This window comes from Dendropsophus ebraccatus, chromosome 2 (genome assembly GCF_027789765.1).
Source record: "Dendropsophus ebraccatus isolate aDenEbr1 chromosome 2, aDenEbr1.pat, whole genome shotgun sequence".
Lineage (NCBI taxonomy): Eukaryota > Metazoa > Chordata > Amphibia > Anura > Hylidae > Dendropsophus > Dendropsophus ebraccatus.
Window position 1 is genome coordinate 92,522,334 of NC_091455.1, and position 121,896 is coordinate 92,644,229.

At 43.9% G+C, this 121,896-nt stretch overlaps 1 protein-coding gene across 1 annotated transcript; it reads left to right on the plus strand.

Moving 5' to 3' along the window:
* The first annotated feature begins 13,962 nt into the window (after positions 1-13,962).
* On the plus strand, positions 13,963-118,113 carry DTNBP1 (dystrobrevin binding protein 1). Its single transcript, XM_069957989.1, has 10 exons — positions 13,963-14,118; positions 24,898-24,951; positions 27,195-27,245; positions 28,096-28,156; positions 32,080-32,212; positions 41,268-41,400; positions 59,453-59,475; positions 103,798-103,953; positions 104,696-104,839; positions 115,926-118,113. Exons 1-10 carry the CDS (start codon positions 14,063-14,065, stop codon positions 116,177-116,179), a joined length of 1,065 nt encoding a protein of 354 aa, XP_069814090.1. The 5' UTR covers positions 13,963-14,062; the 3' UTR covers positions 116,180-118,113.
* The last annotated feature ends 3,783 nt before the right edge of the window (positions 118,114-121,896 follow it).

The window sequence follows — 121,896 nt, forward strand, 5'->3', positions numbered from 1 at the left end:
TATTCTTTTTGTGTTTATTAACTGTGACTTGAGAGCTGAATATTGCCAACAGGGAATAATTACGGGATTCATTCTCCTTCATTTCAGCTGAGACAGTTTTGTTCTTTGTCAGATCGGATAATACGTTGTGTTATAATGTTATGTTAATAAACAGTCACAATTGTCAACATGATAAATATTCCATTTATATTGTAGCTACGACTCTCAATACTTTATTTCCATATTCATAAATTGGATTATGCTGAACCAATATAGAATGGCATCACACAAGCTGCATCCAAATGAAACCATAAAATCAAAAGCAACGTTGAGGATGTAATTCTCAGCCTGTGTCTGCATTTTCTTTTTAACCTGTGGGTGACAGCAGATACCCTGGATGATTAGTTTATATCCATCACATCATTTTTGCATTGTCCCATTATATTACCATAAAAATGATAGAATGTATAAAAATATAAATCTCATCCAAAAACAGCCACTTTTGATTATGTCAATCTTTACGTAGAGGTGAGTGTTACAACACAGAGTAAGATGTCTGTAGCTTATGACTACTGGTGCCAGCTGTTCTTATTACACACACAGCGAAGGCTTTTCTACACCAGAAAGCTCAGCAGAAAATATGCACCCAACCATGCAGATTTGTTGTGGAATTTAGTGTGGAATATGCAAAGTAAAAAAAAATAAAGAATATAATGGCAAAGGTTTAGTATTTATGTAGGTTTTGCCCTATTTGGATTTTATCTGACTGAATTTTTTATTTATTTATTTTGTATGTACCTGTTGTTGAGTCTACCTGAGCCTTGTGTACTAGGCAGGCACTCTTATGCATGAACTGGTCTGCCAACTCTGAACCTGTGCAGCCTGCCACAACTCATCTACTTGTACCTGTCTCTGAGCCTGTGTCAACAGCCACAAGTCATCTACCTGTACCTAACTCTGCTACCTGGCACTAGCCTATTACCCACACCTGCACCAGTCTCACTTCTGCCTGTTTCCCATTTCCTGTTCTGAGACCATCTGGTCTGCCTGGCCAGCAGATACCTACACTAGGACCACTCTTGGTAAGTGTCCTGGTACCATCTACCAGCAAAAGTCCATTTTTCATATCCTGCAGGAAAATAAAGGCAGAAAACTTAGAGGGTACTTGGGCGCTGCTGAGTTCGTCCCAAAGCCAAAATGGTTGTGTAGGCCAGCTGGTCCACGCCTGCTGGGGCATTACACCTGGCCTGTTTGTCAGTGCATTGTTCTGCAATGGTCTTCTTTTTATGGTGAACTATGTGAAAGAGCAATAATGCCACATTAGAAGCAACCCACTGCATGAACTTACTGTCCTTCTGGTGACCCTGTTATTAATCTATATCACTAGTAATTAGTAGAGATGAGCGAACCGGCCGAGGTTCGGGTTCGTATGAACCTGAACTCTTGGCTTCTGATTCGGGAATCAGAAGCCGAGAGTTCAGGGTTATACGAACCCGAACCTCGGCCGGTTCGCTCATCTCTAGCAATTAGCAAAAATGTTCTGATTGGTTCCCTTTAATGCACGATCATAGATAAAAAAAGGAAATAAGGATAAAATATGGCCGATGCCAGAATGGAACTAATAACCTCAGTCAGCACTCTCTAAGCCTAATAATCGCATTCTGACATTGCCTTTTGATAGAAATGAATGCCAAAGTCAATGTCAATTATATTGATTCTTTTTTTCCAGCATCTTCATTGAAAAGTTCCCAGTTCCCTAACTGAAGACTACAGAACCTGTGACTTTATGTGACTATATGAGCCAGGCTGTGTTATAGGTTTATAGAGGGCACTATTATCTATCTACCATATATCAAGCCTTCTCTCTGCAGACAGCATATAAATGAGTATTGTTGGTTATGTTCATACTAAGAAATTACCAAAAATATTAACTTTATCTCTGTATACAGATCCCTTCCGTGCACACATCGCAGTGTACTTCTTTCAATGACGCCAGCACATAATATTTATATTGTGTTATTGACGGGGGTTGTTTATAAAGCAATAGGGTAAAGATTAACCACTCTCTCAAGGTCTCCTGTGTCTCATAATAATGCTGTGAGCCTGCCTAGGTACATACAGTCTGTGTCTTACCATTATGTATAGGACAGCAGGGGGATATTTATCATTCATGCAAATTAGGCCGCACTTCAGAGCTGTTCACAGAAATTGGATTTTTTTATTGTTCTTTTTTGCTTCTTGGTTTTATCATCCCCTAAATTTTGTGCTAAAGGAGGGTGGTTTGGGTAAAGAATAGTTTGGGCAATGTTACAATCCACATCTTTGTACTTATTCAGGTGTCTGTGAAATGATGTTTTGGGGTGCGTTCACACCTACCGGATCCGCAGCGGATTTTCAAGCTGCGAGTTTGCAGCGAAATCAGCTGTGGATCCTGTACTGTGAAGCTCAATGGGTCCCAAACACGCAGCGGATCCGCTGCCTGCATGGGACCCGGCCCCTTTAACCCCTGCAACGCCGCCGGCCACCCGCAGCTTACAGCCCCGGCCCCCTTAAACCCCTGCACCGCCCGCACGCCCGTTCGCCGCCCCGGCACCCCGCACGCCCAATCGCAGCCCCGAGCATACATCACACAGCCACGGGCCGAGCAGGTGATGTATGCTCGGGGCCAGGGCCTGCGATAGGGCGTGCGGGGGGCCGGGTGGTGATCGGGCGTGCGGGGGGGCCGGGGCGCACATAAATACACAATAATACTGATTGCTATCAAGCCAATGTATGTGTATTCTCACTGCGTGTTTGGTGTGATTTTTACATGCGAGTTTTGATTTCCATATGATTTTCACAGGGGAGTTCAACACCACAAAAAAGGCAGCTACTTTCATGCGAGTTTGATGCGAGTTTTGTGTGAGAAATAAGCAGCGATACGGTACGTGTGAAGGCACCCTAAAGGTGAGCAAACCTCAAGTGCACTTTGGTTTGTCAGAAGAAGTTGGATGCTGCCCTAGGAAGTCTGGGAAAACATGGCCTATGGTTGTATCCATGTTTTCCAAGCAGCCTTAGAGCTGCATCCAAGTTCAGCCACCGATAATCAAATGTTGCACACTCTGGTTCTGACAAACCCAAATGTGCTCAAGGTTCACTCATCTCTAGTAAACACTAGTATTCTCTATGAGGTAACATCTCTGGAGCATGTTTTCTCATTATGCTGTTCCTCTGGTATTCTTTCTAGATATATATTGAAGTTGGTGTACAGAGCTTCTAGGAATAATCCTAGCACAGCACAGGGAGATCTGTGGCGCTGAGAGAGTACTGGTAGGCAGTGAGAAGCAAACAATCTTTACTAAAGATCTATATTGTGGGTGTCTTAAAAAAACAGGTTTCTAAAGTTTTTCCCTTTCTCAAGTTGCAGATGTGATTTAGATCCCAGAAATCTATGGATAAATTCAGAAGTAGATATCATCACTTAGAGGTGTGTCCTTATACAATATGGCATTGCCCGATCAGAGCTGACACTGCTAGACAGTAGGGACATGTGTGTTGTGGTACAACCCCGGGGTAGAGGCATGGCCGGTCACTTGCCAGATGGTTAAGTGTGATGAGAGTTCTATGGTCGTTGGCCGAGATATAGCCTTGCCCAGTGATGGTAATTTGTTGTGACGCCAGTTGGGCACACAGGTATGATGTTCCCCTGTGAACAGTGACCTGCTGGGTTGTTGCGGGGTCCCTTGGGTACTTATCACGGTGGTCCAGAGTGAAGCAATGACCCACTTGGACTATTGGAACTGCCACCCACAGGAAGGTGAGATGACCCAAGGAGTGTGTGTGTACTGTGTCGGTGCTTGACGAGGAATCACAGAGTCTCTTTAGCATAAATATAATCTTGTTTACTCTGAGGATACTTTAAGTAGGCAGTAGATAATACAGCTTTGCCTTGATACAATACTTTACACTTGATAACATACTTAATACTTTAGGATCCTGATCTGCACTGAGAGTAGAGAGAGTGATACAGTCGTGCCGACTGAGTTGCGTGATGAGAAGTAGAAGAGAGGATGAGAAGAGTAGAGAGGAGGATGTCAAGACATTCCCAACCCAAGTAGTACTGTGCTCTGCCGGAACTTAGAACACTTGAGAGTAGAGAGAATACTTGTGCCTGTCTTTTTACTCTGTAGTCTTTCCACCACCTATTGCCCACCAGTGTCGAGTGACCCATCTTAGAGGGTTAAACAAGCCCCAGACCTTGTTACCTGGTATGAGCGGAATACTGAGGGTTCCCTGCTTACATCCGCACTGCGACATAGAGTTAATAGGCTTCTAGCAACTTTGCTCTATCCGGATCAGTTCCTTTACTTTCTATGGATACTGTCCTGCACTGTGTCTCTCCTTCTCCACGGCGAGGTTGAGATGATCCCTGACTTGTCCTCTATAGTGGAAGCTTAATACTGCATAGTGGTGAGTGGAGTTACTTGAGAAGAAACTGTAGCGAACATCCTGCCTCCACAGAGTCTAAAGACAAAAGACCCTACACTTCCTCTACCCATGTGACTTCCTTCCTACAGCGCATGTAAGGTGGGCTGTGAGTGGGTGAGGAGTGCGTGTGTGAGAAGTAAAGAGAGAGATAATAGGTGAGAAGAAGAAAGAACTCTCATTGGCTTACAGATCCATGTGTTAAACAGACAAACAATAACCCAATAACTCACACTTAACAGTACAGGCATTTATGAAGGGTGTAACCAATAGCAAAACTAGTGGTGGGACACCACATATGCCCATTGCAAAGTTCAGTTGTCTATCTAGTAATTGCTTTCTAGGAGGAATAACCAAACAGCATGTTCCAGTATGCTAAGAAAACAATTCTCAGCATTAGTACTAGTAGTATTAGTACCTAACTGGGAAAAGTACTTAATCAAGATCTAAAACAACAGTAGATATGATATAAAGCAAGTTTGCAATTTACATTTACATGTGTGACCAATGCAGAGCGTCAGCTGACATCATTAAGACAGGGCAAGCGTCCCGTGGAGGACTACTGCGCAGAGTTCAGGCAGTGGTGTAGTCCTTCAGCCTGGAACGACCCTGCCCTCAGGTTTCAGTTTTGTGCAGGATTATGTGACCGTCTCAAGGACCTGTTAGTGGCCTACCTGAACCACATGATTCTAGAGGAGACTATGACCCTAGCCATTCAGTAGACTGACACATGAGGGACCGACAGAGGGAGAAAGGAACCCCTGACCTCCCTAAAACTCTGTTTTTTGTGACTCCCTCTCCTAAGTCTCCCTCTCCTGTCTCCCTTCCACAAGAAGAACCAATGCAGATTGGTTTCAACGATACTAGGGCTAGAAGGGCTCATCGTCTGCAACTCAACCTCTATTTGTTCTGTGGCAAGGCAAGTCACTGCGTGCGGGAATGTCCTACCAGACCTGGACCACCACCGGAAAACTCCAGCACCTGAATGACTGTCGAGGGGGTCATTCAGGCGCACAGGTAACCTTTAAGAAAAAGAAGCTATTGTTACCGATATCTTTGGTTTGGGGTCATAAATGCATCTCTGGGTATGCTCAGATTGACTCTGGGGCATCTGCTATTTTTATTAACCCTGTTTTTTGGTCTGGTCTGGGTGCATGTCCCTTCTACTCAAATGTCCTGTAAATGTAACCGGAGCATATTCTGCCCCTTTCGCTCAAGGTGACGTAAATGTTGGATCAGTCCATTTTGAGAGACTCGATTTCTTGCTTATGAAAAATTTTTAATTTTAGTTTTACCCTGCCTGGAATTGCATAATCCCATGTTTGATTGGTCCTGCAGGGAATTGGTTTGATGGGGGTCCGGGTGTGCATCTCACTGTGTTGCCTTGTCTCTTGCAGAATGTTCTCCTTGCGAAGGGAGAAATTCTGAAATTCCTGTGTGACTATGCAATGTATTTGATGAAAGTGCGGTGGACAGATTGCCTCCCCACAGACTATATGATTGTTCTTTTGATTTCATTTAGGGTTCTAAATACCCCAAGAGACGGATATTTAACCTGTCTGGCCCGGAAGGAGAGGCAATGCGTGATTATATTAAAGAAAGTTTGCATAAAGGTCATATTCACCCCTCTTCTTCACCATTGGGGGCGGGATTCTTTTTTGTGGGTAAGAAATATGGTGGCCTACGTCCATGCATTGACTATCATTAATTAAATAAAATCACTGTGAAGAATCAGCACCCTCTACCCCTTATTCCTGATTTGTTTAATCAAATTATGGGAGCTAAGCTATTTTCCGAAATTGATTTGCGGGGAGCATACAATTTGATAAGGATTAAGGAGGGTGACGAATGGAAGACTGGCGTCAATGCCCCTGAAGGACATTTTGAATACCTTGTTATGCCCTCTGGGTTATGCAATGCACCCGCAGTTTTCCAACACTTTATAAATGATTTATTTCATGAGTACCTTGGTCGTTCCTTGGTTGTATATCTCGACGATATATTGAATTTTTCTCCTGATTGGTCCTCTCACATTCGACATGTTTGTACTGTTATAGAATTCTTGAGACGAAATCACCTTTGTGTCAGTTTGGAATAAAGGAGCTCTCGTTCTTGGGTTACAAGATTACCTTTAACTCGTTTGACATGGATCCCCTAAAGGTGACAGCCATTGAAAATTGGGAGCCACCCAGTAACTTTAAAGCCTTACAAAGGTTCCTGGGATTCGCCAATTACTATAGAAAATTTATTAAGGGGTTCTCGATCATTGCTAAACCTCTAACTGACCTAACTAAAAAGGGGGCTGACCTGGTAAATTGGTTTTAACCCTACATATTTGGCAATACATGCCGCAGAGTCTGTAAATCCTTCAGCTGAAGCCTTCAGATTGAAGTTGCCTGCATCCATAAGGATCCACGTTTTTCACAAAGTTCTCCTCAAAAAGTATATTACTCCAGTGATGCCATCTGTTCTCCCTGCCCCTTTGGTTGTTCAAGGTGAGCTGGAGAATGAGGTTGAGAAGATTCTGGATTCCCACTGGGTGCAGGGCTCCTTACAGTACCTTGTACATTGGAAAGGCTTTGGTCCGGAGGAACGTATGTGGGTGGCGAGTAGGGAGATGCATGCTCCACATCTTATTCGCCAATAACACGTAAGAAATCCTTCAAGGCCGGGTCCTTTGAATAAGGGTCCGAAGGCCCCTCATAAGAGGGGGGGTACTGTCGGGAATGTGCACTGAGTCTGGTGTGAACTGGGCCTGTTTTTTCCTTTTGTCTGACACACCCGCTTTCCTTTCAGCCTCCTGGCAATGCAGGAGTTACACTGCTCACTGCTAGTCTTGATCGCTGCAGCTGAGCAGTGTTTGTTGACTGACAGATGCCTCTGGCTGTCCAGGACCTTGAGGATCAATGGGGATCTGGACTGGGCTCTTGACCCTCATAAATAGGCAGCAGAGCCAATTAGTCCTTGCTGGCTATTAGTGTATACTAGTCCCAGCTCCCCTTGTCTCTATCTTAGCGTTCCCTGCCCTAGACTCCTTTGCTGTTGTCCTGCCTGTTACCTGACCTCCTGCCTGACCTCCGAATATCTGTTCTCTTTCTGATTTTGTACCTCGCTGCCAGTTGTTGCTGACTTGGCTTGTTTACTTCTCTTTATTGTGTTCATTTGTCTGTCTGCATTTGTGTTGCACATATACAGAGTAGGAACTGCCTCTGTGGTTGTCCGCGGCCGTTTAGGGCTATCGGTGGCAAGTAGGCAGGGACAGTGGGTAGTTCTAGCTTCAGGGCCCACTGTCTTGTACTGTCTCCTGCCTCTCAGTTTTCTGACAATTTGGTGCCTAAATGCAGGGGCGTACACAGACTGTAGAGGGCCCTATGCAAAAAATGTGTTTGGGCCCCCATTACGTATTTGTTTCTCCACCTTTCTGCCTTAAAGGCACACATATATGTACACCCGGTGTCCAGTACATGTGTCCTGGTTTCTCCGGAGGGACCTATAGCGCAGCACAGATGCCAGGGCCCACTAAAGAACTGTACTGAAGTCTGTGCAGGCCCCAGTGTGGGACTGAAGTACCTGTGGGCCACCAATAGAACTGATCAAGGGGGGCACCCAAATAAAGAACCAATCAGAAGTGACATGCTGACCTGGTCCCATCTTGGACTGATGTATCTGTGACAACTCCCAGAATAACAATAACTACATCTCTCAGAATGCCTTACACTATTGAAGCTCTCAGAGAATGCTGGGAGTTGTAGTTTCCGAGGGGACAACCTCTTAAATTGTCTACTCATTTGTACTTAAAATCCCAGCATACCCTGTGGGCTGCAGTAAATGGTGGGAGTTGTAATGTTTGCAGCTGTTGTTCTTTGAGGGTCCTAGGTGCATTATACACTCTAATCTTGTAAAAGATTAGAATATATAGCTCAAAGTGTGGAAGTGACCCCAGAATAGCACTAATAGAGGATAGAAGAAATGGGCCCTTAATCACTGCTGGGGCACAGGTGGGATAAATGTACTGTATGTGGCTGCCCAGGTGGGAGACATGTACTGTATGTGGCTGCCCAGGTGGGATACATGTACTGTATGTGGCTGCACAGGTGGGGTACATGTACTGTATATGGCTGCTTAGGGGGACATGAAACCATGCTGCAGGGGGGAGAGGGGCACAGTTATGGCACAAAAAAGGCATAAACTTACAATCAAACATCAGCATCAGAGTGTGGGGGGCTCTGTGCTATCTCTTACACAGTCCACCCTCTATCTTACAACTTCCTACAGCCAGACAGACACACTGACAATAATCACTCACTGTCAGAGCTGCTGCTGCTGCTCTTCACAGTCCTGTTCCTGGCAGCCATAACCCTGCAGGTTCCCTCCAGCCCCTGTCACCACATACTCTCTCCTCCTCACACAAGGTATGCCGGACAGTGGAGTACAGGAGGAGGAGGGGCTGTCAGCAGCAGCAGGGTGCAGGAGGAGAGAGAAGAGCCAGCCCCGGTTGGGCACAGCATCCACTCACTAAGGGTGAGTTTAAACAGAGAGATTTATCTGATAGATCTTTGAAGCTAAAGCCAGGAACAGACTATAAACAGAGAACAGGTCATAAAGGAAGGACTAAGATTTCTCCTCTTTTCAAATCCATTTCTGGCTTTGGCTTCCAAAATCTGTCAGATAAATCTCTTTGTGTAAACACACCATTAGTGAGCCCCAGAGGAGCAGGGGGCCCGCACTTCCTGGTTGCTGATACCGCCTGGGGGGCCCACTACAGACACGTGCCATGCTAAGCTGACACTTTAGAGTCTGAGCCTGGTGGGCCCCTCTATTGGCCTTGGCCCCTGTGCAGCTAAACAGGCTGCACAAGTGATATGTCCGCATCTACCTAAATGTACTTTGATACCAAGAAGGAATAAGAAGTGGAAATCCAGTCCAGTGCAGCCTTAAGCAAAAGTAATATCTGAGAAACTAAGACTGTGAAGAGTATTTCACATGCAATAAGTGACACAATAGATAAAGAATATTTGCACATTAAACCCTACGTTATTATAGACCAAGTAAAAAAATGAGTGGCTATAAGAAAGGGGAACTAAGGAAAATAAATGAAACACTAATTAGAATTAAAATGGATAGGGCACTAATAGGGTTAAAACAGAAATGGGAGAAAGAGGTAGGTGATATTTTAGAAGAGGAATGGTGCCAGATATAAAAAAAATGTTAAATTAGCATCTGTAAACACAAATCATAGGCTTATACAATATAAAATTATCCATCGAGCATATTACTCCCCACTGAGATTACAAAGAATGGGAATTAGGCTGCATTCGGAGTGCCCCAAATGTAGATGTGAAGAAGCAACTAGCTTGCATCTACTATGGAGTTGCCCCAATGTTCGGGAATTCTGGGAAGAGGTACTAAATAAAATAGAAAGTAAGCTAAGTAATAAAGTGTTAAGGGATCCAAAGGTGGTGATTTTGGGACTGAAATCGGGAATGGATTATTCTAAGATCTCGCTTAAGCTGATTATGCTCGCTAAAGTACTAATATTAAGATCATGGTTATCCTCAGAGACACCACATATAAGAGCATGGGAGAATTTAGTTGGAAAAATCAACAAATATGAACTTATTAGTATGACTAATGATGCCAAGGGAAGGGAAAGATATGAGAAATTGTGGGGTATGTGGAATGGTGAATAAAGGAGTGAATAACCTATAATAGGATGGTTAATTGGTATTTTTTTTTTTTTTCCTCTGATCCTATCTGCTCTAGGTCTCCGCTCTCTCGGGGGTTAGGGGGGGGGGGGGGGTTATAGATAGGGGGGGGAGGTAGGGAGGATGGACTTTGGGGGATAAAGAAAAAGTAGCACTTTACGACTATATTGAAATGGTGTTATTTCTGTTTTGTTTTTTTGGGGGTTTTTTTTGTTATATTTTGTATTTGGACCATGTATGTTATGTTTTGAAAATAAAAATTTATAAAAAAAAAAGACTGTGAAGAGTATAGTCCACACTGCCGTGTGAACACTGGAGACTGGATTGGACTTGCAGTAGCCTGGAACAGGGGTGCACCCGGAGAAAATTAAGAAGGTAAAATATGCAAAGGTGCAGATGACAACGGGACACTCACCAAAACTTTAGGCTTTCTTGTACTTTATTCAGATCAGCACATCATGGGGGTAGGGAGGACAGGTGGACTTGTGGAAGACGTCATTCTGGGAGTGTACGTGGCTGTGAGTGCACCTGTCCTCCCTACCCCATGATGTGCCGATCTGAATAAAGTACAAGAAAGCCTAAAGTTTTGGTGAGTGCCCTGTTGTCTTTCATCTGCACCTTTGAATATCTGAGAAACGCTTCATGGAGGTGTGCCTATACATAATACAACACTCTAAGGTTAGCACCAGAAATGCACCGGCTTACTCTGAGGTTTTTGTACTGGACCTGTATCTTGTTTTCAAAGTTTTAGAAATCAAGACAGTTATTTACTTGTATCAATGCTGGATTGTTGGAATCTATTTGTGGACTATTACACTGGGTGCAGTATAATCCACAAACACAAGTATGGCAGCCAAGCGAATAAGTTCCGTCTTTATATTATTGGGACTATTTATCACACTAGGTAATATGTTCAAACATGTTGGAATTTCATCGCAGTACTGCAGCATCTTCACAAAAATGATGCAGTAACACAATTAAATGATGCTAAATGTCACAGAGGATCAGAGCCCGCACTGCCAATCCCACCTGGAGAAAAAACAAGGCATAACCAGTATATTCCATGAAAGATAATATCAGTTAAATCCTTATTGTGGGCTTCAACTTCAAAGATAAAAGATGCTTGATCATAATATGAGCTTGGAGATGAAAAGAAAAAAAAAATAGAATTAAATTTAAAAAGTTCTTTACTTTATTCCATTATCAGCGTTACAGGTAGAGTATACAGTGTGCTGTTTGGTGTTACAGGTAGAGTATACAGTGTGCCGTGTGGTGTTACAGGTAGAGAATACAGCGTGCTGTGTGGTGTTACAGGTAGAGAATACAGCGTGCTGTGTGGTGTTATAGGTAGAGTATACAGTGTGCCGTGTGGTGTTACAGGTAGAGTATACAGTGTGCCGTGTGGTGTTACAGGTAGAGAATACAGCGTGCTGTATGGTGTTACAGGTAGAGAATACAGCCTGCTGTGTGGTGTTACAGGTAGAGAATACAGCATGTTGTGTGGTGTTACAGGTAGAATATACAGTGTGCCGTGTGGTGTTACAGGTAGAGAATACAGCGTGCTGTGTGGTGTTACAGGTAGAGAATACAGCATGCTGTGTGGTGTTACAGGTAGAGAATACAGTGCTGTGTGGTGTTACAGGTAGAGAATACAATGTGCTGTTTGATGTTACAGGTAGAGAACACAGCGTGCTGTGTGGTGTAACAGGTAGAGAATGCAGCGTGCTGTGTGGTGTTACAGGTAGACAATACAGTGTGCTGTGTGGTGTTACAGGAAGAGAATACAGTGCGCTGTGTGGTGTTACAGGTAGAGAATGCAGTGTGCTGTTTGATGTTACAGGTAGAGAATACAGCGTGCTGTGTGGTGTAACAGGTAGAGAATGCAGCGTGCTGTGTGGTGTTACAGGTAGAGAATACAGTGTGCTGTGTGGTGTTACAGGTAGAGAATACAGCGTGCCGTGTGGTGTTACAGGTAGAATATACAGTGTGCCGTGTGGTGTTACAGGTAGAGAATACAGCGTGCCGTGTGGTGTTACAGGTAGAGAATACAGCGTGCCGTGTGGTGTTACAGGTAGAGAATACAGCGTGCCGTGTGGTGTTACAGGTAGAGAATACAGCGTGCCGTGTGGTGTTACAGGTAGAATATACAGTGTGCCGTGTGGTGTTACAGGTAGAGAATACAGCGTGCTGTGTGGTGTTACAGGTAGAGAATACAGCGTGCTGTGTGGTGTTACAGGTAGAGAATACAGTGCTGTGTGGTGTTACAGGTAGACAATACCGCGTGCTGTGTGGTGTTACAGCTAGAGAATACAGTGTGCTGTGTGGTGTTACAGGTAGAGAATACAGCGTGCTGTGTGGTGTTACAGGTAGAGAATACAGCGTGCTGTGTGGTGTTACAGGTAGAGAATACAGTGCTGTGTGGTGTTACAGGTAGACAATACCGCGTGCTGTGTGGTGTTACAGCTAGAGAATACAGCGTGCTGTGTGGTGTTACAGGTAGAGAATACAGCGTGCTGTGTGGTGTTACAGGTAGACAATACAGTGCGCTGTGTGGTGTTACAGGTAGAGAATACAGCGTGCTGTGTGGTGTTACAGGTAGACAATACAGTGCGCTGTGTGGTGTTACAGGTAGAGAATACAGTGCGCTGTGTGGTGTTACAGGTAGAGAATACGGTGTGCTGTTTGATGTTACAGGTAGAGAATACAGAGTGCTGTGTGGTGTTACAGGTAGAGAATACAGCGCGCTGTGTGGTGTAACAGGTAGAGAATACAGCGCGCTGTGTGGTGTAACAGGTAGAGAATGCAGCGTGCTGTGTGGTGTTACAGGTAGAGAATACAGTGTGCTGTGTGGTGTTACAGGTAGAGAATACAGCGTGCTGTGTGGTGTTACAGGTAGAGAATATAGCGTGCTGTGTGGTGTTACAGGTAGAGAATACAGCGCGCTGTGTGGTGTTACAGGTAGAGAATACAGTGTGCTGTGTGGTGTTACAGGTAGAGAGTACAGTGTGCTGTGTGGTGTCACAGGTAGAGAATACAGCGTGCTGTGCGGTGTTACAGGTAGTAACTATGTGGTGGGCGGGTGGGACTACAATGAAATGATAAAGTAATGCAAATAATTCAGTAACACAATGAAACTGCAATGTGCGAACACAGCCTAGATGTTCTGCCACAAATTTGGGCGGGGAATGGGCAGGGTGGAGGACTGTGATGAACAGCTGAGGGAAAGCATTGCATTCTGGAACCTGTAGTACAGTGTACAACTGCTCAACCAGGAAGTACAGCCACACAATAAAGAACAAAAAACCCCAAACAAATGGATTTTTGGTAGTTTCAAAACTGGGATAAATAGGTAAGTAATGCTATATGCTTCTGCAGAAGGTTCAATTCCCCCCCCTCTACTTGGAGTTCCCCTTTAATGGCTACCTGTGCTTGGAGTCCTAGCTGCAGAGACCACTGCTCATGATGATTTATGACTACGATCAAAGCCTCTGGTCACCAATCCGTTTAGATGTCAATTATAATACATAGTATAATATATAATACAGTGTATAGTCCTTCCCTTTAAGCACATTGCAGTATGCTCTGCCTATATGAAGTCATTCCTTCCTGTACATATATCAGGCTCGTTATTACAACATTTGGGGAAGTCGTCACTAAGCAGGACCGCTTCTGGGGAGCAGAGGTATCAGAGAAAGCTGCAGCGGAGCTCTGCTGCCCTCTAGCGGCAGTAGCGCGGCCTCTCACCAGCTGACCCTCTCAGAATGAAAACAGTGTGGCTGCGTGAGTGGGCGGGGCGAGCTGCTGTTCCGGCCCCGCCCCTCTCCTTGTGACTATGACGCTGGTGGCTGGATGGTGAGGGGCAGTAGTGGTCTCGGAGAGTCGCATAGTTGGCGCACGTCCCCAGCCGCTGTACGATGTTTGAGAACCTGAGGGAGCGGCTGCTCACTGTGCAGCAGGACCTGACCAGCGGGTAATGTGCACACAGGAGGCGGGGAGGTCACTGTGCGCCCGGTGCATCTCGGGACCGGGGTGGGTGAGACCGGTGCACGGGGCTGGGGTCACATGTTGTGCGGCTGTCAGTGCAGGAGCCCGGGCTGTGCGGGAACATTCCTATAGAGAGCCCTGCCCCGTGTAATCCTGCTGTGCTGAGGGGCTGATGGAGGGAAGCTGCTGCCACCATGGCTCCAGGCTGTGTCCCACTATGTACATGTCATATAGCTGCACTATAACAGCCGTGACGTCATACATAGCCGGTGATGTCACTACAGAGCCCTGGGCTGATGGAGGGAAGCTGCTGCCACCATGGCTCCAGGCTGTGTTCCCACTATGTACATGTCATATAGCTGCACTATAACAGCCGTGACGTCATACATAGCCGGTGATGTCACTACAGAGCCCTGGGCTGATTGATGGAGGGAAGCTGCTGCCACCATGGCTCCAGGCTGTGTCCCACTATGTACATGTCATATAGCTGCACTATAACAGCCGTGACGTCATACATAGCCGGTGATGTCACTACAGAGCCCTGGGCTGATGGAGGGAAGCTGCTGCCACCATGGCTCCAGGCTGTGTCCCACTATGTACATGTCATATAGCTGCACTATAACAGCCGTGACGTCATACATAGCCGGTGATGTCACTATAGAGCCCTGGGCTGATGGAGGGAAGCTGCTGCCACCATTACTCCAGGCTGTGTCCCACTATGTACATGTCATATAGCTGCACTATTACAGCCATGACGTCATACATAGCAGGTGATGTCACTATAGAGCCCTGGGCTGATGGAGGGAAGCTGCTGCCACCATTACACCAGGCTGTGTCCCACTATGTACATGTCATATAGCTGCACCATAACAGCCGTGACGTCATACATAGCAGGTGACGTCACAAATAGCAGGTGATGTCAATATAGAGCCCTGGGCTGATGGAGGGAAGCTGCTGCCACCATTACTCCAGGCTGTGTCCCACTATGTACATGTCATATAGCTGCACTATTACAGCCATGACGTCATACATAGCAGGTGATGTCATACGCAGCAGGTGATGTCACTACAGAGCCCTGGGCTGATGGAGGGAAGCTGCTGCCACCATTACTCCAGGCTATGTCCCACTATTTACATGTCATATAGCTGCACTATTACAGCCATGACGTCATACATAGCAGGTGATGTCCCTATAGAGCCCTGGGCTAATGGAGGGAAGCTGCTGCCACCATTACTCCAGGCTATGTCCCACTATGTACATGTCATATAGCTGCACTATTACAGCCATGACGTCATACATAGCAGGTGATGTCACTATAGAGCCCTGGGCTGATGGAGTGAAGCTGCTGCCACCATTACACCAGGCTGTGTCCCACTATGTACATGTCATATAGCTGCACTATTACAGCCATGACATTATACATAGCAGGTGATGTCACTATAGAGCCCTGGGCTGATGGAGAGAAGCTACTGCCACCATTACTCCAGGCTGTGTCCCTCTATGTACATGTCATATAGCTGCACTATTACAGCCATGACGTCATACATAGCAGGTGATGTCATACATAGCAGGTGATGTCACTATAGAGCCCTGGGCTGATGGAGGGAAGCTGCTGCCACCATTACACCAGGCTGTGTCCCACTATGTACATGTCATATAGCTGCACCATAACAGCCATGACTTCATACATAGCAGGTGACGTCACAAATAGCAGGTGATGTCAATATAGAGCCCTGGGCTGATGGAGGGAAGCTGCTGCCACCATTACTCCAGGCTGTGTCCCACTATGTACATGTCATATAGCTGCACTATTACAGCCATGACGTCATACATAGCAGGTGATGTCATACGCAGCAGGTGATGTCACTACAGAGCCCTGGGCTGATGGAGGGAAGCTGCTGCCACCATTACTCCAGGCTGTGTCCCACTATTTACATGTCATATAGCTGCACTATTACAGCCATGACGTCATACATAGCAGGTGATGTCCCTATAGAGCCCTGGGCTAATGGAGGGAAGCTGCTGCCACCATTACTCCAGGCTATGTCCCACTATGTACATGTCATATAGCTGCACTATTACAGCCATGACGTCATACATAGCAGGTGATGTCACTATAGAGCCCTGGGCTGATGGAGGGAAGCTGCTGCCACCATTACACCAGGCTGTGTCCCACTATGTACATGTCATATAGCTGCACTATTACAGCCATGACATTATACATAGCAGGTGATGTCACTATAGAGCCCTAGGCTGATGGAGAGAAGCTACTGCCACCATTACTCCAGGCTGTGTCCCACTATGTACATGTCATGTATCTGCACTATAACAGCCGTGACGTCATACATAGCAGGTGATGTCACACATAGCTGGTGATGTCACTATAGAGCCCTGGGCTGATGGAGGGAAGCTGACTGCCACCATTACACCAGGCTGTGTCCCACTATGTACATATATCTGCACTATAACAGCCGTGACGTCACACATAGCAGGTGATGTCACTATAGAGCCCTGGGCTGATGGAGGGAAGCTGGCTGCCACAATTACACCAGGCTGTGGTCACCCTATGGGAATGCCCCTGTACATGTCATGTATCTGCACTATAACAGCCGTGATGTCGCACACAGCAGGTGATGTCACTATAGAGCCCTTGGCTGGTAGTTTATACAGTCATGGCCAAAAGTTTTGAGAATGATACAAATATTAATTTTTACAAAGTCTACTGCTTCAGTGTTTAAAATGGCAATTTGCATATACTCCAGAATGTTATAAAGAGTGATCAGCTTAACAGCAATTACTTGCAAAGTCAATATTTGCCTAGAAAATGAACTTTATCCCCCAAAACACATTTCAACATCATTGTAGCCCTGCCTTAAAAGGACCAGCTAACATCATTTCAGTGATTGCTCCATTAAAGGGGTAGTGCGGCGCTAAGAAATTATTCACAGAATAACACACATTACAAAGTTATACAACAAAGTCATTTTCTCTGATGAATCCCCTTTCCCATTGTTTGGGACATCTGGAAAACAGCTTATTCGGAGAAGACGAGGTGAGCGCTACCACCAGTCTTGTCTCATGCCAACTGTAAAGCATCCTGAAACCATTTATGTGTGGGGTTGCTTCTCAGCCAAGGGAATCTGCTCTCTCACAGTCTTGCCTAAAAACACAGTCATGAATAAAGAATGGTACCAGAATGTCCTCCGAGAGCAACTTCTCCCAACCGTCCAAGAGCAGTTTGATCAACAATGCCTTTTCCAGCATGATGGAGCAACTTGCCATAAAGCAAAGGTGATAACTAAATGGCTCAGGGAACAAAGCATAGAGATTTTGGGTCCATGGCCTGGAAACTCCCCAGATCTTAATCCCATTGAGAACTTGTGGTCAATCATCAAGAGACGACAAACAAAAACCAACAAATTCTGACAAAATGCAAGCATTGATTGTGCAAGAATGGACTGCTATCAGCGTACAAACCCACACACCGTATACGCAGCAGATACGCAACAAATACGCAGCAGATTTGATGGTTTAGATTTAATGCTGTGTTCAGTTATTTAGATCTAATCTGCTGCGTATTTGCTGCGTATCGCAGCAGTAAATACGCTGCGTATACGGTGTGGGGGTTTATACCCTTAGTCAGGATTTGGTCCAGAAGTTGATTAAGAGCGTGCCAGGGAGAATTGCAGGGAGAGGTCCTGAAGAAGAAGGGTCAACACTGCAAATATTGACTTTCAATATTGACTGCCAATATAAGCTTTTGTTACTCATATGATTGCAATTATATTTCTGTATGTGATAAAAACATCTGACAAACACACATAAAAACCAGAGGGCAGCAGATCATGTGAAAATATAATATTTGTGTCATTCTCAAAACTTTTGGCCATGACTGTAGGTGATGCATTAGGACTAGAGATGAGCGAACCTGGAGCATGCTCGAGTCCATCCGAACCCGAACTTTCGGCATTTGATTAGCGGTGGCTGCTGAAGTTGGATAAAGCCCTAAGGCTATGTGGAAATCATGGATATAGTCATTGGCTGTATCCATGTTTTCCAGACAACCTTAGAGCTTTATCCAAGTTCAGCAGCCCCAGCTAATCAAATGCCGATCGTTCGGGTTCGGATCGACTCGAACCCGAAACCGGTTCGCCCATCTCTACTTAGGACCACACAGAGACATTTCATCATCCCCTGGATCTATTACAGCAGCATGTATACATCCAGTATATAGTGTATAACCACGCGGCGGCACGCACCACACTCTATATACAGTATAAACTGTCTGTGCTGTATGAAAAAGTGCCACACAAAAGATGGTGGTCTATCAGAAAGACCTGTAAAAAGGTTTTGCCCAGCGCCTGACTTTGTGTCACTTCCAAGTCGGGGCTGTCTTGGTCTTATTTGTATCACATGACTTTTTGTGAGGTCATCTGGAGGAGGAGTCTGCTACCTTTATATTTGTCAGCCAATGGGGTTTTAGGAAAGTAACCAGGTACTGTGCAGAAAGAGGAGATGGAGTCACATTACTGCAGTTCAGAAAATTAGGCTTCCGGAGTCCATCCAGGTGACACTTAGAAGTGGTTTGGTGTCAGCTCACACTATATGGAGTTTAAAAAAGAAAACTCTTCAAAAGTGTGTTTATAGGCTACTTCTCCACATTGCTGTCCCCGCATGTGGTTACAAATAGCCGGGCTATTGGTAAAGATCGCAATTGTGGGAACATGGCCTTACATAAATATTGCCATGTTTTATGATTGTGTTAAAATATTGTACATTTTTGGCAGTTTGAGGAAAATCACAACAAAAATGCAGAAAAAAACCTGCAAAAACTCAACGTGTTTTACACCTCTCCTGAGGTAGCATCAAGTACAGTATGTCCTGATCCCTTAGAGAGGGCAGATAGATGGCACATAGAAATGGATAGGGAGGGGAAGGGTCTTTGAGCTGCCAGGAGGAATCTGGTAGGTGATGATTACATGACACAGTTAGGGCCCTATTACATGGAGGGATAACTGTCCAAATTGGCCCAATTCAGCCAATTATCGCTCTGTGTAGTAGAGACAACGATCAGCCAATGAACGGTCCTCACCTAAAATCATAGGGTGCCAATCGCCCTATCACTGTAGGTTGATAGATATGATTAACTAAAGACTAAGGTGTATAGGTACCTTAAAACGAATGTACCATCAGATAAATCGCTTTACGATTTTTACATTAATAGACTGGTACAGGGATGACGGTGCCACGGATCTTTTTTTTAACCGTGGCCTCGTCCCTGCACACAGCACCAGTCTATTCCCTGGCACAGATCGCTGATCTGACAGAATGGAGGTAAGTGGTTTACCCCCACCTGTTAGTGTAAGCGATTGGGGGGTCCTGATCAGTCATTGACAGGTGCTTGCCTGTCACTGACTTCCTTAATCACCACGATCACTATGCATCACTGTGTTTAAGGGATTAATGACAAGCAGCTGCGTTACCAGCCTGTCATTTCTTTTGGCGCTGGTGACTCTGATGTGTGGGGGACCGGGAGGGGAACACAATAAAGAAAGTGTAATTACGGTCCCTTTGCCCCCGCAGTGCCACATCACTGATTCCAGATCCTCTGCCGGGACTAATTTTCCCCCTGCTTCCTGGTGCACCACGAGTCGGGGAAGGGGGCCAGACCGGGTATTTAACCACATTACAAAGTTATATAACTTTGTAATGTGTGTTAAATAAGCTAAAAAAAAATTTGTCCTTTAACCCATTAGTCACTTAAAGCGAATGTACCATCAGGTACTTTGCATTTTTACATTAGCAGATCAGCGCTGGCGCAGGGATCCCGGTGGTGTGCACCGAGCTGGGAAAAAAACAAAACGGAGTTGAGCAGAGAACTGGGTGGCATTTTAACAAAAGGACTGTGCCACTGGGATCACTACGCTGATCTGCTAATGTTAAAAAAAAGTGATGTTCCTGATGGTACATTTACTTTAATGAAGTGATTTGGAAACATACTTAGAATCGGATGGGGGGGGGGGAATCGAGTGAAATGGCAGTGCTCATTTCTATAAGCAAGTTACACAAATCTAACCTGTTCATAGCCCCTTATAGCGGCCGGGTTACTGAGGAGGAAGATTTGTCTAACCTGCTGATACTTCCCCTTTAAGTAAAGGACTGAACTGCCCTTTGGAGTTTGGCCTAAGTGCACTCACGTGGATGTGTGGATGAAATTCTTCATGCTGAACAGCTAGCTGCAAAGTGTAGTATTTTTTTTTTTTTTTACTAGATAAAAGCATCAAATCTGTTGTTGGTTAAATCCGAGTCACATGATCTCTGCCTATCACATGTTCTGGCACAGTGCACGTTGTGTAGCTCATTTTATGGCAATGAATGTCTTCTCTCCATGAATACTTGTCTTTGTCATCTCATGTCTCCTTTTACTTGGCCTTACAACAAAGTCCTATTGTGCATCCCCACATGTATGATCACCTTTAGGCTGCGTTCACACTACGTATATTTCAGTCAGTATTGTGGTCCTCATATTGCAACCAAAACCAGGAGTGGATTAAAAACACAGAAAGGCTCTGTTCACACAATGTTAAAATTGAGTGGATGGCCGCCATTTAATGGCAAATATTTGCTGTTATTTTAGAACAACGGCTGTTATATTGAAATAATGGCCGTTATTTACTGTTATATGGCGGCAATCCACTCAATTTCAACATTGTGTGAACAGATCCTTTCTGTGTTTTTAATCCACTCCTGGTTTTGGTTGCAATACTGACTGAAATATACTGACTGAAATATACGTAGTGTGAACCCAGCGTTATAATAGAACTGCCACATTTAGGCTCATATTTCATGTCATGCAGTTATGTTTCAGCAATCTAGTTTATCTTGAATAGAATGTACACCTTTTTAACATTTGGTTATTTTTAAGACTATAATTCAGTGCTGGTTATTGGCTATGTATTGTGAGCTCCCAGTATAGTCATAGACGGATAACATAAGCTTCTTGCTACCTGCAGCATGGTATGGAGCATACACTAAAACTAGTAATAGCACAGTATGCAGTGAGCGCCCTCTAGAGGTGTTTCCAGAATCCAGATAGCTGGAATGCTGTAGCTTGAATTGGTGTCCTTGGGGCTCAGAGCGTAGTGTAAAGGAAAAAATGTAGCTTTGACCGCTACATAGATTTATTAGGAAGGTAACTGGCACTGAAATGTTATCCTATTTTGAGCAGACAATTACTTTAAAGTGACACTGTCACCTCCTTTTTGCATTCTGACATCTCTACACAGGTTTAAAGGGTAAACTTAGTGCTTTTCATACCTTATTTTATATCATACGTCATGGTGCTTGTTCATTTTTTATCAACTGTAGATTGTGTTAAGTGGGCGGGGCCTCATGACATTAGTGTCACTTAGCCCCGCCCACAACGTCACAGTTGGCCCCGCCCCCTCAGGCCATTGGGACATGCTAAGGTCTAGACCCCACCCCCTTTACGTTGGACAAGGGGGTGGGGCCAACGGTGCCGTTGTGGCCGGGTCTAAGTGGCACTAATGCCACGAGGCCACGCCCACTTAATTCAATCTGCAGTTGATAAAAGGACACTTTTTACTTGAACAAACACCATGACGTATGATATGAAATAAGGTATGAAAACCGCTAAATTTACCCTTTACACCTGTGTAGAGATGTCAGAATGCACAAAGGGGGTGACAGTGTCACTTTAAATGGCTCATATACATGGCAGTACTGTATGCACAGGCACAGTCTATGTTCCTCTTTAAGATGCTTCTGTACAGCACCGATTTATGGTTACTCTACCATGCAGACATACTGAAAGGGGTAGTGCGGCGGTAAAAAATTATTGACAGAATAACACACATTACAAAGTTATACAACTTTGTTATGTATGTTATGTCTGTGAATGGCCCCCTTCCCCGTGTCCCACCACCCCCACCCGTGTACCCGGAAGTGTGGTGCGCTATACATACCTGTCACGTGCCGACTCGTCTCCGATCTTCAGTCTGCGATGTCGTCTTCGGACGGCCGGGCCGAATCCCTCCGAGCGTCCTGAGTGCCGGCCGCCCTCTGCCGCATCATCGGGATAACTGTGCTCAGCCAATCGCGGCTGAGCATCTGATGACGCTGAAGAGGGCGGCCGGCACTCAGGACGCTCGGAGGGATTCGGCCCGGCCGTCCGAAGACGACATCGCAGACTGAAGATCTGAGACGAGACGGCACGTGACAGGTATGTATAGCGCACCACACTTCCGGGTACACGGGTGGGGGTGGTGGGACACGGGGAAGGGGGCCATTCACAGACATAACATACATTACAAAGTTGTATAACTTTGTAATGTGTGTTATTCTGTCAATAATTCTTTACCGCCGCACTACCCCTTGAAGTTCACTACCTTCCTTTAGTATTCTTTGGTGAATTCATAGCTTGTATATAACATGTATGTTCCAAAGCCCCTAAAATGCTGCAAGCTGAACTGCCTCCTCCTCACGCCCTCCCATCCCTGACCCTGCTTGGGACACCTCTTCCAGCTGACTGTCAATCAAGCAGGGATAGGGATGGAAGGGAATCAGTTATTTCAGCTTCATGCTAAAAGTCAGGGTCTTAGGAAAGCCACTTTGACAGACAGCTATCGAACAGTGCCAGCAATTGCAGCTGAAAGATTCAATTTTAGGGTGCGTTCACACGTACAGGATCTGCAGCAGATTTGATGGGCTAGACTTGATTTGCTTTGAATCTCCAACTTCAAATCTGCGCCATCAAATCTGCTGTGGATCCTGTACGTGTGAACGCACCCTTAAAGTTTTTCCATTGCCCTTACTCCTATAAGCCAACACTAGTCAATCCTCGCTGACAGTCACATTGTACTGACTGGAGGATTGGTAACACTACACACACAGTAGTCATAGCAGGTCCCCAGCCCACCCCCATACAGAAGCTAAAACTTTGGCTGACCAGGCATGATGGGAGTTGTAGTTTTGTAACAGCTGGAGGGCCAAGGTTCCCCTCCCCTGCTTTAGACTATATCTGGAATCTGAGCTGGGAGGATGCTGAGGGGATTTTGTATTCCTATATCTGATTGTTCTCACGTAGCTTGCCACCAATGTAACAGGTGACCTCTGCTGACATGTATACTCTAGGACATTTCTATATAGGAAGTTTCGGAAGAGTTTAGTGAAAATGGTATGCCCAGTATGAACGTACGTTAGTTCTTTCTGTCTAACATAAGCAGAGCTCGCTTCGGAAAATGTTGTCATATGACTGCGCTAGACAAATATTGGCTGTCTGGGTCAAGTACTTCCTGAAGAGCATTTCTCTGTGGATGATGATTTTCTTATTGTTCCGTTTACTTAGGTTAATCATAATCCATATCCAGATTTTTTCCGTTGGACAAAAAGTATACACATAGCTTTTGTTCTTAGGTGGTGTGGTCTGGAAGCATGAGTTCTGTATAGCATTAAGAGCAATTGTCTCTGATTGTTATTTGCCCAACTATAAGGCTTTAAAGGGAATGTGTTATCAGAAAATGACTTCTAGTTTAAATAATGTTTTTATGCTAAAGGGGTAGTGCGGCGCTCAGAAATTATTCACAGAATAACACACATTACAAAGTTATACAACTTTGTAATGTATGTTATGTCTGTGAATCGCCCCCTTCCCCGTGTCCCACCACCCCCGCCCGTGTACCCGGAAGTGTGGTGCATTATACATTACCTGATCCGTGTCGAGGGCCGTCCGCCATCTTGTGCCAAACGTCATCTTCGGACGGACAGCCGAGTCGCTGCCGCCCGTCCCCCCTCCGCCGCGTCACAACTGTGCTCAGCCGCGATTGGCTGAGCACAGTTATGCTCAGCCAATCGTGGCTGAGCATCGGATGACGCTGCAGAGGGCGGCCGGCATTCGGGACAGTCGGAGCTGTTCGCCGTCCGCCCGAAGAAGACGTCACTCGCTGAAGATCGAAGACGGGTGTTGGCACGTGACAGGTGAGTATAGCGCACCACACTTCCGGGTACACGTGCGGGGGTGGGGGGACACAGGGAAGGGGGCCATTCACAGACATAACATACATTACAAAGTTGTATAACTTTGTAATGTGTGTTAAACATGTGTGTTTAAACATATTTTTTAAGAAATTTTGGTGACACCTTTTCTAATTTTCCATTTTTCTGTCTATATTATAAAATAATCCTGGGATCTTGCCGTTTTTGTTCTCACCACTGGGGCTAACACTAAGTTGAGACTTCCTGTTTTGTCTTTGGTTAAAGGAGGAGGCTGCTGTAAAGTGATCTGAACATTAGAGTGACATGACACCATTAGATAGAGGAGACAATAGCAGCTCCTTGTAGATCGACCCCTTCAAAAGTCACAGAGTGCGCTCAGAAATGTTTCACATTCATCTCAAGGGGACAGAGTCTGTCTATTGTCATCTATGTCCATGAGTCTTGCTGTAAAGCATGTTACTAAATGCTGTTAAGAACAGCCCAGACAAGATGGCAGCCCCCATAACAATGTACAAAAAGTGAAATAAAAATATAAACAGTTTAGAATTGAATAACAAGTTTAGTTTAGGATTCTAATCAATCAGTAAAAGAAAATTTAGGTAACACATTCCCTTTAACCAGAATAAAAGTGCTACTGTGTAGCTGTACGCTATTGTACTTTGCTTACATATACCTTATTTTATAATCACATGAGTGAATGTGCTAGCTTTTTCTGCACCTCTCACTTATTTCTTTTATGTTTGATTTGCAGGTTTAAAAGTTTGGGGGACAAATCAAGAGATGTGAAGATCAAAAAGCAGCACAGGTACAAATCATGTAAAAGGTATCTTCTGTCTGTTAAGCTGCTTGTACATGGTGCCACTAAGCTATTGTACATGTGCTATTACTGAGGACCAGCGGCACTGCTAAAGGGGTACAGAAGGAAAAAATATTTTTAAATAAAGTGTCATAAGGTTATACAGATTTGTAAATGACTTCTATGTGATAATTCCAAGTCTTCCAGTACTTATCAGCTGCTGTATGCCCTGCATGAAATGGTGTATTCTATCCAGCCTGACACAGTGCTCTCTGCTGACATCTCTGTCCAATTCAGGAGAGGTTTTCTATGGGGATTTGCTACTGCTCTGGACAGTTCCTTTTTGATACCACTTGATTTAAAAGCATTTTTTTCTCCTCAGCACCCTTTTAAAGGCGAGGTATTTACTTTGAATATTGTGTACCTCTGTGGACACCACAGCAAATCTACTTCTTTTTGTATCCAAGATGGCCACGTAAATCAGATATGTTTGTTGGTCTTACTAATTTAAGTGCAATTGGCCTGTGATCTAATATATAAGGCAGCAGCCTGACAGATATCAGGGCTGAAAGATGGGCAGGACATGACATGTCATTATGTCTGATGCTTAGTTCACCCAGGACCTCCCCTGTTGAAGATGCTAGTTTAACCAAGAGGGAAGGCTGTATTTGGCATATAGATGTTGGCAGAATCAGCTGCCAACACCCAACATCTTAAGGCCCTATTACACTAAGTGATTATCGGCCGTTATGGCCAATAATCGCTTTGTGTAATAGCTCTTGTTAAAAGGCAACGACCAGCTGACATGTTGAAAAAAAACTAGAACGATAGTGACAGTCTGCTGCCGCCGCTGCTCTTATGGTGTGGAGAGACAGCCAGCAGACTGTCACTATCGGCTCATTAGAACTGATCTCCTCTCCGCGATCGCATCGTGGGGGGGAGATCCCCCACTAGACACCAGGGACAGGGGCCACATAACACTATTCAAATGCAGCTGTCAGCTTTGACAGCTGCATTTGAATAGTTAATTAGCCGGCCGGCCTCTCTGATCCCCCTTAATGGCCGCATGACGGGTATACCCGTTATGCGTCGTTGAGGGGTTAATGGGGTATTTTGAGTTTTGTTTTTTAAAGTGTCACTGATATAAAAATTTTTTTTGCAGAAATCAATAACGCAGGCAATTTTAAGAAACTTTGTAATTGGGTTTATTAGGCAAATATGGCATTATCTGCATTCAAAAAGAATTCCCCCAGGTCCCCTTCCCCTCCTCTCTCTTATGCACTGCTCATTATCGGGAAATTTTGACTAGTTTACATCAGTCGGACCTTGTCTGTTCTATGGAGAGGGGAGGAGGAAGGAGGGAGATTAGTTGCCAGCAGAGAACAAAGGATTACAAGGTGGGGAGCTGTGTGAAGTTGGTATTCAAAGGTCAAAGAGGTCAGTGCTGACATCAGAGGAGAGAGCCTTCTGGTGAAGCTGTAAATTAACTTTGTTGTACTGTTTTGGTTTCTCATCTCCCTCAACTCCTCCCCTCTCCATAGACCATCATGTAGAAAGGGGGGAGAGCTTCAAACTGCGTTTTCATTATAAAAATGCATTTTTCGGCTAATAAACCCAATTACAAAGTTTCTTAAAATCGCCTGTACAACTGATTTCTGCAAAAAAAAATTAATGACAGTGACCCTTTAAATCAAAAAAATGTGTTCCTTCTGGTGCAAAAAAAAAAACAAAACTATAAACCCACTATGCTTGCCTTCATCACTCCCTTTCCACTGTTTATCCCCCAGAAGCTGTCACATTGCACAACATTTTATCTGTTTAGAGTCAGTGTGTGTATTGTCTTCTCAGCCAGTCTGTCCACAGCAGTTTCCTAGTGTGACCAGCTCTGGGGGAACGATGGTGGTGAGGGGAATGAGAAAGGTAAGTATAGTTTTCCTGTTGTGCACCAGGCTGAGCAGATGTTAAGAACAAAGATACAACTCAGAATACCCCTTTCATACAGCAGATAGGATATAGCGTAACAAAATGATTAGTGGAGCTCCAAGCTCTGTAGAAGTTTCCAAAATAATAGATACCTGAGCTTGTGCTGTATCTCTTCATTCAATGGGTGGATGATAGGCCTGGTAGTCAGACCCTTATCAACCCTACAGATGTTCTATTGCTTATTATAATGGCTATAGTCTATAGTGTAGCCTATACAGTATCATGGATGAAGTAACAGCTTATAAGTTTTTTTCCTTCTACCTCCCTAGGCCGACGGAGCAGTCTGTCAGGTTTCCAGCAGGTGTGGAACTTCTTAGCAGGTAATCACTTCTCCCGTCTCCAATCCCTTGATGTGGCTGTAAAAAAAAGCAGTGGAGGCTAAATTCCATCATACTAAATGGTTATTGTACTGAGCACTGTAGTAGGGTCCCAAACAATGTGCAACACAAAGAAGCATGTTGATCTCTGTAATGGAATGCCTGCTTTGAATTTTTCATCCACCTTTATTGAGAAAAAAAGTTTTCACATGCCCTCCACAGTTTGTTGTGTAAAGATGTGCACAAGCCCCCCCTCTGATTGTTAGATTTAGCCGGGTGAACCGTGCCATAGCTCACTTGACATACCCCAAACTACTGGTACCGTCTCCTTGGGGGCGGTATTCAGGCTTAAAACAACCTTTATTCTAGCGATGCAGTTTAATTATGTCGGAATATAACTTCATTGTATTTTTCGGTTCTACCACCCTTGCCCCCACCACTGTATATTATTACATGGTCCCGGGGCAGGCTGCCTGACACGATCACTGTATTTAGCAGCTTCTGCACAGCAAGTGGAGATTGTGATCAGCGTTCGCTATGTTACTAGTTCTTGCACAGAAGCTGCCACATACAGTCGTAGGTTGTGTACATGTTTTCCAGGCAGCCCTATGACTGAATCCATCTTCTCCAGGCAGCGGAATTCCAATGCTGAGTGATTTTGCGGGTCCGCTTATATTTTTCACCTGTTTTTCCCCATCATAAGAGAAGGAATATGTACCAGGTCCTGCTCCCTGTCAATCGGAGGCTTTGGCAGTACACAGCAGAATCATGGATTCTGCTTTTGGCATTTAACATTTATACCATAGAACACCTACATATATTTCAGTGATTACATTCAGCCTTTCTTTTGAAGGTATGAGGATTCCTGGGCTGCACTACATAAAGGGGCTAAAGAATGTGCGAAAGCTGGAGAGGTAAATATTACCTGTGTGTATGACATATTGATGGGATGAGTGTCACCCATTTATGTATAGTGGCCAGATTTACAGAAAAGGGAACCAATCACCTTAAAATGTAGTAATGCTATTAATTCCTCCTAGTCCACCCTCTAACACTTTGGCAATGTATCTGTATTGCCTGGCTGCCTGCCAGGTGTACCTTAAAAACTTATATCAAGTTCTGCGCTGTATGCAAATTGAGGGCATCTAGTCATCTGGGCTGCAACTAGTCACAGTCCCGGGGTGTGGTTTACCTGTAATCACACCTCTATGGATGTAATTTACAGCTCTTTGTCATGTACTCTGACATGCGCAATACAACTGGAATAAGGTTCAGCTTTAGTGCACATGTCTGCTGGGGCGAATACGTCAGCACTGGTACACGCTGCTAGGATGACCTCTATATGACGCGGCTTGACATAGCTGTAACTCAAGCCTTTAGAGGCGTGCTTACAGTTAAACCACACCCCAGGACGCAGCCCAGATGACAAGATGCCCTTAATTTGCATATAGCACAGGACTTAATATAAGATTTTTTTTGGGATACACCTGACAGGCAGCCAGGCTATACAGATACATTTCCAAAGTGTGTTAGGGGGAATTAACTGTTATTTTTATTTGTTTTTTAGGGGGGGGGGGGGGTGATTGGTTGCCTTCACATTCTTTTTTTCTATGTACTTTCATGTGGCAGTGTGTACAGTATGTTAGCAATGCATGCACTTTCTTACTGATTAAATGTCTAAAAAAAAAATTATTTTGGTGCAATTGACATTGACTTATCGTGTAGCTCTCACCAATATACACTTATTACGGGAAATGCACATAAAGTGCTTTTTTCCCTGCACTTACTACTGCATCAAGGCTTCACTTCCTGGATAACATGGTGATGTCACGCCCCGACTCCCAGAGCTGTGCGGGCTGTGGCTGCTGGAGAGGATGATGGCAGAGGGATGCTTAGTGTCCCTCCAGAGCCCTGTGTCCCTCAGTGTCCCTCTGCCATCATCCTCTCCAGCAGCCACAGCCCGCACAGCTCTGGGAGTCGGGTCGTCACATCACCATTTTATCCAGGAAGTGAAGCCTTGATGGAGTAGTAAGTGCAGGGAAAAAAGCACTTTATGTAAGTGTATATTGAAAGTGTATATAGTGTACACTACCGTTCAAAAGTTTGGGGTCACCCAAACAATTTTGTGTTTTCCATGAAAAGTCACACTTCTTCACCCCCATACGTTGTGAAATGAATAGAAAATAGAGTCAAGACATTGACATGGTTAGAAATAATGATTTGTATTTGAAATAACATTGTTTTTACATCAAACTTTGCTTTCCTCAAAGAATCCTCCTTTTGCAGCAATTACAGCATTGCACACCTTTGGCATTCTAGCTATTAATCTGTTGAGGTAAGCTGGAGAAATTGCACCCCACGCTTCTAGAAGCAGCTCCCACAAGTTGGATTGGTTGGATGGGCACTTCTGGCGTACCATACGGTCAAGCTGCTCCCACAACAGCTCAATGGGGTTCAGATCTGGTGACTGCGCTGGCCACTGCATTACCGATAGAATACCAGCTGCCTGCTTCTGCTGTAAATAGTTCTTGCACAATTTGGAGGTGTGTTTAGGGCCATTGTCCTGTTGTAGGATGCAATTGTCTCCAATCAAGCGCTGTCCACTGGGTATGGCATGGCGTTGCAAAATTGAGTGATAGCCTTCCTTATTCAGAATCCCTTTTACCCTGTACAAATCTCCCACCTTACCAGCACCAAAGCAACCCCAGACCATCACATTACCTCCACCATGCTTAACAGATGGTGTCAGGCATTCTTCCAGCATCTTTTCATTTGTTCTGCGTCTCACAAACGTTCTTCTTTGTGATCCAAACACCTCAAACTTGGATTCATCCGTCCACAACACTTTTTTCCAGTCTTCCTCTGTCCAATGTCTGTGTTCTTTTGCCCATCTTAATCTTTTTCTTTTATTGGCAAGTCTCAGGCTTTTTCTTTGTCACTCTGCCCTGAAAGCCCTAATCCTGCAGCCGCCTCCTCACTCTAGACGTTGACACTGGTGTTTTGTGGGTACTATTTAATGAAGATGCCAGTTGGGGACCTGTGAGGCGTCTGTTTCTCAAACTAGAGACTCTAATGTGCTTATTTTCTTGCTTAGTTGTGCAACGCGGCCTCCCACTTCTTATTTTACTCTGGTTAGAGCCTGTTTGTGCTGTCCTCTGAAGGGAGTAGTACACCCCGTTGTAGGAAATCTTCAATTTATTAGCAATTTCTTGCATGGAGTAGCATTAATTTCTAAGAACAAGAATAGACTGTCGAGTTTCAGATGAAAGTTCTCTTTTTCTGGCCATTTTGAGCGTTTAATTGACCCCACAAATGTGATGCTCCATAAACTCAATCTTCTCAAAGGAAGGTCAGTTTTGTAGCTTCTGTAACGAGCTAGACTGTTTTCAGATGTGTGAACATAATTGCACAAGGGTTTTCCAGTCATCAATTAGCCTTCTGAGCCAATGAGCAAACACGTTGTACCATTAGAACACTGGAGTGATAGTTGCTGGAAATGGGCCTCTATACACCTATGTAGATATTGCACCAAAAACCAGACATTTGCAGCAAGAATAGTCATTTACCAGATTAGCAATGTATAGAGTGTATTTGTTTAAAGTTAGGACTAGTTTAACGTTATCTTCATTGAAAAGTACAGTGCTTTTCCTTCAAAAATAAGGACATTTCAATGTGACCCCAAACTTTTGAACGGTAGTGTATATTCCCGTAATTGTATATTGGTAATTTGTATAACTTTTGGGGGGCAATACAATACTTTAATAGAACTTTTCACTGGACTTCTCCTTTAAAGTCTGTGAGTTATAGAAACTGCTAAACGGCTTGGATGTGCCATAAATCTGATGTGGGAAAACCTTTGTTCACAGGGTTTAAGAGGTGTCCTAATGAAGGCTATGTTCACACTACGTATATTTGAAGCTGTATTTGGTCCTCAAGTCAGGTCCTCATAGCAACCAAAACCAGGAGTGGATTGAAAACACAGAAAGGATCTGTTCACACAATGTTGAAATTGAGTTGATGGCCGTCATTTAATGGCAAATATTTGCTGTTATTTTAGAACGGCTGTTGTATTGAAATAATGTCAGTTATTTACTGTTATATGGCGGCCATCCACTCAATTTCACCATTGTGTGAACAGAGCCTTTCTGTGTTTTCAATCCACTCCTGGTTTTGGTTTGCTATGAGGCCTGAAATATACAGCCTTAATTATACGTAGTGTGAACCTAGCCGAAAAGTGTATTTTACATTTAGGGTACAAACACACACACCGTATACGCAGCAGATCTGCAGCAGACTTGGTGGTTCAGATTTGATGCTGTGTTCAGTTATTTAGATCTAATCTGCTGCTTATCGCAGCAGTAAATAAGCTGCGTATACGGTGTGTGTGTTTGTACCCTTAAGAGTAGCTTCACACGTACCGTATCGCAGCAGATCCACAGCAGATTTGACTAAATGAATGAATACAGCATTAAATCTGCACTGTCAAATCTGCTGCGTATCCGCAGCAGATTTGATGCGGTGTTCATTCATTTAGTCAAAAAATCCACTGCAATGTGGTACGTGTGAAGCTACCCTTAAATGTATAAATTCAATACATCATTTATGCCACTAGATGTCACCCTGTACACTGACATGACTGATGATGTCCTTATGCAGTGTTCGGTTGTAGGTGTAGATATCTTGATAAATGATTTATATCAGATATAACACATGAAAATGATAAAAAAAAAACTTTATCATTTACATTTATTTCCTATGAAATATAGATTTTTTATTTTTTTTTAAATTTCTTTGCAACATTTCATATTTGTTTTTTGTTATGTTGTCATGTTTGCAGCTAGTTGACAGTGAGGTGGTGATGCTCTCTGCTCATTGGGAGAAAAAGAGAAGTGGTTTGGTAGAGCTTCAGGAACAACTACAAAATGTACCTGTGCTCCTTGCAGATCTTGAGTCGGTGACAGCTAAGCTTGGTAGGTAACATTTTAGAAATAATATATTTTCCAGTTTTGTGTGATTATAAATGCATTGCATTGTGTTTTTGGCCAGCCTATGGTCTGTTTAATATGCAGCTTTTCGAACTGGTGGCTGAGGCTCCGGACCGCTCCGGACAGTGCTCACAGGTTTGGAACCCTTGGATTTTGTTTGCGAACTCTCCTAATTTTGCCAATCTGATATGTTGACTCTTGCTAGTATAAGGGACATGTGGGAAATGATTTTTCACGCCACTGACGATCCACCTCTCTCTGCCCCCCACCATACCCCCCTTTTCCTCTCTCTTCCCCCCTACTCTTCCCTCCTCTTGGTCTAGTTAGCGAACATCTTTTTCTAATCCCGTTTTTCATGTCTTGTCATTAGTGTGTTGTGTTGTGTTGTGTTTGTCCTGCCCTCCCCTAGCAAGGTGTACAGGCTCTGGCTTGCAAGTCGGTGCCGAGATCCCATGATATGTCCTGAGTATTTCCATTTTTCTGAGGCTTCACTTCGGTCTAGACAGGATGTACGTTCAATTGTTTAGCCTGGTCTCACCACCTGCATTAAGCTGAATGTTATCTATTTGTTTCCTCCTTTCTTTTCAAGTTACTTTGTATTAGTGCACTGATTTTATGTTCACTACTTAAGCATATTTTGCCTATGCAATGCTGATTGTGTATGTGTGTTTAAAACTTTTGGAAAAACTTTAATAAACTTAGAGTCAACATAATATGCAGCTTTTCCAACAAGTGGTGGATTCCACATTCCATTGAGAAAGTTCATCCACCACTAGTTGGAAATGTCAGAACTGTTCCCTGTCAGGGTTTAGACACTGTCCAATTGGAATGAGATTGAAATATGGTATCCTAAGCAAAAAGTAGACACCATCAGCAAGGGGAGGTTCAGTCACATCAATGGCTCCTGCTTTTGGATCCAACATATGTAGAGTTATTTGCCCCTCTTTCTTATTTACAAGAATACAAATCAGTAGTACTGTTAAATCCAAAATCCAATAAAATTTTAATTTTGTATTCTTAAAGGAGTAAAGGAGTATTTATATCTTGTTACTCCCTTTCCATTGCCCCACAATAAATGCTTAACGTGCCTGCGTGGCCACCGCGGCTGGTGTTCATACTCTATGCACTTGGATCCTCAGCGATCAGCTTGTTATTCCTTATACTATGGGTAGGGGACAACAAGCTCAGAAAATAACCCTTTAAAGCTGTTGATGCTGATTTTATTACCAGATTAAGGGTATGTTGACCGTGAGCGGTCATTGTTTAATGATACCTACGGCCGGAATTAATGATCATGATGAACAGTGTGTAATCATAGCCCAAAGATCAACTACGAAGACTTGTGTACTTAATTTTACTGTAGTAAAATACTGAAAATTATATTTTTGTGTTGTAAATTTTAATGGGACATAGAGCATTTTATAAGGAATTCAAATCTGTCATGTACATTTATTCTTACCAAAATTCCAAAAAATGGGGAACACTTCAAGCATATCCAATAGGCGATTGAAAAACGTAGGTACAGTATGTCACATTTAACGTAGCACATGTTTGGATTCCTCATCATATTCTTTTCATATGTCACATGCACCCCTTCAGCTTTTAAAATATTGACTTGGGTCCAAGGTGTCGGCTTTTCAAAATGGCTGCCTTGTTTGACTCCAGCCCTCATAGATTTGCCCCCTTACCAACACCCATTTTCAATTATTCAGGTGTCTTTGTTCTTTTGGACAACCCTATGTGTGTAGTAATCAGTAATAGTTGGACATTTACCTTTTTAGGGTGCGTTCACACCTACAGGATCTGCAGCTGATTTTCTGCAGCAGATTTCAGTTAAATAACTGAACACAGCATCAAGATGCTGTGTTCAGTTATTTAACTGAAATCTGCTGCAGAAAATCAGCTGCAGATCCTGTAGGTGTGAACGCACCATAAAACTGCATTTTCGTGTCTGTATTAAAATGTCAGTGACTGAATATTGAGCTATTTACAGAACCAATGTCTATAGCAAAAAAAAAAAAAAACGCTATGCTTTTCCTAATATGATGATGCAGTAAAAGTTTTGTTTCATTGTTTAATGTTGGTGTGGGGTAAAAATACTCACTACACGCCTAAATGAATTACTTGAGTAGTGTAGTTCACAGAATGAGGTCACTTGTCAGAGGTTCCCACTGTATTTGTGCTTCAGAGGTTTTACAAATGTGACACTGTGCCAGGCTCGGACTGGGCCACCGGGGAGCCGGGGGATTCCCCGGTGGGCCCCTCCCCCTTCCTGCCTGTTGGTGGGCCCCTGCAGGGCAGCGTTGGGCAGTGTGTGCTGCTGTCATCTGAGTGGGCCCTGGTTGATCTTTCCCAGCCAGATGACAGCAAGTTCCAGGGCCCCCTGCTACAGGCAAATCCGTGGGCAGCTCTCCTAGGGCCCTCAGTGGGCCTCAGTAGGCAGGTTCTCCTCACCCTCCCATAGATGCCGTTGTCGGGATGTGCAGGAGGAGCAGGAGGCTGCAGCTATGACAGGAGCCCTGGCTGCTCTTCTCCTCATCAGCGTCCTGCTCAGACAGAAGGGAAAGAAGATCTTATCAGCAGCGCCCAGGAGGTCAGATGTGGCTGCCACTGAACAGTCAGGCAGAGGTCAGTCAGCTCCCCCTCCCTCCTCTGCTGTCCTGGGGTCTGAAGAGAAAAAGCTCCACAGGTATAGTGGTAATGGGAGGTCTGACTGGAGGTGCAGGGTGACTATACTGTATGTGTGTATGTATGTGTGACTGACTCTGCAGGGTGTGTATACAGGTATAATGTGTGGGAGTGCAGAGGGTATATATATATGTGTGTGTGTGTGTGTGTGTGACTGCAGGGTGTGTATACAGGTATAGTGTGTGTGTGTGTGTGTGTGTGTGTGTGTGTGTGTGTGTGTGTGTGAGACTGACTCTGCAGGGTGTGTATACAGGTATAATGTGTGGGAGTGCAGAGGGTATATATATGTGTGTGTGTGTGTGTGTGTGTGTGTGTGACTGCAGGGTGTGTATACAGGTATAATGTGGGGGGGTGCAGAGGGTATATATGTGTGTGTGTGTGACTGACTCTGCAGGGTGTGTATACAGGTATAATGTGTGAGAGTGCAGAGGGTATATATATGTGTGTGTGTGTGTGACTGCAGGGTGTGTATACAGGTATAATGTGTGGGGGTGCAGAGGGTATATGTGTGTGTGTGTGTGTGTGTGTGTGTGTGTGTGTGTGTGTGTGTGTGTGTGTGTGTGTGTGTGTGTGTGACTGACTCTGCAGGGTGTGTATACAGGTATAATGTGTGTGGGGGTGCAGAGGGTATATATGTGTATGTGTGTGTGACTGACTCTGCAGGGTGTGTATACAGGTATAATGTGTGGGGGTGCAGAGGGTATATATATATATATGTGTGTGTGTGTGTGTGTGTGTGACTGACTCTGCAGGGTGTGTATACAGGTATAATGTGTGGGGGTGCAGAGGGTATATATGTGTGTGTGTGACTGACTGCAGGGTGTGTATACAGGTATAATGTGTGGGGGTGCAGAGGGTATATATATATGTGTGTGTGTGTGTGTGTGTGTGTGTGTGTGTGTGTGACTGAATCTACAGTGTGTGTATATACGGGTATAATGTGTGGGGGTGCAGAGGGTGTGTGTGTGTGTGTGTGTGTGTGACTGAATCTACAGTGTGTGTATATATAGGTATAATGTGTGGGGGTGCAGAGGGTATATAAGTGTAGTTGTGTGTCTGAATCTACAGTGTGTGTATACTGTAGGTATAATGTGTGTGGGTGCAGTGTATATATGTTGCATCAAAAGAGAAAGACCTGTCATAAAAAGACACCAGCGCTCCACTAATAAATGTAGTAGCCAAAAAAATCATTTTAAATAGTACACAACATGCAAAAAACACCAAGAGATAAAAACACTAAACATGATAAAAACCAGGAGACCATGATGTAACAAACAGCCCCTCAGACCAACCAACACCAGTACGAACCAGAGAAAAATGGGAATTCTAATGTACCACTCCAATACATGTGTAAACCATACAGCAATGTAGTGCTGATGTATATAAGAATATATGTACCATGCAGCCTACACACAGGATACATATATACTTTTATATGCCAGCACTACATTGCTGTATGTGTGTGTAATTTTTTATTTTCTTTTTTGTTATATTCCCTATTAGTGCTGGGGTCACTTCCATACACTGAGCCCCCACAGAACTATTCTGTGTATTCTGGACTCCCACAAAGCTTCTAGTGTACAATGTACCTAGGATCCTCCTACTAAAACAGCTGCAAACACTACAACTCTCAGCATTTATTGACGGCACACAGTCCTCAGGATATGGTGGGAGTTTTAGTATATTATGGAAAATCCCCTGATAATAGCTGGTGATGTAAATAGATTTATTGATGGATCTTTAGGGCCGATGGTTGTTTTAGATTGCAGCAGCCAGAAGCCTCTACAACCATCACTTGTTAAAGGATTGTCCTCTCTGGAACTACAACTCCCAGTATACCCTGAGAGCTTCATAAGTGTAGGGCATTCTGAGAGTTGTAGTTTGACTAGTTGTGGACACGGATCAATCAGCATAGAAATGGGTCAGCATGTTGCTTCTTAATGGTTCTTCATTGGTGGGCCCCCAGGATCATTTTCCCTGGTGGGCCCCAAGTAGGCAGTCCGACACTGCACTGTGCCATTACACCCTTAGATTAGTTATTAGACGGGTGTAGGTTCTAAAATGGGGTCACTAAAAGGGGAACTCTGGCGAAAATTTACTTCTATTTAGGGTACAAACACACACACACCGTATACGCAGCGTATTTACTGCTGCGATACGCTGTAAATACGATGAACAAAGCATCAAATCTGCACCATTAAATCTGCTGCAGATCTGCTGCGTATACGGTGTGTGTGTGTGTTTGTACCCTTAGAAATCTCAAGTCTTCAGTACTTATCAGCTGCAGGATGTCCTGCAGAAAGTGGTGTATTCCTTCCAGTCTGACACAATGATCTCTGCTTCCACTTCTGTCCATGTCAGGAACTGTCCAGAAACTGTGGTTTTCTATGGGAATTGGCTACGGCTATGGACAGTTCCTGACAAGAACATGGGTGGCAGCAGAGATAATTGTGTCTGACTGGAAGAAATACACAACTTTCTGCAGGGCATACAGCAGCTGATAAGTTCTGGAAGACTTGAGATGTTTAAAAAGAAGTAAATTACAAATCTATATAACTTTCTGAAACCAGTTGATTTTTAAGAAAAAGATTTTCACCGGAGTACCCCTTTAAGGGAGGTTTTCAGTATACAGGTTCAATCAAGGGGCATTGCAAATGTGCATAGTGCCTAAAATCGGCTCCATCAACATCTGCACTAAATGATGCTCCTATCCCTCTAAACCATGGGTCTCCAAACTGCGGCCCTCCAACTGTTGCAAAACTACATTTCCCATCATTCCTTGACAGCCAAATCCAAAGCTTTAGCTGACCAGACATGATGGGAGTTGTAGTTTTGCAACAGCTGGAGGGCTGCAAATTGGAGACCCATGCTCTAAACCAATGATAGGGAACCTTTGGCTCTCTAGCTGTTGCAAAACTACAATTCCCATCATGCCTTGACAACCAAAGCCTAGCTACAACAAATTTAAAGTGAATCTGTCGGCTGTAAATCACTATTCCAAACTGCTGACATTGTTAGATAGCTGCTAGGTCAGGGAGACACATGGTACCTTTCATATATCCATCTGTGCTTCCATGATGTAGAGACATGCTTTTATTCTCTGATACAAGAACTCAGGAATCATTCTTTTCAAAGCTCCAGAAAAGCTGCAAGCTGCACTGTCTCTTATCTCCTTCCTCCCTGCTTAATTGACACCTGGAAGCTGAGTGCCAGGCAGGGTCCGGTATGGGGCAAGGTGGTAAGGAGGTGTTACAACTTCTTGCACTTTAGGAGCTTGATAATGCCTGTTAGAAAATGTTTTTATACTATAGTAGAAAGAGCCAATGTTCTGGAAGCTCAAACATATATATAAAAGGTAACGTGTCACCCTGAGCTAACAGCTATCTAATAGTGTCAGCAGTTTGAAACATGAATTAAAGCTGACAGATTTCCCTTTAAATACACTTGTCTGTTGTATGGCATGTTGTGATCAGATGAATCTGTTCTATATTATAAGGAGAGCTTTTGTCCTATTCTCTCCTATGTGAGAAGACAGCAATAAATTATGGGAGAGCTGGTTGAATTATTATTATTATTTTTTTTAGCTGTATCAGGTTGTTCCCAAATCATCTGTACTGTGATATGTTGTGACATCGGCTGCAAATGATCTGTATGCTCTGGAGTACATATGTGTATAATTCTGTATTGTAATACATTTTAACAATATGTGTTAGCTTTAGGGGAATAAGACTATTACTTTGGGTGGTAATGCCTGTTTTATAATCCATGATATTGCTGAGCTGTCATTTCTCAGGATATTCTTCTGCACAGGGATCTCAGTCTGTGGTTAGCTGGCCTGACATAGCACACTGTAGCACCTCTCAGTATTCGGTAGAACAGATAAACAGTTGAATGTCTTTTTCTCGTCATTTCTCTGTTTCCTTGTGAAGAAAACACAGCCCCATTTGTGCTCCTCTGGCTCTTTTTACATATCATGCTGATCTGCAAGTAACAGCCCTCCTCATGTACCATTCGTACCAGCCCCTGTGCTACAGAGTTTACTTTAACCCTGTAGGTTTAACTCCATGAATTAGATCCCAATAAATCTGTTTCTAAAATACTGAATATAGATCCTTTGATTTATCTTCATCTTCTTCTTTAACCCCTTAAGGTCAAAGCCAATTTTCATTTTTGCACTTTTGCTTTTTCCACTTTGTGTAAAAGGACATAGCGCTTGCATTTTTTCCCCTAGAGACCCACATGAGCCCTTATTTTTTGCAAAACAAATTGTACTTTGCAATGACAGGCATTATTTTACCATAACATATGCTGCGAAACTGAAAAAAATCATTTGAGCTGTCAAATTGGAAAAAAAAAGGAATTTGTCTTGATTTCGGGGAGTTTTGCATTTACACCGTTCGCCCTATGGTAAAACTGACTCGTTACGATTACAACAATATGTAACATGTATAACTTTTCTTGTATCTGATGGCTTGTAAAAAATTCAAACCATTGTTAACAAATATACTTTCCTTAAAATCGCCCTATTCCTATGCTTAACAGTTTTATCCTTTGGTCTATGGGGCTGTGTGAGGTGTCATTTTTTGCGCCATGATGTGTTCTTTCTATCGGTACCTCGATTGCGCATATGCGACTTTTTGATCACTTTTTATTAAAAAAATTTTCTGGATTTGATGCGACAACAAATGCGCAATTTTGCACTTTGTAATTTTTTGCGCTTACGCCGTTTACCGTGCAAGATCAGAAATGTGATTAATAGTTCAGACGATTACGCGCGCGGCAATACTAAATATGTTTATTTATTTATATTTATAAAATGGGAAAAGAGGGGTGATTTGGACTTTTATTGTGGGAGGGGATTTTTTTATTAATAAAAAAAAAACATTTTTACTTTTATTTTTACTTTAGCTAGAAGTCCCCCTGGGGGACTTGTATATAAACAGCATTGATCTCTCATAGAGATCAATGCTGTGTATATACACAGCAAAGATCGATCAGATCGGTCATGGATTGCTATGGCCTGCTGCAGGCCATAGCATCTATTGCCGAGCCGGGATCGGCGTCATTCCGATCGCATAGTGGGGGGGAGATCCGTCCCACTAGACACCAGGGACAGGGAGAGCACAGCATCTAAGTGCAGCTCTCAGGTTTGACAGCTGCACTTAGAGGCTTAATTAGCCGGCGCGGCAATGGGACCCGCGCCGGCTAATAGAGGCACTGCCCGGATGCACATGTCAGCCGGGATCAGCGCCATCCAGAGCGGGGTCCCGGCGGGACCCCGCTCTGAACACCCCCCACGGCACCATGACGTATCAGATACGTCATGGGTCGCTAAGGGGTTAATGTACCCCTGAATATTTTGAGGGCTATTCAGAGTTAGGCTATTTTCATACATAGTATTTTGGTCAGTATTTGCAGCCAAAATCAGAAGTGGAACAGAGATGGGCTAGGTTCACTAAAAAAGGAGTGAATTGAAGAAACAGAAACTGTGCAAATCTTTTCATTTTAATTTTTCAGTTTCCGTTCCACTCCTGATTTTGGATGGAAAAAGACTGACAGAAATACTTGTGGGAAAATAGCCTTTCTTTGTTTTCAATCCACAAAAATACTAAAATCTTCAGCAGCTGTATAGACGGTGAAAGGAACGGCACTAAGGGCCCTGTTATGGAAATCGTATAGGATCCCAGGGATTTGACACTAATACCCTATCCTGTGGTACTGTTATACCCTTCAGCCACAGTATTAAAGGGCCTCTGTCATTAGGTTTAGGCTGTCCTATCTAAGGGTAGCATAAAGTAGTGACAGAGAAGCTGAACAGAATGATCTGACATTGTTCTGTGCAGTTGATTCAGAGATATCCTCCTGAATAACACAGACAATAAGTAGTCCTCACCTTTGTAAGCATGAGCCCAGTATTCCTGGATATTTATTAGAAGCAGAAAACTCCACCCACTAGCTGTTGATTGGCAGTTATCCATCCATGTGTGTATAGACAGTCAACTGTCAATCAGCTGCTGGAGGGGAGAGGGGTGTGGCGTGGCAAGAATCCTATTCTGCTGCTTATTAGGAGAACGGCTGAACAGAATGATGTAAGTAATACACCCTTCTGCCTAGCATTTCTGTCACTAGTTTATGCTGCCCTCATTCAAGGCAGCATAAACCTAGTGAAAGATTCCCTTTAAGGTCAACAGTCAGGACATTTTATAATGGCCAGCCACCTTTATATCCATATTATCTGTTTTCTGTGTTTTTTTTTTTTTGTCTCTTGTTAATTTTTAAAAATTTAAATATAAAAGAATTGCTGTTACCTTTGCTTTATAGACTTTAATAGACTTTTTTTTTCACTGATCAGTTGTGCTGGAAGGAAGTTTTGAAGATGTGGAGAAACGTTTGGCAGACTTGGAGGAACTGTGTGATCATTGTGAATTTCAACGGTTCCAGCACATGCAGTACAGACAGCTAGAAAATTACAAGAAAAAGAAAAGGTGTGTGTCAGTATTATATGCCAGTATTATTGCAGACGATTCATGTGTCGTAAAAGAAAAAATATATATTGTTTTTGTAGCCTTGGGGAAATTACTCAGCTTCTCAGTACATTCTTATTAGAATATATTTACACCTTCAGGACAGCAGACATAATGGAACGATACTGTGGAGACTCCAACTGAGCATGGATTGCGGCGATTAAGATGCTGCAATAAGGGCTGTTCGAAGCGATTGCACAGGCCTGATGGCAGCTTTGACAACCTAAGGCCTCCTGAGTCATAGCTACGGTGGCTGATATATAGATAAAGGACAATACACACATAATCCCCATAGACCCCAATGCAATAATGTAGACCTATTTAGAATCCCCACGTGCATACCAACGCTGGTGATAAAATTATCACATGAAAAAAACAGCAAAGTGACCTGGCCATTTCCCGGTCTGAGTGGGGTTGTGAGGTTTTAGCCCTGTTTAGCCAGTTGGCGCCCAAGTTGGAACCCCACTATGGCCGCTGACTGACTGAGCAGGCCTGACACGTCACGACCCAGTTCCCCACTCAGACCAGGAAAGAGATAGGGAACCAGAAACCGGAGCATAGGATGGCGAGCCGGGGACGTAAGTGCACGTTGTTATGTTCAGCCTCTTCCTGCCCGGCTCCTTTGAAAAAAAAAAGTTAGAATTCAGACTTCTCCTTTAAGGCCATTTCTGGACCGATCTTGGGGTTGAAGGGGTACTGCTGCACAACTTTATTGATAGAGAGTAACCTGACACTGCAAATAATCAGTTCCTTTCCAGATAATCTTCCCCTAAGTATCAGGGGTCAAAGAGTCTGTGCATCATTGCTTAGTTCATTAAATAGGAATAGTATCTCTAAAAGATGGTCACCAAAGGGATACATAATTTGGCTGGATTCCTTAAAATGGTGATTCTCTATAAGTGTCATATGTTGATTTAACTTTGCAACAAGAAGCCACCAAAGTCTCTAAGAAGAAACTATGGATGGGCACACACACACATTGTTGACCACAAACCACATCAATACCAAGGCAACCATTATAAAGTCACCTGCCTACTACACACAGCTTACCTTTGTGACTTGAAATACAATGACAATATAAAATCACAGTGAACATAAGTAACCTACTGTAATAACAAGAGTGCCCTCATTTTATGCAGTTTCTGTTAAGAGTGGCTGCTACTTGGTTTTTGTATCCTTTTCTTTTTGTGCTCAACATAACTTTATCCCAGGTTTCCAGGTTTTTTTCTGAATCTATTTTTGACATGTAATTTTAGAGGAAGTTTAGACACTACTATGTTGGCAGTAGAATGCAGACTGCGGGTAAATCCCTGTAGGAGTTTTCCTCTACACTCAAAAGCAGTAATGGCATGATCCCTGAACTTAGGGTACTATTACACGGAACGATAATCGGCCGAATTGGCCCAATTCGGCCGATTATCGCTCTGTGTAATAAATGCAACGATCAGCCGATGACAACGATCATCGGCTGATCGTTGATATAGTTTTGACCCTATTTTCCTCGGGCGCCGACCGCGCACCGCTGCGTGTAATAGCGGTGCGTGGCCGGCGACTAACGATATACATTACCCATCCACGTTCCAGGGCTGCTCCTGCCGTCCGCTTCTCCCAGGGTCCCGCGCGCGCTCTAGCTTCACAGAGGCCTGTCAGCTGATAGGCCGCTCAGCCAATCACAGGCCGCGGCGGTTCCGGCCTGTAATGTATGCCAGTTTAGCAAGGGCTGCAAGGACATCGGTAACGATGTCCTTGCAGCTCTTGTCAAACGATTATCGGGCCGTGTAATAGGCCCAGTAAACAAGCAACGATCTAGCAGATCGCTGCTCGTTTACAGGTATTATCGGGCCCTGCTCGGCCCGTGTAATACCACCCTTACATAACCATCAACCAAAGAAGCTCCAGCAATCAGATGGTTGCTGTGGTTTTCTAAGATACCAATATGGCAGTCCTACTGTTCGACCCATATTTTCCTATTTGAAGAGTCTATTGCATTGAAATCCACAGCTAATTTGTTTACTTTAGTGAATCATTATCAAAATCTAGCTTGTCCACAAATTCTCTGAAAACAAAAACCAAAGACATACTAGACACATAGATTGAAAGAAATGTATCTTATAGACAGGAATAAGTGACTACATGCATATCCCATATATAATTATTGAAATATATAAGGCATTAAAGACTACCTATTCGCCTATTGGTATACAAAAGTATCAACTACTGAAGCAGGTGTATTTCACAATTTGTGATAAGCTCCAAGATGTACTTGGCTAAACAAAATCGAGTACCTTACATGTATTGATGCCTAAGATTTGGCATGTCTTTTAATATATACAAAAAAAAAGTAGTGTATACCTGTAGTTTATAGTTCTGGGGTCCTGTATACCTGTAGTGTGTAGTTTGGGGGTCCCCCACCCCCGCCGCCAAATGCAGGCCATAAGTAAGGTGTGTGTGCGCAGAAAACCTGCAGCTTATAATAATAAGTGCATACACAATCCTGCATCATCATAATCTGGCCCTCTTAGGCATTACCTTTCATCCTTGGTGAGGATATACACTCCCCCCCCCCCCCCCTTTGCATGCACTCCTATACTGTATGCACTCCCTCCTTGCAGGTAGCCCCCATACTCTATACACTCCCCCCACTTGCAGGTATCCCCCATCCTCTATACACCCCCCCCTTGCAGGTAGTCTCTATACTGTATACACTCCCCCCTTGCAGGTAGCCCCCATACTGTATACACCCCCCCCCCTTGCAGGTAGCGACCATACTGTGTACACTCCCCCCTTCTTGCAGGTTGCCCCCATACTGTATACAGTACTCCCCTCTGCATGTAGCCCCCATGCTGTATACACTCCCCCTGCAGGTAGCCCCTTATGCTGTATACACTCCCCCCTGCAAGTAGCCCCCATGCTGTATACACCCCACCCCCAGGTAGCCCCCATGCTGTATACATTCCCTAACACCCCCTTACTGTATACATTCCCCACCACCACCCGGCAGGTAAGACCCTTACTGTATACACTGTATATACACTGTACACTGTTAGGGTGCCTTCACACCTACCGGATCTGCAGCGGATTTCACGCTGCGAATTTGCAGCGAAATCCACTGCGGATCCAGTGTCATTCAACCTTATGACACTACATACTCGCAGTGAGATTGACAGTATGAAAATTAACCCCCTTGGCGGCCGGAGCGTAACTTACACCGACAAAGGCATCCATCATTCTGGCCGCACAGACTGCTGTTAGGCCCCGTTCCCACTGAGCAAAACTAGTGAAATTTCGCGGCGGAATTGTCCGCCGCGGAATGCCGTTAGCCTCCCACTCATAATGGGAGTCTATGGGAGGCGCGCGCTCCTGCTCTGTCCGCGCTGAAGAATTGTCCGCCGTGGAATTCCGCTAGTTTTGCTCAGTGGGAACGGGGCCTTAGATTGTGCAGGCTCCCTTCCAGTGTGTTCAGCGCTGTGCTGCTGCTGCCGGGTACAACTCTCTCCTCACGGCTCTGGACGTCCCCCCCCCCCCCCTAAAGCAAGCTGGAGCGGTGTGTGCAGCGTCCAGAGCCGTGAGGAGAGAGCTGTGCCCGGCAGCAGCAGCAGCACAGTGCTGAACACACTGGAGGGGAGCCTGCACAATCTAGCAGCGGTCTGTGCGGGCGGGATGATGGGGGCCTCTGTCAGTGTAAGTTTCGCTCCGGCCGCCAAGGGGGTTAATTTTCATACTTGCAGCGGGATTTCAATGAATGACACTTTATCCGCAGAGGATTTCGCTGCAAATTTGCATGGTGAAATCCGCTGTGGATCCGGTAGGTGTGAAGGCACCCTTACTGTGTTTATTTCTGTGGATCTGTTGTGAGGCAGCTGGCCCTAGCAGCCAATCAGATCCCAGCTCCCTGTGAAAATGAAAGTAGTAATCCTATTGGTTGCTAAGGTTTCCCACTTCCATTTCAGCTGCAGCACTAATTATATCACCTGTGTATGCAGTGTGGTGATTCTCCCATTAATCTCTATGTGGCGCTCTTCCCCCTCCCCTCCTGTACATCTGGTAAGGACGGGACCTTCGCTCTAACCTTCCCGGGCACTCAATGTATCTGTGGGTCAAATTTGGGGTCAAACGGTTCAGGCATTTGGAAGTCTATACGGGACAGACAGACTTTCATTTTTATGATATAGATTGAATAAATCGAATAACCTAAAAAACAACTAACTTCAGCCTTTTAAAGAAGTATCATATGAAAACGGGCCGAATAGCCCAATTGTACCAGCCATTCGCCTCCTCCCATTAAGAAATTTCTGGAATCCCAAGTGTTTTCCTAACATTCTCTCTAATATACCAATCAGAGTAGCGAAATTTGGTCATTAAATTATTTTGCTCTGGTTGTGACAGTTGTTTCTCAATAAACTTACGCCATACTTTGAAAAAATTAGTTATGTCTCTGTCCAGAGTATGTAGGGTATCCAGTCTATCAATATAAAGTAAATCCTTTAATTGATCTGCTAATTTAGATTGTGTTAGGATAGAATTTGTAAGCAATTATTAAATGCTAGAAGTGATATGAATTCCTTTAGCACCTATCATTGGACGAGAATTTGCCATATTTGATGTGGGTATATAGAGAAACAAACAACTCATTGGGGAAAGTTGAACATCTTGTTTCCAAACGTGTTGTATGAATGATAAACATTCAGACCAGCCTTTTTGTACTTTCGTACAGGTCCACATGCAGTGGAAGAGATCCGCACGTGACAGTGCACATTTTGGGCAGGCTCTTAAATAATGGCTAGGAGCTTCATCACGTGCAAAATTAAAGGAGTATATGACCTTATGAATAAATTTAAGTTGCATCTCTCTCCACTGTTCTGACAGTATACTGTCCCGGACACATCATAATCCCACCAGAATCTTAGAAGATATGTCACTGTCGTCTAGAGTCACATTCCATTTGTTAAATAAACTCTCCTCTTCTTTTGTCAGTTCATATTTTATTCTCTGAGAAGTTTATTATTGTGGCTTTGAGGGAATGATAGTATACCCGACACAGGGAGATATTTCAAGAGACAGAACTGCAAAGAGTATATTTTTCTGATCGCCTTCCAGGCTGCTATTGTATCTGTAAGTAACAGGCTCTCTAACTGTAGAGGGAAGATCTCTGATTTTAGTATGCAACAGCGAGGAAGGCGACCACGGGGAAGACAAGTCACACTCAAGTTTATAATTGGAGTAGTGAATTGTAGAATGTATCCAGTCTCTAATATGCCTGAAAAGGGATGACAAATTGTACAATCTAACTAATGGTAACTGTAACCCTCCTGCTACCCTGGGCAGACATAGTTTGTTATATGCAATCCTCGGCCTCTTCCCTTTCCATAGAAATTGTGCAAACAATGCTTGTATTCTAGTAATATCTGAATGATATATCATGAGAGGGAGCATCTGAAGTGGGTACAATAGTCTTGCAAAGCTGACCATTTTGATCAAATGTGCTCTTGCCAGTAAGTGAGAGTGGAAGATCTTTCCATTTCTCCAACTCTTTGGAGATTTTAGAAATCAAGAGTGTGGAGTCAGCTAGTTTTGGCAGGAGTTGAAAAAAATGTGCCGACTCCAGCTTTAAAAAAGTGTTTTGTTTGTGGAAAACTAATAAAGGCTATTTTTTACAAAAAATATATAAACTATATTAGTTTATATCACTGTCTGACCCCTTTTTTATTATAAAATTTTATAAATGTTCCTCATTATTATTTTTTGTTCTATCAATCTAAGCCCCTTATTAAAACCAGAAAATCTCTTTCTCACATACATGTACTTTCCTCCATATATTAGCAATAAAGCACTGGCCCTAATAGATAAGTGGGGGTCAGAGAGAAGTTGTCGGTCACTATTTGGCTGCTTGTTTCTGAGCTGACAGTCTATTGTGTAGGGTAGATCTGTGCGGTATTCTACTCCTGGATGCGGTAAATGTGTAGCAGGGTAATATGAACAGATCCTGTGTAATATAAGGAAGGAGGAGGAAAAGACATAAGTAGTGTAGCAGTAACCTCTGTCCTCAGTATACTGTTTTCTCTCTGGGAGAGGGTTGAGTGTTTTTCTTGAGTGTGCTATGGCTGCTGCAGGCTGTATGTGTGCTATGGCTGCAGCAGGATGTGTGTGTGTGCGCTATGGCTGCAGCAGGCTCTGTGTGTACTATTGCTGCAACAGGGTGTGTGTTAGAGAAAGACAGGCAGAAATTAAAGGGGTATGCTGAGTAACAATGAAAAATCCAGGGGGGGCAGGGGGTGATAGGATCATAATGAAGAACTCCCATTTACCCGCCCCCGCAGTGCAGCATCAAGATTCATGGTCCCCCGTCGGGCTCCCGTTCCTGTGATGTCACGGCTGCGCTCAGAAATGCAGTGAGTAGTTCCTGTGGGGCTGTGATGATTTAGGAGCGCAGACACTGACAGACACCTTATAAATCTGGACCTATATCTGACCTCTATATCACTATGGCTGGCCCCTCTATACCACTATGTGTGACCACTCTGTATTACTATGGCTGACCCCTCTATACCACTATGTCTCACCCCTCTATATCACTATGGCTGACCTCCCGACTGGCTTACCGTCTCCACATCCCTGGCTGTTACATAAAAAATAAATAAATAAAGAAGCCATTCTTACATGTCCACGCTCCCTCTGGTGCCCTTCTGCGGCATCTCCTGATCCCCCGCTCAGTGACAGACCGCTTCTCACAGATACAGCTGTAATCTGATTCATTGCAAAACTCTCAGCATGAAATCCGCTGCAATAGGGTACGTGTGAATAGGGTACGTGTGAATAGGGTACGTGTGAAGGTACCCTAATGGTAGATGTCTGCAAGTTACTATACATAGTAATCCCGCCTGCCTCAGTGTGACACTGTTTCTTTATGGGAGGGCCTGCGTCTCTGTTTCTGCCGCTCTCCGCTCAAAGAATTGAGTTATCAATTCCGCCACATTTGCTCAGTGTGAACATACCCTTACAAAGTAAATAACGAGTTACATTACTTTTATGGTGTTCTGCCGAACTGGTAATGCGCTTACCCCTAGAAGAGGAGGAAAATGGCTTGGGAGTGATTCTCTTTGTCTCTGGTTCCATCCATTTGTGGACTATACAAATCCATGCCATGGGAATGGGTGTGGCCACAAACGTTTCTTGCATTGAAGAGTAAGGGGGGTATTACACGGGCCAATGGGGGCCCGATAATACCTGTAAATGAGCGCCGATCTGCTAGATCGGCCCTCGTTTACTGGGCCTATTACACGGCCCGATAATCGTTTAACAAGGGCTGCAGGGACATTGTTACCGATGTCCTTGCAGCCCTTGTTTAAACTGCATACATACCTATCCAGGCTACAGGGCTCCTCTTCCTCTGTGCACTCCCGCTTCACAGTGGCTTGTCTCAGCTGACAGGCTGCTCGGCCAATCAACGACAAGCTGGAAGAGGAGCCCTGCAGCCTGGATAGGTAATGTATTCCTCTTTTTATGTATTCCTCTTTTTATATCGTCAGCATCGGCCGGGCATCGCACCGCTACATGTAATAGCGGTGCGCTGTCGGCGCCCGACGATTATAGGTCAGAACCTATATCGACGATCAGCCAATGACAACGATCATTGGCTGATCGTTGTCTTTACTACACGGAGCGATAATCAGCCGGATAGGGCCGATAATCGTTCAGTGTAATAGTACCCTAACTGTATTTTTTTTATCAGAATCTGCTCTGTGTTAAAGTCACTTTAAGGCTATGTTCACACACTGTAAAATACAGCGGTATTTTCAATATTCTAATATTCAATATTCTAATAATTCTTATTATTTAGCACCTGATTTAGCAAAATATGCCTGTTTTTCTTTCTTTTCTTTTTTTTCAATTTTTTACACATTTTTATTTTTATTCAAAAGGATGGTTATGTTTAGCTTTTATATTACAGTATGTACACCCAGCCTAAATGTTAAAGAATAGTCACCATTTTGGGCACAAATTAACCCACTCTCTTTTACTAAAATGAGCCTACTCAAAAGTTGAACCTCCCCCAAACTGGCACCTACCTACTAATTTTATCATGCCCTGAAAGAAATGAGCTTGAGATGCAATTAATTTATGATAAAATTAGACTCCATTTGCCTGTCTCTTTTAAGCACAGAACATTTGTGCTTTGTGGACAGGATTAGAAATGTTACAATAAGGCTGCAAAGAGCCAGGAAGTACGAGAATGCCACTTTCCAGTGCTCTTTTGTTATTTTTGTTCTGCAAATAAAATATGCCAGACAATTCCTCAAGTACATGGGGTTTTTAGATTCATCTTAAGATTTTTTAATTTATCTGCTTAGACAATACAGTACTTCAGTAACAGTGCTAATAATAAAACAAGCATGTACAAAGTGTTAATTTTCTTTCTTTTTTTTTTAACATTGATTTTTTGCAAAAGAGATGGTACATTCCACATACATATTGCAAATAGAAAAGCGCATACCATAACAGCTATGCACAATTATGCAGTCACTTGTGTAAGAATTTCATTGCACAATACTTGCACAAAGTAACATTCATAGAAAAAAGCAGCTGTTTTTTTTTTATTTTTTTAATAATACTGGATAACCCCTTTAGGTTGTTCTTTTTGAAGCACAGATTGCCATACTGATTAACATATATATATTAATAGAAACATTTAGCATATGTTTACTTAATTTTGGCATAATTCTTTAAGCATTTTTATTTTATAATATGGACTTCAAAAGGAAGTTCATTTTTCCGGGATATATGCTTGTGAATGTTACACTTAAAGAGTCACTGTCGTATTTTTTTTTTTTTGCAGAAATCAATAGTCCAGGCGATTTTAAGAAACTTTGTAATTGGGTTTATTAGCCAAATCTGCCATTATCTGCATGTAAAAAGCCTTTTCCCAGGTCCCCCCCTCCTTCCTCTTTTTCATCCACTCTGAAAAATCTGAAAATTGTGACTTGTTGCAGGAGACGTACCCTGTCTGTTCTAGGGAGAGGGGAGGGGGGAGGAGGAAGGAGGGAGTTAGCCGGCAGCAGAAAGCAGATAACAGAGGATTACAGGCACGGAGCTGGGTGACAGCTGTAATCTGAGCTCAGACAGGTCACTGGTGACTGTCACAGGATATATCCCGTGAGGGATTTGTAGATTAACTCTTTGTTGTCCTGTTTTGGTCTTTTCTTTAGCTCTCTCCATAGGAGAACAATGAAGACAGGGGGAAGAGCTTCAAACTGCTTTTTCATGATAAAAATGCATTTTTCGGATAATAAACCCAATTACAAAGTTTCTTAAAATCGCCTGGACTATTGATTTCTGCAAAAAAAAATTCACGACAGTGACACTTTAACCCCTTAAAGGACAAGTGCCATGAAAAACTTTTTCCCAGTAATTGAAGCACATTACAAAGTTATATAACTCTGTAATATGCTTCAATCACCTATCTGCCTCCCTTCCCTGTCTTTTCCCCCCTTCACCCCCCACCAGGAAGTGTCCTGACTCACACAGACCTGATTACTGTCGTCACCGTCACCAGGCAGCTCCTTCTTGTGAGGATGAGTCATCAGCAGGAGGGCTGCTCTAGCTCCTGTTACACCAGCCTCCCCCTCCCCTCCTTGTCAGGTGACTCTGCTTGCTCAGCTTATCTTCTCTAGTGACATGACTCCTTCACTAAGTCCACGGCAGCAGGAGAGAGGGTATGAGGGGAGGGGGGAGCTGTCTATGTGCCGGAGTCAGTCTGAGGGAAGATAAGCAAGTGAGATGTGACAAGTGATGGCTTGCAGTTGTTTAGCCAATCGGAGGTGAGCAAGCCTGTCACCTGACAAGGCAGGGGAGGGGGGAGGCTAGTGTAACAGGAGAAGGAGCTGAGAGAAGAGCTTGGTGACGGTGACGACAGTAATCAGGTCTGTGTGAGTCAGGACACTTCCTGGTGGGGGGTGGAGGGGGGAAAAGACAGGGAAGGGAGGCAGATAGGTGATTGAAGCATATTACAGAGTTATATAACTTTGTAATGTGCTTCAATTACTGGGAAAAAGTTTTTCATGGCACTTGTCCTTTAAGGACCGGGCCTGAAATGGCCTTAAGGACCGGAGCAAATTTTATGAATTTGACCAGTGTCACTTTATTCATTAATTACTTCGGGATGCTTTTACCTATCCGGCTGATTCTGAGATTGTTTTCTCGTGACATATTGTACTTCACATTTCTTGTAAATTGGAGTCGATACTTATAACGAATCTTTATGAAAAAACCCAAAATAGCGTGAAAAATTGTGAAAAAATGCATTTTTCCAACTTTAAAACTTTTCTGCTTATACAGAAAATGGTTATACCACATAAATTATATATTAAATAGCATTAGCAACATGTCTACTTTATGTTGGCGGCATTTATTAAACTATATTTCATTATTTTTAGACAATAGGAAGCTTAGAACATTAGCAGCAAATTTCCAAATTTTCAGTAAAATTTCAAAATCAGATATTTTTAGGGACCTGTTCAGGTTTAAAGTGTATTTGAGGGGCCTGTATGTTAGAAAGCCCCACAAAGCACCCCATTTCAGAAACTGCACCCCCTGACCTCTGCAAAAGCACATCCAGAAAGTTTTTTAACCCTTTAGGGGAGTCACAGAAATAAAAGCTAAGTGTGTAAGAAATTTGAAAATTTTAATTTTCTGTGCAGAGATTTTATTGTAATCCAATATTTTTCATAATTATAAACCTATTACCAGAGAAATGCACCCCAATATTGATTGCCCCGTTTCTGCAGTTTATAGAAATACCCCATATGTGGCCCTATTGCGCTATTTGACGCAACCACAAGCCTCAGATATAAGGGAGCGCCTAGTGAATTTCAATGGCTCCGTTATTTTTGGTCATTTTTGACTGTACCACTTCAGGTTGGCAGAGGCTCTGGGGTGCCAAAACCTAAAAAACACCCCTAAAGGGACACCATTTAGAAAACTACACCCCTCAAGGAATGTAACAAGGGGTGCGGTGAGCATCTGGACCCCACAGGTGCTTCACAGATTTTCCAAACAATATGGCTTGAAAAAAGACTAAAGTATTTTTTACACTAAAATGTTGTTCTAGCCTTCAATTTTTCATTTTCACAAAGGGATAAAAGGAAAAAAAAAACACAAAACATGTAGCACAGTTTCTCCCGAGTACGGAAATACCCCACATGTGGACATAAAGTGCCAAGCGGGCGCAGGACGAGCCTCCAAAGGGAAGGAGCGCCAATTGGCTTTTGGAAGCTGGATTTCACTGGAATGGATTTCAAGGGCCATGTCGCATTTACAGAGCCCTCGTGCTGCCAAGACACTGGAAGCCCCCCACAAGTGACCCCATTCTGGAAACTACACCCCTCAAGGAATCTAACAAGGGGTGCAGTGAGCATATGGACCCCACTGGTGACGGGCACAAATGTGGAAAAATGTGACGTGAAAGTGAAAATTTTCATTTTTTCACTTTCATGGCACAAATGTGCCCGTCATCCAGGGGTCCATATCCTCACTGCACCCCTTGTTAGATTCCTTGAGGGGTGTAGTTTCCAGAATGGGGTCACTTGTGGGGGGTTTCCAGTGTTTTGGCAGCACAAGGGCTCTGTAAATGCGACATGGCGTTCATCATCCATTCTAGCCAAATCCAACCTCTAAAATCCAAATGGCGCTCCTTCCCTTCGGAGGCTTGCCCTGCGCCCACATGGCGCTTTATGTCCAGATGTGGGGTATTTACGGACTCGGGGGAAATTGCTCTACACATTTTGTGTTTTTTTTTCTCTTTTAACCCCTTGTGAAAATGATAAATTCAAGGCTAGACCAACATTATAGTGTAAAAAATTTAATATTTCATTTTCACGCCACATTGTTCCACATTTGTGCCCGTCACCAGTGGGGTCCATATGCTGACTACACCCCTTGTTACATTCCTTGAGGGGTGTAGTTTCCATAATAGGGTCACTTGTGGGGGGTTTAACTGTCTTGGCAACACAGGGGCCTTTTGAATGCAACATGGCCCCTCGAAATCCATTCCATCCAAATCCAGCCTTCAAATGGCGCACCTTCCCTTTGGAGGCTTACCCTGCACCCGCATGGCGCTTTATGTCCACATGTGGGGTATTTCCGTACTCAGGGGAAATTGCTCTACACATTGTGTTTTTTTTTATCTTTTAACCCCTTGTGAAAATGAAAAAATCAAGACAAGATCAATGATTTAGAGTAAAAATTAAAAAAAAATTACACTAAATGTTGGTCTAGCCTTGATTTTTTTCCATTTCCACAAGGGGTTAAAAAAGAAAATGAACACAAAACGTGTAGGGTAGTTTCCCCTGAGTACGAAAATACCCCACATGTGGACATAATTTGCCATATGGGCACAGGGCAAGTCACCAAAAGGACAGAGCGCCATTTAGAGGCTGGAATGGGGGATGGAGGCCATGTCGCAATTACAAAGCTCCTGTGCTGCCAGAACAGTAGAAACCCCCGACAAGTGACCCAATTCTGGAAACTACACCCCATAAGGAATCTAACAAGGGGTGCAGTGAGCATATGGACCCCACTAGTGATGGGCACATGTGTAGAACATGTGCCGTGAAAATAAAAAATACCATTTTTTTCATTTTCACGTCCCAAATGTGGCCGTCACCAGGGGGCCATATACCCGCTGCCCCACTTGTTAGATTCCTTATGGGGTGTAGTTTCCAGAATGGGGTCACTTGTGGGGGGTTTCTACTGTCCTGGCCGCACAGAGGCTTTGTAATTGCATCATGGCATTTTCTAATGGGAATGGCGGCCATACCTATTTAGCTGGGGAAAAGGGACAATTCTAATTTATTTGGGGGTATTAGGCCAATTATTAGTTTATAAGGTTGGAAATGACAGGATTCCATCAAATTCAAGCTGTGTTGATCCAGAGGAAGGCAAAAACCCCTCGTGAGGCAGACGACAGTAGCCTCATCAATGGGAAAAATTCCTTCCCGACTCCATAATGGCGATCAGAATAATCCCTGGATCAACGTGACCCCTGAAATAGGAATAAGGGACGGAATTTAGATAATGTAGAACCCCAGTGACGTGTGGTGCGCCTTGGAGCGATCCAGTATGCAGAGGCCGGGGGGATCAGGACAGGTGTCACACTGGTAAATGGCGTCCTTCCTGATCCCCCTGTTACCCCACACTCTGCACTTCTTCTGGGGTCTCCCTTTCTCCAGTGTGGGGGACGTCACCTGGAAAATGTTGTCCTGGTGCGATCCGGGGTCCTTCATATCCAGAAGTGCTGGGTCCGCTCCATGGCTGCTAAATATTAGGGCGCTATTACTACTTCTGATATGTTCGGATCGTGCCGCAAGCTACAGTAGCTCGGGCAGCGAGGGACCGGAAGAGGGGGTGCTGGTATAAAAGTTATCCCTGTACAGGTGATAACCTTTATCCAGCAGTGGGAAGATCAGTTCCCGGACGATGTCCCCACTAACTCCGAGGATGGGGGGGGAGGGGGCATCTGGGGGCTGGATTCGAGTGTCCCTTCCTTCATACACTCTAAGGGTACGTGCACACTGCGGAATCGCGAAGGATAACCCTTTGTGCATTCCGCAGTTGGCACCCGCCGGCGGACTGATGCAGGCGCACGTCTCCGTCCGTGTCGTAGACTCCATTCTATGCAGGGGCGGATTCCGCTCTGCGTCCAACGTGTTGATGGAATGACGGATGATGGAATCCGCCCATGCATAGGATAGAGTCTATGACACGGGCGGAGACGCGCCCCTGCATCAGTCCGCCGGCGGGTGCCAGCTGCGGAATGCACGAAGGGTTATCCTTCGCCATTCCGCAGTGTGCACGTACCCTAAATCTGTAAGTGTACCCAGAGGTACTCTCACAGAGTTTGTAGAATTTCACGCCATACCGTCATCTCTTATTGGGACGGTACTGGCGGAAAAGACGTGTCTGGGGGGCAGCGTACGCTACGCTACTCCCAGACACGTCACTGGATGATGAGGAGGATGAGGATGAATGGAGGAACAAAGGATCCCCCCATTCATCCCCACTGGCTGTTTTGGTGTCGGAGGCAATAATAGCGTATGCGTCCGACACCGAAAACACCCTGGGGGCCATCTTTATACGGGGATTGGTATATGGGGTATGTAGTGGTGTAGTGTAAAACTTTATTCAATGTAGTGTGGTGTAATGTTTTTTTACGTGTTTTTTACAGTAAGTATACAAAAAAAACCTACGCCAAAAATGGTGTTGCTGATGAATGCCGCACTTATGTTCGGCACTTATCAGCAGACCGTGGCAGTAGGATATAAAAAAAAACACCCTACGCCAAAAAGGAGGAGTTGCTGATTAGCAGCGCACTTTCGTGCGATGCTGATCAACACTCAGCGGCGATAGGGTGCGGAAAATAGAAAAAAAAAAAAATTGGGAAAAAATAAATTTTTTTTACTACATTCTGAACATCCCTGTAGTGGCTGATACGTGTATTACACTTATCAGCCGCTAGGGGGCAGCAGAGAGCAAGATCCGAAAATAGACGACGCTGGAGCCGGAAAAATACGAAAAAAGACGACGCTGGAGCCGGAAACAGACGATCGGGACTCACGGAAGAAGCCGAAGTCCCGACAAGATGAAGAGGACGCCGGGAACCCGGAAGACGCCGATCAGGACCCCGGGACAGGTGAGTAATGTACAAATACCTGCTCCGGACCCCTCAGCTACCAAGCTGAGGGGTCCGGAGCAGGTATTTATTACTTGTGGGGACTTTGATCGCCGTGAACGGCCGGCCGGCTGGCCGGCCGTTCACGGCGATCGGGACGGTGGTACCGTGACCACCATTACTTTTTACAGTAATGGCGGTCGGTGCCGTCCTCGGACAGCACCGACCGCCATTTTTTTCCGGGTCATCGGGCCACCGATGGCCCGGAAAGGTTCCGATCGCCGCCATGGGCTTATCAGCCAATAGCGGCGATCGTCGGCATGGGGGGGGTTAACAACCCTCCATGCCGACAGGGAGAGATGGCCTGCTATGTATTATAGCAGGCTATCTCCCCCGATCGGGACCCGGCCGGCCGCGGCGCCCGTTTAAAGGGCTGACGTACCGGTACGTCATGGGTCCTTAAGTGACAGTGATCCATGACGTGCCGGTACGTCATGGGTCCTTAAGAGGTTAAGAGACCACACAGTGGCCTGATTTTAAATAGGCGTTATTGTTATGCTCTGTTTAGGATTTTTATCCCTTAGGCTAAGTTCACACATCGTAAATTTTCAATATATAACGGCTCTTGCAACACCAGCCGCTATTTATTGAAAATTAAAATACCATTGTGTTCTATAGAATCTCGGCCGGAGTGTATACACTCTGTATACACTCCGGCCGGGATTCCATACGGCCCCATAGAAACTGACATGCCATTTTTGTGCAGGCACTATTCCAGCCGCACTTTACATTGTCTGCAATAGTGACTTGGTATGTGGACACACCCGAATGTGCCCGCATTTCAAATTAAAAGAAGTAAAGTTGATCTGGCCGGTACAGCCAGCATGAACTTCACAGACAGCGGCTGTTCTGTGACACGACCATGTTACAGAAAAGCCGCTGTCATACACTGTGTGAACCCGGCCTTAGGCCCTGTTCACGCTGACCAAGAACGTCAGAATTCCACTGCGGAATTCCTGCCTTACTCAGTGTCTCACTGTAAGTGAATGAGAGGGCGCGCTCCTCCGCAGCTGCTGCTCTCCACTTAAAGAAATGACATATCACTTCTTTGAGCGGAGAGTGGCGGCTGCGGAGGAGCGCGCGCCCTCTCATTTACTCACAGTGAGACACTAAGCAAGGCGGGATTCCCCGGCGGAGCTCTCCGCCACAGAATTCCGACGTTCTTGCTTAGTATGAAAGGGGCATTAAAGGGAATCCGTCAGCACCTATTCTCGTTCAGATGTGCTGACAGTGTGATGAAGGTCTGTGTCTGTTAGTGTGGTGGGTTACCTTTATTTTTCATATCTGTGTTGTACTTTGTCCCCATCTGTGCTGTAACTTTCTTCACTACTGTCAAAGAGGGGGAGTGGTGATGCGTTCGTGCCGCACTTCGGCACGCCTCACAACTACCTCCTCTCAGCTTCTGTTTAATATTCACAACTTCCGTCACCCCCGGGCCTCCTGTCGACGTCATCTTTAGTTGCCTGGGTCTGTGCATTGTCCGCGCTCCCGCGGCCTGATTTGCGCATGCGCCATAGTGTGTCGGACCGGCGCAGGCGCACTGAGGCCCAAAGCCTGAGGGCATCTTAATGGCTTCGCACAGTGCACTACGGCGCATTCGCGAATAAGGCCGCGGGAACGCGGACAATGCACAGACCCAGGCAACTAAAGATTACGTCGCCAGGAGGCTGGGGACGGGCGCCATGAATATTCAAGAGAAGCTGGGAGGAGGCAGTGGTGAGGCGGCCCAAAGTGCGGCACGAAGACCTCACCACTCCCCCTCTTTGACAGTGGTGGAGAAAATTACGGCACAGATGGGGACAAAGTACACCACCGATATGAAAAATAAAGGTAGCCCACCACACTAACAGACACAGACCCTCATCACACTGTCAGCACCCCAGAACCAGAATAGGTGCTGACAGATTCCCTTTAAAGTGTAACTGTCATTTAAAAACACTGTGGAAATCAATAGTGCAAGCGGTTTTAAGAAACTATGTTATAGTTTTTTTTAGGCAAAGGAGTTTCCTTCTGTACTCAAAATTATGATTTCCAGCCTCCCCCCCCCCCCCCCCCCCCTCACTTCTAAAGAAGCAGGTTTGCTGTGTCCATTATGGTCTATGGAGAGGGAAGGGATCGAGAGGGGTAGTAAGCAGGGAGAGGATAGAACCAGAGCATCCTGCAATCTTACCTCACCAAGTTCCCAGACCAGCACTAAGCAGTCTGACCTGTGAATCCAGTGTTTATATGCCCACAGTCTCCAAATTTCAGGGCTTTGTCTCCTCTCTCTGCTCACTTGCCCCTCTCGCCCCTCCCCCATTTATAGGTTACAATGGGCTCTTTTCTTCACTTTGCGCCTCTGTAATGTAGACGACTTTGCCTGATAATGAACAGATAATAAGTGAGGGGGGAGGCTGCAAAACAACTTTTTGAGTACAGAAGGAAAGTCTTTTGCCTAATAAAAGCTATTACAGTTTCTTAAAATCGCTTGTACTACTATTAATTTCTGCAAAGTTGTTTGAAATGACAGTTACACTTTAACTTGACCATAAGATGGTTACATAGAACATTTATTAAACAGGCAGACCTCTCTTGTGTGTTGTGTTGACAGCCTAGCCGTTTCATTATCTTGAAATATCTTCATCTGTAGAGGTGTTGCTGGTAAAATTTGCCACTTAGCTGTTTACTGGGGTCCACCTTGCTTAAATGGGTAGCCCAGGCCCAAAAATATATAAAATTGGCTTAGAGAGACATAAAAAACAACCCTTTTAATACCCCAAAAACCCTTCTAGCAAAGTAAAATTGTTCAGAGTGGAGCATCCCTTTATATGCAGCAGGAGCAAATGCTAAATACATGAGTAGCCACTGGAGTACGCTAGCAAAAGATATATTTGCGTAAGATACTGTCTGATTTCAGTGAACTCCATGTAGTTCTTCTTTAGCAGAGGAGTTCCACATAAAACCTAAAACTGAGGATACATTAGCAAATAAAAAGTGTAATGTAGCATCTTTTATTAGAAGGGCTTTTCTGAGTGTAGATCTGCCTTATCCCCACAACGTATTAGCTGTGCCAGTCCATAATTCTCATGACCTTGACATGTCAGGTGTGTTATAGAGACCTTGTGTGGATTGTACAGTGTCTGGAATAATAGAAACTTTTGGATGTTGGTATTGATGAATATCGAGACCAAACAAGATCTCCATAAAAATGAAAGTTTAAAATGAATGATTTTTATATTATAATATACAGTTATATGCTTCATATTGTATATTAGTCTATGATTGTAACATGTATTTATTGTTTTCCTATAGGAAAGATCTTGAAAGTGTGAAAGGTAAAGTAAATGTTTTTTATCCTTCTTTATTAAAGAAAGGCATTTTGGTAATATATGCTACAGTCTTTAGTCTTTTACACCTATAGCCCCAAAGTGACCTTCACAATTGTGTTTTTTAACCCCTTCAAGACTAAGCCTATTTGGGCCTTAATGACCAGGCTCATTTTTCAAAATCTGACCTGTCTCACTTTATGCGCTCATAGCTCAGTGATGCTTTAACGTATGCTAGCGATTCTGAGACTGTTTTTTTCGTCACATATGGCACTTTATATTAGTGGCAAAATTTGGTCACTACTTTATGTGTTTTTTGTGAAAAACATCAAAATATCATGAAAAATTTAAAAAATTAGCATTTTATGAACTTTGAAATTCTCTGCTTCTAAAAAAAGAAAGTCGTAGCACATAAATTAGTTACTAAGTCACATTACCAATATGTCCTCTTTATTCTGGCTTCATTTCATAAACATATTTTACTTTTTTAGGGTGTTACGGGGCTTAGAAATTTATCAGCAAATTACCACATTTTCGTGAAAGTTTCCAAAACTGATTTTTTTAGGGACCAGTTCTTTTTTTAAGTTGATTTAGGAGGCTTGTATACTGGAAACCCCCATAAGTGACCCCATTTTGGAAACTAGACACCTTAAAGAATTAATCTAGGGGTATAATGAGCATTTTAACCCTACAGGGGCTGGAGCAAAGTATTCACCATTAGGCCGTAAAAAAATGGAAAATTAAAATTTTCCAATAATATATACGTTTAGATTAAAGTTTCTCATTTTAAAAAGGAACATGAGAGAAAAAGCACCCCAAAATTTGTAACCCAGGTTCTCATGAGTACAACGGTACCCCATATGTTGGCGTAAACCACTGTATGGGCAAACAGCGGGGTTCAGAAGGAAGGGAGCGCCAATTAGCTTTTCCAATGCAGATTTTGCTGAAGAAGTTTCTGAGCACCAGGTGCATTTGCAGAGCCCCTGTAGTGTCAGCAGAATAGAACCCGCCCAAACGTCACCCCATTTTGGAAAGTACACCCCTCAAAGAATTAATCTTGGGGTAGGATGAGTATTTTGACCCCACAGGTATTAGAGGAAAGTATTCAAAATTAGAAAGTAAAAATTAAAAACTCGAATTTTTCCAATAATATGTTTGTTTAGTTTGAAATTTCAAAATTTCACAAGGAACAGGAGAAAAAATGTACCCCGAAATCTGTAACGCAGGTTCTCCTGAGTAGAACAGTACCCCAAATGTGGTCATAAACCACTGTACTGAAGGAGCGCCAATTTGCTGGAGCAAAACCGCAGCTAGTAATAGTTATTAGAATAGCGCAGTTACTAAAATACAATAAAGAAAATGAGATTACAGGTAACGTGGGGTGGTTACGGACAGTCTGGGGTGGTTCCGGGTAATCTGGAGGTGGTTACGGGCAACCTGGGGTGGTTCCGGGTAATCTGGGGTGGATACGGACAACCTGGGGTGGTTACGGTGAACATGGGGTGGTTACGGGTAATCTGGGGTGGATACGGACAACCTGGGGTGGTTACGGTGAACATGGGGTGGTCACAGGCAACCTGGGGTGGTTACGAGCAACGTGGCGTGCATACGGACAACCTGCTGTGGTTACAGACAACCTGCTGTGGTTACAGACAATCTGGGGTGGAAATGGTCAACATGGGGTGGTCACAGACAACCTGCTGTGGTTACAGACAACCTGGGGTGGTTACGGGCAACGTGGCGTGCATACAGACAATCTGCTGTGGTTACAGACAACCTGCTGTGGTTACAGACAACATGGGGTGGTTACGGGCAACGTGGCGTGCATACGGACAACCTGCTGTGGTTACAGACAACCTGCTGTGGTTACGGACAACCTGGGGTGGTTACGGACAACCTGCTGTGGTTACAGGCAACCTGCTGTGGTTACAGGCAACCTGCTGTGGTTACAGGCAACCTGGGGTGGTTACAGGCAACCTGGGGTGGTTACAGGCAACCTGGGGTGGTTACAGGCAACCTGGGGTGGTTACAGGCAACGTGGCGTGGATACGGACAACCTGCTGTGGTTACGGGCAACCTGGGGTGGTTACAGGCAACCTGACGTGGATACAGACAACCTGGGGTGGTTACAGGCAACCTGGGGTGGTTACAGGCCACCTGACAAGGATACGGACAACCGGCTGTGGTTACAGACAACCTGGGGTGGTCACAGGCAACCTGACGTGGATACGGACAACCTTGGGTGGTTACAGGCAACCTGGGGTGGTTACAGGCAACCTGGGGTGGTTACAGGCAACTTGGGGTGGTTACAGGCAACCTGGGGTGGTTACAGGCAACCTGACAAGGATACGGACAACCGGCTGTGGTTACAGACAACCTGGGGTGGTTACAGGCAACCTGACGTGGATACGGACAACCTGCTGTGGTTACAGGCAACCTGGGGTGGTTACAGGCAACCTGACGTGGATACGGACAACCTGGGGTGGTTACAGGCAACCTGGGGTGGTTACAGGCAACCTGACAAGGAAACGGACAACCGGCTGTGGTTACAGACAACGTGCTGTGGTTACAGGCAATCTAGGGTGGTTACAGGCAACCTGCTGTGGTTACGGTAAACATAAGGTGGTTACGGGCAACGTGGGGTGGTTACGGGCAACGTGGGGTGGTTACGGACAATCTGGGGTGGTTACGGGCAATCTGGGGTGGTTACGGATAAACTGAAGTGCTCATAGGTAATCTGGGGTGGGTACCTGTAATCTGGCGTGGTTACGGGCAATCTGGAGGGGGTCATTGGCAATTTGGGGTGGTCAGTGGCAAGGTGCGGTGTTCAGAGGCAAGGTGCGGTGGTCAGAGGCGACCTGCGGTGGTTGCGTGCAATCTGGGGGGGTTACATGTAATCTGGCATGATTACGGCAACCTGCGGTGGTTAGGGCAACCTGGGGGGGTTACAGACAATCTAGATTTGTTACGGATAAACTGAAGTGCTTATAGGTAATCTGGGGTGGGTACATGTAATTTGGGGTGAATAGAGACAATCTGGAGGGGGTCACGGGCAACGTGCGGTGGTTACGGGCAACGTGCGGTGATTACGTGTAATCTGGGGGGTTACGTGCAATCTGACGTGGTTACGGGCAACCTGCGGTAGTTACGGGTAATCTGTCGGGGGGTTAGGGGTAATTTAGGAGTAAACTGCAATTATTACTATAATAAAAAGTGTGTGTTTTATTTTTTTGTGTGTTTGTCACTTTTTGTACTTTACACATTCATTTTCACTGTATTACTATGATTACTGTGATATTTTCTATCACAGTAATCATAGTTCAGTGACAGAGACCAAATTGGTCTCTGTCACTTTAAATTTTCAGAGTTGGCTGGTTATGTAGTGCATGCGCACTTCATAACCAGCCAGGACGTCGAGGAGGAAGGAGCTCCAGGATCAGGTAACGTATAAGGGGTAGGGGGGGTGACTGGGGGACGGGGGGTGACTGGGGGGGTGGGGGGCGACTTGGGGGACGGACCATGACACTTTTTATTCCCTGTCACCAATCATTGATGGTGACAGGGGATAAAAAGTGCATCCCTGCACTGTGAACAGGCGATCGGTGGTATATAGTATATACCGCCGATCGCCTGTTCCGGGACCCCACAGGGGGGTCCCCGATCACTGCCCCATGCTCTCCGCTACCTCCGGTGGCGGAGAGCATGGGGTTTTAATTCATTTTTACATTTCCATCGCTGTGAACAGATATACTCTGTTCACAGCGATGGCGGCGGCCATCTTGGATCCGATGGCCGCCGGGGGAGGGGGGTTAGTGACTGGCTACTAGGAGGGGGGGGGGGCTGATCTGGGGTCTGATTCACTTATTTCATCTCCCCCCACCGTGGATTCACGGTGGGGGGAGATGAAAAGCACTGCAGCGCCGGCCCATTAGTGACCGCCGTATCGGCGGTCACTAAGGGGTTAACTGTCGGGATCCGGGCACGGCACGGATCTCGGCAGTTGCGGCGGGTGCCTGGCTATCACTGACAGCCGGGCCCCGCCGGGGATGACAGGAGTGCAGCTCCTGCGCCCTTGTCATCCCGTGGACGTACCTGCACGTCCATCTGCAGGAACTGTATGCAGATTTGGACGTGCCGGTACGTCCATATGCGGCAAGGGGTTAAGAACAGGTAGTGATAGTCATTCTCTTTTTGTAGTCTGTTTTTATTTCCTAATTTTAGTGTTCGTTTTTTTGTGTACACATTATTATGGTAAAGGCTGTCTTGTTTAAAAGGGATATTCCCATCTCAACTAATTTAGTATTAAAGGGGAAGTCTGGCCGTATAAAGGATCCTACAGGCAGCAGGGGAAAGAGCATAGCAAGCAGTCCTAACTTACCTCTCCCCGCGTCCGTATTGTGTCACGTGACCAGCTCCAGTACCCCTGCTGGAAGGCATTTTACCTGTGTTGGCTGATGGACAGACCCCTCAGCCAATGAGTTACTGGAGAAGTGTAGCACCCCAGTCACTGATTGGCTGAGCGGGCTGCCCATCAACCAGGTAATCACTTAGCTCTGGTGGATATCCTGGAGCGGCGGGGAAAAGTGAGTTGGTGAGGTTTGTAATTTTCCCCCCTGCCCCTGCATTTTGGAAAATACATCCTTGACTTCTCCTTTAAGTTAAATACTTTTACACATTTAGCAAGTTTACTGCAATATTTGCCCGCTCCTTCCCTTTAATTTTTGACAGGTGATTGTCTAGGTTAACAACCACCACTTTGCCCTAATTAGCAGTCTTGCTAATATGTCTATACATGTAATTTATAGCTATAGATACACCAGCCCACCACTGCTTTTTGTGCAGAGTGGTTGCCAACTACCTAGATTACAATGAGCTGTCAATAATGAAAGGGAAAGAGCAGTTTATCTGGAGAAGGATACGTGTTTACTAAATTAATGTGTTTGTAAAAAATATTTAAATTGATGAGCCCTTCAAGTATATCTATATTGAGATGGGAATACTCCTTTTACCTGCTGTTAACGGGCAAATAGAATTTTAGAGATGCTTTACAGCAGCTGCAGGGGCCATAGAAACCCATAGTGTGAAAATGACTCTAACTTCTATAGGGGACTGTTCTAAGCATGCTCTGCAACTTGTGCAAGAGGCATGGAGGTGTGACTATCCACTGTTGTCAAAGATAGGTCCTATTTTGTCCACATAGAATCTTACCTTTTTGGTGAGGAATAATGAAAAGTGATCTCTGTAGAACAGGGGGTGTCAGCCTGTTATGAGGCCCAGTGGCCAAAGTGAAAAGTACAACATTTCAGGAATTTTATATAGATTTGCCGAGGTGAACTCTGTGGGGGAACGCCATGATTTACAGAAAGTATCTGAGAAAACCATAGCAGGGGAGGGACACAAACCTTCCATTATGCATAGATATTAAAGGAGAAGTCAGGCGAAAATTTTTATTTAAGTATTTTATTGCCCCCCTCCCCAAATCACCAATATACACTTACTATGAGAAATGTCACGACCCGACTCCCAGAGCTGTGCGGGCTGTGGCTGCTGGAGAGGATGATGGCAGGGGGACAATGAGGGACACAGGGCACTGGAGGGACACTGAGCATCCCTCTGCCATCATCCTCACCAGCAGCCACAGCCCGCACAGCTCTGGGAGTTGGGTCGTGACAATACCATGTTATCCAGGAAGTGAAGCCTTGATGCAATAGTAAGTGCAGGGAAAAAAAAAACACTTCATGTGCATTTCCCGAAATAATGTATATTGGTAATTTGTATAACTTTTGCGGGGCAATACCATGCATAAATAAAAATTATCGCTGGACTTCTCCTTTACGCAGCTGTGCTTCTCTTTAAATCCATTTTCTGCTGATGTCTTATTTGATTGCCTATACTGCATTAAAACCAAAGAACTTGAGGTACATAGAGTTTATAGGAAATCACAGCCTACCGTGGGCAGCTACTAATCTGTTCAGCTTGGTTTGTTATCACTTGTAGCTGGATGTCACTTTTGTTTTTTCTGCTCATTTTAATCACTAATTGAAAATACAGAACAATGGCTGAACTGATCAAAGGTCTGTATTTGTGAGTTTTTAACATGACTGAAAAAAATGCAGTTATATATACCATAAGTAGTAGGGCTGGGCGATTTAGTCGTAAAGAAAAAAAAAACCCAGTTATGGCCTCAATTAACCAAACTGATGTCCTGAATTTTTTTTTTTTTTTCATTTATTGTCCTGCCCTATTTTTATTGGTGCGGCAGCTAATTAGTTAAATCGGTCACTACATTCTCACAGCAGATTGAAAATCCATAGGGAGAATGTAGTGACTGACTTGTTTAACTAATTAGCTGCTGTATTGGTAAAAATAATAAACAGCCCATGCGTACGTGCTTGTGATCCCTCATCTCAGGGTCCTTGCTCACTTAGCCAATCAGCCAGTGAATGACTTAGCGCGCTGGTAGTGAGCTGGATGGGTTTCATGCATGCCCTGGTATCAAGGTAAATGGTTGCCACCTCTGTCCATGTCTTTCTGCACATTAGTTCTGCTGCTCTTTAAGTTCAACTTTTCAGGTTATTCAGACAATTGTGGATGGACATGTCCAACTATATCTGTGAGTCATATATCTTGAGGTATGCTCATAAATAGTATTTGATATCTGAAGACAGATTCTGAGAATCTGGGGTTATTACATTCTTCATGTTCTCATTTATTTGTTAGGGATAATTCCCAGTTAGGATTGCATCAATAGAATGTATACATGCTGCAGACATTTACTTTGCATGTAAAGTTCTTCTTCAGTGTCCTAGTGATTTGTTTCCAGCTTAAGAGACCAATATTCCAGGCTTCTCCCTAAATAGAAGAGTAGTCAGGATATAAGAGTAAGCTGTAATTACAGTATGCACAAAGGAACTAAACCTAATGAAATGGTCGGAATAAAGCAACATATTCTCTGATTCATGGAGTGATTATTCAGGAGATGCTACTGTAATTGTCACTGACATAGCAGTGGATTGTGATGATAGACCTACTGGGAAGAAACCTGTCATTACATTGTTTAATCTGCATACTTTATAACCTTCTTGAAAAAATGCTATTTAGTTACAGTGACCAACTTGGGGCTCCAGAAACCAGTTTAGCTCCTGCTTGAGATGATGGAACATGCCTTGGTGCTGTTCTGTATGAATGTCAATCTATATGATAGAAGTGAATGTCTATCTGTCTTCTATTTGTGTCAAAAAAGCCTTGACCATTTCACCCCAAATTTGGCAAATAGGTACATTGTGTCCCTGGGAAGAGTTATGTTAAGGTTCTGACCTTGACAGATGTATGCAGCACCCGCAAACTGTTTTTCTCTGTTATCAACCATTAACACAGCCTGTGCTCTATAGTTGTCCAAAATCCTGAACAGTTTGGCCTTAAATTTGGCATTGGGTGTCTGGGAAGGTTTTCATAAAAGTTCTGTCCTTTCCAAATGTGTACAGCATTTACATGTACTGTCATAAGGGTATGTTCACACTGAGTAAAACAGGCGGAAATCCCCACCACAGAATCCCGCCTGCCTCAGTGTCACACAGTGTCTCTATGGGATAGCTTGCACACCTCCGCCCCCGCCGCTCTCCTCTCAAAGAATTGACCTGTCAATTCTTTGAGCATAGAACAGCAGAAGCACGCAAGCCATCCCATAGAGATGGCAGCAGGGAGCTCCACCTTGGATTTCCACCTGTTTTACTCTGTGTGAACGGACCCTAAGCGTTTCAGGCACCGTTCATCCAACCTGTCGCCTACTATGCTTACAACATGCTTCCAGCCTGCCTGGTTCATGGGCCAAGTGGTGTACTAGATGGCCGAGGAACGCCCCAGTGCTCCTAACCAGTGAATTTACATAGCATTGAATACCACAAAAATAGTGGGACTTAAGAACGTGAGAAGACTGGCGACCATAAGAGGAGGTCAGAGGGTACAAGCCTGCATGAACCTTTAGTCCAGTTTCAAAGTAGTATAATATGGCCTGACTGTGGGTTAAATCACTTGAAATATTGCAATCATAGTGATCTGTGAAGCAGTTGGTTCAGGTCAACAGACCACATGATTTTTGGCCATCATATGGGCCCAAAAATGATCTGTATTAAACCAGTCTCTTTGATACAGTGTTTTATGTTTCTACCTGGCAGTAGTGGCTAGTGCATTGTGCCGTGTAGGTGTTGCTCATAACAACCAGATTACTACTCTTATTTTTAAAGGGCCCTTGGAAATATAAGAGCTGGAATATGATTGGTTGCTAATGTTAAAAGACTAATTTTTATTTTACTCCAATTGATATAAATCATCCCATTTAAATTATTTAGTTTCCAGGTAAGCAGTCATTTACAATTACAGTAGACAGGGCCCAAGGCAAAGCCTTACAGATGCCACGGTTGTAAATCAACAGGCTCTGCCATAGAGTACTATGGCTTCTACCAGTTTGGCTGTGTGGTATTTATAAGGTTAAAATGAAATAAATAGCTGGGGTGTATAGGGCTGCCCAAAATTTCCCCTTAAACAGAACATTGTAGTGCTTTCTGGGCATCAGTAGATGAAACTGATGAAAATCAATGCCGAAAAAAAAGGACATGTCCTAATGCGGACCCAGATTTTTTTCACGGATCCTGTCATTGAAATCAATTGTTTACAGATTGTTTACGGATTGCAACATGTTTGCATCCGTATTTCCGCATTCCCGTAAAAAAAATACGGATGACTCATAGGTCACAAGGTTCTGTTTCTAAGCAACCACAGGCTGACAAGCGATCATGTGACTTATTTTAGGGGTTGGGCAAACTGGTGCTTTTTTAACCTACTCAACTTTATTAACTTGTATAAAGCAGTCAGTAGTAAAAACGGATTTACGGAAATACGGATGCAGTACGGATGTACTACGGATGTCCAATCCGTAATTTTTAGCGGGTTGTTTCAGGACTAGAAAATATTACTGAAGTGTGAATAAGGGCAAAGACAAATCTTTCTGGCTTTGGTCTCAAATCTGTCAGATATCTGTGTGTATAATAGGGCCTTAAAGGGGTATTCCAGCCATAACGAAATTAAAGTTATTGTATTATATTTTATTGTATTTTTCGTTATTGTATTGTATTTCCCGCTCTCCATTGGCTGTCCATCTGTTCCCCCCCCCCCCCCCCCGGCCGCAGAACTCCTAAAGTGCAGGTCTGCCTGTGTCTCTGGCACCCTGTTACTGCAGTGCCATAGTGGTGATGCGGCGCCCCCTATAGTCCCTGCTCCCTCCGGTACCTGTGCTCTCTCTCTCTGAGATCTGCAGCAGCTGCTGTGGTGTGGGCTCCGCACGCTAAGGGGTCCGGCCTGAGCTGATGGAGGAAGAGATGTCACCCATCATTATCCCGGTCAGATCTGATGATGATGGGTGACATCTCTTCCTCCATCAGCTCAGGCCGGACCCCTTAGCGTGCGGAGCGCACATCACAGCAGCTGCTGCAGATCTCCGAGAGAGAGAGCACAGGTACCGGAGGGAGCAGGGACAGCGCAGACCTTCACTTTAGGAGTCCTGCGGCAGTGGGGGGACAGATTGCCGGCATGAGGGGGAGGAAGGACTATAGAGCTCCCACGGAGACCCCCCCCCCCCTCCGATGCCAAATACATCTCCCCTGTCCCCCTTCAGCCCTGTGTACCCCTCAGACCTGCAGCGCCGGGCCAGCTTTCACTTTCCCTCGGCAGCAGCTCTTCATGTCCCGTCCCACATACAGCAGCTGCTGCTTTAGGGAAGGTGAGAGCCGGCCCGCCGCTGCAGGTCTGAGGGGTACACAGGGCTGAAGGGGGACAGGGGAGATGTATTTGGCATCGGAGGGGGGATCTGGGGGAAATTACTGAGCGGGTGCTCTCCTGAGCTGTGTGGGGTCCGGGGGTGTTGTACGTGCTCCCTGTCAGCTGTGCCATCTCTCCTTTCTTCCCCAGCAGCATCTTCAAGCCCTGTCCCACACACAGAACGTGGGTGAGCTGCTGCTGGGGGAAGGTGCCTGCTGGCCAGTGCCGTCTCACCTCCGGTCACCCAGCTTTCCTTGCATCTTGTATAGTAGTCAGTATAATGGAGATCACCCAGCTTTCCAGTATCCTGTATAACAGTCAGTATAATGGCGGTCACCCAGCTTTCCAGTATCCTATATAGCAGTCAGTATAATAGCGGTCACCCAGCTTTCTAGCATCTTGTATAATGGTGGTCACCCAGCTTTCCCACCATCTTGTATAGCAGTATAATGGAGGTCACCCAGCTTTCCCAGCATCTTGTATAGTAGTCAGTATAATGGCGGTCACCCAGCTTTCTAGCATCTTGTATAGTAGTCAGTATAATGGTAATCACCCAGCTTTCCAGTATCCTGTATAGCAGTCAGTATAATGGCGGTCACCCAGCTTTCCAGTATCCTGTATAGCAGTCAGTATAATGGCGGTCACCCAGCTTTCCCACCATCTTGTATAGTAGTATAATGGAGGTCACCCAGCTTTCCAGCATCTTGTATAGTAGTCAGTATAATGGAGGTCACCCAGCTTTCCCAGCATCTTGTATAGTAGTATAATGGAGGTCACCCAGCTTTCCAGCATCTTGTATAGTAGTCAGTATAACTCCTACTACTACCACCATTATCATGCCTTATAATCAGAATATGATGGCGGTTGTAGTATGCAAAGTGGAGAGTCACAGCTTGCAAAACTACAAGCAATGGCTCTCCAATTTGCATCACTACACCCGTCATGCCCTGCAGATAATCCATGATGGTAGTTGTACTATAGATCTAGTTCTTTTTTTTTTCTTTTTTTTTTTTTTTTTTTTTTAGAAAAATGTTCATTGTACAAACATTCACAGAGATAAAACCACATTGTGGGTTTTCTAGATTGTGTTAGGACTTTCCTTGTCAGCAGGTTAGCTCAGCTAACAGTCAGGAAAGGGTCAATTACAGTGCAGGCTGCATACAAGATGGGGGCGGGCCACAGATCCAGGGAGGTAATCCCAACTAGGGAGAGAGGGCGGAGAGTGGGCGGTGACTGAGGTAGGAGGGAGACAGACAGTGCAGTGAGGCATGCTGGGAGTTGTAGGCACTGACAAGGATTCAAACAGGATGTAGAAGCAGGAATCGGCTAGAAGATATCAAGGTGCAGGGGGCACTGGCAGCAGCCAGAGCAGGAAAAAATAATAAAGTAATACCTACGTTCTTGAAACCCAATTTGTTCTGGAAGGCTGTTCCTCAACAGAGCTGTGTGTTCCCATAGGGAACAATGTAAATGTCTTTAATAGTTTTTTGCACTCCATAGTTCAGGTGAAGAGCTTCCCAGCCCACAGAGTATAAAGATTAGCAGTAAGTAGTGGTGCATCTTGCACTACTACGTACTGTAAAGGAACTGTAAACGGGTGCTGGGAACACTTGTTTATATCAGGGAATTCCCGCTTCTTTACAGTGTGTTCCTTGCAGCGAAGGCTGAGAGAGAGCGGTGCGGCTGTTTGAACTTGCTGTGTTAATTAATAATTACTTACTTAATTAATACTGAAGTGTTCGAACACCGAGGTATTACTGTAGCTACTAATAAATACAGTTCCATGATTGAACAAAACTTATTCTAATGTAAAGTCTATGTTGCTGGCATTATGACAATAATGGCCTACAAACATTGGGTATCGTACAGGCCTTGTCTTTGTGCCTGCAATGAAGCTGAAAGAGTCTGACTTTAATACACAGCCTGGACCCTTCGGCAACTGCTAGTAACTGAGATGAGTCCATTCCCTCGCAGGTGCTAATAGTTACCATGGCAGCCAGCGGCCTGCTGTAGCTTTGTGCCTGTTATTGCCTAGCAGTGTAACAATAACAGACAATTAATGAATAATGCTTTGGTGTACTAATGATACCAAAGAATTGCACAAGAGATCGAATGCTTTTTCATGAACATTGGTGGGTTTTATTTTATTTTGTAAAGGTGTAAAAAAAAAAAATAACTTGCTATAATCATGATCATAATGCTCAATATAATATAGTCAGCATGTGACTAATATCGCATTTCTGAACACTAAAGAAAACTTGCAAATTCATTGCAGATTAGCTTTTCCAGTTCCCTCCTCCCAATTTTTTTTATGGTTTTATGTACCTCAAAATACCACTCAAATCTTTGGCTAAGGCATTAAGGGGCTAGAACAAAATCAGTGCGACAACCAGATGTACCCGAAAGCTAAATGTAAGATTGATATTTAGGGGAGGGTTATTCCAATTTAAATGTAACTATGAAGTACAGGTCACTATATTTCTAAATATATACAGTTTGCACTTTTAAGTCCTATAAAAGAACTGTATATGTTAGAAAGGACCAAGCTTCATCTGCATCAGACTATTTAAGGGTTCATTGAACTCTCTGAAGGCGCTGGTACACCTTGGTGAACCACAGTATAGCGTTCTGCTGCGTTGCACAATACACCCACGTTTGCTGCACAATGCACATCCATCTCTGCTACACCATACACACCCAGCTACATTATAAACGCTAAACACAAATACCCACAGGCACACATAGTGCTGTATCAATATACAGACACACACGCCTCTGCTACACCACCATACAGAAACAGCTCTGCCACATGCACACAGACAAGTTTAAATGCACATAGGGGGAGATTTATCAAACAGGGTGTAAAGTGAAACTGGCTCAGTTGCCCCTAGCAACCAATCAGATTCCACCTTTCATTCCTCACAGACTTTGGAAAATGAAAGGTGGAATCTGATTGGTTGCTAGGGGCAACTGAGCCAGTTTCACTTTACACCATCTTTGATAAATCTCCCCCATTGTCTTTACCTACAGTATTTGTAAAATACACTTAGAACAGTAACTAAAGGACCTGGAGAACCTTCAGTGATGTCACATTCTTATGATTATTTACATGACTTCGACATCACCAAATTTCCTTCAGATCCCAGGGGCTTTTACATGTAGGAATCTGGAAGTGATGCAATCGGTGCCTGTCAGGAGAAGGTAGAGGACTGTGCAGCTATCAGTAGCTGCACAGCTCATCCAGCAGTTGGGCACAGCGCTGAATCAGTATTGTGCCAGACCATCAGGGAAGGAGTCAGGGTTGACCAATAGTGTCGGACCGCTTTGTCTCCTAAATATAACTTTTTAGCTAGATATTTTCTTGCTAAAAAGTATATCTTTATAAAGCAAATAAAATGCCATGGTCCATGTCCTGCACACAAGTATGACAAAGGGCAGCTTTGTTTTTTAATGTGTTTAATTCTACACTGTTTCCATTAATTTGCGCAAACCCTCTGCCACCAGCCCCTCCTCCCACACCCCCACCTGTCTAGGGCCCCACTTCTATTCAATGTGTTTTAAGGTTTATTTTTAGTTTGCTGTTGCTTTAAATGTAAGCTCTTGGTGAGTTGCCAGTGTGACTGATGTGTCCATGTATCTGTGTTGACTTCATATTTATCCTACTGTTTTCCACAGACCCTTAGGTTAATTAGATTAAGGATATGTCAATGGGTAATCCAGCACAGCAAAACCCCTAGATGAGAAAGGCTTTGCTAATGAACTCCCAGAAACATAATTTATAGTGTCATTCACTTTTCTTTGTCTAGTATAAGCATATTTTACTCTTCGGTGTTTTAGCATATTCTCTTATGTGCAGAAGATATATATCAGCTATTTTATAAAAAGATTTACAAAGTATTTTTTGCTTCAGCTAACATCTGGTTATGCTGGGCTCACACTACGTTTTTCCATTCGTTTTTTGCAAAACCATCCTTACCTCCTTCGTGCTCCTTTTTAAATTTTTTCATTTAGTAATGTACCAAAGAGAGTAGACATTCTTTTTAAAGCCCTTTATACAAAGAACTAAAAGGGTTTTTTCAATTACAGTATAAAAAAAATACCCACAGAATTGAGTGCCGCTTTATGTTTGCAGTGTACATGAAATTGCACAGTGCATTTACCCCAACTGTACCATGTCACATATTGGGCCAATGACAGGGTCCCAACAGAAGTCCTCCTTAGTACCTACTGCACCATGTCACATATTGGGCCAATGACAGGGTCCCAACAGAAGTCCTCCTTAGTACCTAACGCTTGAATCATTCACAATTTTTAACTGCTTTTAAAAACTTAATTGACATGAATTTGAATTCTATGTATACTTGTTGGATGGCTACTAATGACATCACATATGCACTCATTTCCCATGTGCATAATGTCCATTGCCGCTTGTATCTATATTGGTAGGTGATCACTTGATATACTTCTGGATTTTACATGCAGTTATTAAAATGTGACTGTGTAGATTGTGTGTAAATTTCCTCTTTAACCACCATAGTCACAGCTGTTGGTGGTATATGTATTGTCCGTAATGGATGTGCAGACTTCTATATAGCCAGGCCTGTATTTAGAGTTCATGCTGCCCTAGGCACTTTGCACGCACAGGCGCCCCCCCTCACCACCACCCCCCCCCCCCCCCCGCGCCGTTACTGTACATGCATGGTATATACCCTGGCACTTGGGTGCCGCTCTATTTGATGCCCGCTGTTCTCATCAAACAGACGTGATGGAGGAAGGAAGGAGGCCGGGGGACTGGTTCTGTCCAGTGTTGGACTGGGGTACCTGGAGCCACCAATATACAACCAGTGAGACACGACATGCTGACCCCGCTCCTTTCCTGAATTCATCTGTATCTGTGACAAATCTCAGAACACCCTCCATTTATACAGCTCTCAGGGTATGCTGGGAGTTGTAGTCTCTGAGAGGACAACCCTGTAATAAATCACTGTGTGCAGAGGCTCCTGGTGGCTGCAATCTGTGGGTGACAACCATCAGCCCTGAAGGTCCAGTAATACATCTGTCTACAGCCGCAGTTATCATAGGATTGTACTACTGTACTACAACTCCCAGGATATCCTGAGGGCTGCAGACTGTCAGTACATGCTGGGAGTTGTAGTGCCTGCAGCTGTTGTAGTTGGGTCCTGGGTGCATTATACACTGAATGCTTTGTGGCATATAAGAATAAAGAGATCTGTGGGGGCTCAGTGCAGGGAAGTGACCCCAGAACATCACTAATAGGGGAAAGAACAAAAACATCTCCCCCTATCCCCTATTAGTGATGTTCTGGGGTCACTTCCCTGCACTGAGCCCTCACAGATCTATGTATACTTATATGCCACAAAGCATCCAGTGTATGATGCACCTAGGACCCAACTACAGCAGCTGCAGGCACTACAACTCCCAGCATATCCTGAGGGCTGCAGACTGTTCTGGGAGTTGTAGTGCCTACAGCTGTTGTAGTTGGGTCCTGGAGGCGTTGCGGGAGATCAGAATACATAGATCTGTGGGGGCTCAGTGTAGGGAAGTGACCCCAGAACAGCACTAATATGGTAGGGGGAGATGTTTTTGTTCTATCCCCTATTAGTGATGTTCTGGGGTCACTTCCCTGCACTGAGCTCCCACAGATCTATGTATTCTTATATGCCACAAAGCATCCAGTGTATAGGACCCAACTACAACAGCTGTAGGCACTACAACTCCCAGCAAGTACTGACAGTCTGCAGCCCTCAGGATATGCTGGGAGTTGTAGTGCCTGCAGCTCTTGTAGTTGGGTCCTAGTTAAAAAGTTTGCACTAGTGTACTGTAGTGACCGCAGGGCTGTGTCAGTACACTACCGCAAACAATAAACTGACCCTTATAGACCCCAATGGTACACAGGCTCTGCACATTATAGAAGTGATTACAGTGCAGTTACTAATGACTCACAGGTGACGTCTTCTCCGATTGCCGTCGCTAACTTTTTGCTTTCTTCTCCATCTGGCGCAGCATCATGAAGACTTCTCCGACCACAACTTGTCTGCAGGGGCAGCTGGGGGTGACTGGGAAAGGGGGGCAGCTGGGGGTGACAGGGGAAGGGAGGCAGCTGGGGGGGGACTGAGGAAGGGAGGCAGCTGGGGGGGGGACTGAGGAAGGGAGGCAACTGGGGGTGACAGGGGAAGGGAGGCAGCTGGGGGTGACTGGGGAAGGGAGGCAGCTGGGGGAAAGGGAGAGCAGCTGGGGGAAAGGGAGAGCAGCTGGGGGAAAGGGAGAGCAGCTGGGGGGCAGGGGACCAGCAGGGAGGGGCAGCTAGGGTGGCAGGGGAGAAGCTGGGGTTCAGGGGGGGCTGGGGCTCAGGGGGAGAGGCTGGGGGGCAGGGGGAGCGGTAGGGGGGCAGGGAAGAAGCTGGGATTCAGGGGGAGAGGCTGGGGGTCAGAGGGAGAAGCTGTGGGTCAGGGGGAGGAACTGGGAGGCTGGGGAGCAGCTGAGAATGCAGGGGAGAGAGGCTGGGGGCAGGGGAGAGGCTGAGAATGCAGGGGGGAGAGGTTGGGGACCAGGGGAGAGAGGCTGGGGTCAGGGAAGAGGCTGAGAATGCAGGGGGGAGAGGCTGGGGACCAGGGGAGAGGCTGAGGGTTAGGGGGAGAGTCTGGGGGGGGGGGGCAGGGGAAAGAATGGGGAGCAGGGGAGAGGCTGGGGGGGCAGGGGAGAGGCTGGGGGGCAGGGGAGAGGCTGAGGGTTAGGTGGAGAGGCTAAGGGGTTAGGTGGAGAGGCTGGGGGGGGCAGGGGAGAGGCTGGGGGGCAGTGGGAGAGGCTGAGGGGCAGGGGAGAGGCTGAGGGGCAGGTGAGAGGCTGGGGGGCAGGTGAGAGGCTGAGGGGCAGGTGAGAGGCTGGGGGGCAGGTGAGAGGCTGGGGGGCAGGTGAGAGGCTGAGGGGCAGGTAAGAGGCTGGGGGGCAGGTGATAGGCTGAGGGGCAGGTAAGAGGCTGGGGGGCAGGTGATAGGCTGAGGGGCAGGGGAGAGGCTGGGGGGGCAGGGGAGAGACTGAGAATGCAGGGGGGAGAGGCTGGGGACCAGGGGAGAGGCTGAGGGTTAGGGGGAGAGTCTGGGGGGGGCAGGGGAAAGGCTGGGGGGCAGGGGAGAGGCTGAGGGTTAGGTGGAGAGGCTAAGGGGTTAGGTGGAGAGGCTGGGGGGGGCAGGGGAGAGGCTGGGGGGCAGGGGAGAGACTGAGGGTTAGGGGGAGAGGCTGGGGGGCAGTGGGAGAGGCTGAGGTTTGGGGGGAGAGGCTGATGGTTAGGTGGAGAGGCTGAGGGAGCAGGGGAGAGGCTGGGGGGCAGGGGAGAGGCTGAGGGGCAGGGGAGAGGCTGGGGGGCAGGTGAGAGGCTGAGGGGCAGGTGAGAGGCTGGGGGGGCAGGGGAGAGGCTGGGGGCAGGGGAGAGGCTGAGGGGCAGGTGAGAGGCTGGGGGGGGCAGGTGAGAGGCTGAGGGGCAGGTGAGAGGCTGAGGGGCAGGTGAGAGGCTGAGGGGCAGGTGAGAGGCTGGGGGGGGCAGGTGAGAGGCTGGGGGGGGCAGGTGAGAGGCTGGGGGGGAGGTGAGAGGCTGGGGGGGGAGGTGAGAGGCTGGGGGGGGAGGTGAGAGGCTGGGGGGGGAGGTGAGAGGCTGGGGGGGCAGGTGAGAGGCTGGGGGGGCAGGTGAGAGGCTGGGGGGGCAGGTGAGAGGCTGGGGGGGGGCAGGTGAGAGGCTGGGGGGGCAGGGGAGAGGCGGGGGGGGGCAGGGGAGAGGCTGGGGGGGCAGGGGAGAGGCTGGGGGGGGAGGTGAGAGGCTGGGGGGGGAGGTGAGAGGCTGGGGGGGAGGTGAGAGGCTGGGGGGGGAGGTGAGAGGCTGGGGGGCAGGTGAGAGGCTGGGGGGCAGGTGAGAGGCTGGGGGGGCAGGGGAGAGGCTGGGGGGCAGGCTGGTTCCCTCCCCCCATGCAGCGCCGAGGTCCGGGGTGCAGGGCTGGTGTTGAGCTTCCGGCACACACAGTCTGACAGAGGCCGGAAGCTCACAGCTGCAGCCCCGCGTTCCTGGATCTTCTCTCCTGCTCGGCGGCGCTCACGTGATGTGACGTCATCGCCTAGCAGGAGAGAAGATCCAGGAACGCGGGGCTGCAGCTGTGAGCTTCCGGCCTCTGTCAGACTGTGTGTGCCGGAAACTCAACACCTGCCTCGCACCCCGGACCTCGGCGCTGCATGGGGGGAGGGAACCAGCCTGCCCACCAGCCTGCTCCCGGCCGCTCCGTCACACCTCCCCCCCCCCCCCCCCCCCCGGCGCGGACTAGGCACCCGTGGGCCGGTGCCTACGGATGTTTTTTTTTTTTTTTTTTTTTTTAATAATAAAAAAAGTGTTCCCTGCGGGTGCCGCCCCCCCCAGGGCGCCGCCCTAGGCACCGGACCACGGGTGCCTAGTGACAAATACGGCCCTGTATATAGCATTATCTTATAGAGCCTGAGGAGATTAACGATTTTTTTTTTTATAATTTAAAATCAGTGTAGCTTATATTGTATTGATTTGGAATGACTGCCTTTTTTCATGCACCCAGCTGTCAGCTAAATGAGCCTGCCCACTGGACTCCTAACCTAAAATAAATAGTGCTATAGTTATCCAATTTTCCCTTAAAGCTATGTATTATTCTGCTCAGCTCCTCCTGTGCCATAACATGCTGTTGGCGGAACTGAATGTTTCACACTGCTGACTGTGTTATATAGTTGTTGGGGTAAGGACACAAATGGTACCTTTCATATATAGGTGTCTGACACAAAGAGGCGTTCCCAAGCCCCTGAGGTGCCTTAGAGGTACACCTCCTCGCTCCCCTTCTCATTCCTGTTCTCTGTGGAGCCCTGTTTTTAACCCTCAACATTATATACAAATGTAGGCACATATTTGATGAGTGACTGAGGCCGCCACACACAGCACCTAGATTTTATTTTTTAGAACACGTACAAACTTTGCAAATAGCTCAATGCTGACGGTCACTCATGCAGAAAAGGAATTCCAGTCCCCAACACTTCTGGAGCTTGGGAAATCCTGACACTTGGCACTGGAGAAAAAGAACATTTTTTTTATGTTTTGGAAGCACAGACCCCTATATAAAAGGTACAATTGGTCTTCATGTCCTAACAGTTATTTAACTCTGTCAGCAGTTTGGAGCTTGAATTCCTGATTGCCAGAAATGTGACCTGTTACCCTTTAAGTAGGACTGGGTGATTTAATCAAATTAATTCGATTAATTCACCCAGAACGTTTAAATCTATTAGATTTTTTGTAAATATTGTAGATTCGATTTTCACAAAAAAAAATGTCTGGTTGCACGGTGTCAGTCGCGCAGGCAGTCCAGAGAAAAGCGGAGAGGAGGGGGGGGGGAGGGGGTTTGCGGTGTTGGGACGGCGGGCAAGCCGTAGAGGGGTTGTGTGGCTTGGGGCGCGACACAGGCAAGCTGGAGAGGGGTGGGCAGGCTGGAGAGGTGAGATGCTGTGCCGGCGGCCTCCAGCCGCTTAAAGGACAAGTGCCATGAAAAACTTTTTCCCAGTAATTGAAGCACATTACAATGTTATATAACTGTAATATGCTTCAATCACCTATCTGCCTCCCTTCCCTGTCTTTTCCCCCCTCCACCCCCCACCAGGAAGTGTCCTAACTCACACAGACCTGATTACTGTCGTCACCGTCACCAGGCAGCTCCTTCTTGTGAGGATGAGTCATCAGCAGGAGGGCTGCTCTAGGTCCTGTTACACCAGCCTCCCCCTCCCCTCCTTGTCAGGTGACTCTGCTTGCTCAGCTTATCTTCTCTAGTGACATGACTCCTTCACTGAGTCCACGGCAGCAGGAGAGAGGGTATGAGGGGAGGGGGGAGCTGCCTGTGTGCCGGAGTCAGTCTGAGGGAAGATAAGCAAGTGAGATGTGACAAGTGATGGCTTGCAGTTGTTCAGCCAATGGGAGCTGAGCAAGCCTGTCACCTGACAAGGCAGGGGAGGGGGGAGGCTAGTGTAACAGGAGAAGGAGCTGAGAGAAGAGCTTGGTGACGGTGACGGCAGTAATCAGGTCTGTGTGAGTCAGGACACTTCCTGGTGGGGGGTGGAGGGGGGAAAAGACAGGGAAGGGAGGCAGATAGGTGATTGAAGCATATTACAGAGTTATATAACTTTGTAATGTGCTTCAATTACTGGGAAAAAGTTTTTCATGGCACTTGTCCTTTAACAACACCGCCGCTGACCTGCCCCGCCCCTTCCACTGAGCATCACGCTCCCCTCCGGGCCAGACATGGAAGTCCCCAGTCTCTGGCGGAGCCCGCAGAAACTACAGGATTAGGTAATTGTGTCGCTACAGGTCCTGGAGCTGTACAGCGGGATCGGGGGGTTCAGTGCAGACCCCCGATCCCCCTGTGCAGCTCCAGGACATGCAGCGCCGCAATCACCTTATCATGTAGTCCTGCGGCCTCCTCCAGCAACTGGGGACCTCTATGTCTGGCCAGGAGGGGAATGTGTTTGTGGAGGTGAGAGGAGGAGGTGTATGTGCTCTCCTACTCCAATCACCCCCAGCTGTCCCAGTCACTCCATTCCCCTTCAGTGTCCCCCACAGTCCCCTTCAGTTTTACCCCATTCCCCCTTAGTTACCCCAGTCCCCTTCAGTGTCCCACCTCCGTGCCCCTCAGTCTCCCCCAGTCACCCCTAAGTCACCCCTCATCTATACCTGTACTACTACACCCCTCATCTATACCTTCACTACTACACCCATCATATGTACCTGTACTACAACTACACCCCTCATCTATACCTGTAGTAATACTACTACACCCCTCATCTTTACCTGTACTACTACACCCCTTCTCCACTTTACCTCCACTATTACAACCCTTATCCACTATACCTGTACTACTACACCCTACCTAGATGGAGGCACAAACAAGATCTCCTATATCATATGGGGGCCCAGAGTGTCACATATTTGAGAAAACTACTTATATGGGGTATGGGGGGGTGCTCTGTTACACTGGGAAGCAATACAGTGGTCTGAAATATCATTAAAATAGTATCTGACGCTGCAGGGAGAAAAATGTTCTGTTTATTTAGCAAAAAAAGAAATAAATGAGATTTAAATAGAGAATCGTTTCAAATTTGTTTTTAAAAAATCGAGATTGTTTTTGCCCATATCGCCCAGCCCTACCTTTTTTAAGGGTTTTTTTTTTTTTCTCGTAACTTGCTTATAGCATGTTCACAAGGCTGCTATTTTTCTCTACATGTATTTGATAACAGCTATTACCCGGCTTGTTTATATGTTGGCTTTTTTTGTGGTATATTTGTTAATTTGTGTATAGCATTGATAATATTGCTTTAATTTTATGGATTTTATAATCTAGTGAGGACAGGACAGTATTTTAGTTGTCTTTTTGAAATACACATGGGGTAGACCTTTTCATACATAGGGTTGAAATACATTTCTTTTCCCAGATAGATTATTATGTTTAAATGTCTGTCTAACAAGAGCTGCCTGTTGCGATGTCATTTATCGCTGTGCTCCATTGCATATAGAGTATAGAAATGATAAAAGGAGATAGATGAGGAGAAGAGCTCCATTCACATGCTGGATGTTGCTTCCAGGCAGCTTATTTATAGGGGATGTCTGGGCTGTTGTCACATACCAAGTAGCTTTCTAATTGCTGGTGCTTGGTCATAGAGAAAATACAGATGTTACTTGGAGCGGTTTGAGGTTTTCAGACTCCTTTATGTTAGACGCTTCCATTCAGTTGCTGCACTCTTTATACTGTCACCCTGCATAGTAAGTAGCCCTATGGGATTTGTGGCCGTTTCTTCTGTGTAAAGGTTTTGACTGAAGAATAATCATGCCAATATAAAGATTTCTGTGTCACTGCATTGCTGCAAGCAGTCCTATTTACTCATGCAATAGATATATGAGGGAATAATACACATACATGCTAACCTACAAGAAGACATCAGAGATGGCTTATAACATGCCAGCATTGACACCAAGCACATTGTAAGCACAGCATCTTCTGAAATAGTGCTTTCCAGATTATTTCATGTATATAACACAGGCGTTTTTGGATGTATGAAACATACTCCATGTAATCTGGTAACACTATTCTCATTTTCTCATTTCATTAAATATGGAGTAAAAACCTGATGCAGATTAGGGACAGTCGGTGACAAGAATTTCAAGGACCCCTAAGAGGGTGGTCGGAGAATTGCCACTATCTATCCATTGCAGGGGTGATGGTAGCTCTAAATAAAATGTAGCCCTTTCCTACAGTCACACAGTTGAATCTATCATGTTTCTTGTTTTTCCCTTAGTAATATAGCTCCTTAGATTTGTTGTATTGGGTGCTTGCAGTGGATAATACTGCTAAGAATGAATGCTCCTTTTGTGCCTCCCCTTTCTTTTGAGCAGCATGTGGTACGTTCCCCTAATAGATTCATGAATCTGTGTGCACCAGCAAGCCTGACAGTTCACATTCAGCTTTCATAGAGGCAGAGCCAGGAAAGTCTATGTATGAGTCTATGTGCTCCAGCAGCCAATTGAAACCCTGTGGAGCTGTGCACTATCCATTTATATAGCCGGCTGTATGAACCTCTTCCTCCAGCGTCTTTGTTCTACAGTCCGGAGGATGCTCTACACTGCCTGGTAACTGAAGCTTGGACAGCTCCCATCTTCTGTCTCCTCGCTGAGACCTCGCAGCAATGTCATCCCCAGGATCCACTGGGAGCAGCCAGAGAAATTCCTGTAGGTACAACTGCCTGCCAATGCTCTCTTGGGCCATTAGAATATTTGCTATAGGTGCAGACTTCGTTGCCTAAACCAGGGGCGCTGCACTGCAGTGCTGGCACAGTCTAGTTTAGGAAGCATGTGTTTCGTGGCATGCGACTTTTTCATTTTGCCCACTGGCAGAATGGTTTTTCTGTGCAAAGAAATCCTAATTGCAGCTTGATGTTCTTTGTCACATCTTACCAAGCCAGGAGGCATGTGCTGTAATCACAGAATCACAGAATATTTTTAATTTTTTTAATGTAATTTTCTGCTTTTCTCCAGTCCATCTGTGTATCTGATCATAATCCTGAATTGTATTGCTTAATGTATTATACAAATAACTTTGTATCCATTATCATGAGATATAGGAAGGGTTTCTAAATAATAGATTTTTTTATTTTTTTTATTTTATCGTACCTGAAAATTATAGGAGTGTGTAAAAATGCTATTATATTGATTTCTATTCACTGGCTGCCTAATAGGATTTTTCTACCCCCTTCAGATATTTCTTTTATTGATCCATAGTGTTAAATGAATGTGAGTACGGGAATGTTGTAGTGCATGATGATGAATTCTTCTGGCTTAGCTATGCAACCAGATACAATGGTCCTTTTGGAAATCTATATGGGATTCATGGTGCCTGTTGATAAGCACCTGGGTTTTCTATTTTATCTTCTCTCTTCCTCGTCATTGACCCTCAGTGGGAAGTGCCTTGCGCTAAATTCACTGTGTTTAATCTGCAGAAGCAACAAATAGCCTTCAGCGATGAGTCATGGAATACAACGCTGCTGCCCACATCTGTTTATTATCCTGTGCTTCATAGTGGTCAAGAACCAGATTCAATATCCAGTCCCTGTTCACAAGAGAGAGTAGTTTGTTATTCAGAATGCATGCAAAATATTGAATGCAGTGTTGTTCAGTGAGTTTAAACTGGTCCATTTTCAGTTTTATGCTCTAGGAACAAATTAGATACCCAAGTTTTAAACGTGAATGTTGGCAAAATAATTTATGCATACAAATTTAATGTTTTCTAGAATTTGCTTCCATAGTCTAGTTTATTTTTTCTTTTAAAAGAGGGTGTATTAGCATGCAAGTTTGCATAGATTTTGTTACAGTTCTGCATAGTTGCCATGTCTTACTCAATCTTATCAGCTGCGGCTGCCCATGCCTCTGGAAAGAGAAGCATCATGACAGGTACCCTTTAAAGGGATTGTCACAATAACCACATATTCCATCTATCCACAGCTGGGCAGTGATCTAACTTCTGGTACCTGGAAGCGTTTATAAGCATAGGAGGCCTGAGTCTTATATGTAAATGGAACAATGTATGCACTGCTGCTCCATTTATTATCCATTGGATTGCTGGAGCTTTCCATCAGTCACATAGACAATTATTAAATGGCAGTGCACACCTGTGACTACTCCATTTGAATGGGGTACAGGCCAATTAAAATTTTGGATACATTGCTGTCCTTGCATAGAACATAACGAAGATCTGACTCTTACCAAACCACGCTACCCCGAGGTCCTCCTGCAGCATCTTCAGGTCTCCGTTTTATGCTTCCGCCTCTACTTCCGAGACAGATTAACTTAGCCAATCACTGACTGAGGCAGGACAGAGCCACCGACAGTGATTGGCTGAGTGGATTGTCAAAGCTGAGACAAGTAGGGATGTGGGGGCATTTAGCTGGGGACCTAAGGAACCCCCGGGGGATCCTGGTTAGGTAAGAATCTAATCTTCATTATGTTCGATGCAAGGGCAGCAATAATAAGAAAAATGTAAAAGGCTGGAGCACCCATTTAGGAGTGTAAGGGGTCACATTGGTTATACCACCATTAATCATACTTATCCCTTCATTCAGCCTACTTTTCAGATCTATATGCTAATTGTGTGGGACTAGTTAACTGTATTCAGTCCAATAATCCCAAATGATCCATTGCCAGCATGCTGTGGTCTGCATACTTGTTTGACAAGTTGCTGACATATACCTTCAATGTACTGATAAAATGCAATGTGAATATTGCTGTTTTATACATACAGTAGTTTTACTATTTTTAAAACTATGGAATCTCCACTTGGACAGAGTCCACCCAATGAATAAATATGTTCCACTTTATTGTGCCAATTGCATATCAAAAAGAACACAATGTTTTGGCTCTAACAAATGGTGAGCCTTTCTCAAGTATACTACAATGTTGTGCAATAGACTCTTCTAAACATAGATAAACCAATCTTAAAGCGAATATATGTTGTTTGTTGTCCACTGTTAGGGGCCTATTCCACAGAGCGATAATCGGGCCGATTATCGCTCCGTGGAATAGAGAAAACGATCAGCCGTTGATTGTGTCATCAGCTGATCGTTCATTTAGGTTCAAACCTAAAATCATCGGTCGCCACCCGCACATCGCTGGTGGAATAACGATGCGCGGCGGGCGACCGACGATTCCATAAGCAACATACATTACCTAACCATGTTGCAGGGCTTCTTCTACGCTCCTCTTCCTCCTGGTCCCGCACACAGCAGCAGCTTCATTGTGGCCTGTTAGCTGACTGACCGCTCAGCCACGGCTAGTAATTGGCTGAGCGGTCTGTCAGCCCAGACAGGCCGCACCGAAGCTGCTGCTGCGCACGGGAACGGGAGGAAGAGGAGTGCAGGAGAAGCCAGGCAACATGGTTAGATAATGTATGATGTTTAAACAAGGGCTGAAAGGACATCGGTAACGATGTCCCAGCAGCCCTCGCTAAACAATTATCGGGCTGTGGAATAGGTCCAGTAAACGAGCACCGATTTTGTGGGATTTTTGGGGTGTCCGTTCTGTAATTACAGACCGTATTACATGTCCTTTTTTTTTTTTTTTGTCACGCAAAAAAAACTGGATGTATGAATAGCACTATTGAAAATAATGGGTTGTAATGGATTCCGTATTTTTGAATTTGTGAATTTAGCTTCACAGTCAGTAGCAGAAGGCACATTGAGTAGGTGGTGCTTGTCTGCTTTCTACTACTGAGGCCTAATTCACACGTCAGTATTTTTCATCCGTTTTCCCGGACCAGGAAATACGGAATCCATTACAACCCATTATTTTCAATGGTGCTATTCATACATCCAGTTTTTTTTGCGGAGTCGCAATCCTTGACAAAAAAACGGACATGTTGTAATACGGTCCGTAATTACGGAACGGACGCCTCAATAGAAGTCTATGGAGAGCACAAAATTTGCGGAGAGTAAAGTGCAATCTGCAAAACCATCCGCAAAATTATCCGTATCACGGATCCGTTTTTTTGTGACATCACCAACCTCCTCCTGCCAGAAATATCCTGCCTGATAGAAATGACTGTGAAATGGCCCCCAGACGACCATGTGACCTTTTTTCTTGGGGGGGGGGGGAGAGACAGCAAATTACATAATTTTTGCCATTCCCTCTTTTTTCTTCACTCCACCTTTTTTTGCGGATCCGCAAAAAACGGATTAAAAAAACAGAACCTAACCTATTTGCGGATGAAAAATAGAGGATCCAGATTTTCATCCAGGAAAAATGACGTGTGAATGTGGCCTGACTGTTTTACTACACTGGACTGTGCTGCAGTAGGAGATTAGGCAGCTGCAAGGTGTAGCAGAGCTGAAACGGTAATAAAAAACAACAGCAGGATATACACAGGAACAGACTTGCAGCAGAGTCTGTCCCCTGCACGGCAGCATCTCTGTGCGACCTCCGTTTGAGTGTAATACAGTGTATAGGCCTGGCCCTTTATGGGCAGGCCAGGAACTGCAACCATGGAGGAAGAAGCAGCAAAGAGACCAGAGGAGAGAGAGCCTGGATCAGTGGTCATGGTGGCAGAGCAACAATTGTGGCCTGGTGACTGAGTGCTGAGACAAGCCGGACAAACAATGTTTGCATGTAGTTAGTATGCATGTCTGTGTGCTTGTATCTGTGTTGAGGGAATGAGTGACTATACATTGGGAGCAAATTGAGCCAACAAGGAGTGCTGTATTAGTGATGTCCATGCACTGAGGCTACCTACTGACGCCTCTCTGAGGTACTTCATAGTGCTGCATCCATTGCATTGCAATCTACCCGTGCAAAGAGAAGTGTTCCTGTGGAAAGCCTCTTGCTGTACACATTGTGCAGAATCCCGCTACATAAAATGAATCACAAGCCTCCAGCAATATGCCAAACAAGCGGTTATGAAAATGAAAGATGTAATGAATTGATGATTACATTGCCTCCTTGGCAAGACTAAAGGTTTTCATTACAATATTCTTTTGGCTAAAAAAACAACAAGATATCCTTAGTTACATATGGATAAATGTCTTCCATGGGATTTCTTGTAATATAATGTTTTTGAAAGAGAAATGCTCATTGTCTTCATATAAACATATTCCAAAATAACATTCTCTGCATAGGAAGCATTTGAAATAGGGTAATGGTGTGGGAGAGCCTGTTTGTGCCAGCAAGTAGTTCTAGATGGTTTCCATAGAAAAGGGGTTCATAGTAAATTAAAATGTGGGGATATACAGATAAATCATCGTTATATTAATACTGTAGATGTGCGGTTAATATTTCTGTATGTGATCCTGTATATGCCATGTGTCCAGGTAACTAAAGCAACGGCAACAGTATGAAATTTTTATTAACTAGGTTCCTTTTAGGGTGGGTTCACACTCCATTTTTGCAGTCAGTTGTTTTCATACAATTTGGAAAAAAAAAAAAAAAAAAGATTGGATGAAAAAACTGATGCATTTGTGTGCATCCGTTTGGATCTGTTTTTCCATTGACTTCCATTATAAAAAAAAGAAGTGTAAAAAGGGATCAAAACGCATTCCGTGCTTTTTTTTTTTTTTTTTTTTTTTTTTTTTTTTTTTTTTTAGCGTACACAAAAACATGGTAAACTGTGTTTTGCGTACTCTTAAAAAAAACTGAAGTGTTCCGTTTCCTGATCCACTTTTATTATGGAAGTCAATGGAAAAATGGATGCACACAAATGCATCCATTTTTTCATTAGTGTTTTTGCATAAAACAGATGAAAAAAAATTAATGGTCTATACCAATATAGCCTACGATAGCATTATCCTGGCTATTCTTTACAGTTGGAATAATGGAATCAGGCAGGTAACGTTGTCTTGGTATTCACAAATTGCAGACTAATCCATCATACTGCCAGAAGGGAGAGTGTAATTTATCACTCTGCAGAATATTTTTCTGTTGCTCCAGTGGTGGAGGCTTTACACCACTCCATCCAAAGCTTGGCATTGTGATTAGTGACTTTGCAGAGTGTTGGTGACTTTTATGCTCTATGGGTCTCAGCACCCACCAACCCTGCTCTATAACCTTATGTGTCCTGCCATTTAGTGGCTCAGTTGCTGTGGTTCCTAAATGTTTCCGCTTTTCATTAAAGGGAACCTGCCCGGTATAACCAGCAAACTTACTTTTATAAAGTCCCGCACTCTGTTAATAAGGGCCAACCAGTCATCTGGGTCCCCTTTCCTTTTGCCAAGTAGTAGGTTGCCAAGGGCCAACCATCTCTGTGTAACGTACTCGAGATACAGCGCTGACATGCCCAGAGACTGTGACTGCTTGGCAAAGGGTAAACCTGTCTTAAATTGTCTTTTAGATATACAGGGTAGCTAGAAATCGACTATTACCTACAAGGTTTTGGGGTTCTTTTTATTACACTTATGGAAGTAGATGCCAAGCATGTGAAAATACTTCTGGGGTATCTTCAAATGTCATTTAGCCACTAAGGAAGCAGATGCTCTGTTATTTGCCTCCAGCACAGAATAAGAAACTGAAAACCTTCTGAGAGTAGGAAACATATATTTAATATAGAACTTTCAGGGTAGACACTGGGCTTCTATTAGCTCCTCTCTGTGGAGAACATTGGGTTATTAGATGCTGTGAAGCAATAGAGTAGATTGAATACATTCTAGGGTAAAATAAGCCCAAACCAGGAGATGCTATAAAGGCACCATTATTATCTTTTAGGCTGCCATAATTGCCTTTTTGTTTTGTTTATTTTTTTTATTTCTTTTGCTAAAAATCAGCAGCCAGAGTTTAGCTTGGAGTCAGTAGGGAATAAGGAAATGCCATACCAACACGTCTATTCCTTAATGATGGTTATGGTGGGTAGGCCAGAAAAAAGCCATACAAAATGTGTTTCTGTAGGAAGCCTTAAGTGTCACTGTCGTTAATTTATTTTTATTTTTTTTTTGCAGAAATCAATAGTCCAGGCGATTTTTAAGCTTTGTAATTTTTAAACTTTGTAATTTGGTTTATTAGCCAAATATGCCATTATCTGCATGTAAAAAGCCTTTTCCCAGGTCCCCCCTCCCTCCTCTCCTTTCTGTCATCCACTGCTCAGAATCAGAAAATCTCGACTGTTTTTTCATCAGTCGGATCCTGTCTGGTCTATGAAGAGGGGAGGGGGAAGGACGAAGGAGGAGATTGGATGGCAGCTGAGAGCTAAGAACAAAGGATTGCTTAGCGGGGGACCTATTCACAGTGCTATTCAGAGGTCAGAGAGGTCCTTGGTGCCTGTCAAAGGAGAGAGCCCGGGATGTGAATGTAAATTAACTCTTTGTTGCCCTGTTTTGCTGCTTTTACTTTCCCTCTCCATAGGAAAACCATGAAGACGGAGGGAGAGCTTTTTCATGATAAAAATTCATTTTTCGCCTAAAAAGACCAATTACAAAGTTTCTTAAAATCGCCTGGACTATTGATTTCTGCAATAAAAATTTTAACGACAGTGACACTTTAACCCCTTAGTGACCGCCATGCTGCCTTTTCACGGCGGCCACTAATGGGCTTTATTCCGATGCGTACGCCTTTTAACGGCGGGCGCATCAGAATAAATTACTGCCCGGCGGCGGCTGCAGGACGGGTGATCAGCGGTCAGTGTGACCGCTGACACCCTCCTGTAACTGCCCGAAGCAGAGGATTCTCCGCTCCGGGCAGTTTAACCCGTTAAATTCCGCTGTCAAACCATGACAGCGGCATCTAACGGGTCCCGGTGGATCCCGAACGGCGCCGTGAATCACTTACGTGATCGCGATGTCCCGCGGCGCCGTCCGGTCCTCCGATGTCTCCATGGTGATCCTAATGAAGGTCCCCGGGGTCACCATGGAGATGCCTGATGCTGACAGGGGTGGCCGCGGCTATTGCCTGTCAGCATGAGGCATGATACAATACATTGCAGTACATCAGGTACTGCAGTGTATTGTATCAGTGATCAAAGTATTTTAAACTAGTGTACAGTAATGTACAATAGTGTAAAAGTAAAAAAAAGTTAGAAAAAGGTGCACCAAACACAACACAGCCCCCCCAATAATAAAGATGCATTACATTCCCTATACCCAATAAAACATGACATAAGTGATCAAAAACACAAATCCTATACATTTTTGGTATCGTTATGTCCGTAACGACCCAATCTATAAAACTATATCAATAATTATATCGCACGACACACACTGTAAAAAAAAATAAAAAAAAACAGTACCAGAATAGCTGTATTTTATCAATCCACTTTAGAAAATACGTCATAAAAGAGATCAAAAAGTCATATACATATAAAACTTGGTATCAATAGAAACTACAGATCTTCCCGCAAAAAATAAGCCCAAAACCAGCTCTGTCGCGCAAAAGATGAGAACGCTATGGATCTTGCAATGCGGCGACAGTTTTTGTGGGTTTTTGCTAGGAAGATAGTTTCTATTGCGCCAAAGTAATAATAGTTAAAAAAAACCTATACAAATGTGGTATCGCCGTAACCGTAGTGACCCAGAGAATACATGTATTATGTTATTAGTGACCGCCGATACGGATTTTTACGGCGATCACTAATGGGCTCTATTCTGCTGCCATCAGCTCTTTATGGCGATGGTGCAGAATAGTGCAGCGGCGCCGGTAATGCCCGCAGCCCCCTCCTCTCAGCTACCGGAGGTAGCTGAGGGGTTGGGGCAGAGTGTGGGGTCAGTCCTGGCAAGTCCCCTCACCGGCGATCGGCCGGCCACCGGTAACAGACATTGCCAGCGCAGCTGAACGCTTTCATCTCTTCTTACCGTGAATCCACAGTGAGAGGAGATGAGAACATGTCCCCCCCCATCCCCAGAATTAACCCTAGTGACCTGGTCACTGACCCTCCCCTCCCAGGGCGGCCATCTGATCCAAGATGGCCGCAGCCATCTCTGTTAACAGACTCTGTTCACAGTGATGGATTCCTAAAAATTATCAAAGCTTCATTCTCTCCACCAACGGAGGAGAGACATTACAGGGGCGCTGCAAACGCACCTGGCTCTCAGAAACTTCTTCAGAAAAATCATGCACTGAAAATGCTAATTGGCGCTCCCTTTCTTCTGAACCCCGCTGTGTGCCCACACAGTGGTTTATGCCCACATAGGGGGTACCGTTCTACTCAGGAGTACCTGCATTACATATATTGGGATGAGTTTTCGCCCCTGTTCCTCGTGAAATTGAGAAATTTCAAACTAAACAAACATGTTATTGGAAAAATTACATTTTTTCATTTTTACTGTCTTCTTTTGAATACTTTCCTCTAATACTTGTGGGGTCAAAATGGTCACCACACCCCAAGATGTATTCTTTGAGGGGTGTACTTTCCAAAATGGGGTGACTTTTGGGGGGGGGTGTTCTATTCTGCTGACACTACAGCGGCTCTGCAAACGCACCTGGCACTCAGGAACTTCTTCAGCAACATCTGAACTGAAAATGCTAATAGGCGCTCCTTCCCTTCTGAGCCCCGCTGTGTGCCCATACAGTTGTTTACGCCCACATATGGGGTACCATTGTACTCAGGAGGACCTGCGTTACAAAATTTGGCGTGCATTTTCTCTTATGTTTATTATTAAAATGAGATACTTTAATCTTAACAAATATATTATTGGAAAATTTCTATTTTCCATTTTTTTCCGGACTAATTGTGAATACTTTCCTTCAGCCCCTGTAGGGTTAAAATGATCATTTTACCCCTAGATTAATTCTTTAAGGTGTCTAGTTTCCAAAATGGGGTCACTTATGGGGGTTTCCAGTATACAAGCCTCCTAAATCAACTTAAAAAAAGAACTGGTCCCTAAAAAATCAGTTTTGGAAATTTCATGAAAATTTGATAATTTGCTGATACATTTCTAATGGTACTTTTACACGGTGCGATAATTCGGCCGATCGCACGATTAACGATTTTGAATGGACGATGAACGATTTTATAACGATCAGCGTTTAGACGGAACGATACATGGTACGGAAAATTCGCTATGCGATCGTTTAAGCCTATCTCACACATAGGGGAAATCGTTGAAAGAATGTTTACACTGAACGATCTGCAAATTTTTTGCGAACGATCAACGATGATTTGTGAACATGTTGAAAGATCAAAATGAACGATTTTTTGCTCATCGTTTAATCATTCGCTGCGTTTATACGTACGATTATCGTTCGAATTTGACCGTTATCGTGCAAAAACGAACGATCAATCGTCCCGTGTAAAAGTACCATAAGCCCCGTAACACCCTAAAAAAGTGAAATATGTTTACGAAATGAAGCCAGAATAAAGAGGACATATTGATGATGTGACTTACTAATTTTTGTCATGTGCCTTTTTTTTTTTTTAGAAGCAAAGAATTTCAAAGTTCGTAAAGTGCAAAATTTTCTAATTTTTCATTATATTTTGATGTTTTTCACAAAAAACACACAAGACAGTGACCAAATTTTGCCACTAACATAAAGTACCATATGTTACGAAAAAACAATCTCAGAATCGCTAGCATACGTTAAAGAATCAATGACCTATAAGCGCATAAAGTGAGACAGGTCAGATTTTGCAAAATGAGCCTGGTCATTAAGGCCCAAACAGGCTTGGTCCCTAAGGGGTTAAAGGGGTTTCCCCTTGATACAAACTTGGTAAAATCAGATGCGTACCACATACACATATGTACAGGAGCATAAATGTGCATTTTTTTTAGTAAACTAACTTACATCACTGTACTCCCATTCTCTCCATGAATTTAATAACTTTTTAGTTTAATCTGTGAACGGTTACCCTACTTCCTAGAGACTGTTGTGATCATACTCGGCTCACCTTAGTGGGTCGTAACTAAGGGCACCAGGTTAACAAAACAAACCAGACATGATGAGAATTAGGAAGTCTGTACCTCTCAAACAGTACGTTTCCAGAAAGGCTTGTACATATCAAATGTGTTTCATTTCACATAATGCAACCAATTAGACCTAGTTTTCTTAATGACCTAACCCTTTTATGTAATTTGTACTATTAGTCTTTACCTAGAAATTATGTCATCTATTATTCTCAAGAAACATCAACGTATGTGCATGCTCTACAACAGGAATGTCAAACTCTCGCTTGTGGGCCAAATCTGGTCTGCAGTGCCAATATTTTTGTCCTGCAGATTGGACCGCCTGTATTATAAATTTATGCAGGATGCACCCGGTGCAGACAGCATGTGTGATGATACTGCCATGCTGCATGTGCCAAGACGCAGCCGGGTGCATCCTGCAGGCAGAGGTACCAATAAAAGGTAAGCCAACCCATTCACCCACAGGGAAGAAGCAAATCACCATATAGGGCACTAATGGGGGGGGAGTAGTTACTATGAGGTGTGCTAATGGGATAATAAACAACTGTCTGTGGCACTATTGAGGGAACCGGCTACAAACTACCACTGTTGAGGGGAGTTGACTACTATATTAACTACTGTTAGGGGGCTAATTATTGTTTGGGACACTAATATGCCCATGCATCCATGTCACCGTTGTACATACTGCCCATGACACAGCCTGCCATAGTGGTGCCAGCACACTAGGCCGCAGCCATCTCCATAGGACATCAGTAAATGCAGCAGTGACATGGAATGCTACACTCCGCACTGACGGTGCCAGCAACTCCGCTTTTACAGTGACCGGAACACGGCATGCATGATTCCATAAATTTTAAGGTTGGCCTGCTACTTCATCCAATTTCTTAATTTTTGCCCACTGTCCATTTTAGTTTGACACCCCTGACCTAGAAGATGGTTTCTTATTCCAGAATGATTGTTACTTCTACTTCCCCACATTTGAATATGGAAAAAATTGCCGCACACACTTTTTGTTTGTCCTCCTCATGAGTATAATGTTTTAGTGATGTTTTTATTTTTAATGTTGTGTACATGCATCTCTTTCTGTTTGTAGTCATATAGAGAAGCTTATGCTATACTATAGCAGGTGTGTTGTAGGGAGGAAAAAAAAACAACTAAACCCAAAACACTGTGTGTGAAGAATGTACCATATTCTACTATAGAATTAAAATAATATCTGACCACAAGATTTTTAACAGAAAAACAGCCCCACAGCCTGCCGAACGGGCCCCCATAGCATTTGTATGGTGTGCCAAAAGTAGCTACGCCATTGCTTGGAGAATTGCATAACTTGTATAGTTGCAAGGGAAACATTGCTTGACAGCCTTTGGCTTTTTTTTTTACACATTCTGTATTTCCGCAATTGCAGACAGACTACAGACCCATTTATTTAAATGCCTCGATCTGCAAAGAAAAACCAGGCAGGTCCTAGTTCGGACCTGCAATTGTGGAATGGATCACTATTGTCCAATTAACGGCTCTGTGGATTCTGGACATGTAAGTGCAGCTGTCTGTAGCTACAGACAGCCCTACAGTATAGAGATAAGTGAACCGGGTTCGGGTTCGAGTCCATCCGAACCCGAACATTCGGTATTTGATTAGCTGGGGCTGCTGAACTTGGATAAAGCTCTAAGGTTGTCTGGAAAACATGGATACAGCCAATGACTACACCCATGTTTTCCACATAGCCTTAGGGCTTTATCCAAGTTCAGCAGCCACCGCTAATCAAATGCCGAAAGTTCGGGCTCGGATCGACTCGAGCATGCTCAAGGTTCGCTCATCTCTACTACAGAACTTACATAGTAACATAGTAAGTAAGGTTGAAAGAATACAAGAGTCCATCAGGTTCAACCTAGGGAAACCCTACTGTGTTGTTCCAGGGAAGGCAAAAACCCCTATGAGGCAGACGACAATTGCCCCACCACAGGGAGAAAAACTCCCTCCAGACTCCAATGGCAACCAGAATAATCACTGGATCAACGTATCACCGGAAATCTAATGCCCATAACTTGTAATATTATATTGTTCAAGAAAAGCATCCAGGCCTCCCTTGAACTTATTTAATGAATCGGACATGACAACATCATGTGGCAGAGAGTTCCACAGTCTTACCGCTCGTACAGTAAAGAACCCGCGTCAATGCTGATGATAAAATCTTCTTTCCTCTAGACGTAGAGGATGCCCCCTAGTCATGGTTACAGACCTAGGAGTAAAAAGATCACTACAAAAATCTCTGTACAGTCCATTCATATATTTGTACATTGTGATCAGATCGCCCCTAAGACGTCTTTTTTTCTAGCGTCTTTTTTTCTAGCGTAAATAACCCCAAGCTTGATAACCTGTCCTGGTACTGTAACCCACCCATTCCCTTAATGACCTTTATTGCCCTCCTCTGCACCCGCTCCAGTTCAGCTGTGTCCTTCTTATATACCGGTGCCCAAAACTGTACACAGTATTCCATGTGTGGTCTGAGCAGTGATTTATAAAGAGGCAAAACTATGTTCTCATCTTTAGCGTCTATACCTCTTTTGATGCATCCCATTATTTTATTAGCCTTGGCAGCTACTGCCTGGCACTGATCACTAAAGTTGAGTTTACTGTCCACCAATACCCCCAGGTCCTTTTCGGAAGTAGTTTTACCCAGTGTTTTATTATTTAGCACATAACTGTACTTATTATTTCTATGGCCCAAGTGCATAACCTTACATTTATCCACATTAAACTTCATTTGCCATTTCACCGCCCAAGCCTCTAGCTTCTCCAAATCCCTCTGTAATATGATATTATCATTCTCTGTGGTGATTACTTTACCCAGTTTAGTATCATCTGCAAAAATGGAGATTCTGCTCTGTAGCCCCTCAAAAAGATCATTAATAAAAATATTAAAAAGAAGTGGACTCAACACTGACCCCTGTGGTACCCCACTTGTAAATGTAGTGTTAGTCTTTTTGTGGTACCCCAGGGGTAATGTTGCAGCAGGCTAACTGGAAGTAGTAGTCCTTAAAGGGGTGCTCCAGCATGGGGGGCACTTTCTGGGGGGGACCGGGGAGGAGGTGGCTGAAATAAAAGATGTCCACTCACCTCCCCGGTTCCAGCAGCGGGTCACTCATCACGGCGCTCCGGTTCCTGGCCACTTCCTGGTGTCTGATGCCGCCCGAGACGCTACATCTCAGGGCCGCTCAGCCACTCAGTGAAGGAGGCGGGATCCGAGCGGACTTCAAACGGATCCCGCCTCCTTCACTGAGTGGCTGAGCGGCCCTGAGACATAGCATCTCGGGCGGCGTCAGACACCAGGAAGCGGCTGGGGACCGGAGCGCCGCGATGAGTGACCCGCCGCTGGAACCGGGGAGGTGAGTGGACGTCTTTAATTTCAGCCACCTCCTCCCCGGTCCTCCCCAAAAAGTGCCCCCACACTGGATAACCCCTTTAAGATGTGTCACACGGCAAGGTGGTATAGCTTACCCGATGTTTCCTACTACTACTTTTTGTCAGTGTAGTTGCTTCAAGGATGCAAAGTGTAAGAGTAAAACCAAGAAATAACTAGAAATAACCTGATTAAACACACTGGTCTGTCCATTAGGAGCATTGCTGGCAGACATGTGGCTCCAGCAAAGGCCAGACTAACACTCTTAGTGCTTTGTGCTTGGTTTGTAGAATGACAATCTTTTGTTTTGTAAAAATAAATAAATACACATATATATATATATATATATATATATATATATATATATATGTTAAACTATGATTTAGTGGAAATGCTCTGGGTATTACTTGGGGATGTCTCTGCACAGACTGTGAATTAACAGTGATCTAGCTGCAGTTACAGAGAATGGGTCTATTGTGCTACATAGGCCGAAGTACCCCCAGGACTTCTGGAGGAAATCCAGGACACAGTTAGAAATCCATTAGGCGGCATATATGTTGCCTATTTAAACTCTATTGTAAGTTTGGACAGAGATGGAGTCTGACATTATGTGTTTTAAATAGTAAAATAAGTGAACAGACAAGAATATACTGGTCTAGAAAGAGTTAAAATTTAAACTCAGTAATAATTCTTTTGCTGGTGCATTAGGTGGTTGTTTATAGTCTTATACTATTAGCTGTGTAAAAAACAAATGTAAAAGTTTATCTGAGAGAACGCTGATTTAACTGGGTCTCACATTTTACAATTTTGTTTTTGCTTTTAACCACCTTTGATTCCATTGTACACCAAACGCACATCTGTCAGCAAGAACACTCATTGTTGTTTCTTAGCTGTAATTGCACAAAGAAGGGTTGTATTAAAGGGGTTATCTGACCTAACGGGGAAAAGAGTTAAGACAGGGATACTTTTTATTTTATTCCATTTGTGCCCTGGATCCCAAAATTGCTGCTCTGCTTCACCCACATCTCCTGTTTCATGATCGATGCATCTTGTCCCAACGACCTGTTTCAGCTTAGAGCTGTCCATCATGGCTCGGCCCTGCCATCCAGTCCTTTCTCTAAGGCTGGGTTCACTCTGCGTTTTCAGCATCCGTTTAACGCATCCGTTTTTTTTTAACCGTCAAAAAAGTACTGTCAACAGTACTTTATTGTGCGTTAAAAAAAAAACGCATCCATTTGGATCTGTTTTTTTTTTTTATAGTGGAAGTCAATGGAAAAACGGATCAAAAACGGATGCACACGAATGCATCCGTTTTTTTGCAATCCGTTTTTTGCAAAAAAACGGATCCGTTAAACGGATGCTGAAAACGCAGTGTGAACCTAGCCTAAGTGCCCTCCCACACAACAGTGCACATGAGTGTTAATAGAGTCCAGTGACTTCGGAGGTGGGCATTGTTTGCTAGACCAGTGATTTTCAACCTTTTTTGAGCCGCGGCACACTTTTTATACTTAAAAAATCCCGGGGCACACCACCAACCAAAATGGCACAAAATGACACTAACACAGTACATATTATACATATAGTTAATAATATACATTCTAAATGTATTTATACTCACTCAGTGTGAAACCTGGGCCTGTTTTCTTCTCCCCCCTGTGCTTCTCTCCTGTGCTTCCCTCCACCATACTTCTCCCCCCTACTTCTCTCCTGTGCTTCTCTCCACCATACTTCTCCCCCATGCTTCTCTCCTGTGCTTCTCTCCACCATACTTCTCTCCCCCCTGCTTCTCTCCTGTGCTTATCTCCACCATACTTCTCCCCCCTGCTTCTCTCCCCCATGCTTCTCTCCTGTGCTTCTCTCCACCATACTTCTCTCCCCCCTGCTCCTCTCCGCTGTTTCTCTCCCCGATCCCCATGTTTCTCTCCCCTGTTTCTCTCCCCCATGCTTCTCTCCCCCATCCCCAGGTTTCTCTTCCTGTCTCTCCCCCCCTGTTTCTCCCCCATGCTTATCTCCCCCATCCCCATGTTTCTCTACCCCATCCCCAGGTTTCTCTCCCCCATTGTTTTCTCCTGTTTCTCTCCCCTATCCCCAGGTTTCTCTTCCTTCTCACCTCCTCCAAGATGGTCGCCGCTGCTGTCCGCCTCACCTACTGGCCGCCCGTAGGGCCCGGACGTGCTCCTCCAATCAGCGGAGACTGGGAGCGTGGTGCGCTGCGGCGGGCCGTAGCGCACAAGTTGATTGGATGCGTGCATCACGGCCCGCCGCAGTGCACCACGCTCCCGGTCTCCGCTGATTGAATAGGAGGAGCACGTCCGGACGCTACAGGCGGCCAGTAGGTGGGGCGATCTGCAGGGGCACCATAGTTTGGGGAAGTTTCCTCGCAGCACACCCGACCTTGTGTCGCGGCACACTGGTTGAAAATCACTGTGCTAGACTAATTGCACTGTGTATTGCAATAGGCTTCTTGTTAGCATTCTGGTCCTTTTTTTTTTTCTTTAATTACTGCAGATATATATATATATATATATATATATATATATATATATATATATATATAATCAATGTGTGTATATTAGTATAAATTGCATTAGGAATAATTCTATCATATCATGGAGTACTGGTATTGCACTGGTATTATTTCAACTGGATATGGGTTTTGCAGAAGCCTACTGGGAAGTCTGATGGTGCCAACAAAAGCATAAAAATGTGGCTTTTTATATCAAATCCTAACTATCCCACTATGGATGTTTTGAGGGGTTTATTCACTTGGTCAGGCTTTTATGTTAAATCTAATACAGCCCAGCATTACGAGTAATAAATGGAATCTCTCAGTGAAGCACATCTAGAATATTTCATCATTCACTTCTCCTGGAACAATTTTGTCAGTAGCAGAATATTGACTCATATGTATAGCTGCTAGTGGAGCTGTGGAAAGCAAATACATTCTTGGCTGGAAAGGCTTTGTTTAGTGGTTGGGTAGTTAATGGTAGCCTGGGAGGGCTGGAGCGGTTGTCCTTGGCATGTTCTGCTTTTCATCCCTTATAGCTACGAGACCTTTCAGAGAATTGTGTTTGCTGTAGCTCTGATGGATTAGTGTTGCTGTAAGGACATGGACATATAATAATAAACACAGATTAAACTTGTTGTTATGGATAATGGCCACTGTTTGTAAAGGGTACATCAAAAGACAGATACTTCAATCTTACAAAAAAAAAAAAAATGTATTTGGTAACCTTGGCATGCTGTGAATGACGACCTGTCTGTCTATTGGTCATCCGCTATTTATGCTCTTTCACATTCTTATATCTTAAAGATAAGTAAAAACTGTCTAATTCTTAGAGTGTCTTAGACTAAGGTAAATGTGTTATATTTATGACAGTGGCTTGGCCTGCTTGAAAATCTGGTGCATCTTCATTTTCAGTCTAAAAGTGCCCGTACACCTTATTATAAGTGTGTAGGGTGACCTCCTGACTCTCCATCGACAGGCAGATGATGTTGGTGAAGAAAAAAGATGGGTGTGCTGGAGTTTTGCCACCTGTATTTTTTGTTTTCGGAGTGATGAGCCAGCGCTAGGTGTATTTTGAATGTGGTTTACACCTCTCCTCCCCATAGAGAACACGTGAACATTCGGCTGAAAGATTTTTTTGCCGACAGTTGTTTAAAGATGTGTGGTAGCCCTAAAGCGCTAGGGCCCTATTCCACGGGACGAATATCATTTGCATAATCGTTAACAATTTCAAACGACAGCTATTGCGAAAGACTTGAAATCGTTCACCCATTTACATGGAACGATAATCATTACTTATGATCGTTCTTGTGGTCGTCTTGTCGTCACTATTGCGTTCATCACTACTGCGAACGACATCTTATTCAATGCGAACAATTTGAGAACGAGCAACAATAAAAATAGGTCCAGGTCTCATTAAGCGATCAACGATTTCTCGTTCGGCCGTTAATCGTTAACTGCTATTCATCCGAACGATTATCGCTTAGATTCGAACGACTTAACGATAATCTGAACGATAAATGTCCCGTGGAATAGGGTCCTTACTGTCATTTGATCCCCCCATTTAAAATAACTTTTGACATGTCTGATGACTTGACAAAAGTTATTGATTACATTGGGTCTCAGATACCTCAGACCCCCCCCCCCCCCCCCCGAGGGAATTTCCCTGTAGAGAGCACCCCTGTAGTTTACCTTTTGTTGTTTTTTTCTTTGCTACAGGGGGATTGACTAGAAACACACATACTCACCTCACTCCTTGGCAGTCCTCCAGTGTTTACTCTTCCTTCAAGTCCTGTAAGACAGTTTGCTAGGAGAGACAGCGGCCTCTTGTGTCCTTAGGCACGAGTGACTGGCAGGACAGGAAGCCAACTGCTTCTCACTCTGTCAGTGCACTGTATTTTACCTATAAGAGCATGTAGGAAGGATGTGCGGGAGGTTTGGGACATCAGGGTAGGATGCTATGCTATGAAGCATATAGTTATCTGCTGTTACCCCTTTCGGTGCTGCAGAAAGTAATGCACAGCTTGGTTACTTTGTACCAGCCCTAGTTGCACCAACTATTAGTTTTCCTAATTTAAAAAATATGCACAAAAATTTGGTTCTTTAGTACTTTATGGGGACATTCTCTGTTACTGTTGCTTTTGGAGGTGCAGCTGAATAAAACAATTTGGATGACTTAGGGTCCATTTACACAGAAAGATTATCTGACAGATTATCTGCCAAAGATTTGAAGCCAAAGCCAGAAACAGACTATAAACAGAGATCAGGCCATAAAGAAAAGCCTGAGATTTCCCCTCTTTTCAAATCCATTCCTGGCTTTGGCTTCATATCTTTGGCAGATAATCTGTCAGATAATCTTTCTGTGTAAATGGACCCTAAGTAGAGATGAGCGAACCAGAACTTTCGGCATTTGATTAGCGGTGGCTGCTGAACTTGGATAAAGCCCTAAGGCTATGTGAAAATCATGGATATAGTCTGTATCCATGTTTTCCAGACAACCTTAGAGCTTTATCCAAGTTCAGCAGCCCCAGCTAATCAAATACCGAACGTTCGGGTTCGGATCGACTCTAACCCGGTTCGCTCCTCTCTAACCCTAAGGCTTGTAAACCAGTTATATTCCCCTTTGAGGTTTAGGCAAAAATTTGTTGGATCCACTCAGTGCTTGTACAGAAGCAGTAATATAATGAATTGGCTGCCCGGGAAACCATCTCTTGTATATGCTATATTAGATATTTGCACCACTGGTTTAAACAGTGCACAACCTGCAGCCCTCTAGCTGCTGCAACAAATTCATACCATGCAGCTGGAGGGCTGCAGGTTGTGCACCATTGGTTTATACAGGGCTACACAATGTTGGCAGAGTGGCTGCTCATATTTTAATAAGTGCTTAGAATCAGAGGAAATTTTTCAGTGGATACTTGAAGTCTATTTTTTTCACCTGACTAAAGATTAATTTTGCATCTTCCACTGTCATTCCAGCGCTGCTTATCACACTTGATTTGTGTTGACTTTCCCAGAGGTGTTTCATATGAGCAGCATGGATTCTGCCATTGCTACAATAATGTCCTAATTTTCAGCTGCTAGACTGCTTTAGATTTTCCTGCTTGCTATAAGTTTAATGTTAAGCCCCGTGTACTTAATGATAAATTGTGAGCAAGGGCTGTACGTTTTTGTGCGGCACGGAAAAATGTGCAATCACAAAAAAATAAAGTGCATGTGATAAATGTGCTCCTAAGTGTTTATCTAAAAAAAATTTTAAGGCTCTGTATTTTGTTTCAATGGGCAGATGTTTATAAGTGTGAAGAGTATAGAATAACCGATAATATATTCTGGGCCTATTCTGTACAGCAATGATTCAGGCTTCAAATGAGGCCCCAGGAGCTCCCTCTTTACCACAATCACTGTATTATAGCTTGAAATCACATCTGACAGGAAAAGCAAGGCCAGTCTTATCTAGAGGCAGGCGGCTTCAGAGGTCGGCAGTGTTTACAATGTCCAAATAGTCATTACAGCAAATTCACCAATTTTCTGAAGATTTCCACTCCTTTAATCTGATCTTGGAGAAGGAGAAGTGCATTACGTGGGAGTTCTATTTATGGATCATGTAATAATAGGTCTTCGGGTTGGCCTGTGAGCTAATTACTTTTCCCTATTGACACAGGGTTATAGAATCTCTTTGACAGCATTTCACATCCAATATGAAGATTTCTATCATTTTCTCAACAAGCCTTAAGTCTCCTTTGGCACCATACAAGGCAAGGTCAGAGCTTAGTATATTTAGATATGATTACTTACAGAAAATCTACTGGCAGACAATTAGGACAACAATATTACGCAACAGATAATACTTTAAAAAAAGCCAAGTAAGAGTTTGTTTAAAGCCTTCAAAAATGCACCATCCCCAGCTCCCATTAACTTCAATAGGAAATGCTTGAAACAGCATGAACCAATACGGAAAACTTCAATAGAATAGTATAATTTTGCCGCAATTTCGCAGCAGAAATGCAGCTCCTGAACACAGCCCCCAGGATGGTGTATAACCACTTATATATATCTTGATACCATAGAGATGGCAGCAGCATACAGATCTGGGTGGGGAGATGATGGGTCTGAGTGCAGCCAGAAGAGATCTATTATATGATGTCATCATGTAGTTCACAGAAAGTCAGAAGACCCAGCACCGACCACTTCCTCTGACACAGTAGAGGGGTATTTCGGCAATTAAAAATGATTGATCCACAATTCGCGTGTACTGGTCTATTCAGACTACATGACCACAGTAGCATTATAAGGGTCCACAAAAGATGTGTAGATGAGAAGATAAATCATTATGAAAGATCGTAAATGAGATCCTTAATTGTGTTCGCTTCCATACGGTGAATGATTGTAATTGCATTTGTATCTATATACTCTGAACGATGAGTGATTTACTGAAAGACTTCACATTAACATTGATTTTGAGGTAAGCTCAAAAGATGCGATCAGTGACATAGGAACACATTTTTGTTCTTCGTTTAATCGTTGCCGCTTTTACACCAGAAGATCATCGCTTAACCCCTTCCCGCAGAAGGTGGGTGGGTAGGTTCAGAGAGGGGTCGTGCCATGACCCCACTCTGAACTGCCACAATCCCGGCTGCTTTCTGCAGCCCGGGACTGTGGCTGTTAGCGGGTGCGGGTGATCGTCGCACCCACTAATTAGGACAGTAAAATGCAGCTGTCAAACATGACAGCTGAATTTAACTGTCCTTTAAAGCCCCTCTCCCTGGTGTCTAGTGGATGGATCCCCCCCGCGATGCGATCACGGAGGTGGGATCCGTTGTGCTAGCCAGGCCGGGACTCAGCGTCTGAATGACTCTGATTCCGGCAAGGCAAAACTATTAAATTATCACATTCCTCATCATGCACGGTAAACTGAGTAAGCGCAAAGAAATTCCAAAGTGCAAAATTGCGCATTTTTGGTCTAATCAAATACAGAAAAATTGTGATTTATGTAATCAAGGTACCAATGGAAAGTATAGGTCATGGCGCAAAAATGACACCTAAAACAGCCCCATAGACCAAAGGATAAAAGCGTTATAATGATGGTAATAGAGCAGTTTTAAGGAACATTGGGAGAGATTTATCAAACATGGTGTAAAATGAAACTGGCTCAGTTGCCCCTAGCAACCAATCCGATTTCACCTTTTCATTCCTCACAGACTCTTTGGAAAATGAAAGGTAGAATCTGATTGGTTGCTAGGGGCAACTGAGCCAGTTTCACTTTACACCATGTTTTCTTAAAGGTGTCAAATAAAATAAAAGGTATGCAAGTTGCCTATCATTTTAATCGTACCAACTTGACAAACATAGATAACAATTCAGTTTTACAATAGGGCGAATGGCGTAAACAAAACCACCCAAAAAATATTGTGTTTTATTTTTAATTTCACCTAGCTGAGGGGAGCCTTTGTGATGCTTATTGTTTAGGGACCCTTCTAACATGCAGGGGTTTTAAAAGCAAACTTGTCTTTTAATTTTTAGGTTATACTGTACAGTTTACCAATAGACCTTATTGAAGAAAGCTGTTGTCTTCCCCCATTGGTGTACAGACAGATGGGGGAATGTACTAATTTGGACCCAAGTGCAGCCTAACCTGGTGTAATGATTTGTGATTGTGTGGACCCTCATGTGTTTTTTCTTTTTCTTTATAAAGCTGACCTGGATTCGGAACACTCTCAGAGAGTTTTGGACATGGAATATGCCCAGCAGATGAAGTTAAAAGAACGACAAAAGTTCTTTGAAGAGGCTTTCCAGCAGGACATGGAGCAGTACTTGTCTACTGGATACCTGCAAATAGCAGAAAGGCGAGGCAAGTAATTACAATGCCAACATGTAGATATCTTTTTAATTCTTTTGGTATGGAGAGCATTTGCCAAAAAAGTACCTGGATCAGTGAGTAGTTTTTACATGGAGTATCACACATACAGTTGTCCATAAAAGGTTTGGCTTACACAGGCAAAAACAACACAACCACAATGATTTCCATGTCAAAATCCTGTGTAGCTGACTTTGGGTGAATTACATTACTTGGCAGACAACTCATGCATGCCACATATACATATATACATGGTATGCACCTCTGCATTATTCTGCAATTATAGTCCGTGTTGCACTATTTCAGAGACTAGCCTAGGTTCGCCTAGGTTTGTTTTTACTGATCAGGGCCCAACCATTAGTTTTTTTTTGTTTTTTGTTTTTTTACCAGATCTGCTTCTATTTACTTGTTTTGATATTTTTTAAATTTACATCAGCTTTATGCAATAGGCGAAACTGTGATTGACTTTGTGGCTGCTGTTTACCCCCATCCCATCCCAGGTTCCAGGGCTTGGAGCCCTCATCTAGGGGACATTTTATAGCATATTTTGCGGATATATTATAAAGTCCTAGATGGAAATGGCCCTTTTAAGGCACATATTTTATATAGCCTACAATAATTATGCAAATAAAAGATACAATGTGAGAAACAATGGCCGTCACATATTGTGGCTCTTCCAAATGAGCTGTTGTTATTTATACAAGTCTATATGTTCTATCTTGTGGTTTTGTTACAGAACCAATAGGAAGCATGTCTTCCATGGAGGTCAACGTAGACATGTTGGAGCAAATGGACCTGATGGACATGTCTGATCAGGAAGCACTAGACGTCTTCTTAAATTCAGGAGGCGAGGACAACAACATGCTTTCTCCTATGCTAGGTACTGATAACCTTCATTGTCATTTCTGATAACTTTTGACATGTCGTGCAGACATAACAAAACAAGATGTATTCCAGCAACAAAAGTCTTGTAAAAGCAGAGGCATATAGACAAAAAGGTTGCATGCTGAAATGCCCACTATCCCAATAGAGGGCCTGTACACACAAATCCAAGGAAAGTCCAACAGCATATGTTAGTGTAAAATAATTCTCATTTCTTTAGTGTTATATCCAAGCACTTGGCGACGTTTTGATCCCTTTGCTTGACATAGAACCCAAGGGGTCGAAACATGGCAATGTGCTTGGATTTTAACCTTAGGATTATTTAACAGTAATAGATACTGTTGGACTTTCTTTGGATTTATGTCATGCAGACAAAGTCAAAATCTGGGGTGTAGTTTATATCTGGAGGTTAGTGGCAAAGCACCGATTTTACTTTAAAGAGGTTGTCCAGGGAAAAGAAAAGTAGGAGGTCCCGGAGGGTCCTACCTCTATACCCCCGCCGATCTCTGTATTGGGCCCCGCCAGATCTGTTTATTCCTATGGAGCTGTAGATAGGGGAAAAGTATTTTTTTCCTGGACAACCTCTTTTAGCATATTTCAATGTAATTTTTGTCACTGGTGCGAGATCTATTAGGACAGGGTATAGACCAAACCGGTGCATACAGTAGAGCTAGAGTAAGACTAGAATTAGAGAAGTATTGAGCCTAATGCATAGAAACCTTTCCACCACAAAGCCATTAGAGAAATCAGAGTAGCTGCATAGAACTTGCATATGTCTGGTTCCTCCCGACCACTCACAAGTCTGTTTTTAGTAAGAGAAGCCAGCGCAGTACCGAGTTTGTGATCAGCCTAAATGAATTTGTAAGTTATTCTCCGAACCAAAATAAAAAAAAGAATTTGGTAAGCAAATGTAAAAAATATGAAAAAGGACCACAGGATTTGAGGCCACCATATGGGCACAAAAATGGCCTGTATTATACCAGTGTAAAATTGGTCTTTGGCACTTTCTTCATGATCCAGTGCTTCTAGAATGATAGAGTTTTTTATGTTTTGATCCTCTTTTTTTTTTTTTTTTTTTTTTTTTTTTTTTTAGTTTTTATGTAAATATCTGTTTTTATCATTCTCCCCCCCCCCCCCCCCCCCCCCCCCCCCCCTTTTTCCCTCTGTAAAATGGATAGCAAAAACACAGTGTAGACCTAGCCTAACACCAGTTTAGAAAAATCATCCCTTTTGGGCAATTCACAATTTAAAAGCGTATGTACCATCAGGTATTTTTTTTTTTTTTACATTAGCTGATCGGCAATGGTGCGGGGATCTCAGTGGTGCGGTCCTTTTTTTTTTTTTTTTTTTTTAATTCTACCCCTTTCCCACGCTTGGCACCATTCATTCGCTGTACACCAGCCTCTGCTACTATTTTAATATTGTTTGAGGCAGTAATTGTATTGCTTCACACAGTAACTGTGCCCCCATATAAGCTGTTATTCCTAATATGTACATCCAAATAGTATTAAGGCCTCCTCTGTGCGGTCTTGAATAGACGGTAGGTAGGTATAGGTGTAGGTTGTCCACCTAATGGTTAGCCTCCCAGTAAATTATATTCCCCCTGTATGTGATCCTTCCTGCTGTAAACTCCTGTAGTCAATCCCTCTATAGTTAAGACTCCCTGCAGTAGTAAACATGTTCTGTTGTTGGTAATCTTGCTTCTAGCCAGTCCCCCAACTTCCTTTTCATTTTAGGATTTTTGAGCTCCTGCACTAACAAGCTTGAGGAGACAGCGGCCTCTTGGCTCCTCCCTGTCAGTCCACTGTATTCAACTATATATTATGGTTAGAAAACCAAAGAAAATCTGCCAAGTAATTATAGTGCTTGAAAAGCACTATATTGTAATCCGTATTCTTCTTCTTCTTCTTCCGTTTCTTCTTCCAGCCATTTTTCTGCGCGTAATACAGCCCGAACCGCTTTGTGCACACACTTCGTTCAAACTGCGTTTCGAAGCCCTCGGCGGTGTGTGGTGTGCTATCTATTTTTCGTTTAGATCGGATTTGTCGTTTTTAAGAAATTTACGTTAAACGACCCCAAATTTCCCATAGAAAATAATGGCCCATTGCAAATAATGGCCACACTCTAACCGCTGACAGCCAATCACAGCACATATGCAAATAGCTGAAATATAGCAGCCAATAGGAACTCTAAGGTCTCGTCATGCAATGTATCACACCATCCACAGTCACATGTCCACTATTGGCCAATAGAAGATGTAATATATGGAAGGTCCTTAACGATTTTGTCTCCCCGACATGAGTAAGATTGTCATGGTAACCGAGCAATGATCTTTACCATTATAAGTACTCAGATCGCTCTTAAGGGACCCAGGTCACCCTTAAAGGAACGCAAGTCGCTCTTAAAGGGACCCAAGTCTCTCTTAAAGGGACGGGAGCCATGTCGCTCTTAAAGGGACCCAAGTCGTTCTTAAAGGTACCCAAGTCGCTCTTAAAGTGGCGGGACCCAAGTCGCTCTTAAAGGGACGGGACCCAAGTCGCTCTTAAAGGGTCCCATGTAGCTCTTAAAGGGATCCAAGTCGCTCTTAAAGGGACGGGACCCAAGTTGCTCTTAAACGGACGGGACACTCCAAAAGGTATGGGACCCATGTCGCTCTTAAAGAGACCCATGTCGCTAGAGCGACCTGGGTCCCTTTAAGAGCGAAATATGTCCCTTCAAGAGCGACCAAGGTCCCTTTAAGAGCGACCAAGGTCCCTTTAAGAGCAACCTGGGTCCCTTCTAGAGCAAAATATGTCCCTTTAAGAGCGACCTGGGTCCCTTTTAAGAGCGAAATATGTCCCTTTAAGAGCGAAATATGTCCCTTTAAGAGCTAAATATGTCCCTTTAAGAGCGAAATATGTCCCTTTAAGAGCAAAATATGTTCCTTTAAGAGCGACCTGGGTCCCTTTAAGAGCGAAATATGTCCCTTTAAGAGCGAAATATGTCGCTTTAAGAGCAAAATGGGTCCTTTTAAGAGCAACTTGGGTCCCTTTAAGAGCAACTTGGGTCCCTTTAAGAGCGAAATGGGTCCCTTTAAGAGCAAAATGGGTCCCTTTAAGAGCGAAATGGGTCCCTTTAAGAGCAAAATGGGTCCCTTTAAGAGCAAAATGGGTCCCTTTAAGAGCGACCTGGGTCCCTTTTAAGAGCAAAATATGTCCCTTTAAGAGCAAAATGGGTCCTTTTAAGAGCGACCTGGGTCCCTTTAAGAGCGACCTGGGTCCCTTTAAGAGCGACCTGGGTCCCTTTAAGAGCAAAATATGTCCCTTTAAGAGTGAAATATGTCCCTTTAAGAGCAAAATGGGTCCTTTTAAGAGTGAAATGGGTCCCTTTAAGAGCGACCTGGGTCCCTTTAAGAGCAAAATATGTCCCTTTAAGAGCGAAATATGTCCCTTTAAGAGCAAAATATGTCCCTTTAAGAGCAAAATATGTCCCTTTAAGAGCAAAATATGTCCCTTAAGAGCGACCTGGGTGCCTTTTAAGAGTGAAATTGGTCCCTTTTAAGAGCGACCTGGGTCCCTTTAAGAGCGATCTGGGTCCCTTTAAGAGCGAAATATGTCCCTTTAAGAGCAAAATGGGTCCCTTTAAGAGCAAAATTGGTCCCTTTAAGCGTGAAATTGGTCCCTTTAAGAGTGAAATTGGTCACTTTAAGAGCGACCTGGGTCCCTTTAAGAGCAAAATGGGTCCCTTTAAGAGCGACCTGGGTCCCTTTAAGAGCAATCTGGGTCCCTTTAAGAGCGATCTGGGTCCCTTTAACCCTTAGACGACCCAGGGCGTATAGTTACGCCATGGAAGTCTGTCCCCAGACGACTTAGGGCGTAACTGTACGCCCTGGGTGTTTCTCCCGCTATGAAGCGTGCTCCGGAGCGGAGCGCGCTTCATAGCAGGTGGGGGCCGGCTGCAATCAGCAGCCGGGACCTCACCGGTAATGACACGCTGCAGCGATCGCGCTGCCGCGTGTCATTAACTCCTTAAACGCCGCGATCACGGCATTTAAGTGTAAGTGACAGGCGGAGTCCCCTGTCACTTACCGATCGGGACCCCCGCAGTGTGACTGCGGGGGTCCCGATCGGTAAAACGGGCCACCGGAGCTCTCTCACTCACCTGCCTCCGTGCGGTCCGATCGGCGCTCTGGTCACTGAGCCTGCACAGGCAGGCTCAATGAGCAGAGCGCCGATAACACTGATCCATGCTATGCCTATGGCATAGCATTCATCAGTGTAAAAATCCAAGTAGTGAATGTAAAAGTCCCCCAAAGGGACTTCAAATGTGTAAAAAAAAAAAAGTTAAAAACACTAACACACTACCCCAAAACCCCTCCCCCAATAAAAGTTGAAATCACCCCCCTTTCCCATTATATAAATAAAACATATAAAAATAAATAAATAGATAAACATATAATATACCGTAGCGTGCGTAATTGTCCGATCTATTAAAATATAACAAGCGTCATTGCGAACGGTAAACGGCGTACACGAAAAGAGGGAAAAAAGTGCGCGGATTACCGATTTTATGTTACATTATATATATAAAAAAATTAATAAAAAGTGATCAAAACGTCTGATCTTCACAAATATGGTATTAATAAAAACTAGAGATCATGGCGGAAAAAATGACACCCCATACAGCCCCGTAGGTGAAAAAATAAAACCGTTATAAGCGTCACAATAGTCCCATTTTATTTATAATTAATTGCCAAAAAAAAGGATTTCATTTAAAAAAAATATATATAACATTAGAGAATCTGTGTAACCTGCATATGGTTGTGTTCGTACTGACCTATAGAGTAATGGTATCATGTCGCTTTTACCATATAGTGCATTACGTAGACACAGGAACCCCCCAAACGTTACCATATTGCATTCTTTTTTGCGATTTCACCTATTTATATCTTCATAAATAATATATTTGGGGTTCCATCATACATGTTATGGTAAAATGAATGACGCCATTACAAAGTACAACTATTCCTGTAACAAATAAGCCCTTACATGGCCTGTAGATAAAAAACTGAAAGTGCTGGAGCTCTTAGAAGGGGAGGAGGGAAAAACGGAAACACTAAGATCAAAATTTGCGCGGTCCACTGGGTCATTTTGGGCCTGGTCCTCAAAGGGTTAAGAGCGATCTGGGTCCCTTTAAGAGCGATCTGGGTCCCTTTAAGAGCGATCTGGGTCCCTTTAAGAGCGATCTGGGTCCCTTTAAGAGCGATCTGGGTCCCTTTAAGAGCGATCTGGGTCCCTTTAAGAGCGATCTGGGTCCCTTTAAGAGCAAAATAGGTCCCTTTAAGAGCGACCTGGGTTCCGTTAAGAGTGACCTGGGTCCCTTCAAGAGCGAAGGGACCCAGGTCGCTCCTAAAGGGACCCATGTCGCTCTTAAAGGGACGGGAGCCAAGTTGCTCTTAAAGGGATGGGACCCAAGTCGCTCTTAAAGGGACGGCACCCAGGATTAAAGTTAAATGGAAGTCACTGGTAAAGGGGCGCTCTTTTCAAGCACTATGTATTTCCCTGGAAATGCAAATCTAGTTATTAGTTTGCAATCAACTACACAGAAAAATTCAAAGAAAAATAGCAAAATTCAAACCATAGTTGAAAAAATGTATACAATTCTTTATTAAACACATAAATTGTAATACATGGTGCAATCATGGCATAAAATACACAGAAGTATGCTGCCGGAGATATTAGTGGGGTACGTGTGTCAAAATGGTATGGAACCAAAAAAAGGTTGGAAATAATGGATACAATGATTAAGTACAAAGTACAGTGATTTAACAAATAGAAAAAGTTAAAATGAGGGTATTCACTTAGTAATGGTACCCTCTAGTGGTCACCAATTATATGGCACGTAATGAAGAGATAATAGTGTAGGACCTCCTATGCTGTCTGGGAAGGCTAGGTGGGCAAACTAACAATTGCAAACCACACCTGAACCGGAGACAAGAGTGGAGCAAAAGTTGACATGCTTTTGTAGCGCTGGATAACCCCTTTAACCCTTTGTTTGCTGCAGCAAAGTTCCCTTACATGGTGCAGCACAGAAAATCAAATCTGCAATTTTCAGCCACCCCTAAGCCGAATGAATCAAATTAATTTGATTAATCGCTCAACCCTAATTTCAAGTTAAGTTAAATGTCAGGAATTGTGGAAAACTTGAGTTTTAATGAAAGTGGCTAAGATGTATGGAAACATATGACCTCAAAACAGGGCTTCAGATAGCTAAGTAGCCTTAAAGGAAACCAATCACATCTTTCTTACGCCGGACATGCACACCACGTCTCAATGACGCATACGAAAGTGTCTGCACTGTTACATGCAACAACAGAACGTCCATGTCACAGTTCAGAGAGGAAAACAGAAAGCAATCAGATACATAGGAAAGAAAAATTGTACAGGGATGTAAGCTACTTTACTGAAAACAGCTTATTTATTCTTCTTCACATATATGGATGTGGTACACATCTGATTTTTACTTTTCTTGTTTTGTGACAACCTATTAAAAAATAAAGGTGACCAAACAATTTAGAAAGGTGACGTGTAGGAATGTGATATCCATTTTATGGCGGAATACAGTGTTTGGTCCAAAAAGGGATAATGCCTATTGTCTCGGGTTTGCCTTTATTTTCATTGTTGTGACTGTAGGTAGAAAATGCGGTAACCATGTAATAAAGCAGGGAATGTACTACACTTATAGGAAGGCTCTCTAAACAGCCCCATGGACCCTGAGCTATCACTGAGGACTGCGGCTGAAGGATGAAGACTGGTTATCCCTTTTAAGAATTATACTCAAATAAAAGATAGTGAATTGTTTAGTAAATGTTGAATAAAAAGTTATACTACTCTCTTTTGCCATGATTATGTTAAATTATGTCTTTTGAAAAAGATATCTTAGAACTAGTTTCCTGACGCAGGACATGTGCTGATTTTAATTATTATTTTATATTTGACATTTGAAACCACTAAGGTCATTTTGGAATGGGTACGAATGTTACTCTCTATAACAATAAAAGTGCTGTGTTCGCTTCATACATGCATGGTTCGACTTCACTGTTGTTCCAACAAATTCCCATTACTCGAAACTTGACCAAATATACATATATTCATAGATTTCCTTTTCTATATTGCACTTATTATTAAAAACTGAGTGTGAGTTAGAGGCACAGTAGTTGGGCCGGTACATTTACGGTCACCTTTTTATGCCAGCCGTTATTTTGGTGCCAAATTATGGGCCTATTATGCAAATTATGACCCTAATTTGTATATTACATAAATGTTTTGCCACCAAAGTGAGAACCGTCCAGAAATAGTTTTTGTGCTAACATAGCCTAATGTGTATCATAATTCTTAATAAGAAAATAAGGCGGCACTCACCATCATACTTGTGCAGAATTCCGTGTTCATTTATTGCGATAAAAACACAATATAGTCATGTCAGCAGGAAAGACGCCACTCGGCCATGATGTTCATAGGTGACAGCTGTTTCGCGTTATACAACGCTTCTCCAGACCCTGGGGTCAGACTCTAATGAGGCACCTGGGTCTATACAGGTCTGTATTTAGAGTTCATGTTGCCCTAGGCACTTTGCATGCTGAGCCCCTTCCCCCTGGTGTCGGATTGGGGTACCTGGGGCCCACCAAAGGAAATGACCCTTGGGGCCCACCAATATAGAATCAGTGAGACACGACAGGCTGACCCCAGTCCTTTCCTAGATTTATCTGTATCTGTGACAAATCTTTTGTGAACAACATTTTTAGTCTTAACTAAAACTCTCAGGACAACACTTTAATAAATCACTGTGTGCAGAGGCTCCTGGTGGCTGCAACCTGTGCGTGACAACCATCATCCCTGAAGGTCCAGCAATACATCTGTCTACAGCGGCAGTTATCAGAGGATTGTACTACTGTACTACAACTCCCAGCAGCTGTTGTAGTAGTTGGGTCCTAGTTTAAAAGTTTGCACTAGTGTACTGTAGTGACTGTGGGGCTGTGTCAGTACACTACCACAAACAATACACTGAACCTGTCAAAATGTTTGGCTTAGGCAACATTATCCAAACCTAAATAGTCAGCATTTGATTTCCATAGGCCAGAGGCTGTATCCATGATTCCTGGAGGAAATACTATTTTCAATTTCTTAGGCATCATAGAGCTTACCTTACAGACTCTATGATGGAAGGGCTGAGGACCACTTTTCAGTACCTGGGAATTTGCTAAAAAGAAAAACTTTGCTAAAGCTTCCTTCCTGTGGCTAGGAATATTAGTTAATATGATGGAACTGCCTTATTGTCATTATGTCCTTTAACCCCTTAGAGGATCGGGCCAATTTCGATTTTTGCATTTTTGTTTTTTCCTTCTTGTGCTTAAAAGGCCATAGCACTTGCATTTTTCCACCTAGAGACCCACATGAGCCACATAATTTTTTGCGCCACTAATTGTACTTTGCAATGACAGGCTGAATTTTTCATAAAGTACACTGGAAAACCAGAAAAAAAATAAATGTATGGTGAAATTGAAAAAAACAAAAACGCATTTTGTTTATTTGGGGGGTATTTGTTTTTACGCCATTAGCCCTGGGGTAAAACTGACTCGTTATATATGTTCCTCAAGTCGTTTCGATTAAAACAATATGTAACATGTATAACTTTTATATTATGTGATGGCCTGTAAAAATTTCAAACCATTGTTAACAAATATATGTTCCTTAAAATCGCTCCATTCCCAGGCTTATAACGCTTTTATCCTTTGGTCTATGGGGCTGTGTGAGGTGTCATTTTTTTGCGCCATGATGTGTTCTTTTTATCGGTAATTGATTGCGCATATGCGACTTTTTGATCGCTTTTTAATTTTTCTGAATTTGATGCCACCAAAAAAACCCCGCAATTTTGCACTTTGGGATTTTTTTGTGCTTACGTCGTTTACCGTGCGAGATCAGGAATAGGATTAATAGTTCGGGCGATTACACATGCGGTGATAGCAAACATGTTTATTTATTTGTTTACTTTTATTTTTTACATGGGAAAAGGGGGGTGAGTCAGACTTTTGTTATGGGAGGGGGCTTTTTATTGACATCACTTTTTTTTTTACTTTTACACTTATACTAGAAGCCCCCCTGGGGGACTTCTAGTATAAGCACTGCAGCTTCTGCAGCCGAAAGCATCCGAATGCCAAGCCGGGATCAGCGCCATTTAGGCGGAGACCCCGGCAGGTAACAGACACTGAGACCGCTCCTTCGGGACAACATCCTGGGGGGGGGGGGGGGGGCGATCTTCGCCACTAGACACCAGGGATCGGCTGCAGCAAGTAATCGGATGCGGCTGTCAACTTTTGACAGCTGCATCTGATTACTTGATTAGCGGGCATGCGATCGGACTGTGCCCACTAATAGCTGCGGCCCCAAGCTACATGCCGCACGTGGGACGCGGCCCCGCTCTGAACTCCCTTACCGACCGCAGGGCGTAAATATACACCCGCGGTCGTTAAGGGGTTATCTGCCAAAAAATCTTTTTCTTTCAAATCAACTGGTGTCAGAAAGTTATATAGATTTGTAATTTACTTCTATTTAAAAATCTCAAGTCTTCCCATACTTATCAGTTGCTGTATGTCCTGCAGGTAATGTTTTCTTTTGGGATGGACACTGTGCTCTCTGCTGACATATCTGTCCAAGACAGGAACTGTCCAGAGCAGGAAAGGTTTTTTAGGGGGATTTGCTGCTGCTCTGGACAGTTCCTGTCTCAGAAAGAAAAAAAAAAAGAAAAAAAAGCGTCATCACGCTTCAGTGACACCGGTGTCAACTGTTGGCAACCGCATTTCAGTAATGACGGGTGCGCTATTGTGGCGATATTACTGGCACACACATATACCATCAGCCACATTAGGATTTATGCTTTTTGGTGGACCCAGAGCACGGTGTAGGTGGGCGGGTGCTGATTGTACGCACCTGGTCACGTGATCCTGACTTCCCTTATATCTGACTGGCCACCACAGGCAATCACTCCCCCTTGCGGCCGCATTCACAATCTTGGTACTCCACGCCTGAACTCTTCTCACATTGCCATTGTAAGTAGGAACTAATTAATGGGTGTACAATGGAGGTTTTTATGTGTGTATATATACATGTATGGCTGTTATCATGTCCATTAGCTCCTGATGAAGTGAGCGAAACGTACGTCGGGCTGGTGGGCTGGACGGGGGTAAGATCTCAGTGTTGGTGTCTGACTTGTGTGGTCGTTTAGGAATTGGAATCTGTAGGGCCTTACTTGTGGTGCTCTATTTATTACCTGACCAGCCGCTGAGGGGTTACAAACAGTCTCTCCTCCATTATACTATATCATATTATACTATATCTATGTTGTCACTGCATTGCAGGTTAAACACTTGTCATTGCCATAATTTCAGTGACCACTAGATGGTAGTGTTGCAATTGGTACACATAATATTGCAGCACTTATAATTTCAAATTTTACATTGGTTTACCACACTGAGATCTTTCTCCCCCTCTGGCCTTATGTTATCTGTGTCTTTTCCCATGAAATTCCCTAGTTTTTATCAATTTTTTGTACATGTAAATAAAGGACTTTGTTATACTTCTAAATAATTGTGCAATTTTCTTCGGTTTTTTATATGGTTTTGTTGCACTGTATGTTTAGGCAGGACTTTCTTTTGGGTTGTCTGTCTCAGAAAGAGATGTCAGCAGAGAGCACTGTGTCAGTCTGACACGTCGTCTTTCTTCTCCTATACCCAAATTCTTTTTTCATACCCTGGATCCTATTATTTCCTTTTATTTGAGGTTCCCCCAGATCAAAGTTGCAAATCCCAGGATTTTCTAGATTTAGCCTTGCAGGGCATCAATTTGTATTTTTTAGTTGGTCATCTCGAGTACCTTTTGATTGTGAACCTTCCCTTGTTCCTCCGCCATTTCTGATCTTACAATGTGCTTTTTTCTTGCTTGCTTATAATAACTCCCCTGCTGTCTTTGCATGTGCTCTTAAAATTTTTTAAGACCTCATACCTAATAACTGGTTTTCTTTGTGTTCTCTCCTTATATCGAACACTAAAGGCCCTGACTTTGAAACTTGTCGAAATGAGATAACTCTTCAAGTTCCCACCCAAGCCGAACTCAGACATAAACTTTCTTCCTTATCCTCAACGTGCACTGATTCAGCCAGCCAGGAAAACAGTGAAGACGGTGGAGAATCGCCTATTATCCAATCAGATGAGGAAGATGTTCATGTGGACTGTGTACCCGCTGTCAGCCTTGGTACAAAAGCCAGTTCTGATGTGAGTGATGAAAGCGATTCCCACACTGCGTGAATGCGAGCTATCTGTAGCTGCTAAACCCTGGAGTGTGAGCCATCTTTTTACTAATCCACCTCCACATGCAGTGCAATTGTTACTGATTTACACAAAGTGTTGTGTATTGGAGTCATTTGCGAACAAAATGGTATTAAAATAGTGTTTTATATGGAGACTGTAGAATAGAGGGGAGAGTGGATATGCTGCAGAATGATGCAGTGTTACTTGTGTGCTTAGTTTTTTAAGCACCATATTTCTCTCTCCTAGAAGACTGGACTGAAGTCCTGCATGAACAACCACTGGAATAGTGTTGCTTTTATTTAGATGCTTAGCCTTTTATATAATACGATTAAGGTATTCCCTGGTATAACCACAGCAAAACAATTCATTCATTATAGAATTGTACTGAAAGGCTAAGCATAGGTTATATGAATGACAAGGATGGCTAGGTTCACTGTTATGCCTCCTGCACACGACTGAATACAAGGTCAATATCACTTGGACCCAAAATAAGGCAACCATAGAATTATACGGGCTCTACTGTGTCTCCTGACGCCAAGCTAAGGCATACGGAGGGTTTTTTGTTTGGTTTTGTTTTGTTTCATTTCATATACTCTGTTGGGTGAAAAAAAGGGTATTCAAAGAATGAGATCCTTTTATTATTTCCCTTAATGGGCCCCATACATATACTGTAAGCGTCTTAGTTCCGTTTGTCCAAGAGATGTACATGAAATATTCTGAGTGATCGAGAGCAATACTGAAAAGCCAGTACCACATCACAAATAATAAGCTTAAAAAAAGTGACAACTTTTTACACAGTATTCTTTGATTTATCCTGTGCCAACTATTGTGTACTTGCCTTGATGAATTAAACAGTTTCATACCATTAACTAACTTATGCCGAAATATTAATTGTTCCAATGTATGATTCTTACATTCTCACTCTATACAATTGCAAGATTTTTTATCTTCCCCTTTTACCCAGTAATGACACCATGCTTACCTCTGCAAGCTATGTGTATGCCTACATTCAGCTTCATGGGACTGAATTGCAGCCTGATGCATAGCCCATGGCCTAAAGGGTGCTGTATCTAGAGAATTCCTTTATGTAATCCTTAAGAAAAAAAAAACTTGAATGAATGTGCCTGTGTGATCACCTTGTAAGGGTCCATTTACACAAAAAGATTATCTGACAGATTATCTGCCAAAGATTTGAAGCCAAAGCCAGAAACAGACTGTAAACAGAGATCAGGTCATAAATTAAAGCCTGAGAATTTTCCTCTTTTCAAATCCATTACTGGCTTAGGCTTCAAATCTTTGTCAGATAATCTTTCTGTGTAAATCGACCCTAAAGCAGTGATTCGTGGCCCACCAACTGGTCTTGATTTGAGGATATCCCATTTAGGGTGCCTTCACACAGGACGGATCCACAGCGGGTTTCTCTCTAATTTTCAGCGAGACCTACTGCGGATCCCTGCCCTGTAAAGTCTATGGACATTCCGCTGCCAGTATGTCGGGAGACTGCCCCGTTAACCACCCGCTGGCCGGAGCTTATATATTACCTGGTCAGCGATCCAGCTTGTTTTGAGGGTTTCCGGGTGCACATCCCGTTTAGGCAATCAGTTTGCTGCCCTGACGCGCCCTGCTGCGAGTATGTCTGCCCATAGACTTTACAGGGCAGGCATCTGCTGCGGATCTGTCATGTATGAAGGCAACTATAAAGAACACCAGTGATGATACTTGAAAAACTGAGTATAATTATATCACCTGTGAAATACTAAGGAAATCCTCAAAACATGACCTGTTGGTGAGGCCCTAGGGCTGGAATTGTGAAGCACTGTTGTACTATAAGGTGATCCTGTTATATAACACTGTGAATACGGTAAAGAATTGTGTTTTTGTTTACCTAGTCTCCCAAAAATGGAATAAAGAGCAATTGACCCTTTTATCAATACTAGACTTTTAGTATTTTCTCCTTTTTCCCATCTACTGAAATAAAGGTTTTTTTTTCGCAGTATCAATTGTAGTTTGTAACAAAACATTTCACCATAAAGTATACTGCAAAACAGAAAAAAAAATAGTGAGATGAAAATTTAGCAAATTTGTGGCCGCTTTGTTTTATGCAGTTCATTGTGCAGTAAAGGCCACATTATCTGTATTTCTCAGATTGGCATGGTTGTACCCATGGGGTGCGACCCAATTTGTCATTTATGCCATTTTTTTGCTATAATCTCTAGATTTTATTGGTATAATATTTGTATAAATCAGACCTTTTGATGGCTTTTTATTTTTTATGTTATGTGACCAAAAACAATGCAATTGTGGCAATTTGATATATTTTTTTTAAAGCATATATATATATATATATATATATGTGCCATTTGCTGTACTATTTCAATAACAACATCCTATGTTAATCGTTTGGACATTTGATTCCCTGCAGCAGCCAGGAAAACATGGGCTACATTGTCTTCTGTCACTTGATCAGGATGGGCTTATAATGTAAGTCTATGGTACCATCTTGGCTTTATGAACACAGATTGTTTGGCTGGTTGGGGTCTGAACACTCAGACACTGACGGATAACCGATAACTGTTTTTGTTTTGAAAGATGTGTGTGTTTTTAGGGTGGTTTCTTACCTACTGTGGACAGTAATTGGCTGAAATGGTCACATCCCAGTTTAGCATGTCACAGTGTCAGACAAAGGGGGAAATTTATCAAGAGCTTTGGGGGAGATTTATCAAACTGGTGTGAAGTAAAATTGTCTCAGTTGCCCCTAGCAACCAATCAGATTCCACCTTTCATTTTTCAAAGAATCTGTGAGGAATGAAAAGTGAAATCTGATTGGTTGCTAGGGACAACTGAGACAATTCTACTAATTCCCTTTTGGTCTAAGTTCTATTAATGAACCACTATTTAATGGGCGAATATTTTTTAGATGCAACGTTTTTTTTAATCTGCCTGTTTTGAGTATTCACTCAAAAGTTTGCATAATCCACGATTGGCGCCCAGTTCTTATATGCAACATTTTAAAAAGTCGCACAAACAGGTTCAGGCCTCTGGTCAGTACCAGGTGAATATGCTTGAACAATTTTTGTGCCACTTTTTACTTGGATACATTCACTATGGCAGTGGTACATTTTAATAAATCAGTCACAAGATATTGGAACAAAATTTACACCGATCCTCATTAGAATAGTTGTACACATTAGATTCCTTAGTAAACGTCCCACAATGTTTTTTGTTTGCTTCAGACAATCCGTAGTTATTAGACAGGTACATTCACAATAGATCACTATTTAGGATCGGTATATTACTTACATCATTCTGTTCAGCCGTTCTTCTAATATGGAAGAAAATAGGATTCTTGCCATGCAACAATTTATAGCTGACTGCCTATACACAGCATGGATAGATAACTGCCAGTCAGCAGCTGGTGGGTGGAGTTTTCTGCATCTCATGAATAAGGAAGACTACAGGTCTTACACATATAATGGAGAGAACTACTGTACTTATTGTCCATGTTATTCAGGCTGCACAGAACAATGTAAGTAGGACAACATAAACCTGCTGACAGAGTCCCTTTAACCCTTAGAGGACCCGGCCAATTTCAATTTTTGCGTTTTCGTTTTTTCCTCCTTGTGCACTTGCATTTTTCCGCCTAGAGACCCACATGAGCCCTTATTTTTTGCATCACTAATTGTACTCTGCAATGACAGGCTGAATTTTTTCATAAAGTACACTGCGAAATTCAAAGTGTGGTGAAATTGAAAAAAAAAAAAAAAGGATTTCTTTTATTTGTTGTTTTTTTTTCTTTTTTTTTTTTTCCGTTTTTATGCAGTTCGCCCTGGGGTAAAACTGACTTGTTATGTATGTTCCTCAAGTTGTTACGATTACAACGATATATAACATGTATAACTTTCATTGTATTTGATGACCGGTAAAAAGTTCAAACCATTGTTAATATAAATATGTTCCTTAAAATCGCTCCATTCCCAGGCTTATAGCGCTTTTATCCTTTGGTCTATGGGGCTGTGTCAGGTGTAATTTTTTGCGCTATGATGTGTTCTTTCTATCAGTTCCTTGATTGTGCATATGCAACTTTTTGATCGCTTTGTATTACAATTTTTCTGGATTTGATGCGACCAAAAATGCACAATTTTGCAATTTGGGATTTTTTTGCGCTTACGCCATTTACCGTGCGAGATCGGGAACGGGATAAATTAATAGTTCGGGCGATTACGCACACGGCGATACCAAACATGTTTGTTTGTTTGTTTATTTTTATTTATAACATGGGAAAAGGGGGGTGATTCTGACTATTAGACTTTTTTTTTTTTAAACTTTTACACTTATACTAGAAGCCCCCCCTGGGGGATGACCCCTAGACGACCCAGGGCATACCCGTACGTCCTGGGCCTCCTAGGCCACTTGAGAGCGGTGCTGCGCGGCGGCCCCGCTCTGAACCGCCACTTTCCCAGTTGCCGCATGTAGCCCGGGACTGCGGCTAATTAAGTTTTCAGATACAGCTGTCAAAGTTGACAGCTGCATCTGAAAACTGACTGCAGCCGTTCCCTGGTGTCTAGTGGGGCAGAGGGGCAATCCTTGCTTCTCACCTGGGCCGGGGTCTGCGCTGTAATGGCGCTGATCCCGACTCAACACTCTATTGTTTTCGGCTGCAGCAGCTGAAAGCAATCGAGTGCCGATCTCATGGATCTATGCAGTATAACTATACTACATAGATCTCAATGAGAGATCAGTGTGCATATACTTGAAGTCCCCCAGGGGGACTTCTAGTGTAAGTGTGTAAAAAAGTAATAAAGTTTTAATGTTATAAATAAAAATAAACGTGTTTGGTAACGCCACATTCGTAATCGCCCAAAATATTCGTTTATCATATTAATGATCTCGTACGCTAAACGGCGTAAGCGCCAAAAAATCCCAAAGTGCGAGATTGTGCATTTTTGGTCGCATCAAATCCAGAAAAATTGTAATAAAAAGCGATCAAAACATTGCATATGTGCAATCAAGGTACCGATAAAGTACACAAAGGATAAGAGCGCTATAAGCCTGGGAATAGAGCGATTTTAAGGAACATATATTTGTTAACACTGGTTTGAATTTTTTACAAGCCATCACATAAAATAAAAGTTATATGTTACATTTTGTTGTAATCGTAATGACTGATAACAAGACAGTTTTACCCCAGGGCAAACAGCGTTAAAATAAAAAAAGTGTAAAAACTCCGGGGACAAAACACCAGAGATAAGTGCCTATACTAATTTACAAAAACATGAGAAAATGACAGAAGATTTTGCCAAAAGCAGGAAAAACTAGGAAAGTTTTTTGGTGTGTTTTTTTTTAGCCCAAAAATCTGTCCCCGAGGACAGCCTCAATTTGTATTTTATGGCAAAGTGGCCAGAAAGAAGCCTCTGCTCAGTTAGACACATGACAGCCGGCCTGGATTTTAAAAAGGAAAATAAAACACCTAAACTACTTTCAGGGTATAAACCCACACACCGTATACGCAGCGTATTTAATGCTGCAATACGCAGCAAACACGATCTAAATAACTGAGCACAGCATCAAATCTGCACCATCAAATCTGCTGCGTATTTGTTGCATATCTGCTGCGTATATGTGTGTGTGGGTTTGTACCCTCAGACCAAGGAACAATATTCTTTGTTCCGCCAAAACCAAGATTTAACTTTTTTGCCTCAATTGTAAGCATCATG

Excerpts from the sequence above, each read along its gene's own strand:
- DTNBP1 (XM_069957989.1), top strand. The coding sequence starts at position 14,063 with ATGTTTGAGAACCTGAGGGAGCGGCTGCTCACTGTGCAGCAGGACCTG. Across the intron at positions 27,246-28,095 it reads GGTGTGGAACTTCTTAGCAG|GTATGAGGATTCCTGGGCTG; the intron begins GTAATCACTTCT and ends TTTCTTTTGAAG. Across the intron at positions 32,213-41,267 it reads GTCGGTGACAGCTAAGCTTG|TTGTGCTGGAAGGAAGTTTT; the intron begins GTAGGTAACATT and ends TTCACTGATCAG.